Source organism: Castor canadensis, chromosome 8 (assembly GCF_047511655.1).
Source record: "Castor canadensis chromosome 8, mCasCan1.hap1v2, whole genome shotgun sequence".
Taxonomy (NCBI): Eukaryota; Metazoa; Chordata; class Mammalia; order Rodentia; family Castoridae; genus Castor; species Castor canadensis.
Window position 1 is genome coordinate 38,861 of NC_133393.1, and position 121,896 is coordinate 160,756.

General features: G+C 37.2%; 1 protein-coding gene and 1 long non-coding RNA gene across 8 annotated transcripts; one reads left to right on the forward strand and one right to left on the reverse strand.

Moving 5' to 3' along the window:
- Positions 1-37,737: 37,737 nt before the first annotated feature.
- On the reverse strand, positions 37,738-118,319 carry Phf3 (PHD finger protein 3). Of its 7 annotated transcripts, none has more exons than XM_020171926.2 (16): positions 118,037-118,318; positions 107,929-108,197; positions 83,541-83,702; positions 77,921-79,598; positions 72,073-72,379; positions 68,731-68,914; positions 64,396-64,543; positions 64,157-64,313; positions 62,148-62,264; positions 60,055-60,186; positions 59,438-59,573; positions 47,763-47,958; positions 47,168-47,315; positions 46,428-46,517; positions 42,763-42,958; positions 38,858-42,546 (listed from the first exon to the last, which is right to left on the reverse strand). In XM_020171926.2, the coding sequence occupies exons 2-16, from the start codon at positions 108,170-108,172 to the stop codon at positions 40,424-40,426; spliced, it is 6,018 nt and encodes a 2,005-aa protein (XP_020027515.2). In that variant the 5' UTR covers positions 108,173-108,197; positions 118,037-118,318; the 3' UTR covers positions 38,858-40,423. The 7 variants fall into 7 exon arrangements, with proteins under 7 accessions (XP_020027516.2, XP_020027520.2, XP_073937904.1 ...); XM_020171929.2 differs by lacking the exon at positions 118,037-118,318 and adding an exon at positions 106,613-106,685 and having other exon boundaries at positions 107,929-108,009; XM_074081804.1 differs by having other exon boundaries at positions 42,372-42,546; positions 42,839-42,958; positions 118,037-118,315.
- Positions 118,320-118,469: 150 nt separating this feature from the next.
- Positions 118,470-121,691, forward strand: LOC109691752 (uncharacterized). The gene is made up of 3 exons (XR_002212897.2): positions 118,470-119,216; positions 120,349-120,471; positions 121,044-121,691. It is a non-coding gene; the product is annotated as an uncharacterized lncRNA (long non-coding RNA).
- Positions 121,692-121,896: the final 205 nt, after the last annotated feature.

Sequence of the window (121,896 nt, forward strand, 5' to 3'; positions counted from 1 at the left end):
ACAATGGTGGCTTGAGGTAGTAAGTGAAAGGGTGACAGGAAGTTGTATAATGTTTGATCAAAACAACACCTCTTCAATCAACTGGTCAATCATAACATAATTAAGTGGGACAACCAGACATTATATGCCTCTTGAAGTGACACAGTTGAAACTGTGTAGCACCTATGAAACATTTTTTTAAAACCTGAGACAGGATCTAATCAAGACTGTAAGTTTATGAGAACTATTGGCAGTAAAGAAAAATAACTATAAGATAATAAAGTGTAAAGACATTATAAAGTTATAAACAGTCAAATCCAGAATATGAGCTATTCTAATGGACAAATGACTCAAAAACTAACACAGATAGAAAGAAATACAGAGGGATGGTTTTATCTCTCAAGCAAGGCTACAGGTTCACCATGAATCCTGTTTGGATCCTGAAACAATCAGAAAAAAGACAATCATAATTAACTAACACAGAAATTAGATGATATTTTAAAGTAATATTAATTTTGGGGGGTTTGAAAATGATACTGTGGTTGTATTTTCTTAAATTCATACATTTTTACTTTTGGTAAACAATATTAATCACGCCTGACAAGTAGAGAAGTTAAAAAGGATTGCTTTTATCAAATGTACAATTTATATTTTTATAAATACTTTAAAGTAGGAAAGTGGAACGTATGTGGTGACTTTAGAAGAATGTATAGATGCAGTCTATTTTGTAAGCATGACCTATTAGATACATATATATGTACACACATATATCTTGTTCATGAGTTCTCATAACTATGACCCAAGGTTGTTTTGGGCATGTTTACAATAATTCTAAACTCTCATAAAATTTGAGTTCTCTCATCACCACAATCATGTTGATTTGTTCTTTTTCAAAATTCCAATGAAGCACATTTCAAGGTCACCAGAGGTCGTGATCAAGTGCTTTGGGATGTTTATTGTTGGTGAGAGGGTCTCTGCTGATCTCTGCTTTTGTTGAATTATAAAACTACTGAGCCTCAGTCATCTCCAAGATGCCAATGTATAAGGCTGCCCAGAGCTTAGGGGCCCTCTATTTAGCTTCTTTCCATTGGAAAGGAGTCAATCTGTCTGAAATGAGGAAAGTTCACAACACCAACCCACTTAATTAAATATTTCATTACTGTAGATTCTCCATGTCTCATAATGTACAGCCAAACAGATAATTAATAGGCTCTAGACTTCATGTTAAAGAGTTGTATGGTCTAAACATCACCACTTTGTAATCCCCAACAAAATGGCCACTTGAGTTGTAGAGTTAAACTACTCAAAAAGGGAGCCCAATAGAGAACCCTCAGGTCATACCTCAATATGAGATGAAATATTTGTATGTGTTCAGTCTGATGCTAGACTTCAATGTGTCATGCATTACAATTACATTTTCTTAGAATTGCACTAGTTATAATAAAGCAAGTATAATATGATCCAGTCTACAAAGTAAATCATCTGACTTCTTAAATTATAGAATTCTGCATTTGTAATAAACATCACAAGAAAATAAGTTATCCCTAAGCCACACTCTGAGCTTACCTTGATTTCAAGTTTACAGATGGACCATCTTTCATATAAAAAGACAAATCTAAATGATGTCATGTTATCACAGAAAAGTATACTGTACTCAAGGTTGCAATATGGCTTTTCATTTTTTTTTCATATTCACAGAACAGTGGGTCATGAGGCCACCACAGTTTGCCCCTGTACTTGTACTCCTTGAGGAACTTGTTGGATTTCCCCTCTGCTGGTCCTCAGCTTCAGCTCCTGGAGGCCTTAATGTTCTGGGACAGTTGGTTGGACAGGTACAGGTCCCAGTGAACCACAAGTAAGAATTCAGTAAAGGTTTTAATCAAGACTCCCTTCAATGAGCTTAAGAGGAACATCTTTTCTCTCCTGATAATTTCATAACTCAGGTGTCAATTACTTTCTACCAGACCTTTGAAATCTGTGTAACCTTGTCGAAGTCCAAAGACTTCTAGGATTGATGCAGATTCCAAGAGAAAGGCTTATGTTTTCAAAGACATCTTGGACTCCAGTCTTGCTTCCACCCATACTAACTACTCCATATCACAGATGCCTAAAAGTCACAATCCCTTAAATTCCTTCGTTTTTTTTTTTTTTTCAGTACTGGAGTTTGAACTCAGAGCCTCATGCTTGCTAGGTAGTCCCTCTACCTAACTGAGCCATTCTACCAGCCCTGAAATTTCTTCTTAATGAACAAAGCCGCTCACACTTTAAGATAGATAATACTGTTTAGATTGGTACTGAGGATGGGGAGGGGTGGAGATGTTGATGGGAAAGGTTTATGTCATCACTTGAGCATCTATGTTTTCTTTGCTTATGCCACTGCTGCAATAAATACATGGTTGTTCCACTCCTTCTATATCTTATGTCCATTGCTTCACTTTGCTCCAACTGACTCTAGATTAGAAGAAATTTCCCTCCTGGTTTCAGGCAGGGCAATTTACCATCTTTTGTTAGACCAGGCTCGTGTTCATTCTAATGCAACTAGGGTTGGATCTACTCCAAGCAGCTCATCTAAATGGTTTCTCAAAGACATTTCCTCCTTAGGAGGAATTCTGAATGCAACTACTAACATGGGGAAATGCTCAGGGCTTGACATGTAGAGAACAGAAGAGTAAAAAATAAGGCCCAAGGACAATAGTCAGAACTTACATTAGTATGTACAGAGCAATTTCATTTCATCCTATTACACTTTATAAGGTGCCATGAAAGTGATCTCACCAGCAAAGAAAGGCAAGCCAGGGGGATATGTCAGTGAGTGGAGTGACTATCACAACCCTTCCTTGTAAGCATGTTGAGTCTTGACATGTCATCACATTCCAGTGTATGACAAGGTTAATTTGTTTTAGCACCTGTTTGCATATTATTCAAAGGTTTAAGTTTTGAGTATGTCATTTAACATCCAACAAATTTTGACATGTAAAATGATACCTATCATATCATACTTCACTCAAATGGAAAAAAAACATAAAGGAAAGCAATTTGATATCAATGAAGCCATCCAAAACAACATAAGGTATAAGGAGAAAGTAATTCAGCTATGTCTCCCTTTTCCTTTAAGTAGCAGAGAAATAAACTGTACATGCAATAGAGTCCTTAGACCACCGATTGCCAAATTAAATGTCATTTTAAATACTAGGTCTATACTTTTGCAGAGAAAATCACAAATCTTAACCACAACACTCCTATAGATCCAACTCAAGGTAAATTTTCTCTTCTCCTTTCAACCTTAACATAATCAGAAGAGTCTTATCCAAAGCAATTAGAATCTACATTTGTAAACTGAAGGAATCTGTTTCTCATCTATGCTCTGAGGACTTCTATTGGTATTTACTTCTTAAGATTAATATGGCCACTAAATCAGTTGTTATACATAAAGCATGCACATGAAATGGCACTGGGCACTAAGATGAAACCCTAATAAACTTTGAACATTATATTTCAGTGTTTTCAATAAGGTGACAAGTACTTGGGAAACTATGCTTTCTGTCCTGTGTTTGCCTTTACCTCTTTGGTGACTATTTTGCAAGTGAATGATGCTTAAGTGATACTCAAACAAAGAACATTCCATCTTCCATCATCTCATTTTCATTTGGTTTTTATATATCCATGTTCATCCTAAACTATAGCAGTCTTAGAACTGCCTACTTACATGAAAATTACACTCTGTGCTGAATTTTGATTGTAATGAGAAAAGCTTACCCATACCTGTTTCTGACTATTAAAATTGATGGTAAGAACTGAGCAATTTATCTACAGTTTAGGAATTTGTATCTTTCATTCAATATGCACGTAACTAAAATACTTCATTAGTAAAAACATATTCTAATTCTCAACTCTTGATGCCAAAATGACTAGCTCTACCATTTGTAAAGTGTCTGGTATCATCTCTCCATGTTTGGAGGCAGGAGAACCTACTAATTGTTCTCCATGTAGTGATGATTAAAGACACATAACACCTTGGACTGATTTTGGAATAAGAAAACAGTTCTCTGCATCATGTCAATGATTCTTCAGTGTCTTTTCAATCTTCTCCACTATCATACGGTGGATGTCACAAGCTTCAGCCCTTGTCTGCTAGTCTACCTGACTCACAAATCTGTCTCCTTATTAACTCTCCTCGAATTTAGGAGCCACGCCATGAGGTACTCATGGGAGGAAAGCCCTTTGGCCTTCTCTCATCTCTAACTAGTCCTGATAAAAGTAGATTCTTCATGTTTTCCCTTTAAACTATATTCATATCCAAATGCCCCTATTTCCATGAGTAGCACCATATTCTTTCAGTCATTTAAGATTTCCACAAGACTGAGAGACAGTATGGCAGCTAAGTGTGGCTGTCCTTACCCATTACCAGCATTCATTTCCTCACTCCTCAGGTTTCTGCTCTGCAAAATGTGGCAATGATAGTTCCCTTCCTAATTAAGCACATCGAAAAGCTTGAAAGAATCATCTCATTTAAATTACTCAGAAGACGCCTGCCACATGGCAAGCCTCAATAACGTTCCCTGTTATTATAAGCTTTCTTCTTCTGTACCAATAAACTTACCAAAGCCATGTACATCAGTCTTTCCAGATCCACAGCCATTTCTCAACTCAGGCCTTTCTACATCTATCTTTATCCTTATCCCAGTTATGACTCATTTGTTCACTTGTTTATTTCCTAAAAAGTCAAAATCAAAATATGTCAAGAACTAGTTTTGTCCAGGTGCCAATGGCTCATGTCTATAATCCTAGCTATTGGGAACCTTAAATCAGGAGGATCACGGTTTGAAGCTGGCCTGGGGAAAATAGTTTACAAGACCCATCTCCAAAATAACCAGAGTAAGTGGAGGCCAGTGGCTCATGCCTATAATGCTACCTACTCAGGAGGCAGAGATCAGGAGGATCATGGCTCAAAGCCAGCCCAGAGAAATAGTCTGTGAGACTCTATCTCAAAAACACTCGACATAAGAAAGGGCTGGCAGAGTGGCTCAAGTGGTAGAGCATGTGGCTAGCAAGTGTGAGGCCCTGAATTCAAACCCCAGTACCATCAAAAAAATAAAATAAATAACCAAAGCAAAATGGACTGGAGGTGTGGTCAAATGGTAGAGGATCTGCTTTGCAAGTGAAAAGTCCTGAGTTCAAGCCCCAACCTCAGCAAAAAAGAAAGAAGGAAAAAGAAAGAACTTGTTGTGGCCTTGGGATTACAATAGAAACAAAACAGACCCAATCTCGTCTTCCATGAACCTAACAGTCTAATGCAGATGTCAGAAACTATGGCCTATGAACCAAATCTGGCCCACCACCTGTTAATGAAGAAAAGATTGATTGAGATAAAGGTACACACATTTATGTATATTTTCTGTTTCCTTTCAACAAAGGCAGAGCTTATTTAAGCAGAGTCTATGTAGCCCACAAGGCAAAACTGTAAACTGCCTGGCCCTGCTTCACAGAAAGAGGCTTCCAGCAATTTTTCTAGTTAGCAAAGACTTAGGAATGTCCTACTAAGGTTAAAAGCATTAGAGAGCTTCTTGTTACACACCAGATTAATATTGGTGAACTATGCCTCTTCGCTCATGTTGCTTTCCCAATGTTTTTCACTTAAAAATTGACCTACCTCGGCCTGCTGCTCAAAGTTCACTGCTCTGTTCTTTTCCCTCCTAACCTTCCACTGTTCCACCCTGGGCGCATTCCTACAGGCAAATCCCAGAAGCCTTTCCCGGACTCTAAAATCACTTAGGTGTCCTGCCTAGGGCCTGCCATAGTCCTGTTGTATTAAACTCATCTGTCTACTAATCTGAGTCCTCCAAAATCAGCAAATGCATGACGGTAAGCATGGAGTCTTACATGTCGTGGCATATCAGTGCCTAGCATGTAAGAAACGATAATCATCAATATTTTAAATGAAAGAATACCTAACCCCTTTGGGTTTGATTTTTGTTTTTACTTTTCCCACTATGTGAACACCTGCCTCACATGCACATTTCAAAACTTACTCTTCCTCAGGGCAGAATAGTAATATGTGTAAAAGGATGAACTGTTAATGAATTAACTTGAAGGGTTAGAAAAACACCTAACAAACTGGAGATAATAAATGAAAACTTTTTATTATCTATATAAATTCGGTGTGATGGCACACACACGTAATTCCTGCACTTGGGAGACCAAGTCAAGAGGATCTCAACTTTGGGATTCATAGCAAGACCTCTCTCAAAAAAACTTTAAGCATATAGCTAATTGGTTAGACTTTAAATTTTTGAGAGGAAATATGAGGTTCTAGATTAAGATGTTATTTTTAAAATAAATTTGTAGCGTTCATATTTCATTACACTTACTATGAATTAAGCTATCTTTAACATTAAAATAAACACTTCACTTTCATAATATCATGATGTGTATATCAAATACACACAAAAATTTATTTTTAAATAAATATTTTACCATTGCTCTGTCTGTAAGGAAGAGACTAATTTTGTTCTTAGCTTTGTCTTTTTTCAAGTAGATAAAAATGAACCATTAGATGATGTAATCATTTAAAAAATGCAATATTAGTTTTATTTTATTTAAAAATTCTTTAATAATAATTTTTACTACAGTTTTATTTCTTTTGTGAAATTTGTAACTCACATAAATTTGATTACAATAACAAATAGTAAAGAATAAAGCAGTAACTCAAATGAGTATATTCTTGAGAATATGTGTAGGCAGAATATCATTCTTATTGTAGTAAATAATTATTAGTGAACAGAGTACATGGAGGCAGAAAAATGTTCCATATTTCTAATCATATCCAAATATATCATTTAGGGGCATTCTCATACATTGATAATGGGAGTGTAAATTGGTACAATTATTATGGCGATCAGGTTGGGATAAGTACCCAACACCCTAGAAGTCAAGATGACACATAAGCTTATCCTAAGCAAATAATCACAAATACACAAAGACTTAGCTCTAGGACTTTTATTGTAGTATTGCTTATAGAGAGGAGAAATTTTAAAACATACACCCCATAAGTAACAATGAAAATAAGTTATATTTCATAAATTTAGTGTCACAATACTCAACTAATAGGGAGTTTTGGAAGAGACGCACTGAGTATGAAAAGATTTTCATAAATATTGTAAGGCGGTTTTTAAAGCTTATTTGTAGGGAGTTCTCTCCAGAATCTATGGGAAATTAGGTATACTGAATGCTCATCCCAAATGAAAATATTCAAATCTGAAAAAATATGTAATGTTTTGTTTCAGAAAATTCTATCTGAAGTAAAAACAAACATCAGCAGAGCCCAAATGAAATGAAGGCTAAGCATCAATACTGGTTCTTGCCCTGAGGGTTTCTTTAAGTTTCTCTCTTCTGTACTTTCACTCTGATTCAAAACTCTCAGGAATATCAAAAGGCAGATATATCAGCTCCAGAGAGAGAGAGCGAAAAAGAGCAGTTTAAGGAATGTAATGTGCCAAGTACAGGGGAGCAATAAGGAGTGACATACCCACCTTACTTCTCTGAGGGAGGGCAGCAACTTTCATGGTGCTCCACACCATGTCTAACTCCCAGCTGGGACTTCCCTAGAGTAGCAGAGAATCCAGGAAACACACAATCAAGGCAGCTGCAGATACTAAGCCAGGAAAATAGGATGACACAGCACTCACCTCCTATCTCCTGGCTTCCTGAGATTGCCTTATCCTCTACCCCTGAAATAAAACTTTAGCTCTTCTTCCCCTTATTTGGAACAGAGTCTAGACTAGAAACAGTACAGGAACCAACCATTAATCATGCTATATTCACCTTTGCATTATTTGGGGGGTTATTGTAATATCATATTCATAGGTGTGGAAAAATAAATTTAATCCTTGTCAAATCAGTTTATCAGCTATACTAACACAAACATTTTTGTTGTGATATTCCTTGAGGTACTATGTGTGTTTAATTCTGAAAAACTCAAAATTGCTAGATTCTCCTCAAAATGGTAGCAGAACTTCCTTCCCTAATATCTCTTTTCATAGACACATCAAATTGAACAGCTATTCTCACACCATACTTCCTCAGGAAGAGCTAAGGACCTGATTACACCACCATCTTATGAACAAGCACCTGTGGGCACCAAACAGCAGGCACTAGAGGTCATGGCCCAAGCCCAGAGGCAGCCAGAAGGGAGCCTGGTGAGGCTGGGCTCCCAGGCTCTGCTGGGGACATTCCAAATGATGGGACCATACCAACCAATCACTGAAAGAACTCACAAGTCAAAAGATAAGAGCCCTGATTATCAGCACAGCCCTGCCAGTAGCCACAAGTGCCTGTTAGAAGTTTTGGTGCAGATCTAAGTGGTGTGATTGTAAGAGAGTCAGAAAATCCAGAGCCCAGCAGGCAGTCTAGAGCAGAACACAGGCAGGAGCCTGAGAGACATGGAAGATGCCACCTGTCAAGTGAAGAGTGAATCTGGTGCCTCGGTGGTTAGGAGTCCACCCCCCGGGAGCACAGGAACTTGCAATCAGAATTTGAAATCTACTTTTCTGTACTGGGGCTCTGGCTCAGAGCTCAGACAGTCACTTTCCCACTTTGCTAAATCTCCAAAACTGCTCTGGAGAGTAAAGGTAGCCAATCTTCATCCCCAAAAATGAAGACAATATTGACTGTTTGGTTTTGTCTTTATCTTTTGGGGTTTTTCTATGTGTTTGTTTTCGGTATTTTTGTTCTTTCTTGTTTTCTTTTCCTTCTTTTTTTTTTTTTTTTGGCAGCTATTACATATGAGCCACAACACCCACCTGTCAATGCTCAATTTTTAATCATCTCTTCTCCCTCCTTATCACTACTCCCCATTTCTACTTCCGTTCTGTACACAATTAGATGAGTTATCTCTCTTATTTTTTTCTTCCCCATTCCACCATCCATAATCCTTCTTTGTTGTCATTATTTTGAGTTGGCTCTTAGATTCCCAGATCACTGTTTTTTCTCTTTCTCCTTTCTTTCTTACTATAGCTTTAGCTGAGCCTGTTCTATTTCTTTCTTTTTCCTTGTTACCCTTCTCTATTTACTGTTGGCTTCACCTTCCCTCCCTATTACATCTTATAACATTCATTAGTATTATTCCTATCTCCTCTCCATTACTACCCTTATTAACTAATGTCTTCCAGTTCACAAAACATAATCTTTGTTTCTTGATTCCTCCAAAGAAAATGGAGCAGTTGTGGTGATTGTTCTTCATTAGGGATTACTGTTTTCTCTTAATGGATGTTTCTACCAACTGTGATTGTTTCTACAGCTAATCTTCTTCTCCCAAAGTGGAGTAGGGGGCCAGACCCAGTGTCTTTAGCACCATGGGTAAATATTTGACTACTGAGCCAAACTGTAAGCCCAGTGGCAATAAATATACCAGAACCTGGCCACTTCCCAGTCTTACTTAACACTGTTAATACTTCAACTGAAAGGACAGAGGAGATTAAGATCTCCTAACAAAAACCTGGCCTTGGATGCATAAATCCCAATCTAAAAAACAAGTAACAGAAAGATACAAGGTAACATGTTTCCTATAAAAGTCAACAATTCCTCATATAAGGACTTATTTGAGCAGTAGTGAAGTGGATGAATTCTCAAAGAATGAACTCAAAAGAATGATGAAAGAATGGTAACCAACAAAATTAAAGAGGGCATGTATAAATGCTGAAATGAGTTCAAAAAGAATACAAGTAAACAGCTGGATGAAATAAGGCAGACATGCAGGATGTAAAGAAATTCAATAAAGACACAGAAATTCTATGATTTTTTTTATTATTCATATGTGCATACAATGCTTGGGTCATTTCTCCCCCCCTGCCCCCACCCCCTCCCTTACCACCCACTCTGCCCCTCCCTCTCCCCTCCCACCCCCTCGATACCCGGCAAAAACTATTTTGCCCTTATCTCTAATTTTGTTGAAGAGAGAGTATAAGCAATAATAGGAAGGAACAGGGTTTTTGCTGGTTGAGATAAGGATAGCTATATAGGGAGCTGACTCACATTAATTTCCTGTGCATGTGTGTTACCTTCCAGGTTAATTCTTTTTGATCTAACCTTTTCTCTAGTTCCTGGTCCCCTTCTCCTCTTGGCCTCAGTTGCTTTTAAGGTATCTGCTTTAGTTTCTCTGCATTGAGGGCAACAAATACTAGCTAATTTTTTAGGTGTCTTACCTATCCTCATATCTCCCTTGTGTGCACTTGCTTTTATCTCGTGATCAAAGTTCAATCCCTTGTTGTGTTTGCCCTTGATCTAATGTCCACATATGAGGGAGAATATACGATTTTTGGTCTTTTGGGCCAGGCTAACCTCACTCAGAATGATATTCTCCAATTCCATCCATTTACCAGTGAATGATAACATTTCGTCCTTCTTCATGGCTGCATAAAATTCCATTGTGTATAGATACCACATTTTCTTAATCCATTCGTCAGTGGTGGGGCATCTTGGCTGTTTCCATAACTTGGCTATTGTGAATAGTGCTGCAATAAACATGGGTGTGCAGGTGTCTCTGGAGTAACCTGAGACATAGGAATTTTAAAAAATCAAATTGAAGTCAGAGGCTCATGCCTATAATCCCAGCTACTTGGGAGGGTCAAGACCAGCCTGGGAAAATAGTTCAAGAGACTCTCATCTCATGAGCAAACTTTCTGCTTTACTCTGAATTATTCAATTTGTGTGTGTGTGTGTGTGTTTAACTTTCCCCCCAATGGATCATATTTTAGGACATAAAGCAAGTCTTAGCAAATAAAACAAACTTGAAATAATTCCCTGTGTTTTATCAGACCACCATGGAATCAAACTAGAAACCAAAAGCAAAAGAAACTACAGAAAATATTAAAAACATAGAGAATGAATAATTCATTGTTGAATGACAAGTAGGTTGTGAAAGAAATAAGAGGGGAAGTCAAAAAGTCCTAGAATCAAGGGCCGGGCACCAGTGGCTCACAACTGTAATCTTAGCTATTCAGGAGGCAGAGATCAGGAGGATTACAGTTCAGAGCCAGCCCAGGCAAATAGTTAGCAAGACCTAACACAAAATACCTCACACAAAAAGGGCTGGTGGAGTGGCTCAGGGTGTAGGCCCTGAGTTCAAACCGCAGTACTAGAAAAAAAAAAAGTCCTAGAATCAAATGAAAATGAAGGCACAATTTATCAGAACTTTTGGAATACAAAGAATCCACAGCAAAGGCAGAGCAAAGAGGATCATTAGGTAATACTTCAAAAAGTTGTATCATAATAAACTGGAAAATCTGTAAGAAATGGACAGATTTCTAGATGCATATGGTCTATCAAAATTGAATCAAACAAGCAATGAAATTGAAGCAGTAATAGTGTTTTCCACCAAAGAAAAGACCAAGACTAGTGATTTAACTGTCAAATTATACCAAGCTTTTTAAGAAATAACACTAATGCTCCTCAAACCAGTTCAAAAGTTAATGAAAGACACACTCTGTTATACTGTAAAATAGGAATTTGATTAGAATATTTTGAAATCCAGAGAAGTTCTTATATCACAGAATTCTGGTTCATAAATTTTTTGCAAGATAGACAATATATCTTTTCCTACACATTCAAATCTTATTAGCTCAGTTCTGTGTTTGGCTGTCTTACCTGTGGTAGTTTATGATCTATAAATGTGCATATAAACTTTCTTGAATCATAAACTCCTCTCATTATTTTCCCCATATTATTGCTAAATTCCACTTTTTACTTGAACTAGTTTTAATATTACTAAATTCTAGCTATTGAATACTGTTGATATTTAGGCAAGTTAGGGTTATGTGCATGATTTAACTTTCAGTCTGACAAGTATTGAAAACATTTCCATTTTTTTACATTGTTTTCATTTGTAGTGTAATCTTCCTCTTACTATTTCTTGTTCCCTAAGGTAAAGAAATCCATGCTAATGCTGGCATTTTGAATAAAATAGGCAAATGTTCAAGCTACTTAAGACATTTTCCTGATGCCAAAGTATTCTTTATGGTTTAAATCAGCCTCTGGTTTCCAAAGAAATGATTTCTTGCTAATGGAGAAGTTTATTCTCAAGCCCTCCCACAAATGGGATGGTTTTTGGCCAAGTCCTTTGTTCTCCTAATAGTAAAGAAATGGTTCATATTATGATAAATGCTGTTTCAGGAGTCTTTAATGTATTTTCTTGTTTTCACATACTTACTTTCAGATACATTTGGCCACGGGGCAATTCAGCAGGAAATGCACATTTTCTCATAGAAAAAAAAATTACTTAGTTTTTATTTCCCCACTTTCAATCCAGTCATGATAATTCATAGAGATATGGTTACATGCATACTAGATTATTATATAATTTTATAATTGTCATAAAAGCTTAAAGAATGTAGGCACTTGCAATGTATCCTAGAAGCACATCTTAGGCTTATTTTTGTGCTCTTTAATACAATCTGCTAAATCATAAGTGAAACTCAGGGAAAAAGTGAATTACATATAATAGTTCTGAAGCTTATGTGATCCTTGAGCCTGTGAACACTCAAAGAAACAGATATGGTTGCTGAATCTGAGAAGTAAGAACTAGACACAACTACCTTTTCCTAACATTTGTACAAGAAACTTTGCCTAAGACTTTGAGAACGTAAAGTAATTTCCTTGAACATCACGTTCATAATCTGTGGAAAGAGAATATTTAAGAATGGCTGTATTAGGGCAATTTTAGTGCTTGAACTCAGGGCCTACATCCTGAGTCACTCCACCAGCCCTTTTATGTGTTGGGTGTTTTCAAGATAGGATCTCCAGAACTATTTGCCTGGGCTGGCTTCAAACCACAAAGCTCTTGATCTCTGCCTCCTGAGTAGCTAGGATTATAGGCATGAGCCACCAGCGCCCAGCGGTAGGGCAATTTTTGACCAAAGTTCAGGGAGGTTCGATTTTCCTTGTCAAATTAAAAATTATGTTTTATAAGGCAGTGAGTGGGGAGTTCAGAACTCTGAAAGACAGGTGTCTATGATTCTCCTTCACATTATTACTTTTATTTTACACTCAGATAACATGAAAGAGCAAATTGCACCTACATTGGACTTTCAGCTCTCCACTGAGAAGTTTCCACTTCAAATGTCCTATTTGTTGAGCCACAAATACCTTACCACCATTCTAGGAAAGCACACCAAAAACTTATTTACTCAATTTCTTAACAGGTCTTGTGTCCTACTTCTCCTGAAGCACATCTGCCCACCTTCTTTTAACATGAGATGATTGATAGTGATAAGATCCAAGTTTTCTTTCCAATTAGGGCACTGAGAAACAGGCTCCCTGTAGGTTTTAATCAAAATATTAAAAAGTGATAGTTCACTTAAAAGATTATAACTGTAGCTGAAGATATAAAGTAAAATATCTCATTATTTCATTTCCTCCTCTTGTTAAAATGTTTACAACTCATTTTGATGAAAATAGAAAAGTGAGCCTTCAGTAAGATGCTCCTCTAGTGACCAAGAAGTAATATCACATCAGTTAGTCCTATCATCTCAAGGCAGAATTGTCCAAGAATCTCCCAGGAAACCCCACAAGGGTTAAGTGGAGGGTCCTATGAAATAAAGAGAACTCCACCGTGCTTAACATATAAACAGACCTCAATAAATATAATCCCCTCCTACAGAGGAAGGAGAAAAGTATTGTATTACACATGAGCTAAATGCAGGCATATCAACACAGATACTGAATCATCTTTACTTTTAAAATATGGGCTAGTTTTAATTGATTCTTAAGTTAAAATACTTTAAATTTCCGCTTTTTAAAAGAGTATTGTTTTACTATAGAGAAGATATATTTTTCAAACTATTATGATCAATGTAGTAGAGACAAATTTTTCAAAGTGGCCAAATGAAGTGTTTAAAAAAACAATGCTGCTTCTCCATAGGACCTTATCAGATTATTAGATTCTTTAAAGTATTAGTGGAGAATTCGCTGCTCCAGCAATACAGAGATATTCAAAGTACTATAAAGTAGTATCCCTCCTTTTAAAGAGGTAACAACTTAGGTGAAAATCAGGAAAAAGCCTGTAAAATGTAACTATAAGTTTATGGTATAGTTAGCAATTCGGAGAAAGAGATATCCCAAGATTTTGAATACTTTAAATTAATGACACAATACATACATTATTTCTGACAATTGAGGCCTGAACAGGCATTTGACACCAATGGAATTAATTTGGGGTTCAAAGGATGGGTAAGTATTCAGTAAGTTCATATAAGATGGGGAGGTAACTTACCTAAGTGTAAAAACCCACTTCAAAAAACATAGAATGGAAGGAAAGAAAGAATGGAAGGCTATCCAACAGCAATATAAAATTATTCACCATGATCAAGTAGGATTTATTCCAGGATGGCTTCAATGGTTACACAACAAAAAGTGATAGATGGAATACACAAAATCAACAAGATAAAGGATAAAACCCATTAAATTATCTTGATATAGAAAAAGGCATTCAATAAAATCTACAAACCTTCATGACCAAAAACAAACAAACAAACAAAAAAAACTGAACAAATTAGGTGTAGAAGGAATATACCTCAACATAATCAAGGCTCTATGTGATAATCGGTATAGAAGGAATATTCTTCATCATCACCGAGGCTCTGTGTGATAATGAGTGTAGAAAGGAATATACCTCAACATAATCAGAGCTCTGTATAATTAGCCCATAGACAACATCATATAGGAGGGGAAAGAGCTGGAAGCTTTGTTTCTAACATGGAGCAAGACAAGAATGCCACTTTCACTCAACATAGCACTGGAAATCCTAGCCATGTCAGTCAGGCAAGTGAAGTAAACAGCATCCAAAAAGAAATGGAAGAAGTAAGATCATCACTACTTGCAGATGACATGATCTTATTGTGTAGAAAACCCCAGAGACTCCACTAAAAAAGTATTTGAACTATTAAATGAATTCAGCAAAGTTATCGGATAAAAATCGACATACAGCAATCAGTAGCAAATTGTCTAAAGAGAAATCAAGAAATCCCATTTATGCTCCAGAAAATAATAAAAATCTGGAAATAAATGTAACCAAAGAGCTGACAGATCTCTATAATAGAAAAACATTGGTGAAAGAAATTGTAGAATGCGCAAAGAAATGCAAAGACACTCTATGTTCATGGACTGAAAGAATCAGTATCATTAAAATGTCCATATTACCCAAAGTGATCTACAGATTGAGTACAATCCGTGTCAAAATACTAATGCTATTCTTTACAGAACTAGGAGAAACAATATTAAAATTTGTATGTAACCACAACAAAACCTCAACAGCAAAAGTCGTCTTGACAAAAAAGAACAAAGCTAGAGGCTAACTTAAACCCCAAAATATACTACAAAGCTACAGTAATAAAAAAGCACAGACAAACAGAAAAATAAACACATATATAGCAAACTGATTTTTACTAAGATGCTAAGAACATGCATTGGAGAAAGGATAGTGTTTTTAATAAACAGATTAAATATCCACATGCAGAAGAATGAAGTTAAACCCCTAGCTCTTGCTATGTATGAAAATCAACTTGTAAAAACGGTTTAAAGATTTAAATATAAGACCTGAAACTATAAGGAAAAACAGGGGAAATGCTTCAGAACGTTAGAATGGATAACGATATTTTGGAGAAGACCCAGAAGAACAGACAAAAAAAATAGACAAAGGGGATTATATCAAACTAAAAAGTTCTGCACAGCAAAGAAAACCCAATGCAGTGAAGAAACAGCCTACTATATATCTGACAAGGATTAATATTCAAAAATACTGGGATCTCAAACAACTTCCTAGCAAAACTAAATAATCAAAAAATGGGCAATAGAACTAAATACACATTTATTTTAAAACATACAAATGGCCAACACGTATATGCAAAAACACTCAACATCACTATCAAGAAAGTGCATAGCAAGGCTGGTAGAGTGACTCAAGTGGTAGTGTGCCTGTCTAGAAAGCGCAAGGCCCTGCATTCAAGCCCCAGTACCATCAAAAAGAAAAGAAAGCACATACCAAAACCTCAATGAGATATCATCTCACTGCAATATGAATGGCTATTATCCAAAAGACAAAAGACAACAAGTGCTGGTGAGGATGTGGAGCAAAGGGAACTCTTACACACTCTTGATGGGAATATAAATTAGTACAGCCATTATAAAAAAAGAGAGAGATTCTTCAAAAAAATTAGAAAAAAAATCTAGAAGATTCTTGAACGTTTTCACCACTAAAAATGATTCATATTTGAAGAAACAGATATATGTACTCATTGTATAATGTGTACATGCATCAAAACATCACATGGTACCCACAGACATGTACAATTTTATGTCAGTTTAAGATTTTTACAAAAATAAGTAAGAATGGAAGGGTAGGCTTGCCTATGTGAATAAGCCCCCTTATCTAAAAGGGAAACTTAGGTCTGAATCACTAGACTACTGTGAGAACAAGGCAGGTGTGAAGAACAATAGGTAAAAGAGATCATCTGGACTTGCTTACAGAGTACAGACCTTTTTTACTTTTTCTTCAAACAGGGTCTGCTGTGTAGCCCAAGCTTCTCTCAACCTCTCTCTTTTTTGTTTTTTTTGACAGTACTGGGGTTTGAACTCAGGGCCTCATGCTTGCTATGCAGGCGTTCTACCACTTGAGCCACTCCGCTGGCCCTGGACTTGCTTACAGAGCTAGAGGGCATGCTTTTCCTTTCTCATAGAGGTGCTCAAATAACACCTGTAATGGGATGATGATTACTGAAGGTGTAAAACCTGGATGATGCATAATCAATTAAGTCTTCCAGAGTCTTCTCTTTGAGAAGCTCTTTGAGACCGTAAAACAGTCATAAATCATTCTATAGAATTTATCTGATTCAATGGCTGAATTCATTATTTATGACACTTCCAAATAGCATGAGAGAGGGCTCACAGTAAACAATACATACCTTTTTAAGGTAGCCAAAAATAGTTGTAGAAAAATAAAATACACCATCTTATCAAAGAAAGAAAGGATAGATAAAGAAGGGACAGGAAGCTAGGTGTGGTGATGCAAGCCTGTGATTCCACTGCTCCAGAAGATGAGGCGGGAGAGTCGTGAGTTTTAGGCCAGCCTGGACTATAGAACAAAACAAAGCTATTCTAAAATATGGCATGAAATTGGATAAAAAATTAGCTTTGACTTTCTGGGAAGTTTAAGTAAAACAAAATACAAAAGTTTGCTATACAATTATTGCCTAACAATCTCACTTTTTGCCTGGGTTGGACTGAGCTGTGATCTTATTATGCTTCCTACGTAGCTGCAATGACAGATTGCACCACCATGCCCAATTATTCATTGAGATGGATTCCTGTGAACTTTCTGCCCAGGCTGGTCTTGAACCGTAATCCTCCTCATTTCAGCCTCCCAGTAGCTGGATTTTAGGTATGTACCACTGAGCTCGGGTTCATATTGGCACACAATAAAGACTAGGGGAGCAATGTTATATCACAGTCTGCAAATGAATTTATATATTTGCTAAATTAATAAAATATTTTTCTAATTATCTGGCAGATTACTGAAGTAATACTCAATTCTATAGAGACAATAAAATTTGACATTTTTATTAGAATGTTATTCTTGGATATTAATTGTGTCAGCCAACTTTTTGCATAGCAAAGAAATTAAAAGCTAAAGTCCCTGTAGAAGTCCAGGTAAGCTGGTTATTGACTGAAAGTATAACTATGTGCTTCATTTTCCAGATTTACAGGTAATGAAACTGATGACTTAAAAAAATTTAAAAGTTTAACTTAGTATTTGTTAAAATCTCAAATTATGCTCATAAAACATGAAGTAGAACATCTCATTCTAGAAAATTTTGGTAGTGGGAATTACCAGATGTCTCTGACTATCATGAAACAATCATGTGATTTTGTAGAATACTTAATTTTTAAGCAACATTCCATCTGGATAAGTCTCCAAAGATCATTTAGAACAAAATAGCCACCCACATGACTAACTGGGTAAAACTGTTTGAGTTGTTCACATTATCCAGCTGGGTGATGAAGACAGTCTGCCTAAAGAGATTGATAATTGATATTTATTTTAACTATCCCTCTCTTAGCAATTAGCCAACAGGTCCAATTGCTCATTGGAACTCCCAGTAGACAATAGTCCTTGCCTCTAGCAACAAAGAAGAGGCTTAGCTTCCTCTTATGCTACAATAACCATGTGTACACCTAGTTTGTCCAGACTTAGTCAAACTGCTTAAGTTGAAATGCAAAGGTAAAGTCCTAAGACTTCATGTATTTTAGGATTAAGAAAATTTCTTTCCTATCCATTAGATTCTTATTGAGATAAAACTTTTAAGGAGCATTTACAAGTCAAGAAACTATAGTGAAATCATACGCACTTATCCATACACCTGAAGGCAAATAATAGGTTGATAAATGGTGCAAAAAGTCTTAAATTACTTTTATATCATTTTATCTAGTAACTAAATGGGCATTGTTTCTCTGCCTTTTGGCTAGGATCAAGTGCAGTAACTAAATAGAACATAGCTATGGCACAACACAAGAGTGGTGGCAAAAGTCAAAACGTTCTTCATTAAGCATAATGCAATTGACACGAACAAAGCATCTATGAGGATTGTCTATTCAAACTCATGGGCTTTTATTATGTGGCGATAGAGAGCTGTTTTCTTTTTAGATAAGCTGTCTTTTGACTTCATTTTGAGGAACAATGCTCTGGAAATAAAAGTCATCTCTTTTACAAATCTTGAGATCCACCACTGAGAACAGGATGATTTGGTAGCAAATAATCTTCATGAGGACTTATTCAATTTAAAGTGCTTAAATACATATGCAAAAATAAGCACAGATGTGGCTTCCCAGGTAGGAAGATGCGGGAATTCACAAAGCATTCAAGGGAACTGCAGAACTTAAGATCTGGATGAAAACTTGGTACCTTAAAAGCAAAGAAGTATATAAGCAACATAATGGCCTAGGAAGATACAGGTTCTCCTGTCCGCACAAAGACACTGAGTTAGCAACATTCAGAGCATAATACCTCTGGGGGACTCTAGAGACCAGTGGAAAAGCTACAATACTCAGAATATTGTAAAACAAATGCAGGATCCCATTGAAAATTCACCATACCTAGCAACTCATTTGTGCCCCTGCCCCTATGCAGCAAAGCAGAATAGTTGGGAGGAACTCCCACAACTGGGAGGAACCCCTACAACTGGAAGGAGCTGCCTACAAATGGAAGATACTGCCTGTAACTGGGGGGAACCCCTATAATTGGGAGGAATGCCTACAACTGGGTCTCCTTGCTTGGGTCTAATGTCTAGTTGTCTCCAGATGGACTAGTTTTTGTCTGGCCTGATGCAGAATGCTAATAGGATTAGCACCAGAGTTAAAAAACATTAAAAACAAAAAAGGTGAACAACATGCACACACACACACACACGCACGCACGCACGCACGCACGCATATATACACAGTGAACCACATGTTGGAGCTGCAGCTCTGCAAGGAGACACCAGGGGAGCAAGAGATCAGAAAAGATGTGAAAGGTCTTCCAGAGTAGTTGAGTTACAGCTTTTGACCTGCACAAAGCCAGTCCTCAAAGACTGGGACAGGAAGTTAGTTCTTTTTTCAAAGGTCCAAATCCCAGCCAAAAATTTTTTTTTAACAAAGTCTGGAATCATGGCTCAATTGAAGAAGCAAAATAACACTTCAGAAACCAACCTTAAAAGAATGCAGATCTATGACAAGGAATTTAAAATAACTGTTATAAGGATCTTAATGAGTTAAAAGAGCACAGACAACCAAATGAAAACAGAAAAGTTATTCATGAAGACAATCAGTATGAACAAAGAAAAATAAGCCTTAGAAAAGAACCAAGTGGAAATTTTAGAGCTGAAAATAAAACAACTGACGGCTTCAGTAATAGATTTGATCTGGCAGAAGAATCAGCAAACCTGAGGAAAAGTCAGAAAATGTTGAGTCAGAAAAAAGAGAGAGAGAGAGAGAAGCATAGAGAATGTAAGGGACAACTCCAAATGGGTTAAAGACCTAAGCACAGACTCAAAACTGTAAAATTCCTGGGGGAAAGCTTTGTGACACTGGACTTGGCAATGATCTCTTTGATATGACACCCAAAGTACAGCCAGTAAAAGTAAAACATCACACTTTAAAATCTCTGTGCATCAAAAGATACGATGGGTAGAATGAAAAGGCAACCTGTGGAACTGATTAACATATTGAACTCAACAAAAATATCTCAATTTTTAAATGAGCAAAGAGCACTTGAATAGGCATTTCTCCAAACAGTGATACACAAATGACCAGCAAGCATGTGAAAAGAATCTGAAAATCACTAATGATCTGAAAATGCACATAAAAAGCTCAATGACATGTAGTCTCAAACCCATTATGAAAGGAAAAGAGGAAAAGAGGGAGGGAAGGGAGATGAGAGAAAACTGATGAGTTTAACTTCCAGATTATATAAAGAACTTCTAGAACTCAGCAAGAATAACAATCCAGTTTTTTGTGGGCAAAGAACTTAAATAGACATCTCTTCAAAAAAGGCAGACAGGAGAAGCACTCAAAAAGATGCTCAACATCATTAGTCATCAGGAAACTGCAAAGCAAAACTAAGACATAGAGCACTTGACACCTCTGGAGTAATTGAAATGGAATGACAGCAGTTGGAAAGTGTCTAAGTTAAGCCCAGGACTAACACATGGCCCAGCAAAACTAAAGTTGACCATTAGATTTGTTTTAAAAGAGTCCTCCTGACAGGAGCCTGCATAAAGTACTAGCAATGACAGAAGAAAGTTAAGAGTGCTGAGAGAGGTCACCACAGTGGGAATGCAATCGTTTGGTCTCAATCTTTGAGGGAGCAGGTACTGTGCAAGGCTTATCAGTGGTTTTAAGTTGGGAGGGGAGGCTGCCATAGTAGTGCACCAGCCTGCAATCAACCCCCCAGCATCCTCTCTAAAGCAGTAAGATAAAGAGAGACTAGTCCTTTTTCCCTTTAAAACTGCACTTGGCATCACAAAAGATAAGGTATGCCCAATATCATGGTACCTCACAAAAAGTTAACTGATGAATTAAAACTTCAAGTATGACTGAATCTAAATAAGATATAGATTATGTAAAGAGAAAAATATCATAATAAAAAAGAAAAGAAGGTTGGAGATACAGCTCAGTGGTAGAATACTTGTCTAGCATTCACAAGGCCCTGGGTTTGATCTTCAGTACTGCCAAAACAAAAAAACAAACCATATTTGTAATCCAGGTATTTTCATATTTCACTATTTGGCATGTATATTTGGGGCACTTTACTACTTACAAAACCTAAAATGAGAGAATTGTGACTTGCTAAAAAAGGATGCTTTCTCCTAATGTCTACAAATCTCATACCATGCTCCTGTTCCTCACTACTGCTGTCATAAATTGCAGCCTGGTTACACCCCACACCTCCAGAAACCCTTCCTGCTGGGGACCTCACCCTTCACTGTTGGAGACAAGGTGTCAGAAGTATGAAGACTTCTCTTTCTTTTTATATTGTGCTTGATTTCAAGACTTGACCAGTTCTTTGAACCCATGCTTAACTTGAGAAATAAACTTGGGCATAAAATCAGCAAACCAATCCAACTGGCAAATATACCACCCACAAAATCTGTCCTGCTCTTCCACCAGCAAGCTTTGAGGCTTCATTAGTAGGAAAATCTGTCTGCCTAGCTCTTTCTTTGAGATGAGTAGTCACCTAGAAAACTTCTAAGTCTTATATTCAAATAGGTTCCTGGCAGACACTCCACCATTGCAGCAGGCTAACCCATCAAAAGCAAACCACATTAGAATACATAGCTTAAGCTCAAGTGATACTTCTGCCAAACTACTTGATTCTATTTGGATTATTTTGACCTCTTTTCACTCAGCACAGTGCTGGAAATCTGAATATCTACATGATTCAAGAGTGGTGTGTTCCTATTTATTTCTGAATAGCATTCCATAGGGTATTTGACTAACACCCTAGCTCCTTCCTGGAAAATCTCAGCCTATATTAAGCCACGGGTTATCTGAATCAATGTGCAATGAGATATTAAATTTAACTACTTTTATTGAAGCCTCAAAGCTGAGGCCGCAATGTAAACCCACAATTCTAAAAAAACATTTATGGCTAATGAGATATCACTATATACCTATTGGAACAACTGAAATGAAAAATGAGATGTCAAATGCTAGGGACAATCCAGAGAAACTGTATCTGTCACACATTGTTGGTGAGAATATACAATGGTACAGTCATTGTAGAAAATAAGCTGGTAGTATATTATAAAACATACATGACCCTACAACACAGCAATCACACCACCAGGCATTTGTTTCAAAGAAATTAAATCTATGTCCACACAAAAGCATGTTAACAGCCCAAAACGGGAAACAGTACAAATATCCTTCAGTGGATTAATGGTTAAACCAGCTGATAGATCCATAGCACAAATACTATGAAATGCTATTCAGAAATAAAAAGGAACATACCACTCTTGAATCATGTAGATATTCAGATTTCCAGCACTGTGCTGAGTGAAAAGAGGTCAAGATAATCCAAATGGAATCAAGTAGTGACACTCTTGGTCCATCATCCACTCCCAGCCTGCATTAAAGAGAAAGGGCAGCAGAGAGAATTGGATATTTAGAGAAATGGAACTTTTGAAGAAGATTGTTGCAGTAAGAAGAGGGTCAGGGTTTCCACAAGAAAATGAGTGAGAAGAACATTAAGTACTCATAGGAAATAGAGGCCCTTGCCAGAAGGGAAGGCTACTGTTTCTTCTCCTGGTTGTCAGTTTTGGCTGAGCTGATATTGGCTGTGGAACCAGAGTGAAGTGTGGAAGAAAGAGATCCCAGATGAGCCAGACTTCCCTGGAGTGAGGGAAGGCTGAAGACCTGTGCCTGACCCACATGTAAAGCAGCCTGAAGGCAAGAGGCTGACTGGAGCTTTCCCTGATGGCAAGGAGACAACAGGGCATCCAGAGAGCAGAAAGGCCCTTCCACGGAGGATAGGACAAGGGTCCTGTGGGCACGACCAGGGTAAGCAGGCTTGGTTTACATCATCTTGAAATAACCTTGACCAAAAAGGTAGTGTCTCAAGGGGGCACTGGAGGCAGCTCACAGGGACAGAGAGGCAGGAACTACAGAGCAGAGGTTTCAGAGGGGAACTGAAAGGCATTCAAAGAAGCTAAGTGTGGTGGCTCACACCTGCCTCAGCTACTCAGGAGGCAGAGATAGGAGGACTGCAAGTTTGAGGTCAGCCCACACAAAATTAGCTAGAGCCTATCTCAAAAACAGAATACAAAGTGCTGGGGGTGTAGCTCAAGTGGTAGTACCTGCCTAGCAAGCACAAGACCCTGGGTTTAATCCCCAGTAACACACACACACACACACACACACACACACACACACACAAATCAAAAAGAATGTCTTCCATGACTATGACAGAAGAGAGTTATAAAAAGCTGCAGACAAGACTCCCTCCTTTTCTTATCACTGATCCCCAGTGTGATTTTGGAAAAGCCAAAAGCAGTGGAGTACAAGGTCCAAGAGGAAAGAGCAGCACAAACACCAAAACAAAAGCACTACTCACCTCACTTCCCTGCCACAGCTTTCCAAACGTGGGTGAACTAGGAGTAGTGGACAAAAGACAGATGAAGGATATGGAGGGGGTGATTCATAAGGAATGGGATTTCTCAATCTCTGAAAATGAGAATATTTCACTGAGACCTGAAAATGATCAGAGCTATGGATTTTCCCAGGACAAAATGAGGAGTAAGAAAATGTCAGAGCCAGCAGATACACGTGACAGTCATCATCCAGGGAGAATCAAGCTACGCCCTCAGTGCCAAGCCGTTTGAGTAATAGCAAGTCCTGGAGTCTTTTCCCTTGACCCCAGAAGCAGTCCTCTGATTGTGCCAAAAGTCCTGCTTTAATGTTCCAATCCACATATTCTTAATCATTTTGAAGAGGTGTGACATATTTCTTTAAATTATTGCTTGTTTTAGAATTATATGGATTCTGTAAACCCAGTGGCCATCACTGTAACTGACCATCTCCACTTAGAAATCAGACCATTCTATTTTCTTTTTTTAAATGGAGAATACAAATGCATGCACTTTATTTTAAAAAGCAAACAAAAATCAGTGGAAATCAAAAAGTGTTTAAATGCTTCTTTTTGGATAATTCAATTAAAAATCTATGCAAGTTTGCGCCCAAAGGTAATGCATCAGTAGCCTCTACTAAGGAAGATGAATTCTAAAAAGTAACATCGTTTTTAGCATTTCAAATTTTGCTATTATACCAAAGCCTAGAGAGACCAATAATAGCCAATAGCTCTAATAAGTCATTCTATTTCTTTTGTCACCAGATTGTATTGGCATGGTGTTGGTCAGTGTCATAGGTGTTAACCAGCGGTAAATGTAAATACTACTTATTTCTATTAGGGGTCCTATGTACAAGTAGGCAAGAACATAAAAGTGGGCTGGTGGAGTGGCTCAAGTGGTAAAGCACCTGCCTAGTAAACATGAGGCTGAGTTCAAACCCCAATACTACTATCACACACACACACACACACACACACAAACCATAGAAGTGATGATCATGACTTATTTAACTTGGATGTCATCTGAATTATTGGTAGTATTCCTCTCAGAAAACTATCTCTTCTGAAATAACCCTTTACACTGACCACCTGAGGCTACTGGTCAGACCACAGTAAGTCAGTTGTATGTGGTGGGACATGCCTGTAATCCCAGTACTTAGGGGCTCAGGTAGGAGAATCATGAGTTCCAGGCCAGCCTGGGCTACACAGTGAAACCCTGTCTCAAACAAGAACACAGAAAACAAAAATCTCAGTGTCAGTTATCCCAGAATAGCAGGTCTGGTGATTTTGTCTTAAATCTATTTGGCATAGCAAAGTCTCCCAAAGAGGACTCACTGGAAGGAGGACTTTGCAAGAGTCACTAGAAAACCTGAACCTTTCCAAATGTTCCATCAAAGTGAAAAGGAGAGGAGCCCTTGGTGGCTAGTTTAGTGCTGGTAGACATTATGAGTCAGCCCTTTCAGGTCCTGTTTTAGCCTGCCTGCTTCCATGGGCAACCCACTTGCACTCGAAAGACATCAGAACTTCCAGTTACCGATGTAAGCTGCAGTAACCTTGTTAGTCAGCTCTCTGCATCTGTGACAAAAAAAAAACCTGGCAAAAAGCAGGTTTCTTAAAGAGGAAAGATATATTTCAGCTCATGGTTTCAGTCCATAATTGCTTTTCTACCTGTGGGGAGGCAAAAATATGACAGAAGAAGCATGTGGTAGAGGAGAACCACTCGCCTCACAGTGGCCAGAAATTAAGAGGGTGGGAGGTGGGCCATACACCCTTCCAGGGCAGCCCAGTGACCTCCATCCTCCTGTCAGACTCCACTCCCTAAAGTTTCCACCACATCCAATTTACTGTGTATTGAAAAAACTAGAAGAGTCAAGGCATGGTGGTGCATGCCTATAATCCTAGCACTCAGGAGGCTAGCCTGGGATACAACAGAAAACCCTGTCTCAAAAAAAAAAGTTAAAACAAAAAATGTGAACATTTTCATAATTTTCATTTCAATTTCAGTGGATATATTTGACTGATTTAATGTTGCATAATCTACACATGTATCAAAGCATCACATGGTACCCCATAGATACATACAATTTTACATTCCATGTATCATTTTAAAAATAAATTTAAATTTCTCAAAATAGAAAAAGTTAGCCTGGCACTAGCATATCACGCCTGTAATCCTAGCTACTTGGAAGGCTGATATTGGGAATATAGAGGTTCAAGGCCAGCCAGGATCTTTTTGCAAGCATGAAGCCTTGAGTTCAAACTCCAGTATCACAAAATAAATAAATAAATAAAATATTAAAGAATTATCAGGTTAATTAGAATCCTGTTTATGTATGTATTGTTTATGATTTCTGTGAGATTTCTCCTTTGATTAAAGTTATTAGTGCTCATCAGTAAGAGATAGTTTTTAAAAATATGACTGAAAGCCAGGCACCAGTGGTTCACACCTGTAATCCTAGCTACTTGAAGGGCTGAGATCAGGAGACTTGAGGTCAGAAGCCAGCTTAGGCAAATATTTGTTCACAAGACCCCATCTCCAAAATAACCAGAGCAAAAATGAAGTGGAGGTGTGGCTTCAGTAACAGAGCTTCTGCTTTGCAAGTGGGAAGCCCTGAGTTCAAACACTAGTTCTGCCAATAAATATTAAATAAATAAAAATTGGAGAGTCTGGGTGAAGGAGACATGAGAGTTCTTTTTATTATGGCAATTTTCTGTAAGTTTAAAGTTATTTCAAAGTAAAATATTTTATTATTACATACCTCTTCTTAAAATTATTTTCAACACTCCACCAGCCATGGTTTCCATTGGACCAAATGTTCTTTTAAAACACTTTGAAAATAAGTTTAGACACAAACAAACGCAATGTAGACTGAAAAAACAAACCCAAACCAAATTCTTTTTTTTTTCCTCATTTATTCATATGTGCATACATTGTTTGGGCCATTTCTCCCCCCTGTCCCCCTTCGCTTTCAGGCAGAATCTGTTCTGCCCTTATCTCTAATTTTGTTGAAGAGTATATAAACAATAATAAGAAAGACAAAGCATTTTTGCTAGTTGAGATAAGGATGGCTATACAGGGAGATTCCTAGCATTGCTTCCATGTATAAATGTGTTACATTCTAAGTTGATTCATCTCTAACTGACCTTTCCTCTAGTTCCTGATCCCCTTCTCATATTGACCTCTGTCGCTTTAAAGTTTCTGTATTAGTTCCTCTGCAGTAAGGACCTCAAATACTATGTTTTTGGGGGTTCTTACCTATCCCCCATACCTCCCGTGTGTGCTCTCACCTTTCATGTGACCCAAGTCCAATCACATTGCTGTATTTGCCCTAGATCTAAAGTCCGCATATGAAGGAGAACATACGATTTTTGGTCTTCTAAGCCTAGCTAACCTCGCTCAGAGAATGACATTCTCCAGTTCCATCCAAGTTCTTAAGGGTACAAATTATACTGATCAATTTAAGGCCTGGTGATAACTGTTCCTGATGGGCAAGCTGGGCTAACTTATTTCTCCTGTGTATCATAGCTTTTTACAAACCTACAAATGTATACATAATACCAATTCCTTGGTATTTATTGAGGATCATTTTCTGCCCCAGTATGGGGTAGACATTTGCAAATATTTTATGCGTTTCTTAGAAAGATGTATATTGGAAGGTCAAGTGCTAGGTCTTACATGGCAATTGTATCCCCCATCCTCCTTGTTGAATGTGTTGTATATATCTTCTATATTCCTTTCTGATTCCTATCACTTCATCTATCATTACTAAATTCCAGATCACACACCAGTCTACTTAACTACCTCCAGAAAGCCTAAAACACATCTCAGACGTGTAAAACATGAGCTCCACATTCTCCAAAAACTCTTCCTCCACAATTGTCATTTTCATCAATGACATCATCCTCCATTTCTCAGGCAAAGCCTCCTAGTGATTCTTTTTCCCCACCCACACGTGACTGTTCAGTTCATCTTGTCAACTGTGCCTTCAAAATGTAATTGACTACTCTTCCTGCATTATTCTCATCCTGTTACCTCTTACTGGTATTATGGCAGTGACCTTCTGACAGAGACCCTTGCACTCACCATTCCTTTGTCAGGGCAGTGACCAAACTGGTATTTTAAACTTGTAAGATCATGACACTCTGCTTAACACTTGACACTGATGTCACGTCTCTGTGTAAGAAAAGGCTTTGCTATAGCAGTTAGAACCACAGATGTGAACAGTTTTCTTCGGTCTCTTGTGTTTCTGCACAACTTTTGAGCAGAGGTATCAGCCACCTTTGTTCTCAATTAACTTTTCAAATGTTGTATAGAAAATATTCTTAGAATACAGAGCTAATGCCTTTATATATGATACATATATACAAAGATAATGTCCTTCACAGAGATAGAGACATACTGTCTTCATTTGGAGCAGAGCAGGTGTGCTCACTGCCTAACAAAAAGAAAATTTGAATTTGTTACTTCAGACTTCCTCCCCAAGAAACCTATGCTTGTGTGTCACCTGGTCCTCTTCTCGTTTCCCTGAGGGAATTAGGGCTAATTGAACTGTCTCAAAAGTGTTGACAGCTTCTGCTAATACTGTTAAAAACCATCCTTTATGCAAAATTTCGTATCTGCTGCTATCATTTCTGAACCTGTGGCAACTGAGTAAGTTGGCTTGCCAGTAAGGAAAAATCTCAGACCATTCACAGCTTTTAACATGTGATCTGGTCCCCACACCTCTCTGCCCTTACCTAAGACAACTCTCCCCTTTCATGCTCCCTCAGTCCAACTGCCTCCTTCCTGCTCCTTAGTCATGGTAGAAACCCTACCATAAGTGCCTTCAAGTTGCCTTAAAGATCCACATGGTTCTGCCCTTCACCTCCCTGAGGCATTTACTTAAATGCCTACCTTTCTTGACTCCACATATATACTCCTTCTCTGTCATTTTTCTCTCTAGGATGTGTCAACATCTAACATAATTTGTTTAATCACTTTTTCCAACCACAAAGATAAAAGCATAAAGGGTTTTGGCTTATTTTAGTTTTATGCCCCTGTTAGGCAGCTGAAATTCCTTGATTCTACTTCTGAGGACCTAGTGAAATGGTTAGCAAAACTTTGCCTATGGAAGGAAGGAAGGGCTGGCTGCCAATGGCCCCTAAGTCTATAAAATGTAACTCTTTCTGAAGGAGAGGCCTTTACCAATATCTTGAATATATATTAGAAAACTAATTCCTCCAAAATTCTCTGACTACAATATTTAAGTAAACAATAAGCTATTAAAACTGAAGACTGTGTTTTATAAAGAAATGAGTATGTGCTGAGCATCTTCTCAAAACATCCATCAGAGCTACTAATAAAACCTTTTTTTTGTTTTGACAGTACTGGGTTTTGAACCAAGGTCCTCGCACCCCACTTGAACCATGCCCCCAGCCCTTTTTGCTTTCATTATTTTTCAGACTGGGTCTTACACTCTTTGCCTGGGACCAGACTCAGATCACAACCCTCCTACCTCTGCCTCCCAAGTAACTGGGATTACAGGCATAAACCACCATGCCCAACCCTAAAATCCTTTCCTTTTGATTTTTAGTTAAATGATCTTTATATGTTAATTCATATGTATCACTTCTTGGAAAAGTACTGGCTTAGAGGTCAGTTCAACAATGAGCTCACATGTGTGCAGGAAATTTTTAGCTCTTTTGCACCTACTATCAATGGTTTCAGAAGAAACCTCCCTGAAACATTCCTGATCCTCCCCACATAGAAACCTGCTCATCACACTGCTCCTGAGACCCCCTCTCAGATATCCAACCCAGCCAAGGTAAAGCAGTAAACACAGTCAGAGGCCACCACGAAATGCAGGCTGACAGGTGCCTTCTATCTACATTCTTCATTCTGATCCGTGTTTCCCATAAATTCTTTCTCAAAAGGAAGAGGGTAGATAAAATGTTATTTGTAAGATGCTAAAGACAGGTATGAATTATAGACAGAGGACAAACTAATCATTACTTTCAAATATTAGCTAGCCCTTGTAAAATAAGCTTTATCCCTACCTCAAACTATTCACAATAAGATTCACATAAGTTAAAGCCATCTATAAAAATCCTAGTGAAGAAATATGAGACTATATAAATAGCTATTGACTGAATAAGGCTTTTTTGAATGAGATGAAAGAGAGGCAATAAATTAAAACAAGAATTTTGGTCAACTTAAATTTATGAATGACAAAACATAAGAAGAAAAAGAAAAACAATTAAGAGAGTATACTTGCAAAATACATATAAATGATTAGGATCCAGAATACATTTCAAACTCAATAGAAGAAAAGAGTAGAATATACAGTAGACATGAACAGGAAAAAAAAAATCACAGAAAAACCCAGTTGGCCAATATTTACACCAGAAGCTCCACTTCACTTGTTGTCAGCAAAATGCAAGTTAAAATTTGATAATTTCAACTAAGAATTTAATAATTTTGACTATTAATGAGGATACAGATAAGCATATGGTGTCAACTACTGCTGGCTGTAGCATAATGTGATGGAGATGCTGTGGAGGGTGGTTTGGTAGCATCTATCAGCTCTGAAAACACACAGCCGTCCCATTTCTCACAAGTTCACAAGACAGTATCAAGTATGTTCACTACAAAAGTACTAGTAATAACAAAGTAACTTTAAAGAGCTCATTGGTGCATATGGGAGTGGTACCTTGTGGTTTAATTAATCTAGGATCAAGTCATATCGAGTGTATCTGGAGTTAAAGAGCAAGGAGGAATGTGTGCAGACAGGGACAACATGTTTACATGCAGTTCACTCATCAAACATCTCCAGGGAACACTATCCATATCCTCTAATAGTTAAATGAAGTGGGTTAGATGGAATTAAGACAAGGAAAAGATCAGGAAGACTAAGCATAGTTCATGTCAACAACTGCAGCTACACTGCAGAGATAAGGAGCATTGTAATTTGAGGCCAGCAGGGACAAAAAGTTAGCAAGACCCTCATCTCAACAAACAAGCCAGACATGATGGTGTGCCTGTGATCCCAGCTACGCAGGAGGCGTAGATAAAGAGGATTGCAGTCCAAAGCCAGCCTCAGGCGAAAGCACAAGATCCTACATGAAAAATAACTAAACCAAAACATGACTGGGGGCATGGCTCAAGTGGTAGAACAATTGCCCAGCATGTAGGAAGCCCTGAGTTCAAATTCCAGTACTACAAAAAAGACCCATCAGGATTGTCTGTGACAATCTAATCAAGAAATAATACTGTAACTTAAAATACTTGACTCATTTATGCCCAGCAATTGAATCAGAAGCACAGAAGCTGAAGAATAACTATTTAGCCATCTTTCTGAAAGCATAATTAATGTAAAACATTTCCTAGAATCTCACTTCTGATTAGTCTGATGCCTGTCTATCTAGAATGTAATCTAGAGCAGATGATTTGTGCAACATAGGAGTAATGTTAGTACAAATAATGAGAAGCTCTTCACTAATTGACTGCATTACAAAAGTCTAAAGTTAGTGGGATCACAAACGACTCACAGTTACAAAGGTTCAATGTATTCATCTATGTGCAGCTCTTGGAAGACAAGCCCTCAAATTATAAAATTATGTAAGCAGCCTATTGTACTTGAGAATTTAATTCAGAAGATGATTCAGTTTTTTTTTTTAAGCTTTGTAAGTGACCCATCTTTAAGAAGCAATTAATTATCTTGGACATCTTTTGCTTCCTTTCATATTTGAAGACACAGAATTCAACTGCAATTTTAGCCTGCTGCTGCAGATGCACCCTGCTTCAAAGTGCAATCAGGTAAGGTTGGGAGAATCATTGCTTGCAGAAATCTTTCTAATACTATGTGATGGTGTTTTTTCAATATTACAAAGTGTGTAAACGCTTGGTATTTTATGTTGTTGTCACTGCAAATATATGCTTATGACGTAGCCTCTCCAAAACATATGCTAACGAAATAGTGAAGTTTTAAAGTTAGAAAAAATCCAAATTTAGTATATGCTCAATTTTATAACAATCCCATTAAAAAGGTTTTAAGCCAAGCATGATAATCCTATGTCAAAAGGGACAAAATATGATATAAAAGGAGGCATGGCTGATAAATTTCAGGTCTATGCATCCAACATTTGTAGCTGCAAAATTTTTAAGTTTTTCTGTCATCCAAATAAATCTATGATCTATGTTCCTAAATAACTTTTATAAGAATGTTGTCAAATTATAAGATGCAAATTTATCATAAAATATCCACATAGTATGCTCATTTTCAATTTTGATCTTTAAGGTTTTATCATCTTCTTAATTTGCATTTTTATAGTATCTTTCTCAAGAATTCTGACAGACATTTGCAAATATAGTTACATTTCTACTGCAAAATGGCTTCCAAGTTTTACACGTGGCTTTCTTTCATCTTGTTTCTGAGAAAATAAATTGTTGGTATTGAGAAGTAATTTTATTTTTCACAACAAAAATGGTGCTCTTTTACAATCTTAGGAGTTTTATAAGTTGTCTTAACTTGCTATTAAATGCTAAGAATGTCAGATAATTAGGTCAAAGTGTTTCCATCTCAATGCACCATTGAGATAACTTCAAAATAATTTCAAAGGCAAAAGATGAGTTTAAAGAGAGAAAGATAATATAACTGAACTACATACCTTAGAAGAGACTTGATTTTTAGATTTGGTTTTAAATTCATGACTAATTTAAATCCCTGTATGAAAACGCCAAGTCGAATAGAAATTTCATTTTTAAGTCAGGAGACATTAAAAGCCAAAAAGTTTCAGTTATTTTGTTCATTAAAAAATTCAGCATTAGGGAGGAAAAGAAGGTAGTGAATAATAATGAAAGACATCACATCTGTGTAGGAACAAGACACAACAAAATACTGAACATTGACGAACAACGCAGGATGGGGGGAGAAAAGGGCAAAAAAAGTACAGTGGAAGGGGGTTACACCAACTTAGGTACAATGCGTATACAGGCAAAAATCCCACTGAACAACAGACAAGACACCTAAACAATGAAGGACAAGAATGTAAAACAGGTCACGCTAAGGGGAGGGCACTAATGGGATGAGGAAGGTAAATGAAGAAAGTAAAGAGGGTGAATACAGTTGATGTACTTTCTATAGAAATATGAATATGGAACATTCAAACCTCTTGCAATCACCCTAAGAAAGGGACTAAGGCAGAATAATGGAAGAGATAATACATGTATATATGGAAATGTCACCATCATAAAAAAACCAAAATGTCTCTTTTTTAAAAATGAAGGACAGGAAGGTGAAACAAGTCCTATCCACGGGTTGGTACCAGGGGGAGGAGGGAAGGAATAAAGAAAGGGTGAAAGGGGTGAATATGATGGAAGTACTATGTACTCATGTAAGAACATGGAACAATGAGACCTGTTGAAAAAGTTCTAAGAATGGGAGAAGGGATAAAGGAGGAAAGGGTGAATCTAAGTTATATTGTAAGCACTTTGGTAGATGCCACAATTTACCCCCAGTACAACTATAATATGCTATCAAATAAATTTAAACTAAGAAATAAATTCAACATTAAACAGGACTTTGATATAGGGCAGAAAATCAAGATATGGGTATATGACTGGCCAGAAATTATGACTTATAATCAATACCCTGGTGCACATCTGTGTTTCTGTATGAACTATAAAGTGCATTACATATTAACACACATTTTCTCAATCTGTTATTCAATGCATGGAGTTCAGCTCATGATTTCTCAGCCATTGGACACTACAGAGATTCATTAACTTCACACCATGACTGAGGCTGCACTTTATACTTACGGAAAACCATGTAAATGTTAAAATATTAAAATTCTAAGTTTTACATTTTTAGATAAAATTATCAAAGGCATATATTTATTTGCTAGCAATCAAAAGGCATATCTTAGCATTTTTTGTATAACAAGTTCACTAGAAATGTTGCCTTTATCCAAAGGTGCATAAAATACAGCTGACAGTCCTGCACTCTGTACCTTTTCAAAGAGCTGTGTCTGGTATAAATTAACTATGCCTTCATTGGCCCTCTGGTATGAGAAACTTTCAGTAAAGAAAATGCACACTTAATACACGTCAACACACATAAATTTGATAATCAGCAGCCAACTGGGCTCTCATGTCTAGAAAACCAAATTCTCAGTGAACAAGGTTTCTGTGTCTTTACAAATTATTTGAGCAATCTCAAGTAGTGTAAAATTCAAAACAAAATAATTTGAAATTTACTATATTTCATTTTAGATCTGATCTTAGGAAAGATATTTTGAAGAGGTTAGACCACACTCCCTGCTCATCTAACATTCATATAAGTACCGCGCGCTAACCGACTGCGCCTCTGGAGCTCCTCATCTAACATTCAAAATGATTTGATATTAAAAAATTACCAGTATTGAGTGAAGAACAAACTAATCATTGTCTTTGATAGTAGAGGTCGCTGCAGGAAGGTAGGCAGAAGCCCCGCCCAGGTTAAGCATGTATTATACAGCCTGGTTGGTTCACTTCTGAGCCACTGCTTCTGAAGGATGTTCCCCACAGTTACCCTAAGTCAATCTATACTCATGACCTATAAATAAACCATCAGATTCTAATCAACTGAAATGATGAGTATGGATGATCAAGGCTGCAACTATAACTCACAAGAGCAACTTGTCTCTACAATAAAGTGAAAACAACTCTTCATAAAACAAGAATACACCAGTAGGGAGTCATGTTAAAGTATGTCTTCCTGCATAGAAGTTATTTTCTTTGCTCTTCTGTTTGGCAAAATGACCATGGATATCATAGATGTTTCAGTTTTTCCAATCACTGTTTAGATTTTTTGTAATGTAGCTCTTCAGTGTTTATTTACTACAGGGACATCCTACACCACATTAGAAAGAGAACATCTTCCATAATCCTGTCAGAGAAGCTGCTGTTTCCTTGCAAGCCTTATCACTTTTTAACTTAAGGTCAACTATGTTTCATTGTTCTAGTTTCCTATGATATAAAAATTTAAATGATCCAATCTGTAAAATAGCTGGTAGCTGGCAATGCTTTTTTGGAGGGGATGGAACTGGAGTTTGAACTCAGGGCTTGGTGTGTGCAAAGCAAGTGCTCTTGCTGCTTGAGACACACCTCCAGTCAATTTTGCTCTGGTTATCTTGGAAATGAGGTCTTGAGAACTATTAGCCTGGCTGGCCTCGAACTTCAATATTCCTGATTTCAGCAGCGCAAGTAGTTAGGATTACAGGCATGAGCCACAGGGGCCCAGCTAATGCTACTTTTCTGTTTCCTTACAATTAACATGCTATTCATGTTAGACATTAATATGCAAATAAACTGAGTTTCTTTGTTAGGGAATTTTACAAAAACAATTTTCATGTTGTATTTTCAAGCTGTAATTAAAATGAAGTATTCTGAATCATTTCACTGTGCAACCCTACAATACTTCCCTATTCAACCTTTATCTACTGAGCATATCTACTTAGAGACCAGCCCCTGTATTAGGTGTTGGGAATAACCTGTTGGGCCAAACCAGACAGATCCTGTTCTTCTAAGGCCCTCAAACAGTGGATGTAGTGTCTATTACTCAAGCGCATGTGATGACATGGTGGATTATATTCACTAAAAATTCTGTGAAAAGCAGAAACAGTAGTCAGTCTGAGTGTACCTGTACTTCCAACTCAGAAGGTGCAGGCAGAAGGACCACAAGTCCTAAGCCAGCAATGGCTAGTGACAACAGGTCTCAGAACAGTGATCTGGAGTAAAGCATTCAAGTTGTTTTTACACATTCAACCTTAACTAAACCATTTAGGAAAAGTATCACTTAAATTTAGAATATTTATTCAGCAGTAACTACCTACAACCAGTTAAGAATGTATGAGGCCAATTTCTGAACAAAATGAAATACAGGCTACGTGTGTGAGTATGTACATGGATGTTCTGATCGCTAAGCGGAAATAAAATTCTCTTAACATAGCTGTGCTCAAGATGTTACTTTTTTTTGCCAAAGTTCTTAATGGAGTGGTTATTAACTTTCTTTCTTTACAGGGGATTTTATGTCTCTTCAGTAGATGCTTGTTTGGCTTTTCCACACCGTTGGTGACAGAACTCTCACTGCACAAACTCTCCGAACTATGGAGTTAATGCTAATACCTGGCATATAACTGAAGAAGATTTGTACCAAAGGCTCCCTGGATCTGGATGGGACAATGTAACAGGAAAAGCCTCTGCTAAAGTGAGCTCCCTAGACAACAGTAAGACTTCTGTATTGGAAGAGTGTTATCCTTTCATTCCATGGCAACAGACTGTAAGTTTTCAAGGTTGTGTTAGAGAAGGTACTGCAAGCAAATAACCAAGAATTACAGTTAAGTGAATTAGGAACAAAAGCTGATTCCCAGAAACACTGTTCCTATTAACCCTAGGGAGTATGAGGGTAGAACATAAATGTAAGGTAGAATGTCTACCCATTGATGAAAAGCTTCCTTTTTTTTAACAGAAGCCACTTGACAAGCCTATCAGTATTTGCTGAAAAACTGAGATCTAAGCTTACTTTTTTTCCTACCATTGTACTGAACTTTGGAGATTCTGAGATAAGTATAAATGCTCTCAAGAAAACCCTTTTGGGGTTTGGGGATTTAGTTCAGTGGTAAAATAAAACACTTGCCTAACAAGTACGAGGCCCTGGGCTTAATCATTAGCACCGGGGATGAAGGGGACAACAAAAATGCCCTTTGAGACCTAACTATAAATACACACTTTATGGAAGGTTAAGAAAGCTAGGAGGAAACTGTCTGAACTGCTCCCCCACTGCATTAGAGCAGTACATCCCCCAGTGAGGTTCACCGTGTCCTTCCAGGGGAGCCCCCATCTTCCTTCCCAACAACAAACCTGTGGGAAGTCAGATTTTCTTCACATTTTTCAAACAGAATGACAAACTGCAAAACATGGAATGTGTAAGAGATTAAGAGACTCCAGCTGTCTTAACACAAATATTCAAAAATGAGAATGACATTCTTATTTAGTTTCTACCATGTCATATTAACACAATGGGATTATCTTTAAAATATGCTGAAGTTTATCACTTTAATTTTTATGTTAAAGAGACAAACCCTACATAAACAAAAGCTTTTGTGTTCCCAAAAATTTTCAGTAGTATAAGGGATGAGAAACTGAAAGGTTTCAGAATTGCTGCTTTAAAGCTTCTTACAGCTGCAATTTTATATCCAACCATCATCACTCATCTTCTACACTCTATGGCAAACTCTACAGGCTGAATCCCATTTATAACTCTGCAAACTTCATGTGGTAAATACTCAATATTATACCCAGTTTTGCTACCATACTGATGGTGATGTGGTTTTACAGCACAGAATAAAAATTATTTGATGCAAAAGACCTTTAAGATAATTTTACTACAAATGTTCTAAAGTAAAATGTTGAATATAAACATATACAAACATGAGAATACTTTCAAAAGTTAAGATGAAATACCTAAGCCAGGCGATGGAAATGTTTACTATTTAAAAGGTTACTGGAGGGAAAAAAAAAAAAGCCCTGACTGTGGAAAAAATATTTTCTTAAGGAATATTTTTAAAAGACAGCTTGGATTCACACACAAATGCACAAAATCATTTCATAGGAAAAGTAAAATATTTGGGAGATTCTTAGAGCCTTACTGTCCTTTAATTATATATGCTGGGTTTCCCCAAAGACTGTTCCAAACCTGTTGAGATGAAACTTAAGAGTAGACTGAAGTTTTTAAGAAACTTCTAGCTATTGACATCATGTTTTCAACTCACCCTACTACATTCTTGCCCTGTATGTGAATTACTAAAATTCTTTATGAAACATGAATGAAAGAATCAGGGTCTTGGGCACCTTTTTGAAAGCAGTACCAATTTCACTTGCAATTTATTTTGGGAAACAAATCAAATGTTTCTCATTTACTGTTCTTTGTTAATCATTACCAACTGGTAACTTTACTGTTTTAGAGGTATCTGAGATTTGAACAGTATAACTAGTGTCTAAATATCAAAATTAAGTGAAATATTTTTCTAAGCTCTAGTTCATTATCACTCTCACAATGCACTTAAACTTGACTCATGTACTTATTAACAACTGAGTGTACTTACCTGTTAATACTTTTATGTCAACACAGCTAGTTTTATGTTACACGCAAGTATAAACACACTTAAAAGCACTCCATTTTCTTATTTACTATGGCCTTAGATATTCTATGATTCCAAAAACCTAACATTAGTTCTTCAACATCTAAGTCAAAGTGGAATAACAGACCCTGAAAAGATGTCATGCCAACCATATGCGACTTTGGAGAAAAGCAGAAATTAGCTGGGATCCAACTTGGACCACATCAGTCTAATCTTGGGCAACTCTCATCCAGTTCCCATTGCTATGAGCTAAATCTTCACCTTTTTGGGCCAAGATATACAAAGTGCCCAACACAAGGCCCAGCCCACAGAGGTATTGTTGCCACCAAGACTCCAAGTGCTGACCTTCACAGTGCTGAGACATCCTAGCACTTCACTTAACAGAAGTAGGTGCACAATGTCCAAAAATGGCTCTACATTTTTTTAAATGTCAAACCTTTTTTAAAGAACAAGTTTTCCTTAATACAGGAGAAACTGAAAGATTAAATTTATACACATTACTTGTTTGTGTAAGACTGGGTGTAGGTGGGACTTAGATGGACTACTCAAAAATCTCCCATTTCCCCCCTTCTTTTCTTACAATGAAAATCTGAAATAGTTAACATGACTCTGTTCTCTATAATACTGTATTCAACCAGAGGCTAATGAACTAGTGCTGGGCTGGAGGTGTAGCTCAGCAGCAGACCCTGGGTTCAATTTCCATCCTCAGGACCACAAATATTTAAAAACCCGGGTTCTCACATTTAGTATCCTTGTAATCCACAGAGATAGTATAGTTAAGTCTCGTCTATTTTATAAAATGGTGTTGAGACTCAATGAGTTATCAAATTTGAGTAAACACCACAATTTGTACAGAAAGTATTAGCAAACAGATGATCAAAAATTGACTTAAAGTCTTGTGCAGTCAATAATTCATTTTTTTACTTGTACCTCAGAAAAAAGCTGTTTTTTTTAATTTATAAAACCCTGACAGCAATTTCTTCACAATCATGCAAAAAATGACTATCCTTAGGTTTTGTTTTGCTTGGAGACTTTTTTCCTAACAAGTTAATATCCAAAAGAAAAGTAGACTGAAATTAAACAGACTTTATTTAAATAGAAATCCTCCATTTTAGAATTTTCATGATGATAGAATTTCAGAGGATAAGGAAAAAGTGTTCAATCATTGCAAATTAGACAAAAATGTTTGGTTCTACCATTTTCTCCAGTGAAAATAGCAAGGCTAATTCAGTTTCAAAACCTATTTTTAACTCTACTCTTTAGACCCTGTAGGAAAACAATCTTGTTGATTTTGTGGAGTTATATTTTTCTTCATTGACACAGATAGGTAAAATACTGATCTTGTTCTTCTTGTTTCTTTTTCTTTCTTTTTTTTTTTTTGGTCTCAAGTCTTAGCATCATTTTGTAGCTATTACTTTAAAATGTAGGCATCAATACAGTTTGTATTTTAGGGTGTGAGTAAATTTAGATTTAGATTAACAACACCTCCATGTGCTTTCTATTTTAGATCAAACTGGTATATTAAACTTTACAGTTGTCCTACAAACAAATCAAGGTTAACTACACATCTTACAAAAGATTCAATACATATTTCACTTAAATAAAAGTTCTGTGACCTTAGAATGACCAGTGTACCAGTATAACAAAATGTGATGGTACACATTTTCAGAAACATACCAGTTAAATGAATTATTCCTGCACAGTTGTTCACTGGTAATTCTAAATTCTACCCTCTTCAGAACTGCACGATTTACCTCACCCTACAGTCTAAGATTTAAAAGCAATTGTTCCCCACCTCAATCAAATGCTTATAGATAGCTACGCTGTGTGTTCTTAGCTGAGAAAGAGAATAATAATGTCTAAAGGTAATTAAAGCTTTAAAGAAATTCTTTTACTACTGAATTTCAAATCACACACACAAAATAGATGAGAAATTCTTTTATCATATTCAGAATCAAAATATCCCTTAAAATATTTACATTTTACAGTAAAAAGGATAGCAAAACACAAGATCATGTACAAGCTTAAGTATTCAAGTTTCTGAAGAGCAAAAAAGGAAAAGGAAAATTAATGGCCTATCACGAAGCTGTAGAATACATAATAAATGCCTTCAGTGAGTGCAGGTTGAAGCAATAAATGTACTCCTTGGGCTTCTGAGTCCCAGTCAAAAATTGCTCAACTAAACGATTAGTGTGATGTGATTATGAAGTTGTTCCCCTATTGTCTCTTTAAAAACAGAGCAGTTTAAAACAAATATACAGAGCACACATTACTCTCAAATCAGTCATTATATAAAGGACATTCACCAGAGGCAGTAAATATATTCCATAGTTAACCATATTTGCCAATTAAGGAATAAAACTAAAATTTCTAAGCCTTTATTGCATATTAATAAAACAAATCTTAGAATATACAGCAATGTAAAACTTTAAAAAATATGAAATTCCTATAACTAGGGAAGTTGGTATGAAGGGATGGTGAACACAGGCACAGAACACTCTGCACCAACACAGAATTCATTGTTCTGCAAACCACCAACCGTAAAATATAAAAGACGGCACGATCCTAGCAGGCAATCTGACAAAGATACAGCATTCAGTGGTTACTTCAATGGACTCTGGAGGCAGCCTGCACATTTCACCTTTTGCTCTTGGCTCTGTCAGTGTGGTCCCTGTCTTTGTGGTACCTGTCCCTGTCCTTCTCTCCTTCTCGGTGTTTACTCTTCTCACGTTCTTTGTCTTTCTCATGCTCTTCACTTTTGGCTTTGTCTGTCTTCTTGTCTGCACTCCTACTGTCTCTACTGGCCTTGCCGTCTGCACCTCTGTCACTGTGTGATAACCGTGCCCTTTCTTTATCTTTGTGCCCTTCCTCCCTGCCTTTCCTGTCTCTGTCTTTGTCTTGGCTTCTGTCTCTGCGTCTGTGCCTTTCTGATTCTTGCTCCCATTCCTTTTCGTGTCGCTCTCTCCTCACATGCTGTGAATCACTGTAAAATCTCTGGCGGTCCCCCTTACCCCTATTAAAAGGCCTGTCCAGTTGTTGTTGGTCTTGCCTACCCCAAGGGTCACTATGGCGCCTTTCTGGTCTCCGAATGTCTTTAACTTGGTAAAAATTTTGTGGGCCTATAAACCTTGATGCTTGTGAAAGTGGACCCATCATACGCTGTGGTTGGCCTGGGAGATGAACAACAGGTGGCCAGGGAACCATAGGATTCTGGGCAAAGCCAAACCCTGGAGGGGGAAGTAATGGAGGTGGCAAATGTGGTGGAAATCCAAACATGCTTTGTGGAGGAAAATTAGGAGGCCCTGGAAATGGAAACCCAGGAGGGTTTGACTTGAGGTGCTGAAGGCTGGGCTGCTGTGGCCGCAGAGGTGGAAAGTTTGCACTTGCTCTGGGGCTGGTGCTTCTAGAGGTAAAATTGATGCTTTTAGAAGGAAATTCTGATTGGCATGTATTTCCAACCTCAAAATGGGATGTTGTTGCAGCCACTCCTCTTCTAAATGGGTGCACAGTTTCAATATTTTGCGTTAAAATATCTTCCTGTAAAGGTTTTGCTTGTTCTGTTTGACAAGAAGAATTTAAGTTTTCTACTGATGATGAGTTCTGTGCAACCTTTGAATTATCATTCTGCTGAATACATGAATTTTTCTCTACAGAAGACAAGTTTTCCTCTGCATTGATTTGCTCTGGTAAGTGCTCTGGTAAGTTATGTGATAGACCAGGCAGGCTCTGTTTCTCTCCATTCCGACAACTATCTCCATCTTTGCTTTCTGAAGCAGTTATCTGCTGACTTCGTCCTGCTGCTTGCCTTGGATCCCTTTTCAGGTTGATAAACTGTGGGGATCTTGTTGTATTCACAAGATTTTCATTACAATTCATGTTGCTGTCTATGTTTCCTCTTCCTACATTAGGCCTGCATGGAGAATTGCCTGATGTCCGATTATCTTGCACATTACTCTCTTGATCTTGCAGCAGCTGTCTTTTTAATGTTTTCTCTTTATTCTCTCCAGTTTCCTCTTGTTTTGACTGAATTGATAAATTTGTTAAGAATGCTTCTGTTGAAACATCTGGTGGCTTACCTCTGAGACTAAGACTTGTCAAAGGACCTGGAGAGGTAGAAGATGATCCCACTAATGGAGTTTCTTCTACTGCTGAGTTACCCGTAGATTCTGAAAGATTATATGCTTTAACTTTCACCTCCTGGGCTTCACCATCAGTTACTTCCACCTTATCTATCGTCTCTGCTTTGGGGTTGGTTTGCTCACTTATAAATGGAATCTCTTTAAGAATGTTTTGTTCTATCATTGGCTGAGCCTGCTCATACACTTGACCAGTGGTGCCCAAAAGGCTTTGAAGTATATCATCCACAGGAAGAGGTTTATTTGCTAATTCCAGAGTAGATGGCTGATTTTCCCAGCCAATTAAAACCCCAGGAAGGAATCTTAAAGGTTTTGGTGGCTCTTGTTTAGTGACTTCCATTAAAGGTTCAATTGCTGTTGGAAGGTCTTCCTGAAGAGGCTGCTGGGGCTTATTTCTCTGCTTGTGTAATACAGTTGTAAAGGAATTAAAAAAATCATTTTCTTCCTCTGGTGCTTCATCTGTAGAGGATTCTACTTTGCTTTTTTTGTCAGGTGGCAAGGCTATCGGTACACTTTCAGAAGCCTCAGCTGCATGACTTGTGACAGCACTAGCACCATGCTGCCGCTTCAACTTCTGACGAATGATTAAGCCCAATAAAAGATTAGGTCTGTGCAGTTCAAGCCCTGTATAAAATAAAAACATCAACAGTCATTTCCAATCATTACTTAAAAGGGTAAAATTCTGCATCTAGTTTATTACAAGCTACTAACTGGGTGCCTAGCCCTGTTGAGCCATCTCTAGGGGCTGGGATCCTAAGAAAGAAAACAGCTATTCTTTTCACTCTGGTCCCACCATCCACTTTACTTCAGTCTTATTCCATTACTAAAATGTATACCTACCAGGTCCATCAAAAGGCACAAGAGGGTGTGGAATTTTATCTGCAGCACCCAAAGGAATAAGGTACATATCTTTAACCTGCTTCATGTTGTTAGCAGCTACTCCATAGCGCTTTCTGCTGCTGAAGTATGCAAACAGCAAAGTGTAAGAAATTTGATCTTCTTCAGTCACTGGTGTGAAGCGAACCACACAAATTTCCTATTCAAGAAAATGACAAATAGTTGTTTAAAAATAATATTTCTCAATTAGTAGTAATCTATTGAATTCTATGATTGTCAACATTTGGTAATACAACTGAAATATAGAACAGAGTATTAAAAGCAAACAACTCCTAGAAAGAGCTCTGCTGATCCATTGATGGGTTTATCAAAAGGCTTTCCAACATGACTAATGAATTTGTTCAAGATGATACAAATTTTCAGAGGCAGAGATGATACTGAAACCCAAAATTTTTTACATCCTGGTTTCCAATGCTACACCAGCTGGAAATCTACCTAGATTCTTGTCACACTGTGAACTAAACTAATAGTACCCAACACCACCACCCCACTATGAACTTACAGAGTAGTCCCCCTTCTCTGTGAGGAGTATGTTCCATGGATCTTTGAAACTGCAAATATATATATATATATATATATATATATGTACGTTTTTCTGTATGTACATACCTATGAATAAACTGAGGGTTATGTGACAATCAGTGACATACCATGTCAGCCCAACCTGAAAACCAAGATGGCTACAGAACGACTAATAGGCGGGTGGTATACACAGCATATGAACTGGATACACTGGACAAAAGGGATGACTCACACTCTGGTGGACAGAATAGGATAGAGTCAGAATAGGATGGAGTCATCATGCTTCTCAGACAACACACAAGAACGAACTTAGGAATTATCTCTGGAATTTTCCATTTAATGTTTTCATATTGCAGTTGACTGTAGGTCAGTGTAACTATGAGTAAGAGAGGACTAATATATGCACACAGACACACAAACCTGATAATGTGCTTTATAGTGAATGGATTTAGAATAAGTGGATGGATGAAAAGATTTCAAATACACGGATCACACATTTTATAGCCATTTGGCTAACTCAGGTACTGTGTACAGTCAAGATGGGGAGGTCAAATTTTTACAGAGCCTAAAAATGACACAACCTGTGAATGAGCTGAATTGGGACTCTACCTCTTGTGGAAGGTTGATCCCTATCTAATCTGCTTAATTTTAGTTCCCCCCCCCCAAAAAAAATCATTGTACACATTCAGGCTGCACCCCTAATCTGAAAATTCAAAACCTGAAATATTCCAAAATTTGAAATTATGAATGACATGTGGAAAATTCAACACCTAACTACATGTAACAGGTTGCAGTCAAAATAAAAGCATCCTGAAAACACTGTATAGAATAACCTTCAGGCTGGATGTCTAAAGCATAAATGAATTTCATGTTTAGACTTTGTTCCTACTCTCAAGATATATCATTTTGTTTATGCAAATATTTGAACACTCAAAAAATCCAAACTCTAAAATACTTCTAGTCCCAAGTGTTGTGGAAAGGGATACTCGACCTGTATAGATTAAAACTGTCCTACTGCTGGCACACTGTAAAGTGTTAGGTAGTAATATATATGGGTAGATTTCACAGTGATTACCAGTGTTCAAAAATAATACTTCCTGCTTTATTACCAGGAGAAAGTGACAGAAAATAAGTAACTTTTTATATTGCCTCAATGTTTACTTGTATTCTAATATGGTATCGATGTAAATCCTAGAATTTATATGAGAGGAAAAAAATAATGTTTTCCATTTTGGATCACTCCAAAGAAAACTGAGAAACTTCTAGAGCTACTCCTGTGTAGTTCTACGAGTTTAAAAATAATAGAAATACAGAGAAAAGGGAGGAAGAGAAATATTACTGTGACAAAGGTCACTCATGACCTGCTAGTATCTACCTCCTTATTTCCTCCTCTTACTAATGAGGCCCTAACTTCTAGCAGACACCTGGCCACCCAATATAGATTTCCCAGCTCTCTCATAGCTATGTATAGCTGTACAACTAAGTTCTTGTAACTTAAGTGAAAGGAAATAAAGTGATGATGCAATTTTGTGGGTCAACTCAACAGGCATTTATTCCCATTTGGTGCTCAAGTCTGATGAAGACAACACTGTGGGAAAAATATAATACGAAGAAAAGAAGCAGCTTAGAGAGGTGAGCTTTCTCTCACTCCTGTTACTACTGAACTGAACTGGGCCTAACTGGGGGCAACAGGAGATGCAGAAAGGACAAAGGATAGACAGACAGACATGCAGAAAGTTGGGATCAGGTGTGCCGGGCACTTGGATGGAGATGCACAATACTCTCATTGCTTCTTTTCTCTAATAACTCTTCTTTTACTTCACTTCTTTTCTCCATTATTCTCTTCTCTATTCTTTAAGGTCTTACTCCTTTACAATTCTTTAAAACCTTGCTTCTAGAGTCTTCTTTTCCATTCTTTAAAGTCTCTTTCCTTAGACTCACACTGTCCCATGTTTTCTTAGCTTTTCTTTAGCATAGTCTCTCTTAAAAGTGCCTTCAGACTTGCACTATCCCATCAGACTTGCACCATCCCATGTTCTCTCTTTAGATTTCTTAAAGCCTCAGTGCTCAGACTTGCAAACAACAATAGCCACATCTAAAAACTGCATATGCATAACTCTTATTAAAATCTTGGTCCTTAGACTTGCACTATCCCATGTTCTCTTTAGCTTTTCTTTAGCTTACCTTTTCTAAAACCTATGTATAAAGTTCTTGGCGTAGACTTGCACTATCCTATGTTCTCTCTTTAGCTTTCTTAAAGTCTCAGTCCTCAGACTTGCAGACAAACAACAGCAGCCGCATCATTCAGCAGCAGTCCCCTCACAAGCTGCCAACCAATTCTATCAACCCCTCTTCAGCAACTCCCCTTCAGCAATTCTTTTCCCTTCAGCAATCCTCCCTCCAGCAATTTCCCTTCAGCCAAAATCTCCCCCATCCAAAAGCCTCCCATCCTCCTTCAGTGAATCTTTTATATCCAGTGGTAAAGAGGTGGAGCAATGGTTCTCAGGGAGGGGCGTGACATTGTAAAAGAAGAAACCTGCATTAAACAACTTAGGAAAAGCAGCTGAGTTGCATCTCGCTTTCTTTCGTCTTCTGTGGCTGGGGCTGTGTTGAACTCAGCCTGCAGAATATTGAGTACAATGTGCTTATGTCCTCATAGGCTTCTCCTACTCCGCTCCCACAGCTTAGGTCCTAAATGATCCCATAAAAACAGAGCCACCTAACCACCCTGAACAAAACTTCTGTACTGTTTGAGTCACTATATTTTACAGTTTGTTGCTAAAAGCATAGATATGCCCTAACAAAAGCAAATGTCTATAACTGAAGCAATGCTTAACTCCAAGGTGAATTTCTTCCAAAATGGACAGAAGCCACAGAGGAATAATACCAGAACGCAGAAAATAAAAGTGAACACTGGGCTATTTTTATCAATGGCTTTATCTCCACTTTGCAAGGTGTGTTAGGCACATTAAAAATGGGTAATGGCTCCCTTCCCTGGGAGGCCTTGCATCCTTGCATAAGAACTCTGAGTAGTTTCATTCTATAAACAGTTTCCCATGCAGTATTGGGTAAGAATTTTTCCTCACCTTGGTTCCTGAGGCTTTTATTTTTTCCACATAATCCCAAACTGTCTGAGGCGATATCCTGCCACCTACTTGAATACTGTCTGGTAGATCCTATGGTAAAAAAATGAAAGTGATCCAATACATTCAGACTATCTTTATTATAATATTCATACTTCATACAAATACATCAATTAAATTCATACAAATTTATATAACCATATATAAAATCAATTACGAACATTCCTACAGCTTCTTATTTCTTATGAACAGTACATAAACAGCTTCTTCCTATTTCCTCAGGCATAAAATCAACCAAGATCACTGTAACAATTTTGGTTACTCGACGGCCAGCTAGCTATCAACTTTAACTCCAGTCTGCACCACATTCACAGGAGAGGCAGATAAGAACCAGTCCTAAAACACAAGCCATGGGGACTAGAAGAATGCTTAACAATTAAAGTCTTCCTGATGGGCTAACACTGAAAACTAAAAGTATGTCCATCTTTTATGTAAGTCTATATTTAAAAACACGCTTGGATATCTATGCAGACATACCTGCTGATTATAATTCTCTGACAGTGGAAAGAGAAGAAAATGTAGTCTAAAACTTTTTCAGACTACAGTTTTCTGCAATTCTGGAAACCACTTATGAATTCATAATTCCACTAACTGAGCTAAGGACCATTATTAGTAAATGTTTTTATTATTAACTCTATGTCCCTTGCCACCCCAGACATGGAGGGCAAAAAAGCTCACAGTACCTCTGTCAAGTACTCAGGAGAGCCCGATACTGGGTAGGCTTTGGTGACAAATTTTGCCACAGATGGCATGTTGATAAAACCTTTCCAGATGAAGTTTAATCGTGCCAAGAAGGTAGACTCAACTTCAACAGTCCCAGGCATCTCTGGTCTAGAAAGTGACATTACAAAGTTAGCACCTAAAGAGCCACAAGTAAATCTATTCTACTTGGTCATCAGTTACTACTATGTTAGCACATAAAGAAGGCCACTGATAAAACAGTCAGTCTACATTCTTTACTTTATAAAGTTACATTCACATTTACATGGTCATGTTTTACCAAGTACCCTTCTGGGCTGGCTTGGGTAGCTTAAGGTCCAGAGAAGTGCAAGCAATTTTTCTTTAAAAATTGGGATAAGCATAATTAGAGTTTTAAGTCATTTCCCCACACACCCAAATGTGACTAATCACTCAAAATAAACTTTCAGTCTTATTCTTTTACCTCAATTAGAAAAAGTTCCTAAGAAATGTCATTTTCTTTTTTTTTTCAAGACTTCCAAATACAATTTAGCAAAAATCTATATAATGATTACTACAGAAATCGTAACAGAAAACTACCGTGGTGCAGGAGAGAATGCTGACTTTGGAGATTCTTGTTTGTCCTCTTCAAAGAATTCAGAAGCCAAAATATTTGAAGTTGAAGACAATGCATCTGCTATGCTTTCTGCTTCATTGTCTGAGTGCTTACGAGCTACCCCAACAACAACCTTCACTTTTTTTGGAGAAAGATCATCTATAGGTGGTGCCATTCGCCCTAAAGCCAGAAGACACCAAAATAAAGCATTGCTGTTAACTGCAATTTTTATAACTTGACCCAGTTTTCCTTTCTACAGTTATTTAATTTTCCTGGTTCAGTTCTTGAGTAGCCACACACTTCCTGGGGTAGTATCTACCATCATTTCTTATGAGTGATATTATGTCTAAACTTAAGAATCAACAGGGAATTACCAGTGTTCTCCCCACCCTCAATCCTCTTCCAAATATAGAAACCTAACCTAACCTGGAATGCAATTCACAGCACACTGTACAGAGTTCTATCCACATTTCATTTTACAAATATCACTTCCTAAATGTAAACCATAACAAGAGTTAACATGGACTCCATGGTATAATTCCTTTCTCACTTATGTGAAAAATTAGGAAAGGGGTGTTAAGCAACAGACAAGCTAAAATGAAAATGTTGTGACAAGAATCTAATATAGGACTGTGATTCCCTGACAGACTTTTACCTAAAGTACACCAAAATCCAATAGTACTGAGAAACAGCTTAAAGAACTCAGTAAAACGTATCTGTATTCTACTTAGTTGTGCTACACATAGCAGCAGCTCATAATTACATATGCGTAGTACAATGCTACTTAGTTACTAGAACATAAAAACATCAATAAAGTTTAGAAAATGAATTAGTTTTGGACAGTAGCATCCAGAAGGAAAAAGAAAGCCACTCAAATTTTCTGAAAGTCAGTCAAGCCTAGTAGTATTTAACAAATGTTCTTGTGTACCACTGTTACATTTATGTGGCTATGTGTATATATGTTTGTGCTATTTTTATTTATTCGTTTGGTTAGTGGTACTGGAGTTTGAACTTGGGGCTTCATACTTGCTAGGCAGAGGCTCTACTGGTTAAGCCACACCTTCAGTCAATATATATTTTTTGATATATATAAAGTTTCATAAAATCATCATCTTTTTAAGTGAAATTCACAGTGATATTTCCTATTCTTTAGATTCTGTTGGCTGTAAAATGCTGATCACTACTGATTAATTTCACAGCTACTACTGAGTCATAATCTGAAGACTGAAAAGCAATTGCTCTAAGATACTTGAAAATGTGACCTCTAAATATCTGTTCAACCAATCATGTGCCCCTCCTCTTCTTGAATTCAGTTCATGTCATCACAAGTATCAAGAATGTTATTGCCATCACTGTTTGCAGGAACATTTCTCAACCTTCACATTTTGGCTTAAATGTCAATTCTTCAGCCAAATTCCCTGGAAACCCCAGTGTGGACTAGATCTTCTTGCCAAATACACTGATAACAGCTGTACTTCCATAACTTATATAATCACTTGTCTTTACCATTAAACTGTAAGTTCCTCTTAAAAGTCTGGAAAACATCAAGATTTTTCACCACTATATTCCCTTCACCCAGCAAAGTATCTGACAAAAAGAGCTTGATAATATTAAATGAATAATCAAGATAAGAATACAAAAGAAAAGATAATTACTAAGCAAAACATCCATAATAGCAAGCATAACACCGAAGGAGAACAAAGTCAGAGGACTAAGACTATCCAGCTCCAAAACCTACAACAAAGCTAATGTAATCAGAAGAATAGGAAAATAGCTTAATGGAACAGAACATAGTCCAGAAATAGACTCACACAAATAGTCATAGTCAAATGATCTCTGACAAAAGAGCACAAGCAATACAATGGAGCAAACAGTCTTTTCAACAAATGGTGCCAGAACTAGACATGCACATGACAAAAAATGAAATCTATAGGGCTGGGGAAATGGTAGGGAGAGTAATACAGAGGGTTAACTGCCTACAGTACAATGTATCCACAGGTGAAATACCATTGTGAAATCTCCTGAACAATGAACATGGACTTAAAAAATGAAGAATAAGGACTATAAAACAGGTCCTGCTGGACAGTTGGAGGGGGGAGGACGAATACGGGGATAAAAGAGGGTGAGTATGGTCAATGTACTTTATATACTTATATGAAATATTACAGCGAAACCTATTATTATCATTTTAAGGACTGGAGAGCAGGGTGAAGAAGAGAAAGGTGGGGCAAACCTAACCAAGGTACACTGCAAGTGAACATGAAAATGTCACAATGTCTCACCCCCTCCCCCGCCCCAGAAAACTACTATATGCTAATACAAATGTCTTTTAAAAAGAAATCTAGACACAGACTTTCCAACCTATACAAAAGTTAATTCGAAATGGATCAGAGACCTAATTGAAAACTGCAAACTACAAAACTCATGGAAGACAACACAGGAGAGAAAACCAAAACGACGTTGGATATGGCAATGACTTTCTGGAGAAAACACCAAAGACATGATTCAGGAAAGCAATGATGATCCAAACTCCACCACAATTAAAATGTTCTGCTTTGCAAAAGACAATGTCAAGAGAATGAAAATGCAAGCCACAGGCTGGGAGCAAATATTTGTAAACACTTATCTGAAAAAGGACTAGTATCCAAAACCTATAAAGAACTCTTAAAACTGAATGGTAAGAAAACAGACAACCTAATTAAAAAATGAGGAGAGAGCTGAACAGACTCCTCACCAAAGGAAATACACAACTGGCAAAGAAGCATATGAAAAGATTCTTATCATATAGCACTACAGAGTTGTAAATTAAAACAAGCCAGGCACAGGGGTTCATGCCTGTAATCTTAGCTAACTTGGGAGGTGGAGACTGAGAAGATGCAGCTCAAGGCTAACCCCTGGCAAAAAGTTCACAAGACCCCATCCCAACCAATAGCTGGGTACAGTGGCTCACTCTTGTCATCCCAGGTATTCAGGATTGTGATTCAGGCGGTACCAACCATAAAGCAAGACCCTATCTCAAAAATAACCAAAGCAGAAAGGGCTGAAGGCATGGCTCAAGTGGCAGATCACCTGCTTAGTAAACACAAGGCACCGAGTTCAAACTTCAGTACCACAAAATAAAAACAAAAACCAAAGAGACATCACCACACACTGAAAACACCAAATACCAAAATCTTGCTTCATGCTAGTGAGAATGCAAAATGGTATGGCTGCTTAGAAAGACAGCTTGGTGGTTCCTTACAAAACTAAACATAGCAAATGTGTATTCTGGTATTTACTCAACAGAAATGAAAACTTATATTCACAGCAAAACTTTCATGTGAGAGAAATCAAGATGGTGGAGAGCTGACCTACCCTGGGACCTTGACCTGCACAATTTCAAACAATTACTCCAGATTTTCATAGCAGCAAGGATCAGGTAATACTGCTTTTTCTACCAACCAAGATTAACACCAACACACAGAGGACATATAATATTCATTGACTGACCCCCCCCACCAAACTAACTTTTTAAAGCACATAACTGCCCGGGGTAGGGTCTGTAAGCTGCTGCTGGCCCACCTACCCGGTTCACCAGCTAGGAACAGCTGGGAGCAGGGTCAGATACCCCTGAGTAATCTGCAGCTTTTTTCTTTTCCCTTTTCTTTTTCTCTCTCTTAATTCCCTCTTGCCTGGGTCGGTAAAGCTAAAACACAATGCAGAAAATCACAGAGACATGCAAGCATATGGGAATACCTGCACCCACCGTAGTATGCACGGTCACAGAACCTCTGACTGCTGCCTGCCTATGCAGATCTCTCTCCGCCTTAGTGTGTCAGCAACCTCGTCAACCATAACACAACGCACAGAACTGCAGAAAGAGAGCTGCTGCAAGCATCTGGGAAGACTGGAACCCACCAAACTCAAACAGACTCAAAAGCTCTGTCTGCGCTGCCCTATAGCTGATCCACTTTCAACCAAGTGAATCTGCTAACATGCCAGGTGAGTGCAACATACTGTTTGGGAGGGAACCTCATATTCTAGCACAGCTGGGGAGCTGACTGCACCCCATCTGGACAAAACTGGTGACCAAATACATGGAGGGAGTATTTCCTCTCTGCTGGGGGGTGGGGGGGGATGGGACGCAGTGCTGAAAAGGACCACGTAAGGGTAGAGCGACTCAGCAGCCACTGTGGATGAAGTCAGGCACTGCACTGCCTTGGAGAAACCAAGAGCAAGCTGAAACTGACAGTCTCCCCAAGAGAAAAGTTCATTTCTAACTCACAGGCTTGCCCTTTGAGTGGAAGGGGCTGGCGACTGCTCATTTACCAACCTCTCGTGGGACCACTTCTAAGAATCTGCCTGTTTCAGAGGACCCACTCCACTAAGGAAGCCTGAACTCAAACAACCAGAGCTGAACCTACCCAAAGCTGTCGAATAGGGAAGAGCAACATTCATTGCCACACAACCCAACATACCAACCTTAAGAAGGGACAGTCTTGGAAAACATCCCTATAAAAAAATAAAAGCATCAGCACCTTAACCTGAAATCAGAGGAAAGAATCCAGAACATTCATTGAATTGACTTTTCATATATAAATATATACATGCTCTTTATCTTCATTTTACTTTACATTTATTTTATTTTTTTATTTTTAATTTTAACTTTTATTTTTTCTTCTGTTATCTAACTCCCTTCTCCATTCAGTCCTAACACTAACTCACTCAGCCCTCTATCACTCCACTTTCCTTTCTCTACCCCAATTTCTTCTTTCTCTTCTCTTTCTGTCTTCTCCTCCTCCTCACCTTACTCTCCTCTCCCTTCCCCCCCCACTACCTTAACCTCCTCAAAATGCACCACCTACTAAAGAGTCTATTATACCAACTTTATATATTACCCATCCTTCCTATCCCTCAGAAATCCCTGACAATAGCATCCTCTTCCACAATGACTGAACTACACCAAACACACAATAGGGACTTAGTGCCCTAGGATCCCCATGCCTTAGACCCCTCACCCTCACCCCATCCTGCCTTCTAGCCCCTTCCTCTAGTGCCAGCTCTTTCAATGCCTAAGTATCCACTTCAACCCAAAGAACCGTTATCCCCCCCATTCTCCACAGCTTATATATAATATGACCGAGGGGCTCACTACATATTTTGTAAGTAACAGGTCCAGCACTGAATCAGTGAATTTGTTATTGCTTATTTATACTGCCTAGTCAGGGAACAGAAAAAGCACATCAACCAAGTTAACAACTAAGTCAGTCATAGCACAGTAACTGAGTCAAGGGGAAGATAACAGGTGATTAAAATCCCCAATTAGCCACTCAACAATATAGGAGCACAGCACATCATAGAAGCATGAGGAGAAGGAGGCGGCCAGGAAATCCCATCCCCCAAAAGACCAACAATTCAAAGAGAATTTAGTGGGAAATGAAGAAAACAAACACCCAGTTTATAACCCCAACAGGACAATGATAAATATCACCAATGAGTTCAGTGACGTCCACAAAAAAACTCTTAAGGAGGAAATTATGGACATCACTGAGAAACTCATGGAGAAGCTACAAGAGCAGTTAAAGAGAAAATATAAGATGCACTCAGGAAATATCAATACACAACAAATAAAAACCTTAAGACACAGAAACAACTAAATGAACTCAGAGAGGACTTTGATAAACTCCAAAGTAAAGCAAAGGAGACTACAAAAAAAGAGGTATATGAAATAAAGAAGACAACACAAGATATGAAAGAGGAATTTAATAAAGGTATGGAAAACCTCAGAAAAAAAGAATCAAACAAAAACTCTAGAAATAAAAAATTCCTTAAATCAAATAAAAAAAAAAAATACAGGGGAAAGCCACTCCAGCAGACTAGAACAAGTGGAAGATAGAATCTCAGGACTTGAAGACAAAGTAGATATTAAAGAAAAAAAACAGAAGAACTCTTAGACAAAAGGCTCAAAAGCTGCAAAAGGAATATGCAAGAACTTAGTGACTCCATCAAAAGACCAAACCTAAGAATAATGGGAATCAAAGAAGAGGTGCAAGCCAAAGGGATACATAATATATTCAACAAAATAATAGCAGGAAATTTCCCAAATCTTGAGAAAGAGAAGTCCAGGAAGCCTCCAGGACACCAGATGGGCTTGACCAAATCAGAACCTCTCCACAGTATATTATCATTAAAACAACTAGCACAGAGAACAGAGAAAGAACACTGAAGGCTGTAAGAGAGAAAAAACAAATTGTATAAAGGTAAGCCCATCAAAATAATAGCAAACTTCCAAACAGAAACCTTAAAAGCAAGAAGGACATGGAGTGAAATATTTCGAGCACTGAAAGAAAACTATTTCAGTCCTAGGATACTCTATCCAGCAAAATTATCATTCAAAATTGATGTATGAATAAGTCTTCCATAATAAACAGAAATTAAAACAATGTATGATCACAAAGCCACCACTACAGAAGAGTCTACAAGGATTTCTGCACACTGAAGACGAAAAGACGGGAAGTAGTAAACCTCATGAGAAGAACAGACAGTGATATTGAATCAGCTGCACACACTCAAAATTGTTAAAACAACTAAACAACTAAACTGCAGGAATCACCACATACCTCTCAATACTAACACTTATTGTTAATGTACACAACTTCGTATCGAAAGACATCGTTTGGCAAACTGGGTTAAAAAGGAAGACCCGACAATCTGTTGTTCACAAGAGACTCACCTTATTGATAGAAACCAACACTGGCTTAGGGTGAAAGGCTGGAAGACAATTTACCAAGCTATTGGTCCCTGAAAAGAGGCAGGAGTAGCAATACTTATGTTAGATAAAGTGGACTTCAAACTTAAATTACTCAAAAGAGATAAAGAAGGTCACTTCACACTAATAAAAAGAGCAGTACATCAAGAGGAAAAAACAATTATCAACCTATATGCATCCAATGTCAGTGCATACAACTTCACTAAACATACACTAAAGGACTTAAAACCACATACAGACCCCAACACAGTGGTAGTGGGAGACATTAATATCCCTGTATCAACAACAGATAGGTCATCTAGACAAAAAAAAAAAAAAACACAAAACAATAAAGAAATCCTAGAACCAAATGACACCACAGATCTAATGGGACTGATACAGAGTATTCCATCCTGCAACAGCACAATACACATTCTTCTCAGAAGCCCACAGAACTTTCTCCAAAATAGATTATGTCTTTGGGCACAAAATAAGTCTCAACAAATATAAGAAAACTGAAATGACCACCTGCATACTATCTGAACACAATACAATAAAATTAGAACTCAACAACAAAAGCAGGAGCAAAAACACTCAAATGGAGGCTGAACAACACATTGCTCAACAATCAGTGAATCATAGAAGATATATGGGAGGAAATCAAAACGTTCCTGGAATTTAATGAAAATGAAAACATAACCTATCAGAACCTATGGGACACAGCAAAAGCAATCCTAAGAGGAAAGTTTATAGCCATAAATGCATATATTAAACACACAGAAAGAACTCAAATAAATGACCTAATGCTGCATCTCAAACTCCTAGAAACAAGAACAAGCTAAACCCAAAGCAAGTAGAAGGAGAGAAATAATAAAAATAAGGGCTGAAATCAATGAAATAGAGACAAAACAAACAAACAAACAAAAAACCCATACAAAGACTTACCAAAAAAAAAGACTGGTTCTTTTAAAAAATAAACAAGATTGACAAATCCAGGGAATCATCTGGGACTACTTTGAGAACCTATACTCAAATAAATTGGAAAATCTTTAAGAAATGGACAAATTTCTAAATACATATGACCATCCAAAACTGAACCAAGAGGGTATTAATCACCTAAACAGATCTATAACACACAATGAAACTGAAGCACCAATAAAGAGTCTCCCCAAAAAGAAAAGTCCAGGACTGATGGATTCTCTGCTGAATTCTACCAGATCTTTAAAAAAGAACTAATATCAATATTCCTTAAACTTTTCCATGAAATAGAAAGGGAAGAAACAATGCCTGACTCATTCTATGAAGCTAGTATTACATTCATCCCAAAACCAGGTAAGGACACATCCAAAAAAAAGAGAACTACAGGCCAATCTCTTTCATGAATATTGATGCAAAAATCCTCAATAAAATAATGGCAAACCAGATCCAACAATCTATCAGAAAGATCATGCAACATGACCAAGTCAGCTTCATCCCAGAGATGTAGGGATGGTTCAATACATACAAAACATTAAATGTAACACAGCACATTAACAGAAGCAAAGACAAAAACCACCTGATCATCTCAATAGATGCAGAAAAATCCTGTGATAAAATTCAACACCATTTCATGATAAAAGCTCTGATGAAACTAGGAATAGAGGGAATGTTCCTCAACATAATAAAGGCTGTATATGATAAACCTACAGCCAATGTCACATTAATGGGGAAAAACTGAAACCATTTCCCCTAAAGTCAGGAACGAGGCAAGGATGCCCACTCTCTCCTCTCCTATTCAACAGTCTTAGAATTCCTAGCCAGAGCAGTAAGGCAGAAGGAATACAAATAGGTAAAGAAGTCAAAGTATCCCTATTAGCAGCTGACATGATCTTATACCTAAAAAATCCAAAACACTCCTAGACACCATAAACAGCTTCAGCAAGGTAGTAGGATACAAAGTCAACCTAAAAAAATCAGTAGCCTTTCTATATACCAACAATGAACAGACTGAGAAAGAACACAGGAAAACAATTCCATTTACAAGAACCTCAAAAAAAAATCAAACACCTAGGAATAACCTTAACAAAGGATGTAATGATCTCTACAAGGAAAACTACAAACCGTTGAAAGAAATTGAAGATCACAGAAGATGGAATCCTGGATTGACAAAATCAGCATAGTAAAATTGGCTATACTACCAAAAGCAATCTACATGTTCAATGCAATTCCCATCAAAATCCAAATGACATTCATCACAGAGACTGAAAAATCTACCCTAAAGTTCAACCTTAAAGTTCACTTGGATACACAAAAGACCGTGAATAGCCAAGGCAATACTGAGCAAAAAGAGCAAAGCTGGAGGTATCACAATACCTAACTTCAAACTATATTACAGAGACATAGCAATAAAAACAGCATGGTACTTAAAACAGAGTAGCACAAAAAGAGACTGAAGACCAGTGGAACAGAAAAGAGGACTCGGATATGAATCCACACAGCTATGCCCACCTAGTTTTTGAGAGACGCCAAAAACATACAATGGAGAAAAGACAGTCTCTTCAACAAATGTTGCTGGAAAAACTAAGTATCTGCCTGCCGAAAACTGAAATTAGATCCATGTTTGAAACTAGATCCAAGTATCAACTCAAAGTAGATGAAGGACCTTAATATCAGACCTGAAACTTTGAAGCTAGTACAGGAAAAAGCAGGGAATATACTGGAAGCAAGAGGCGTAAGCAAAGACTTCCTCAGTAGAACACAAGTGGCTAAGCAACTAAAAGAAAGGATGGGCAAATGGGACTACATGAAATTAAAAAGCTTCTGCACAACAAAAGAAATGGTCTCTACATTGAAGAGATCACCCACAGAATGGGAGAAAATCTTTGCTAGCTATACATCAGACAAGGAACTGATAACCAAAATATACAGGGAACTCAAAAAACTAAACTGCCCCCAAATCAATGAACCAATAAAGAAGTGGGCAACTGAACTAAACAAAACTTTTTCAAAGAAAGAAGTCCAAATGGTTAAAAAACACATGAAAAAAGGCTCACTATCCCTGGCCAAAAAGGAAATACAAATCAAAAACCACTTAAGATTCCACCTCACTCCTGTTAGAATAGCTATCATCAAGAATACCAACAACAAATGTTGGCAAGTATGCAGGGAAAAAGAAACCCTCATACACTGCTGGTAGGAATGTAAGCTAGTACAACCACTATGGAAAATAGCAACGAGGATCCTTAAAAAACTAGAAATAGATCTGCCATATGATCCAGCAATACCACTCCTAGGGATATACCAGAAAGAATGTGAGTCACATTAGTACAAAGGTACCTGCACACTCATATTTACTGCAGCACTATTCACAATAGCTAAGCTATGGAAACAGCCAAAGTGCCCCATTACTGACAAATGGATTAAGCAAATGTGATACTTATACACAATGGAATTTTACTCAGCCATAAAGAAGAATGAAATTTTGTCAATACAGGTAAATGGATGGAACTGGAGAACATCATCTTAAAAATGAAGTTAGCCAGATTCAGAAGGCCAAAAGCCATATATTCTCCCTCATATGAGGACTGTAGACCTAAAATAAATACAGCAATATTATGGGACATGTGTCACCCTAAGGGGAAGCTGTGCAAGGGAAGAATAGGTCAAGGGAAAGAAATCAAAAACTTGAATGAGGTGACATGCTCACAGTACAGGAATGAATATAGAAATTTTAAACTGGCCTGGGCCACCATGGGAAACGGACTAGGGACAAGTGAAGAGGACTGGAAGAGGTAAGTTAACTGGAGCTGTAATACACATATGTGTGGGAACATTAGGAAACTCCCTGCATAGCTATGTTTATCTCAAACTGGCAGATGTCATGTTTCTCATTTTATCTTTTATGCTTTTTCTTCTACAAAATCGGAGAACAGGAGGGCAGAACAGGTTCTGCCTGGGGGCGAGGTGGCACTGATTGGGGGGAGGGGGGAGGAAAGGGGTAGGAGGATGAATATGGTACACACAATGTATACACATGTATGTAAATGCAAAAATGAAACCTGCTGAAACTGTTCCAGGAATGTGGGAAGGGCGATGGGGGAGACAATGAAATACTATTTAGTGCTAAAAAGAAATGAACTATCAAGTCATAAAAAGACATGAGGAACCATAAATGCACATTACTAAGTAAAAGAAGCCAATCAGAAAACTACATACTATCTGACCCCAACTACATGATATTCTAAAGCAGCAAAACAGTGGAGACGGTAAAAAGATCAGTGATTGCTGAGGTATGAAGAATTTTTAGGACAGTGAAAATGTTCTGTAAAATATGGTAACGATGGGTATCTCAATCTACATTTGTCCAGACTCACAGAATGTATGACACCAGGAAGGAACCTTAATGTACACCATACACTTTGGGTGACAAAGATGTGTCAACAGAGGCACATCGACGAATTCTATAACAACTCAACCACTCTGGTGAAGGGAGCTGAAAACAGGAAAAGTTCACAGGAAACCTGTGCATCTTCTTAATTTTGATGTTTATCTAAAATAGCTCTAAAAATTAATTTTTTTAAAAAGTAATTTCTGAGTTTTGTTACATATAATAAAATATAATGCTACTTTTGTTCTTCACTTATTAAATGTCAATAGTTCCACTGCAACTGCCCATAATGTCCAATATTCATTCAAGTGGTTACACTCTTGTCATTTGATAAACTGAGATCACATACAGTAAAATTAATTGCAGATGGCAAGCTATACAATAGTACCAAACTATACCTCAACCCTGAAAAAGTCATACAAAAAAATGTACTATGGCTCAAAAAGAGGGGGTGGGTGCTACACCACCAAAACTGGAAAAACACAACCCACTTAAATTACAAGTGGTAGCACAGAAATACCCCCTTTAACAATGAATGCAACATTTGAGGCAACAAAATTTCCAACCTATGCAGATTTTGCAGTTAAGATCAAAAAGATGTTGTCTGTGTTGACTTGTGGTATCTTTAGACATGGAGTCAAGCTCTTCTTTTTGTTTATCAGATCCTTCTGGCTTCTCCAATGACTTACTGGCTGTAGGTTCCTAATATAAGTGAGAGAAAAAAAAAATCAGTCCTAGCAGATAAACTTTGGCCTCAATTAAAAAAAATCAATCTATATTTCACACTAATACTTTTTCAAATTTTTTAATTTTTTCTTTTTTAAAAAGAGATTGTTACTTAAAATAGAGCAAAAACTCAAGTCTTCATTCTTCAAATTACTCACTGATATTTGAAAAGAAAAGCTCCATCGATTCTCATATTCAGTCTATTTAAAAAGCACCTACAGATTTCTACAGCTACTACCAGTTACTGTATCAAAGAACCCCAGCAGTCTACATTGTAACAAGTTAACAATACTTTAAATAAACTCAAAAAAAAAAAAACCTAAACCAACAAAATAAAGCTACTTAAGATGAACACTTTAAAAGATTCTTCTTTCTACCTTGAGAACATTAGATAAATAAATCTTTCCTGAAGTGCCATGTTTTGATCTATAAAACATGACAAATCTGTGTTCTTTACCTGAATCTCCATTGCTGCTTCCTGTTCTTTCATTGGAGCATCACTTTCAATTTCTATCTCACCTTTATGAGTTATCTTTGTGATCGGTCGTCTTTCCACTTCTCTCTGCTCTTTCTCAATCATCTCTATGGTCTAACAGGAAATATTTGAAATGAAATATTTAAAATACACATTTCCAAATACACACTTTACCTAATGAGAGATTATCTAAAAATAAATGAGTCATCACATAGATGATATTTAATCTTTAGGCAGTCTCTCATACCAAAAACACATAAAGAGGATGTGCAGAGTAGTGAAACGTGGTATTTACATTTGGAATCAGCTTGCAAATTTAACACTTTTTAGCCTACTTAGTAACACTGGTAATTCACAGCTGAACATGCAGAGTGACAGAATGTAAAAGACAGCTCGGAGTGCAGGGGTTAGGAAGGTAAAGCTGGGTCTGGCCTTTGTTAGTTATAAAGTCAGCAATCAAGTGCGTGGCCTAAGGAAAGTACAGGATGATCTCCAATGCAGATGACACTACAGCCAGTTTCAAAGTTAAGAGGCAGGTGCATATTTGGGATATGGAAGGAAAGAAGATATCAAGATTATTTCCAAAATGAAAGAAACAACAAAATTATAGAACAGGAAGAAACGTGTATGTATGATATATCAAATCAAGGCCTTTGACCTTCAAACAAGGTCTGACACAGACCTAAATGGAGGTTTAGTGCCTGAAATGCAAGTATTATGGACAAAAGACTCAGGTAAATAAATCATCTAGCTAATAGGAACTGTAAGTAGCCATTATTTTGTAAAATAAAGAACCGATATTTTGGGGCTATTGTAATAAAAGTATCAGGCAGCTGGGTATGGTAGTGCATGCCTGTAATCCCAGCTACTCAGAAAAGAGAGGCAGGTGAATCAAATGTTTGAAACCAGCCAGGGCAAAGACAGCGAGATCCTATCTCAAAAACCAAAAAAAAAAAAACCAAAAGGCCTGGGGGTATAGCTCAAGGGGTAGAGCAAAGACAAGGCCCTCAGTTCAAAACCTAGTACCACAATAAAAAATTCTTAATTGGGCAATATGGTTTCATTTAATTTTGCTAGGTGTGGCAGTGCATGCCTGTATATCTCAGCACCCAGGAGGCTTAGGCAGGAGGACTACAAATTCCAGACCAGCCTGAGCTACACAGTGAAACCCTGTACCAAAAGGAATACAAGGAAGAACTATTATTTAATGTTTAAAAGCACATCAAGATCACAATCCCTAGCTGAAAGCTCTAGCTAACCAATATAGTGCACATCCCATAAATCATGTGACACAGCACACCAGTTAGACCTCAGATAGCACCACACAATTACGTGCTTATGAACACAGCATTACTGTATATTAGGTAATGTCAGTGGATATAAACACTTAGACATGGCCATCCAGGTCAGGGTTTATTGATAAATTGGCTACTGAAAAAATTTTCTTTTCAAAGCTTCTGCAATTTTAAACTTCAAATAATAAGGGATTACAAACTAGCACAAGTTTTAATCTGGTTCTACAAATTACCAATACTTATAATCCCTTTAAACTGTATTTATGAAAAGTGCATATATGTTTAGAATTTATTTTCATGTTCTTCAGATTTGCAAACTATAACAAATCACAGTAATTCTATAAACTGCTAACCAGAATTAAAAAAAAAAACTGGCAAAAGGAAAAACCATGGAACTTAAAAACAGAGGAAGCTGCGCATGATGGCACATGCCAGCAGACCCAGCTACTTGGGAGGCTGAAGTAGGGGGATCACTCTAGTCCAGGAGTGCAGGGGCAACCTGGGCAAATGAGCCACATGGGGGAGGGGAAAAAGAGAGGGAGGGGGAGGGGAAGGAGAAGGAAGCAAAAGGGGACAGGAATGGAATAGAAAGGGAAAGAGAAAGGGGAGGGTGAAAGAGAAGAGGAAGGAAGCAAGGGAGGGAGGGTGTGTAATTAGAAGAACACAAACAGCAAGTCTGTGTGTTACTATACACTCTGTATTGATTCACCTCAATTTTTCACCTATAACTGAAAAATACAGGTTCTGATAGCCAAACACACACTCTTAAGACATTCTTACGTGTCTGTTTTCTCTTCGTCTCCAAGCAGCTAGCTCTTTAGAAGCTAGTTCTTCAGGACTCATTCTTATAAGATGATCAGGGGTTACTTCTCCCTTCAGTACTTTTTTAAATAGTATCTAGAAGGATTTAAAAATGGGAAGAAATGGAGAGGCAAACATTTAAAAAAGAGGAACTGCTGTACATAAAACTGTAAAAAATAAAATTTTATAGACTGATTTACAAGTATCTAATGATTTATACATTGCCTATTACACAGAGACTAAATAACATCTTTATATTCTAAGGCAGCAAAACATACATTTCATACAAAAAAATCAACACAATGGAGAAGCACGTACAGTGAAAGCATTATATACCTACCCAAAACCTGTATTAAGTCTTCCCAGGGATACATCCTAACTGTGATAATAACCAATCTGTAGTATAGCAATGTAACTGCATATGTGATCTCTACTGGAGGCAATGCATTTTTGAGATTTTACATGTGCAAGGCCCAAGGGCCAAAGAACCAACTGTGAGAAAAGACAATCAAGAAGTCTTAAACTAATTACTAATTAAAAGCTTATAGATTGTACAATTCAATAAGTATCTGACCACTCTTGGACAATGGTACACTGTACAATGTAGACTTTTAAGGATCTGCTAGTTTGCTTCAAATCCAACAGTCGTCCCCTCAGTATCAACAGGGAGACTGGCTCAAAGACCCTCCAAATACCAAAATCTTCAGATGCTCAAGACTTTTTTATACAGATACTGTCTGCACATGACCTAGGCACATGATCCTACAGTCAGATGCAACACAGTAACATTTCAGTCAACAATGGACCACATGTATGATGGAGGAGTCATAAGATTTTATTGCCTTGTGACAGATGTTGTGGTCATCTTAGTTTGTGTAAATACACTCATGATGTTTAGATAACAGCTAGGTCACAATTTTTTCAGAATGCATTATTGCCACTAAGGGGACACTACTCAAGATGAAATCCTAGCTAGGACTACTTATAATACCTCACATAATGCAAGTGCTTAGGTATATGATTGTTACACAAACTCTTAGGAAAAATGACTAGAAAAATAAGTTTGCACATGTTCAGTACAGATGCAAAGTTTTTCAGTCTTCTGATCTACTGTTGGTTGGATCCATGGTACAGAATGCATGAACATGGAGCATTGAGTATATTGTAGCAAATATCCTTATAAAATTTACATCACTTATGTGAAAACTTCTATCCAAGGAGGTTGCATCTATTACCAACAGTCATCTGTAGCAAAAATTCCTGCTAGACCTAAGTATATGTTGCACAGAGGTGATAATCATGTTTGGAACTTTGAAAACGTTCACCAGCATCACTTTTGCTTTCTGTATCTATCAAAGGTCTCCTTTGCTCCAGGTACACAAACACGCACACATGCACGCGTGGCTTTGGGATTTCCTCTGTCTCAAGCAATAAATCACAAGATAACATTAAGGGTTCAATTAATATTTAGTCCACTGCTAACAGTATTTAAAGCTAAAGTTATATTTAATTTAGTAAAAAATGTTTTACAACAGTTTGGGGGATTTTTTTTTTTTTTTGAGACAGAGTTTATAGAGCCCAGGCTGGCTATGAACTCCTGGCTCAGGCAATCCTCTTGTGTCAGCCTCCCAAATAGCTAGGACTTCAGGCACACACCACCATGCTTGGCTTCAGAAGTTTTTTGTTTTAATCTAAATGTAAGTTATGTTCATAGGGATTAAAATTCTATTTTAAGAATACTTCCAAATGAGTTGTTTTTCATACTCTGGATTATACAGCAGTAGTAAAAGAAAGAAAGTTCACGTAAATAAGGGTAAGATATTCACAACTACGCAGAATTCATAAATCAGCAGCAGAAAGATTTTATTAAAATTATATCCTGGGAGGAGCTCAGGGGTAGTGTGTGCTTTGTAGGGCATGAGGGAGTGGGGAGAGGGGAACAGTGGGAGGGAGGGAGAGGAACAAGGGAAGGTTGAAAACATACTTACGTTGTTTTTAGGGTCTTTCAGATTGAACATCAAACTTCTGTATTTATTCTTATACTTAGCATCTGTGTCCCGAAAAAAAGAGAAAAGCTCTTTTTCAATTTTGGTGGCAACTTTTGCTGCCTTTTCCTCTGGTACCTTCAAATTTGATTCTGTAAGCCTTAAAATTAGAACAATTTAATTACTTTTCAAACACATGAGGCATGTATTATTCAATCCTCTGCAATAACAACGTGTGCTACCTTTTCATAAGAATGTCTTTGAGAGAATGTCTGACACTCTGTCTGATTTGGTCTGCAGAAGGCTTGGCAGCAGAAGCAGCAGGAGGGTGCACATTAGGCACTGCTTTTTCAACTTTCTTCTTCTTTACCTCTTGCTTCTCATGAACACCTAATATAAACAAATATCAAAACTCATTCAACTGTTTTTTAAAAGACTTTTTCTTTATACTGAATTATGTAAGTTTATAATCAAAACTATTTAGAAGATCAGAACCCATAGTTCATACTGAAGTATTACTGACACTTAAGTTCTAATTAAAATGAGTAGTGATCAAAAAGTGGGCATAAAGCTTTAAACTGTATATACCCTTTTTCCCAATTTAGATAATGGTTTTTCAGAACTACTTTTCACATATATACATTAATTAGCTTTAGAAAACCTAGTCAGAAAACCTGACCTGAACTTACTAGGTCTATCTAGGTGAGCAGATAATTTAGTGACCTTACTGGTATTACAAAATCCATCTCTTCTTGCTGTAACTGTTTAGTAGAATTAATTTGAATGTTAAGCTTCTCAATGTGTTTTTCACATTTACTGATTCCTGCACATCTCTAAAATCTCAGTGTTAAACATCCTATTGAGGGGGGCAGGGGGTAGGGATGAGAGGTGACCCAAACAATGTATACACATATGAATAAATATAAAAACAATTAAAAAAGTTATAAATCCTATTACTCTGATCTAACACACTTAAATTTTCTCACTCTGAGCAATCTTTTTTCCCCTTTTGGCATTTTAAAAAATTCATCTTTAATTCATGTTAAAAACTACATATTACTGGAGCTCCATGTAATGTGTTGATATACATATATATTATATAACATTTAAATCAGATGAACTCTATCACCTCAAACATTTGTAATTTTTTTAGAAATACAATCAAAACCCTTTCTTCTGGCCTTCTAAATATTATTATTGCTAGTCACCCTGCTGTGCAACAGCACACCAGAACTTTTTGCTCCCATCTAACTGTAACTTAGTACTCATAGATCAACCTTCCCTCCTCTTTCCCTTCTCCCATCCTACTTTCCCCAACTTCTGATAACCACCAGTTCATGGAACCACCAGACTATTCTCAGCTCCTATGAGATCAACCTTCTTAAGATTTCTCATATAAGCGAAATATTTGATACTTGTCTTTCTGTGTCTGGATGATTTCACTTAACATAATGATCTCTGGCTCCACACACGTTTCAGTCAATGACAGGATTTCACTTTTTTTTTTTTTTTTTTGTGGTGGAGTATTATTGCACTGTGTATGTACCACATTTGCTTTATCCATTCATTAGGTGATGGACACTTTGGTTCTATCACTTGTTATCGTCAGTCTTTTTGTAACAGCCATTCTTGGGGACAGATGATACCCCACAGTGGTTTTGGTGTGCATTTCCCTGATGATTAGGGATGATGAGCACTTTCTGTCACTGTAATGATTTATTATCTTCATTGCCTCACTTTTTAATCAACTCAGACTAAATAGTACAACACTATTGTCACTCCCTTGCATACTTAAAACCTTTATTTTGTCTCCTCTACACACTTCTACTGGCAAAACTACAACTCTGATGAAAGCCAAGTGCATCCATAACAATAACCCAAATAGGCTGTAAACATCTGGCAGTAACTGAGGAAAATTAAGCATTGGTACTCACAATTAAGCATTGATAAAGATCAAGTAGGTAACTCAACTTTCTGCCCTAATTCTACCAAATTTTCCTAGCAAATTTGATCTCCTACTTTTCAAGACATTTATTTCACATGTTCTCCTCTTTTAAAACCATCAATACCTCCTTTCCATCTTCAACCTCACTTGATTTGCTCACTACATACCTCACTGAGAAAACAAAAAAATGTCAGATAACACCTCTTCCCATCATTAAATCAACCCCACTTGCATCAGTCTTCTCTTACTACAAACATTCTCTACTACAGGTTGAACACCCCAAATCCAAAAATCCCAAAATTTTAGCACAGACATGATATTCACAAAGTTTCAGATTTTTGTGAAAGCAGTAAGACAAGAAAAATAAATAAAACATACATCCGTATAGGAAATGAAGAGGTCAAATTATCCGTTTGCAGGTAAGATGATTTTAAACACAGACAAACCTAAACACTCCACAAAAAATAAATGAATTCATTAAGGTTCCAGGATATAAAATCAATACATACAAATCAGTACCTTTTTGTGCACAAATGATGAAATTTCTGAGAAAAATGAAATCAAGAAAGCAATTCCATTCCCCAAAATAAAATACCCTGGAATAAATTTAACCAAGAAAGTGAACGATCTCCACAATGAAAACCACAAAACACTGATAAAAGAAACAGAAGACCCCCACACATACACACACAAATGGAGACACACCGGTTGTTCAGATACTAGAAGAATTAATAGTTAAAATGTCCATATAACCCAAAGCAATCTGAAGATTTAACCTAATTCCTAACAAAATATCAATGGTATTCTCCAGAAATAGAAAACAACACTCCTAAAATTTGTGTGGAATCACAAAAAGGCCCCCAAAAGACAAATCATGAGTAAAACTGAAAGCATTAAAATACTTGATTTCAAAACATACTATAATGTCATAGTAACCAAAATAGCATGATACGAGCATAAAAATGCAAAGACCAACAGAACAGAATAGAGATCCCAGAAATAAATCTACTTATTTACAACCGAGTGATTTTCAACATCATCAAGAACTTAAGAGTGGAGAAAAATCTCTTTAGTAAGTGGTGCTGTGGAAACTGGAAAACAAGCATGCCATAATACCTCCTTAAGCAAAATTCCTTGACCCTACATTCTCCTCCATCTAGCATACATTTCTGTTCCCTTAACCAGCAGAACTCCTTGAAAGAGTTGTCTGAAATAAATTCCTCCCTTTCCTAACTTTACATTTTTGTTACTACACTTGGTTTTTGTTCCCTATGGCTCCAGTGAAAACATTCTAGTCAAGGAAATCAGTGATGTCTATTCAGAGATTTCATCAGAAGAATTTCACACAGGTCATCAGTTCTGCCCTCTTGAAAAAGTCATGTGGCTTGTGGCCATCAAAATCTTAATTGTCTTCCTTCCTCGCAGGCCACCTTCAGTCAACTTTGCTGTATCCTCTTCTCTGCCCAACTTGTAATGCTGGTGTTCTAAGGGCTGTACTTCTGTCTCTTCATTATGGAACGCTCTGTAGCTTATTAACATCTGGATCCATATCACTATGCACTCATGAGTCCCAAATTTATATAGCTGTCCCCAAAGTGTTCCATTAGCTCCACATTCTTCAGCTAAAGGTTTATGCAAATAAACTTACCTTTGTGTCTAATAGGAATGTTTTAATGAACAAAACATCACTTATCAATTTTTGTCCCCAAATCTTTTTTTCCCTCACCTCAGTAAATGACATTTTATCCAGTAACCATTTAAGACTCTTTCCTTCATCTGCCTATATTTATTTACTCCATTAGCAAGCTGCCAACAATGTTATAAAACATATCTTGTGTGTGTGTGTGTGTGTGTGTGTGTACTGAGGTTTGAACTCAGAGTCTCACACTTGCAAGGCAGGCACTCTACCACTTGAACCACTCCCCAGCCTATAAAACATATCTGACCTCTGTTGTAAGCTAACATCACATCTTTCACAGGACACTGCTATAGACTCCTAATCAGTGCACTCTTTTTCTATTCCTACAATCCAATATCCACACAACAACCAAGGTGTTTGATTTGTCATTCCTTCGTACAAAACCCTCCACGGTTTCTGTAACATTCGGAATAAACTATAAACTCTCTGCATGGTCCCAAAGGTCTTGCAAAATTCTCTCTGAACTCATCTTCTACTACTATCCCATCTCCCACGCAGTACCTTCTCATCACGCCACACTGACTTCCTCACTCTCAAACGCCAAGCTTATTATCTGAAAATCTTCATTTCCTATGCCCCTTACCTAGTCCTCCCTAAAACCTTTCATTCCATCAAATCTCACAAGCTCTCCTCCAGTTCATCTAAACCACTCTCTCTGTACAGCTCTGCATCCACAACTACCCTTTCTTTTCACAGGCTCTAAAACAGCATGCTCCTTTTTTACTTGTCAACTTACTCTCTTCTCCCACCACTATTCAAGTACCATGGAGGCAGCAGTGCTCCCCTAGAATTCAGAGCAATCATTTCTAATTACAAGTGAAGCCAATCATCTAACCTATTTTTACTGCCATTAAAATGTTAAATTTTTTTTAGTTTCCTAAATATATCATTTGTATATGAATAAAATAAATACATTTCTACATTTCTCACTACCTGGTTTTGAAGCTTTCTCTCCTGTGCAAATAACAGTTGTGGACTCTTTTGGTATTTTTTCACTTTTTTCTTCTGATGATCTCCGAGGTAAAACTGGTTGTCCCATCTTTCGAAGAGGAGCTAGCTGCCATTTTTTAATTTCATTATCTCTACAGTCTGATGAGTTTTTGCCTTCACTAGATTCCTGGAAAATAGTACTTGATTCATTAAAATGAAAACTACTATATAAAGCAAACCTAAATCATATGTACATGAAAACATTAAAACCTAATCAGTAGTACAATCTATTAAGAAATCAAACACAGTTCAGCCCATGAAATATTTAAACACAGTGGAGATAGGAGGATTGTGGTTCAAGACCAGTCTAGACAAAAACTTATCAAGACATTGTATCAAGAAATAAGCCAGGGTAGTGGTACACACCAATATCCCCAGCTTCTCAGGAGGGTTAGGTAGGACATAGTCTGAAGCCGGCCTAGGCAAAAGTGTAGTGGAGACCTTATCTAAAAATAAACTAAAGCAAAAAGCCTGGAGATGTGGCTCAAGTAGTAGAGTGCTTTTCTAACAGGCCTGAGGCCCTGAGTTCTAACCCCAGAACTGCCAAAAAAACCTGAAGTTTTAAAAGATATATAACAATAACTTCTGAATATCAGTAAAAAGATTCGCTTTCAATCAAATCCCACAGCTTAAAAAAAAAATTCTAGCTTATACAGGAGAAAAAAAATGACATAGAAATCATCTCATTAACATTAGCAAAGAAAAATCAGATAAAGGTAAGTTGGCCATAGATACAGGTAAAAAAAGGAAATATGGGGAAACAAGCATTTATTCACCGTATTTCTTAACAAATAAAGTCACACTCATCCAAAATAAGTGTATCAATTACATTTTCAATGTGCCTGTTGGCAATTTTAAACCCATGAGGTAGAATACTAGTCCTAATTGTAACTCACAAAGAATTATTAGCAAAACTTTAATTCTGAGATCACATCATACTCAAAGGACATTCTAGGAAGAATACAGTATATAGATACACCTAAGTTTTAAAATAAAGTGTATATACATAAGAATGATTGTCTCTAGAACAGGAATCCCCTAACTTTATCTTTTACCTCTACACTTCCTTAAGAAGAGGAACACATTTAAATGGTATATACCTAAAAAGAGAGTACCATGCCTCAAACACAAGAGAAACTCAAATGGACCAACATAAAAACCTAGGGATAAGAAGTTAGCAGACTCCATAAACTAATATTAAACAGGTCCAAAGAGCAAAAAGAAAAGGAACGAACGATCACTTGGACACTGCGTGCACTTACAAAATCAGAAAAATCCTCAGGTCCTTTTCTAATATAGATATGGGATATAGGAGTTTGTTGAAACGTTAACAGTGTTAATATTTATAATACCTTTTTAGGCAAGACAACTCAGCTAACTCAGCTAAATGACAATACAATGAGCTGTATTTTTTTTTTTTTTTTGCAGTACTGGGGTTTGAACTCAGGGCCTTGTGCTTGCTAAGAAGAAGTTCAGCCACTGGAGTCAAGCCTCCAGCCTGAGCTATCCAAGAAATTACACACAAAAGGAAATGATTAAAAGTTAATAATATATGGAAGCTTTCCAAAGATAAACTAGAAAGCGCTTAATAGAGCTCTCAGGTCCATACTACCAATGATGTTAATGCTGACCAAATCAACTAAGTAATAGCAAATATAAAAGGACAAATCTGATTCTCAAAAATCCTTGTTAGAAAGCCAGGCTGGTGGCTCAAGTGGAAGGGCGCCTGCCTAGCAAACTCAAGGCCCGAGTTCAAACCCCAGCACAACCCAAAAAAAAAAAAAAAAAGTCAGACAGGAAATTTCAAGGATTTGACAAACCAGAATTAATCAAGACTTGTCTAGAAGAACTGAGCTTGTACATAATGAGGGAGACTCTAGGGAGACATCCTCAGGCTCTTCAATCTGAATTACCTCCCCAAACAGGTTGTAGAAAATTAGCTTTAATAGAACTAAGGCATTTCATGGACACAAACTTCAGCTCAACTGAAGAACCTGCTAATGGACCTTTATAAAAATGGAGATGGGTTTCCTTGCAATGTTTACATAGAATCTATTCCATCACTTCCTAGCAATGTTGTGTAGCATATTAACAAGTCAAAGTGGCTGCACTAAATGCTTCCAGTGTCTAAAGTCCATGTTCTTTTTGTGTTTTAGATTATTAGTTGTCCATTTTTAAACATTTATTGCCACTGTGTTTCCTCCTCAGCAGTATTCTATAATAAAACAAGGATTAGAAAAATCAAAGGCAGTGAAAATAATTAAGAAAATGCAATCAGAATGTGGATATAGTGGCTCCTGCCTAAGGCAGGCTCAAGAGGCTGAGGTGGGAGGATTGAGAGTTCAAGAGCAGCCTGAGCTACATAATGAGTTCAAGGCCAGCCTGAACCATACAGTGAACCTCAAACAAAAATTAATCCAAAAAATTGGTGTGTCCTTTATGTATTTCTCCTCTGAAAGACTGGGAAGCTTGAAATTTCTATTTAGAAAATATTTTCAGAAGGTAGTTAAAAATGTTAAGATCAGAGAAAACTGACAACTTTTTAAAAACATCCCTATTTTAAGAGAAAGTGTGAGATAAGAGTTCCAAGCAAGTATGGTAACAAATGTTTTTAGGAGGAAAAAAAAAAAGGCTATTTTTCCTTAAAGAAAATAACTCTTCCAATAATGCCAAATGATTAAATTAGTAGATACTGGGTTGGAGACATGGCTCAAGTGGTACAGCGCCTACCCCAAAATTGCAGTATCACCCCCACCCCTCAAAAAAAGCATTAATAGATATTTATGACTGAAAAGGTGTTTTTAAAACTTAGCAAGCACAAGCTGGGTACCAGTGGCTCACACCTGTAATCCTAGCTATTCAGGAGGCAGAGATCAGGAGGATCATGATTTGAAGCCAGTCTGAGCAAATAAAACTCTTCACAAAAATAAGGCAGGCTTGCAGAATGGCTCAAGGTGAAGGCCCTGAGTTCAAGCCCCAGTAACACACACACACACAAAAAGAAAAACCTTAGCAAGCACAATTTATACTGAAGGCCACAAAACAAGAACATCCTACTACAGAAAATTCAAGCATCAAACTACAGGCTAGAAACAGCACAAAAGAATGAGAAATAAGGCTTTATTCTAAAGATGCCAAAAATAAAAAAAAAACTAAAATTAACTCATTCTTACAAGAAAATAAGAATGTCCACTGGAACACTGAACCTTGAAATAAGTTTCAAGCCTCTTGTGGTCTGCACATACAAGTTTCTTATAGTAACAAATATATCAATGAAAAGCTCACCCGTTTTGAAATTTTGACCTTGTGCTTCACTGTGTCATCTACATATTTGGTTTTGTCATTTGTTATGTGCTTTGACGACCCAAGCTTGTCACATTCCACAGCTTTATCTTCACTATGGACTTCAAATGTAGCGTGGTTCTCTGAAGTATCAGTGTCTAACATTTCAGTCTTTTTGTCTTCTTCAGCACAGCATTTCACACACACATATTCCTTGTCCTCCTCTCCCATTTGTTGTGCTTGAGAAAGACTTAACCCAACACAATCACCATGAAACCAGTCATCACATCTCCCACAGCCAACCATAAACCTGGAGAGGGGAAAAAGAAACTGATATAAATGCACATTTTAAATTAATGTCAAAAGTGAGACTGAATTAAATTTTGTTACTTTGCATGTTTTTCATCTTTACCCAATTCCTAAGTGCAAGATGGAGCAAGTTTTCAAACAGAATATTCTACAAAAATGGAATTTGGACCAAATATTTCCCTCTGATATGCCTGAGAAAATACTGCAGAGAGGGGACAGCACACACAAACACCACCAGGATGAAACCAAGGTTTATCAGTACAGAGTAACAAAGAACTCCTATACTGCAGAGGCTAAAAGAAGGCACCCAAAAGATCTGCTATAAAACACAAAGCTGGGAAAGAACTATTTATACAAATTAAGCAATTTATTTATGACAAAGGTATCAAAAACTAACAATGGAGTCTCTCAGACTCTTTCTTAATGGCCACTTTATACAAGCTCAAAATATTCGTTCAGTCATGTTGATTCAGCTCTTTTGGATGAGGACTTTCTTACTAATGCCCAAGTTTCAGATAATAAACCCATTTTCACAAATAAAAGACTGGCCTGGGGGCATGGCTCAAGCGGCAAAAACTCTTGCCTAGCAAGCCCTAGTATTACCAAAAACAATCTACTTTTATCTTAATATAGACTAATATTCAGGTTGGGTTTTAATCAGAAACTCATCATCAGTTTTCCTTTTACTGCAAGTTTTACTGAGTTTTAGCTAAAACTCACTAGCTGAAAGTCCAGGGATATGAGATTAAAAATCTATTTTCCTAATATAAAAGGGTCTTTGCAACCACTTTTGAGTAAAATAGCAAACTGGATATACGAACAGCAATATGAAGGAAAGAGTTATCTTACATAATCCTCAACCCATTGTCAGGAAAGCTACAAAGCCCACTTCAAACATTCATGCTAAACATTTTCCTTTTTTCCTTCTTTGGTCTAGCAACTCATGGTTTGCTTATAAGATTCAGTCCTCACTTAAGGACTTTGTGCCACTGATTTTGATAAGGGTGACATAGCCACCAGTGCCAAAGGAATGTCAATTACACTAGGTGGTATAGCCAACTGTGAATACACCAGAGGCCATTTAAACATGGGGACTGGAAAAGCTAGAACTCTTATCTTCACAAGGTGTTTTTAGAGTCATGCTAAACACCTCATTCCTCAATGGCAGCACTTCTTCCATTTCTGCATTGTATGCCAAGCTACTGTTTGTTACCTCTGGGACCTGACCTCATGTCTTGAGTTAGCTATTAAGTAATGCCTGTGCTAGTTTTATCAGTAGTTCTCATCTTACCAACGACGCTTTGCTTTGAAAAATGAAAACTGATGTAATGTTTTGGATTCATGAGCCAAGTGAGAAAATTTTCAAATTGATGTGTGTATGATAGAAATAGTTTCTAAAAGTTTGAGATTTTCAATGGCTTTCATGTTTCTCCCAATAGGGAGAAAAGGGTTTGATGAACTATTCTTCTACTTCTGGTTGCAAAGTTAAAAGGGACTGTTAGTTAATGAAACCAACTGTCTAATATGAGAGCTTTGAAATACTGAAAGAAAGCAAATGGTAAGCTCTTACACAGCCAAAGCTGTATTAAGATTTCTTCAAAGGAAGCTTGGAACATTTTCAGTAAACACAACTTAAAAACTTACAAATTATGCTTTTATTCCAAATCAAATTCTAAATGTCAAATTATAAAACACAATGTGTTTTCAAATTTTTATTTGACTTAACCAGGGAAGACAAGTTTTATGATACAATTTGTCAGGTCATTATTTCACCATACCTATTTCAAGCTTATTTTGGAAATGTCTCAAACTTAAGAGGCTTTGAAAAGCAAATTTACAGTGCCATCTATGTTATCTTAATAGTTCAGGTTTCATGTTTTAAAATGCAGCTAAGTAAAATTTTCTAACAAATCAGGAAAAAGTGAAATTGATAAAAAATAATCTCCACATGTCCACAGGGAAATAAAATTCACTTTAATGTGGAGCTGATTACCCAACCATATTTAGGCATGGAATTTAAATATATTATAAAGTTCTCAATCTGTATTTTTTTCTTTTTTAAAATGGCTTCTCACAAAAGAGGGTGTTCTGTTCCTTTTCTGGGTTACTGTTCTACTTTAAACACAGGAATAGGGAGGCATAGCAAAAGCAGCAGTGGGAGCAACTTTGAGTTAACTCTCCCACTCTCTGCTCTGTCCTTGACTTCAGACTATCAAGGGACAAATCTCTAAAGACAGTATCATCTGATTCAGTTAGCTGGAACAAATCAGTATGAGTCAGAGTGCAGCAATTATGTTGTCTTCTTTTACTATGATGTGTTCATACATAAGCTAACAGCAAAAATAAATAAATTAGATCTGCCATGGGACAATTAAAAGCACACTTAAACTTCTAATATTTATTCTAATCTTTTTGGCATGAATCAAAAAATATTCTTAGAAACTTTCAAGTTTCTCCAAAGTAAATTACAGAGGAAACACTGAGAACTCCTCCTTTTAACAAGTTCATGTCACAAATTTATTAATATTATAGGCACTGGCCTTCAGTCCTAGCAAGTGTTGCCTGTGGGTGAGAGTCTGTGAGCACGTTCCTGTGACTGAATATGTATTCACTCTTCCAAGAAGAAGGGATTCTACTCCACATAAACATTAAGTCACTTGAATAAACAAGCTAATCTGCAGAGAAAAAATATTCTCTATAAAACTCTTGAAATCCTGGGAAAAGCCAGTTAACATTCATACTAGAAAAGAATTTCCTTCCCAAAAACAGTGCTGTCTGAATATAAAACATGAATCCATTTTTTGGTTTTCTGCCTTTTCTAAATTTCATGTACAAATCTACAACTGGGGCCAAGAAACTGCAATCCATATTAAAGATAACAAGCATATTTTGGGAAAATGAAACCACAGGTAGATAATATATAAAGACTAACACTTCTTCCTTTCAAAATATTAGCTTACATTGAAGAGGTTCAAAAGTCACATTTATTTAAAAATAAAAGACAATAAAAGTCTCATTTTAAAAATAATTTATGTTTAGTATAAGGCTGAATCAGGAAAATAAATGGAGACAAAAAATAAAACAATAGTAAAACCCCAATACCCAACATGTTACAATAGACCTACTGTCTTCAGAATGTGCAAAAACTGCTATGGTCAAATACCACATCTGGCTGTGTCGGGAATGTATTACAAAACATAATTTCCAACTAGACACATACAGTTGTAATGTATGTAAAATACTGAAGAGTTAATGTATGTCATTAATGCCAGAAAATGTCATGTGTCATACTGACAAAGTTTCCAATGTGACTAGTACATGAAACCAAAATTAAAGTTATTTACATGTCTCTCCAAGCAAATTCACATTTTTACCTATGGATTAAAATTAGAACATTACATACTGTGTGTGTGAAAGGTACATTTTTCAGTAAACTCAATGTATGCAAGCACAATATAACAAAACAGTGATGGCTAGTATAAGTAAAGAAAAAAGCAATCAAATTACTTAGGCTTCTTTATTTGAATGAAAGATTATGTAAAAACTGCTTCAAAACCTGATTGTTTCAATGTTATATTATCCAGGTCAATTACGGGGTGAACCCAAAATCCCTATATAGCTAACATTCTACAGTTTTTTTTCCAGACTGGGGCAAAGAAATTCTGTATGTTATACCATAGACACAGAAAGTGACATTAGGTTAAAAAATTTTAATGAAACACCTAATCTTCATTTTACAAAAATGACTGTTGATGACAAAGTGACAGTCAGCATCAAAACACCTGCGCAAAATCCTGAAGACTGGCATTACAGCAGTTTATGTATATTGGGCATCGGTGGCTCACACCTGTAATCCTAACTACCTGGAAAGCTGACATCAGGAGGATCCAGATTTGAGGCCACCTAGGGCAAATAGTTCACAAGACCCCATCTCCAAAATAACAAGCAAATGGGCTGGAGGGGTGGCTCAGACAGTAGGGCCCTGCTTTTCAAATGTAAAGCCTTTAGTTCAAACTCCAGTCGGACAAAAAAAAAAAGAATCTTAAAGTTACATTATAACATACTTAAAACACTTCCAACTCTAGGTCCAAGTTTCACTCAGTGCTCCTGCTCCATTTCTCTGACCATACGTCTATGTAATTATTTTTGTAAGATTCTAGCATATAAAAGGTCTGGCTTTTATTAAAAGGGAACTGAAAAGCACAATTAAACCATTAATTCTCTTAAGTCTAAAAACAGCAAGCTCTCTTCAGAATGAGTGAAGCAGGTGTTTTAAATGAAAACCATGAGTTAAATGGGGCAAATAAAACACTGCATTCACACAAGTGACTGGAGTACACTTTGTTATGAAGTAACTCCTGACACCAAAAATAGGCTACTGGCTGGCATAAAAGAAGAATCTGCTGGGGCATCATGGTGCACACCTGTAAAATCTCAGCACTCAGGAGGCTGAGGCAGGAGGAATTGCCAAGTTCAAGGCCAGCCTCGATACATGGCAAGACCCTGTCTCAAAAATAAATACATAAGTAAGAAACCCTATGGCATAAAACATTTTTTAGAGCAGCAACACCACCCCTGCCCTCCAAAAGAATGTATTTCAACACACTTGACTCTAAATTTGGTTTCATTTCATATAATCTGATAGCACTGGGAAAAGTCACTCTGACATTTACTCTCGTGAAGACATATACTACTACTATAGTATACAAATTCTAATTTATTTTTATCGTGTTGATAGAAGTTCCAACAGCAATGAAAACACTTCATCAGGACAATCTTGTAGCTGCAAACGTCACTTCATCTGTTTTCTTCCTTTTCATATAAAAAATATGAAATAAAAAATACACTAGGGATGGGGAGTAAACTGTCAAACATGGAATCCAAAAAAAAATAATGAAAAGTGTTGGTTTAAAAAAAAAAAAAAACTAGAATTCTGAAAGATTAGAACTCACAAGAAATTGTTAAAATCACTGAAACGTATCAAAAGGAAGTACACGTTTTAACTCTACTCCATTATACACAAAATTCAGTTACTTTAGCTATCAAATTTCATTCTAAGGTCAAGTTTGATGGTTTTAAGGGGATGGTACTAAGTTGTTAATGTGCATCATTAAAAAAAAGAAATAACTTCAAAAGAAAAATAAAATTTCCATTATGACCTTCACACTTTATTACTAGTTCTTTTCCAGCCAAATAAAATTATATATAACTTACAGTCTCAAGGCAGCGTCACAATTTTCTGATTACCAAAATGGTGGGGGGTTTTGTTTGTTTTTAATCAGATGCAATGACTACACTCAACTGGTTACAACACATTCCCACATGTATGGGACTATGCTTGTTAAACGTTCTAGGATGATATATTTGGGGATTCAGTAGTTCCAGCTTTCTATCATTTATCCAGGATTGATGTGGGGCTTGTGGAAAAGTCTTCAAATAAATTCTTCCTATTAAAAAATGTTCTCACACTAATCCCACCCCCTCAAAAGTTTTTTTCTCTTCAATGTACACATCACTCATACACACACGCATGCACACACACCTGTTGCCATGTGGTTTTTTGCAAAACCCACATTGCTTGCTGGGAGTCCACATGTATTTGCTTTCAAATGAGGAGCAGTGATCTGAACCTTCTCTTTTTACAGTAGCTATGTTGTCTGGAATGAACAACGGTGGCTCATCCAAAGAAAAACTTCTGCTGCTTCTTCTCTGGCGAGGCTGTAGGTTCTTCTCTGGTTTCTTTTGTTTCATTTTATCCTCCTCCTTGACATACTCACTCGGCTGTTCCTGCTCTTCCTTCATATGACCAGCGGCTTTCACAACTGGTGCTGACTGCTGAGGCTTCTGGCACTGCTTCTGGCTGGGATGTGGGACATTTCCAATGTGTGCAGGGTGATGTTCACGTGCTAAGTGTTGATCCTGTGTTGTTTTCTTCAATACAGAATGGCCTTGATTTTTCACAGATTTGACTCCAGAATTGCAGCTCTGAACCTTTGGATCCTTCTCAACTTGTTTTTTCCTCACTTTGACTGGCCTGTAACAATTCTGCTGAGATTCTGCTTCATCGGCATTTCGTTTCACACCTTTGATATTAACTTTAGTTTTGTTATGAAGTCCTTCATGCTTTGCTGCAACAATTTTCCTTGGTGTTTCTGTGGGTACATTTTGCTTAGAATGAATTACAGGTTTTGCATGTTTGGATTTTACGTTTTTGGGCTCTAAGCTGCTTCTGTCATCCTGGAGGTCTGCTGTTTCATGAGACTGCATTTTAATGCTTTCAGTAATATTCAACTGCTTTGAATTTTGGTCAGGCACATTACAAATAGTATTTTCTAAAACATTAGTCGCTGGTTCAAATGCACAAGTGTCTAGCACTTCTAAGTCTGATTTATGAAACTCAGTGCTTGGTGACTGCACACTGTGGGACTCCGAGTCTTCACAACAACCCAATGGCTCCACTGTGCTTCTCTGAAGGGAGTTCTCGGTTTCATCAACACCACCCATAGTGTTCTTCAATTGCAAATGACATTCAGCCACTTCATCCACTGAGCTAGACAAACCTGCATTATCTGAATGTGTACAAGCAGCATCACCAGAAATATCAGAAGCTTCGGGTTCCTTAATAATTCGGTCATCTTCATGGGATAATTTTACAATCTCCTTTGATTCTTGTTCAAGTTTTCCCTCTGCCTGCCTTTCTTCAATAGCCTCACCTATTTTAGTTGAAATGGAATCATTCTGTTCATCTTCCTCTTTGTCTGAAAACTTAAATAGCGGGCTACTAACAGTCTCAATTGTACATTCCATCAGAGCTTCATTTTTCTTCTCTTCAGTACTAACACAAGTCTCTGAAAGAAGTGGACAATTTAACTCGTGAGATGGCACATGTGCTTGTCTCTGACTGCTACACCTATGATCGGAGTCTAATCCAGCTTCATCATTCATTTCATGGGAGGGTGACACTGAAGAATGACTTGAAGACACTGATACTTCTGGTGCCCCTTCAATTTGCTCAGTGTGGCGGCTGCTCCTTCTGTTCTCCTTATGGTACTCGGATTTCAATGTCATGCCAACTTCTTCTTTAAGCTGACACCGTTCTGGTTGTCTCACTCCTACTTTAGGGGCAGATGCAATCTTCCCGGATGCTTTCTTTGTGCTACTTAAAGGGGCTGCACTGGAACGCTTAGCAATAGTGCTCTGTCGCAGACTTCTCACTTGTTCTATTGTAAGGAAAAAAATAAACAGAAGTGATCATTTCAACAAAAAGGTACTGTACTTGTGATGATCTATAGATATATAAACCTATATATATATATATTCATATATAAATACAATTTAGCACATGTCTATTTTATACTTATCGAAACTCTTTTAAATTCTGGCATGGAGAACCTCTATTAAATTGAGATTGGTATTATAAACTTATTACAAGAAATGTTTTCATCAAGTCTCTTCTCCATAAGAAGGTAGAAGTCAAAATGAGTAAAATGAGCCTTAATCATTAATGCTTATGAAGAAAGATCATCATACATTTTCAAACATTAAGTATTTGTAAATTATACGAAACCAAGAAAGTTCAAATGACAATAAACTCAAGTAAAACTGCCTATCACACACAGGAGCTGGGTATTTCAAGAAATAACCTCAAAAGATCTCTAATTCCTTTTTCAATATATTTCTGTTACATTACCATTTTATCATTCAAACTAATTTTTTTGGGGGGGGCGGTACTGGGGACTCTACCACTTGAGTCAGAGTCACTCTACCAGCCATTTTTGTGTTGGTTATTTTTGAGTTTATGCCTGGGCAAATGTGAACCTTGATCCTATTTGTGCTTCACTGTGTAGACAGAATGACAGGCACATGTCACTGCACCCAGTCATTGGTTGAGATGGAGTGTCACAAACTTTTTGTCCAGGCTGGCCCTGGAACTATAATCCTCTTGATCTCTGCCTGCCAAGAAGTAGGATTACAGGCTTGAGTCAACACACCTGGCCCATACTCGGGTCTGAACTCAGGGCCTATACCTTAAGCTACTCTGCCAGCCCTTTTTTGTGATGGATCTTTCCAAGATAGGGTCTGGCAGACTCTGCCAGCCAGGGCTGGCTTTGAACTGTGATCCTCCTCATCTCTGCCTCCTGAGTAGCTATGATTATAGGTGTCAACCGCTGCCACCCAGCTTATTCTTAAGAAAGAAATGTGTATATCAGTACCACAAACACACCAAAAAATTTACAATTGCATTATAATAGAAAATAAGGAAAGTACAAAAAATTTTACAGAGCTTCCCACCTTTAACAATGTTGCTAAAAAATCTTCAAAGAGAAGGAGAAACACAAAATGCAAACTGGAAAGAGAACTAAAAATTTCACTAAGCAGAAAAAAATCCACAAATTAAAACTCAAAACATGAAACTACTTGCAAGGTTGTGCCATCCACCAATACCTCTAATTAAGTCCACATGGACACACCAGTTTTCTAAGTCACAGAACCTACTGTGCTCTAGTATTTTCAGTAGTTCCCTACTTTGTCATTTATAATAGGACTATGAGAATCTTTAAGGTGGAGTGTGTCCTTGCCTGAAGCAATCCCAGGTAATGCTCAAGACCCTAATTTAAAGTTATTAGTAGCACTCTTTCACTCTCTATTTTTACCAGTTTGTAAAATGAATTTAATCCTGGGAACCCCTTCTAATTTCCCGAGGACTCAGGCACAATCTCTGGACAGTAGGAAAGTACTTCTTTGCTTCTGGTATGGGGGTTTCTCAGGACCTCATGCTTGCTAGGCAGGCACACTACCACTTGAGCCACTCCACCAGTCCAAAAGTATAATTTTTTAAAATTATTTAATGGATTATGAACTATTTATTGCAGGCTAGGGTACATATTTTTTAAATAATTAAAACTTGAATGAAGTTTTATTTCAATATTTAGATGATTTTTAAAACTTTGAACTCTATTCATCTTGAAATTGAGTAATTTTTAGCATCCATTACTCACTAATAAATGAAGAACTTTTAATACCTACTTGGAGCCTAAAAAGAAGAAAGGAATAGCAGTCAACTGTGAATATGTCCTAATAAAATACTATTATTTGCTAATATTAAGCAATTTACTCAGCAAAAGATAAAGTCACTTTTTCTCCTCTAAATAAAAACTCCCTTAGTTTGAAGCCTGGCTCTATGGGCAAAAATTTGTTATTTTTCTACAATGCTCATTCTACTCATTTCTCAAAGTCTTAAGTGTACATGTGCCAAATAAGTGATTTTTAAAACTGATTAAAAATATAAATCAAGAAATGAGACAAATACATGCAACTAAGCTTACTCATTATTCATTCCTCAAAACCCCACTAATAGCTACTTTAAACAGATTTCATTTGAAAAGAAATGAACCCAAAAGAAAAGGAAGAACAAAAGAAGAAAACAGCAACAAATTTTTGAAAGCCAGACAAGAGAGGTTTAAGAAGTAACTGATGTAATAAACCCAACAGCAGGATTGGCAAAAACCAAAACCATTAACACTAGCCCAAAACTGGCTGTACCTCCAGAGAAAGTAAAGAGGGTTTCTACGGTGAGGAACTATGAAAGGAGTTTTAAACATTTTTTAAAGACTTGTATGTCTTAATAAGGTTTTATCTATTGCACAGATAAAAACAGAATGCTACCAAAAGTGCCATCACCAAAACAAAACAAAAGTACATTTGGAAACTGGAAGTACAAACCCTGATGGAAAAGTTTGAGAATAATCAACGAGTTAAAAAGCCAAAAAGGTAAGAGAGTAGGCAAAATGAAGCAAATGGATGGGCCAGCCTCTGCCATCTGACACTTGGATGAGACGAGTTATAGAAAGAAAGAGTTAAGAAAATTCACTGTGAAATAGTTCAAAAATTTTCCCAGAATTAAAGACGTTTTCAAACTAAAGGTTCTAATGAATAACTCAATATGTAAATATATACCTAACACCAAGATATATTTTCATGAAATATCAAAACACAAGAGCTTAAGATGAAAGTATCAAAAACAAACAAACAAAAAAAGAGTAATTTTCTCCTAACACTTAAGTTAGAAAATGGAGCAACACCTTCAAATTTCCAAAGAAAAGTGATTTCCAACCTTGAATCCTATGTCCAACCAAACCATGGTTCTATTCAATGTTAAAACAGATTCAATACATTTACAGACACACAAGGTTTACCAAGTTTATCTCTGTGCTCCCTTTTTTCACAAAACTCCTGGAAGAGGTGTATCACAAAATGAATCAGTTCAACCAAAACAGATTCTTCAGGAGAATGGTAAAGAGAGAGCCCAGAGTAAGAGCTTCCTGTCATACTTTCAGGACTAACACCAGTGCACATAGATGCAGACCAGTACACACTAAGAGAAACTTCAATAAAATGAAAATGGCAGAATACCTAATACGTACAAATTTCTTTAAGGAAGATTCAGACAAACAGCAGAGTAGTTGGGGTGCAATTGCTGGTATGTCCAGAGTAAACTAAGCAAATGAAAAATAAAATCAATCAACTCTGAAAGATAAAAACTTATACAGGAAAAATAACCATAGTTTATTAACTGTATCACCTGAAGTAGGAAGTCAACAGATAAATACCTAAGTCAGAATAATCAAAAGGTAGCAATATTGTTGTGTATACATATGTATGTTAGATATACATGTATATATGTATATATGCATATTAGAGATATGACAATAAGTAACAAAAATAAACAAAACCAACAGAACAAGTTAATAGCAGTTTCCTTTGGGGATGCAGAAATGAATACAGGGATCGTGGGTACTAAAACACATAAAAAATTGAAATAAACTAGGCACTGTGGTTCACAACTCAGGAAGCAGATGCACCTGTCAAATAGAAGGACCACAGTCCGGGCCAGCCTAGGCATAAAAATAAGACCCTGTTCAAATAACTAAAGCAAAAGGGCTGGTGGCATGTTCAAGTGATGGAGCCACTACCTAGCAGGCACAATGCCCTCAGTTCAAACCCCAGCACTGAAAAAAAAAAAATTATGTAATTTCAAAATTTGATTACCAAACTGCTTATTTAACAAACATTTAAAAAATGATCTGTGTTCAGCAGGTTTACAACCTAACACACCTGTACTTATAGCTGATTTCCTAGCTGGAGGTTTTTGGAAGGATTACCTTGTGCCATTAAACGAGGAGATTTTCTTGGTGATCTCACTGAATTGTCTTCTACTTTTTCCCTCAAATTTCTGTTAGGTAAAATCAATTCTTCTTCATCAATGGTATCATTGCCACTTTCTTTAACAACTCCTTCATCCATAATATCGTCAAGACCAACAACTAGAAAAAGACAAAAACGACAAAAAAAATTAACTTTAAAAATATTGGGGATGTTAAGAATTTAAAGGTAGTACAGAAAAAAATTGTGGGAGTTTTGATGTAACACTTCATAGTCATAAAAGTCTAGGTCTGTTCCTACTTAGCTCCCTCAGCAATCTAGTCCGACAACCTCCTATCTACTGAGGCAACCAATCAAAGAAAGGATGAGTTATAATCTTCCCTGATTTGACCACAACTCAACTATGACTTCACTTATCATTTGATATCCTCTTGAGAATGCCATAGGCAACTATACTTGGAACGCTCAATTAGCCCAACTGTGCTTAAAGTTGTACAAAGAGTTCCATGCCATGAAAGCTTATGATTCTAGGTTCATTCCAGAACCAACTATTCCAATTCTAACTGTGATCCTAAGTAGAGATTTAATGCTGCATGTGCAATAAAGATGTACTTCTGAGTGGTGAGAAGAAGAGAAGAAAAAGGAGGAGAAAATAGTAGTGGTAGCAGCAGCAGCAGCAGCAGCATCAAGCACAGTGGTGGGGGTAGAGGAGGAAGAGGAGAGGGGAAAAAAAAACACAGAGAAAGAAAAAAATGGAAAAACATAACTTTACTTTTCCCCAAATGGTGGGGGCAAACAGAAGATAATGTACCTATAAAATTAAATTCCTTTCTCCTGATCAAAAAAGACATAACTGACGAGAGAAAGAATGAGAAAGGACTGTGAAACACTGAAAACATTAACACCGTCTTCACATTGTCATCAGGGTTTTTTCTATGTATATAACAAATGCCACTTAACTACCCAATACGTGTAAATAATTCTAAACGTATACTTGTATGAAATCTTGTACAAAGAATGTTATTTAGATCAAAAGGTCTGGATTCAAATCCCTACTAGAATATTTAAATTAAAGTTGATTAAGTCACTTAACCTATCAGTTTTCTTTATCTTTAAAATGAGAATTTAATACTTGCCCTACCTACCTCACAGGGGTGTTGTGAGAATCAAGTGGGATGATATATGAGAACTCACTCTGTAAACCTTAGAGTACTACGCAAATGTTAATTATCTTCATCCTAGGGGTTAGAACGACCCTCAAGAAGTTATCTAGTCCTCATTTTTTTATCCAAGGAGAACTTCATTTAAAAGAGCTCAATAAGTTAGTGGTCTACCCTAAAATTTAAAGAGAACAAAATTCTGTATAAATACTTTCAAATGGCACAATCTTTCTGAAGAGCAATGTTCATACCCTTTGACCAAGATAAAAGAAAAAAAAAAAAACAGAGGAAAGAATGGATTGCAAAGAAAATACTGGCCAGAAAACTTAAATCTGATCCATGTTAGAAATAATCATTCAGGTGTAGATGGCTCACACCTATAATCCTAGCTTCTGGGAGACTGAGATCTGGAAGATCAAGGTTCAAGGCAGCAGGGGCAAAAAGTTTGCAAGACCCCATCTCCATCTCAACCAACAGCTGGGCACGGTGGCATGTGCCTGTCATCACAAGCTACATAGGAAGCTGAGCGCTAGAAGATCACAGTTCCAGACCAACCAGAGCAACAAAGTTTGCAAGAACTTATCTTGATGGGAAAAAAAAAATGCTGAGTGTGATGGTTGTGTAGCTGTCATCTCAGGGATGGTGGGGAAGCTTAAAATAGGAAAATTGCAGCATAAGCAAAAAGCAAGACCCTATCTCCCAAAATAATCAGAGCAAAAAAGGGATGGAGACATAGCTCAAGCGGTCAGAGCACCTGCCCTACAACTGCAGAACCCTAAGTTGAAAATCCCCAGGACTACCAACCAAAAAGCGGGTGGGGGGGATGGAAATCAAACAAATGAAATGCACATCCATGTGCATTCAGATAGCAACAGCTAGGGAAAAGATTGGCAGGAAACAGATGAAAATTATTAACAATTTTAAATAGCAATTTTTTTCTGTAAGATAAAGAATTTGCCTTTCTTCTATTTTTCCCAATGTTCTGCTATGAGCATGTATTACTTTCAGAAACAGCCTGTGATTTTAACCACCATGCTATACACTAAAGCTTAGAGGAGAACATGTTCTAGAAAAGTTAATCAGGATGTACCTGAAATAAAACTGGGGTAGAATCAGGTGAAAAGTCTAGTTAGGCTACTCCACCATGAAGAAAAACTTATATTGCCACACATTCAAATTCTCAAAAAAAAAAAAAATTGGCATTAGTAATATTAAGACTACTTTTTATCTCAACTCTACATGAAAGCTTATAAATACATGCAATACAAAAATGTCTAAAAATGCACAGAAAAAACAGACTGTGATCCATGAGTATCTCTAGTATAAGGTGCACAAATGTTGTTATTGTGGTTCCTATCTATCTATCTATCTATCTATCTATCTATTTATTTATTTATTTGGCAGTATTGGGTTTTGAATTTACTATTTCGCGTTTGCTAGGAAGGGGCTCTACAAATTAAGCCACTCCACCAGCCCCCCCCCCCCCTTTTTGTGACGGGTTTCTTCAAGATGGGATCTCTCAAACTATTTGCCTGAGCTGGCTCTGAACTGCGATCCTCCTGATCTCTGCCTCCTGAGTAAGCTAGGTTTACAGGCATAAGCTACCAGCACACGGCTTTGTAGTTATTAACTTTTTTATACTTTCTGTTTTTACTTTGTAGTTCTTAATTTTTCTTATATTTTCTGTTTTCCAAATTTTCTGCAAGCATGTATTTTGTACTGTAATGAAGAGAAAAAGGAACCACCACAAAAGAGGAAAAGTCAAGGAGAAAAGGTAATTAACAGTGTGTGCTGGCAGGAAGTAGAAAGTATGTCATACATTTCACGGCGGTACTGCAAAATCAGTCAGCAAGTTTGAAGACATTCCATTTCTAGCAGCACCTGACACAGCTCATCCCTCTCTAATCTGACCACGTTTGCACGTACTAGAAAATAAACTGGAAGGTAAAGTGGTATCTTGTGGTCCTACTATGGTTTGACTGTTCAAGTATTGAAAAATTTAAATCCCCAACTTCATATGTTAATAGATTTTGGAGCTGGGGCCTTTGGAAGCAATTAAGATTAGATGAGGTCATGACAGTGGACCCATGCTTGCTCTGTCTCACCATGGTGTTATGATATAACAAGAAGGCACTCACCAGATGACAGCACCTTGCTCTTGGACTTCCCAGGTTCCACAACTCGGAGCTAAATAAACCTCTATTATAAATTACCATTTGTAGAACTCAGATACAGAAAAAAATCTCTTGGTCAAAAACCTACAGGTATGTAACTGAGACTGCATTTGAAATGTTTCTCAAAGGTGAGATTTTCAAGAATGCATCCTTTTCTGTACTCCTGCAGCTCCTTGAACACATTTCTTTCACTGCTACAATGAATCAAGCTCTATACTGCCCCTAAAGACTCCAGGGCTCTCACGCTGACCAAAGCCCCACAACTAAGCACCTATTTAACCTCTCAGTGTCTCAAATTCTTCTAGAAAAAATGGAGACAATACTAGTACTGGAGCATTACTTTTAGGATCAGCTTATCAAGTATTTAGAACTGTGTCTGCTACTTAGAAAGCCCTAATGTTCCGTTTGACATCTCCCTTAAGTACCCTATGATCAAAACTTAGGTATTTCTTCTCCTTCTCTTCTTTTTCTCAATTCACTCCAAAGAAAATAAACAATAAAACAGGGACCTGAGATTTCTGCTAATCTAATTAAAGTAATTCAAAAATGAAATAATCTGCCTAAAATCCTCATAAGTAAATACTGGTATTTTTAAGAGTTCAATTCAATTGCTGCTGCTGAGAAAGAAAAAATGAAATTCTTCCCCAGAACACTGCCTATTCTCAGGCACTTCCTTCATCTCCCCACTTCACCACAAGCCAAACTAACATTAAGCATTTGATATTTGACTTTTAAAGATTCACCAGCCCTGGTCTAGAAGTGTGGCTCACTTGGTAGAGCACCTACCTACCAACTGCAAGGCCCAGAGTTCAATTCCGAGTAACACACAAAAGAAAGTGGTCAGTCCCACTCAATACATCAAAATGGGAAGTGGAATAAAAAATAAAAGGGAAAAAAAAAAGGGTAAAAAACAATGAACTGATTTTTCAGGTGGCAAGAGTACTAACCACACCATGCAGAAAAATAACATGCTTGTTCCTCCTCCCTCCTATGTTCTAAAACTAGGCTATCATTCTCATTTTGAAATTTTGGCATAAAATCTATGGTCATAAGTTTCCTTATGCCTAAATTTCGATCACATCTCGAACTCTAGTGAAGTCTCCTGACACTGACACTACTGTACTGCAGACTACTGATTCTATCCTTTCAGAAGAGGAGGTAAATGAGATTTAGTACAGTTAACTTGCTTTGTCAACAACTGGAATCTGTTTAGATCACTTTAATACCAAACAAACGGGAAGATTACAAGTCAGGAATACAGGGAACGCCTCACATTTACTATGTATTCATTATATAAGCATAAAGGCCACAGTCAGCTCAACTACTTTTAAGTTGGCACTCACTAATGGACATTAAAAAGATCTTATCTTACAATATTGCAACAATAAAGGTTAGGTATCTATAGGGCTTTGTTTTTGAAATACAGTAAGAAAATATATGAATTCCACTTCTTAAATCTCCTCAAGCCTCTACTGGCCCACTTTTCTCTGAGTTCCTTCTTTCATGAGTGACTCACATATTCACTCCTAAAAGAGGCCAGGGCGTGATATACTCTATCAAGTTGTACATTACATATAAAAAAAGTAACCATTCTGGAGTGAATTTATTTTTTAGATACTATCATGTCCTAATTTGAAAAATATAAATAATGCTAATATATATATATATACATACATATATATATATATAAATCTTTGTATCCCTTTCAATTTATTTTTTACAATAAACATTAAAGCATAGGTTTTCTGAGTCAAAAAAGGCAAATGTATTTATTTTACCATAATAGGTAAGTGAGTAAGTAGGTAACTAGAGATACATTAAATGGATTTTTCAAAAAGATTATAAACAACTTATAGCTCAGTAACTTTGGGTTAAGTTTAAGAGCTCACTATTACTGCAATACGTATTTTTAAGAGAAACACATTTACTAAGGTGTCTTGAACACTTCCAGGCCACTGGAAGAGCTCACTATTACTGCAATACGTATTTTTAAGAGAAACACATTTACTAAGGTGTCTTGAACACTTCTACCTTTTTAAACGTTTCTAGTTTTGGCTACTCTCTTTTTCTCTCAATTTATGTGAATTCTTTATGTAATATCTGTGCTATCTGTTTGAAGTATTTTCTCTTACTTATCTTATTGTAGTAACTGGTATCAGTCTAAGCTGATTTTTCTTCAGATTTTATCTTCAGTTACTCCAGTACCATTAATTTATTCACTCTTTCTGCTGTAGTTTATTTTAATAATTCTAATGTCTTTTGTGTAAATACTCACAAATACTTCAACTTTATGGTTTATGAGGAATTTAGGTATTTTCATAAGAGTGGTTTTTACTGAACAAATGTAAAAACACTGAGTTAAAGGAAGTTCAAATGCTGTTTATATATATATACTGCAAAACTTCAGTCTCCAAAGTCCTAAAGAGCATTTTATGAGGATAAAAAGAGTATGTAGCTATGTATACATAAGAAAATGGAACAATGACACCTATTCAAGCTGTTCTAAGAAAGGAGGTAGGAGGGATAAAGGAGAGAAATTGAGGGGGTGAATCTTAACTAAGATACATTGTAAACACTTTGTAAATGTCACAGGGTACAACTACAATATGCTAATTTTTTTTTAAAAAAGAAGAAAAAAGTAAATGTATATAGTGTAATTGTGTACAGAGTATACAGAGTATAGCATAATTGTTTCCCAAACTTTGTATTCTCTAACATCTGCATCAAAAAAAAAAAATACTCCAGACAAAATTCTAATAATGGTTATTTTAGGAAAGATGCCCCCCCTTCTTTTCCACATTTTCTAGTTCATTCTAAGACACACTGTAAGAATGCATGTGTGAAAGAAACTAGAAAGATACATATGCAGACATACTCAGCAAGGGCTTCCTATGCAGGGGAAGTAGTATTGGTGCCACTTTTTTATTCTTCAATTTTTCCCTCTTATTAGTTAGGCATGCACACAGTCTTAAAGCGTTGTCTCCAGTTCCATAGTTTGTTGAGAAAAACTAATATCCAGCACCTACTTTTCCTCTACTTCCCTCTCTGAACCTCAGTTCCTTCACTATAGCTTCAGGTGCAGAGCTCAGAATGCAAGCAAAAAGACTGTAAGTAAAGATATCATTATGAGCATACTGGAACAGTTATTCACCAGTGGCTTTCTAGAGCCCTAGGTGCCTGTCATTTTACCACTACCTAACAACCCAAACTGCTCTTACTGCCAATTATTCTATAAAACTAACATAGTTGTTGTCTACAATTTAACACTTTAAATCTGTCCTAAAATACTGAGTTACTCTTTGAATTCATTAAATCAGGTGAGTCACTGACCACCCAGTATCACGCCCTGTCCTAGAATATTCTAGATAACATGGATACAGAATTCTCTGAGGACCTGGTTTCTTAAACAAGTATCAAAAAAAGAAAGAAGGAAGTACAGAAAACATACTTAACTGATGTATCAATTAACTGAATGTGTTGACCTTATTCCAATTATGATTCAAATTATAAAAACACTTGTGGAAACTAGGTAAACTGAAATCGGACTAATATTTGAAAACATTAATAACTATTTTTAAATATTTTAGGGAAGATGTTACTGTGGCTAATTTTTTAAAAAAAAGGATTCTCTTAGAGATATACACTGAAAAATTTAAAAATGAAATCATACAATCTCTGATCTATACTTCAAAATAATTCTGAGTGAAAGGAGTGTTAAGAAGAGTCGGGTAAAGATGAAACAAGACCAATTATTAATTATTTTCGCTAAGTATCAGACACACGGGGGTTCATTATACTATTCTTATTGCTTCTATATGTATTTGATGGTTCAAAGAAATAAAATTTTACTGTTCCTATGAACAGTTTTAATTTCAGTGAGACAAAATATATAGAATATCAGATGATAAATCATATGAATAAGAAAGAGTAGTAGGGAGTGTGGAGTGGGACAAAGGATAGCTTGTAATTATAGCAAAAAGAAAGCTTGGCATAGCTGTTCTGGTTATTTAATGCCCAAAAGTTTCTAGCCAAGAAGTGGAGACTAAAACTCAGGTCTGTGTCTGCTCTCCAAGATGTGTACAAGACAAAGGAGTGCCCTTTCCTAATTCTAAGAAAGACACTTTGCAGATTAGAGGGAGCCTGGAGATGACATTGCTAAGAAACCTTTTCAGCAAAAGCCTGTACAAGTTTAGACCAGCTTTCTAGTTACGGGGAAAATCAATCACCCAAAGTCTGTAGCAGGAAAATAGCTAGCTAGAGGAGGGAAAGGAAGAACAGCAGATGGGATAAGATGGGTACCAGGGCAAACTGAGCACAGTCTTGTAGGCCTGAGGATTTTAGCTTTGTTCTTTGCATAGAACACAATTTCTAGAGCACTATGAACACAAAGATAGTAAGATCTAACTTTTCACAACAACCACTCATGATGCTCTTTTGAGAATAGGGTATGAAGAATCCTGAAGGGCAGAAGCAAGGTAGCCAGTGAGAGGATACCGCAATGATCCAGGTAAGACCATGGTTGGGTCATGGTGAAAAATACTAAGTACACACAGCCAGACTTTAGATATATTCTGAAAATAAAGCCAACAACAAAGCTGTGAGACAATGAATAGGCTAAGAAAGAGAGCAGGCAATAATCAGCCTCAAAAAAAAACAAAAAAACAAAAAACCCAAGTACAACTTAATCAAGGGGAAAAAAAGACCTCTACAGTGAAAACTATAAAAACTAGAAGAAAGAAATCAAAGAGGACACCAGAAGATGGAAAGACCGCCCATGTTCATGGACTGGCAGAATTAATACCATGAAAATGGCTATACTACTGAAAGCAATCTTATAGATTCAATGCAATGCCCATCAAAACCTCAATGTCATTCTTCACATACAGAAAAAAATCCTAAAATTCATATGGAAAAATAAAAGCCCCCAAATATCAAAAGCAATCCTGAGCAAAAAAAAAAAAAAAAAACACAGTGCTGGAGGCATCACAATACCTGACTTCAAAGTACACTACAGAGTCACTGTAAGGAAAACAGCATGGTCCTGGAACAAAAACAGACATGAAGACCAATGGAACAGAACAGAAGACTCAGAAATAAAACCATACAACTATAGCCATCTGATCTTTGACAAAGGAGTCAAAGACATACACAAATAGTGCTGGGAAAACTGGCTACCTACATGCAGAAGACTGAAACTAGACCCCTATCCTTCACCTTGTACCAAAAAAAAAAAAAAAAATCAAAAATGGATCAAAATCTTAATGTATGACCTAAACACTCAAACTACTAAAGGGAAAATTCTGGAAGATACAGACACAGGGAATTATTTTCTGAATAGGTCTCCAAATGCCCAGGAAATAAGAGCAAAAAGTAACAAATGGGACTGCATCAAATTAAGAAGTTTCTTCACAACAAAAGAAAAGAGTTACGAATCAAGAAACAATCTACAGAAGGGGAGAAAATCTTCCCCAGCTAACCAACAAATAAAGGGTTAATATCCAGAATAAATGGGCAAATGAATTGAACAGACAGTTCTCAGAAAAAGAAATAAAAATGGCTAATGAATACATGAAACAATGTTCAACATCTTTAGGTATAAAGGAAATGCAAGTCTAACTACATTAAGATTCCATCTCACTCTAACCAGACTGGCCATCGTCAGGGGGATCAGTGGGCAGGTGAAGGGGAAAGGATACAGAGGGGTGAAGAGAATGGAACTACGTTTCACATGTACACATGAAGACAATGTAATGAAACCCACCAGACACTGTTTAAAAGAAGGGGGAAGAGGGAGAATGAAACTATAACAGAGGAGGTAAACTCGTTCGAGGTATACAGCATGCGTGTACGGAACTGTATCAATAAAATCTCTTCCTATTATAAATGTATGACAAAAATAAATAAAACTGATAAGCTGAGTATAAAATATGAAGAAAAGGGAAAAGTAACAAATGACTTCGAAGTTTTTGGCTGAGCAACTTAAAAGAAGAGATGGGAAAGACTGTAGGAATTAGCAGTACCAGAAAATGGAGTGGGGGATTAGTGGGGAATAAGTCTCAAGAGTTCAGCTTGGTTTTTTATTTTGCTATTGTTTGTTTTTGTTTGGGGGAGGGAGGGTTGTTGTACTGGGGACTGAACTCAGGGTTCGCATTTGCTTGGTAGGTGCTCTACTACTTGAGCCACTCCACCAGCAAAAGCTCAGTTTTAAACATTAAGATGTCCAACAGACTTCCAAAACAGGTTAGCACAAGACTCTAGAGTTTAGGCAAGGAGCTGAAATTAAAGGTTTATATACTTGGGAGTTGAATCATACAGGTTTTATTTTTTTTAATTAGGGAATCAGGTGACATTACCACAAAAGTGAATACAAATAGAACTGTCTAAAATTTGAATCCTGTGACATTCTGGTGTTTAGAGGTCAGGAAATGAAGCATAAAAAGAAATTGAGAGGAACAAGCCAGAAAGAGAACAATTGAGAGAGGTCTACAAACCAGACAGCAAGTGAACAAATTATTTTAAAAAGCAGCAATCAACTAAGTGAAATGTCACTGACAGGTAGATGGCTATTAGAACTGGTAACTTGACAGCTACTGGTATGACTTTACAGAATGGTAAAGAAGAATTGCAGATTTAGATACTGGAACAGAGGGCAAAGAAAATTTTCTCCAAGAGTTTTGCTATTAACAAAGCAAAGAACAGAGTAATACAAATATATTAATGACTAAATATAAAAGATGATGTATAGTGAACAACAAAATTCAGTTGTAAGAATCTTTTCAACTGTCCCAAGCACAGACAAAATTTAAAAAAAAAGGAAAAAAAAGGTAAGATGTCTCACCATGTAGCTGCAAACTGTACGTGGAAAACAGAGATAAAGAAACCTAACCCACAACACTATCTTCTAGGAAACTTCATGAAATCACTTTCTAACTATAGGACATCATAATAAAGGCTAACAAAGTACCGAGGTGGTTGTTTCAACCTATAAAGCAACATGTATTATGAAATTAAAGAAAACACCAAAATGTACATTTCAAACATTCCCTTGGATTTGCTGTAAAAGTAGGCAGACAAGAGGCACTTGGCTATTTACAGCCAGCTCTGAGAAGCCTACTGATGAGGTGCACTCTACCCAGAGGGGGCTGTGTGTTTGGGGGAGGGAATGGAAGAGCAGGAAGTACTTCTTATTGAAGGATTGCTTCCTGTTTCAATTTTATATTTATTACTTAATTTTTATTTTTTTGGTGAGAGGGTACTAATTTTACTTGCCTGGATGAAAAACTGTAAGCATGTAAACACAATTCTTGGGGTCACTGAAACTATAAACAGCAAATTACTTTAACAAAAGGATTGATTAATCAATCACCTCTTAGTTTTCATTTGCTTCTTCTTGGTAGGATCTTTACCCCATAGAAAGGCCTGACCAGACCAGGTCAACCCGAATAAACCACAACCTCCGCCATCAAACAAACAATTAGATGCTCTCTGTCTCTTACAGTTTCCTTGCAAGCTGTGACACTGTACGTAACTTCATCTGTGTCAAATAACACTGTAACCTCTAGCACTGTAAACAGGATGGCACATGACAGGTATGCGGTAAGTACTTGTTAAATAAGCAGTAAGAACATTACCAACCATGGTCATGTCAAAGCAAATTAAAGAATCTTATAACCAACTGTGAAACTCTGCTACAAACTGCTAATGCCTACAGCAGTATTTAGTAAGAATTGTGTTCCATAAAATAGGAATAAGCTTTAATTTTTTTAAAAAAGCAACTGACCCTCTTATTAAAATACGGTTATTAATATTGCTCATTGAGTTTCACACTTAACTGAATCAGTTCCCAAAAAGCATGCTGTTCCAGGATATTTCATTCACTTCACTCCAGCTCAGAGGCTCCATGTCACCCTGTGGCACATGCACTGAAGTCTTGGTCCTCAGAAGCCACTGGGAGGTGGTAGAAACCTTTAAGAGTGGGGCCTACTGGGAGGTCGTCAGGTCACTGGGAACATGAGGTGAGCTGTTGTGCTCCACCCCACACCCCACCACAACGTGCCTTGCCACAGACCTAAAGCAAAGTGGCTAACTGAGCAAGGTCTAGACTCTCTAGCACTGTAAGACAAAATAAACCTTTCCTCTTTACAAGGTCACTGCTTCAGATAATTATAGTGAAGGAAAACTGAGTAACACACTTTTACTCAAATATAAGAAAAAAAACAGGAACAAACAGAGTCAATCTTAGACTTGCTGGAGAACTGCAAACTTTTGTCAGGAAATAAGACTGAACAATAGCAGCCTTAATCTGCAGCAGCCCAGGAAAGGGCTTCAGTGGTTGTATACACACTATTCAATAATAAACAAACTCCACAGGGGAGGAATTTGTCATTTTTGCCTTCTGATATATCCCTAGTGCCTAGAACAGTAGCAGAAACATTACAATGTTCAGTCTTAAGCAAAGCTAGGATGAACAAATGTATGTATGAACACAAAAATATTACAGATCCCAAGTTTCTACCTCAAGAATTTAGAACTTTTATGTTCAACTAGATTCAAATCAGTTAACCACAGCAATCAAAAGAAGTAGAATTAAACACCTGTACTCCTACAGAACTCTGAGTTCTTACAAGGGGTAGAACTCAGAGTTACAACTATTCCTTTGTAAACTCATAGTTTGGACACAGACTAGGAGGAGACATAAACACAAGGGGGATAAAAGAAACAAAAACACTAAAAGCTGGTAGTTCACATAGATACAATTAGTATTTTCAGGATGAACACCTACAAACTAAAGCCTCTTTAAAGGTACAACTGAAAAATCTCTATGTGAAAGGAGTATTGAATAAGTATATTAAAGACATCAACCTTGATAGAAAAAAAATGATTGTAATTAAGCAGGAGCACATAAGAGAATTAACAGAGCCAGGAGCTTTGTACATGCCTGTCATTTCAGCACTTTGGAGGCTGAGGTATAAGGACTGTAAATTTGAACCCAGCCTGGATTATAGGGAGACCTCACCTCAAAAAGCCAAAGGAAAAAAATAAAAAAACAAGAGGGAAGAACAGAGGAAGGGAGGAAGGGGGAGAGAGGGAGAGAGAGAGAGAGAATTATTAGAACTTGAAAAATATAACGTTCTAATAATTAAAATTTATATTAAAAAATACATGGGTAAAGTGACTATTAATATCTTTCCATTAATGCAGATTCCTCATTGATGCAGAGCAAAGGTTTCGAAGAGCTGCTGTATTTAAGGATCAGTTATACATTTTTGTTTTACAAAATGAGGTAGGAATTTTACAAATGAGACAACTATTACAAAAGTTCTAGCTACAAGTGATAGATCATCTTAAAAAATGAACATCATTAGTCTGTCCCTTCTATAAAGATGACATTTTAAAAATGAGTACAAAAGTATTTTTCTTTTTTTGGTGGTACCACGGTTTGAACTCAGGGCCTCATGCTTACTAGGCAGATGCTCTTACCATTTGAGCCACTCTCCAACCCAAAAGTATTTCCCTTTACAAAAAAAAAAAAAATTTTAGCGAAGAGAATCAATGCTTAGATATGTTTCCATCATTACAGAATAAAACATGGTACTAATAAAAATTCTTATCTCAACACTTCAAAATTTTCTCAAATAAAAAAAGGTCAGTGTAAAAAGAAAAAAAAAAGTCAGTGAATTCTGAGTATATGGCAAAAAAAAGAAAATTTTTAATGTAACAACTTATTAGTTTGAAAGAAATGCACACTGAAAGATGGCAGAGATGTTCCAATTAAGCTACAATAAAAGTCTTTATACATTTGAGAGAGAAAACACTATAATTATAACTTATTAATTATAGTCTCCAGTGAATTTCTTCCACTTGAATAAATGTTATCACCGCCTTTTTCAACTGAGTCACTAAAATCCAGTATCCAGTAAAACAGGAAACTCAACTTAGAACGATGTGCATATAAGAATAAGATGAAAGTTTCAAAAATAATTAAGCATATGCAATCATACTGCATTTAAAAAAAGATTTTATGTACTGTACTTAACAACTGAGTTTTTAAATATATTTATTGTGTCTGCAGCTCATTAAATATGTTATATGTATTATACAAAGGACATTAACATCACAGTGCAGTAGGACAAGTACTGGTGCATTCTCAAAAACATTCCACTTACAAACATGTGCAGTGACTGCTGTCACCTTAATGAAACAAAACCTCAGATACGTGAACAGCAGGGCTAAACTCTGCAAGAATTTTGCCTCCCTCTAGGATTTTTATATGAGCAAATGATCATGTGTATGAAGAGATATGGACTTTATGTACTGAGATCTGAGTTCCAACCCTTAGGAGGAAACACCAAAATACACAGCCTAGAAAGTCTTCGATGAGTGAAGCAGAACCAGCTTCAGTATACAGAAGCCCAGGATGACCTGGGAAGACTTAGTGCCAACTTAGCCTCCCATACAGCAAGTCACAGAAACTGTGCATAACCATCAGGTATCTAGTCACCCATTCTTCCTCCTTTACTAGAATTCCTTGAGTTTTGGTGCTGGAGATTGAACTCAGGGCCTTGCATATGCCAGGTAAGTGTTCTCTACCAGTTCCCAGTTCCTAGAATTCCTATTTTTTAGGTAGATACATGGTAACACATAATAGAGACTACATTTTTCAATCTACCTTACTATCTAAATTGTGATCCACAAGATTTAAGTAAAATCTATACATGCAACTCAGAATCTGATCTTAAATGAAAGAGGCATTACTTTCCTTTACTCTTTTCCACTGATTAGATGGCAGGAGACACAATGAACTCTGATCACACATGGCAATGAAAGTAATGAGCTTAGGTCCCTGGCACCATGGAGCTCCATGCCAGATCACTCAAAACTATGACATAATAAACTTGTTTCTTAATACCACTGTTATTTGGAGCTTTCTATCACTGTCAGTTGAACCTAACTGTAACTAAAACAATGGTCAAAAATTCTGCATCCACATGACCCAGTAAATCACAACTCATGAGATGCCAACCATGACAGCAACAGAGAAATTACAGAAAAGAAGAGTCTGGAATACAAAGTGTTTCTGGTATCAGCCAGAAAGTTGAGGAAAGGAGACATGGCAGCCAAGGAGCTGAATATGCCAGAGTCTGTGAGCTAGAGAAGCTCAGGGAGCCAAGCAGACTTCCCTTCTTCTCTAACCAGTGCCCAAGGAACCACCTTCTCTGGCAGAACACCCACCTCTAGGACAAGACCCTAAAAGAAGTAACCTCCAGGCCACTACAACTCAGGCGCGCAGTTTCATCTCAGGTTCTCCCAAAAACTTTTTACCAGAATTATTTTCTTGTCCACATTCTGAAACTCTCAGACTCAAAAAAAAAAAAGGTAAAGGGTTTAGAGATTTTATTATTTTAGTTTTCTTCTTGTTTTGTGTGCCGGGGCTCAAACCCAGAACGTAGTGCATGTGAGGCAAGCACTCCACCACATAAGTCACGCCCTTAGCTCACTTTTCTTCTTGACAGGAAAAAAAAAAAAGTTAAGAATAATTACAGAATTAATTAGACAAAGATAAACACCAAGCTCAAGAAAGCATTTGTTCATCGATCCTTGATATACCAAAAAAAAAAAAGATGAAGAACAAAATTAATTGGGGTTTCACATGTTGCCCAGCCTATCCTCAAACTCCTGGCTCAAGCAATCCTCCTGCTTCAGCCTCCTGAGTAGCTGAGACTACAAGTGCATGCCACAGCACCTGGCTAACCAAAAACAATTAAGTTACAATGAAGAATAATTCACCAATTTAAGAACTGGAAAGCTGTTCATTAACCATCTCATGCTTAGTAAGTGTTAAATTTTCGTGTCTACTATGCAACAATGTTCTACGATTATGAAAAGTAACTATATTTGATCACATTGGCACCACAATAAATGATTACCAAATTAAGAGTCCAAGCCTTTAAACCATAAAAATCATAGGAATTAGCTGTTCCACCCAAAAAACTACCCATTATCAACACATGGTACCATAAAACTTTTTAATTTCACCATATTAAAATGTATAAGCATTAAGTAAAACACTTCTCTTTTTAATAATACAAATACTTCTGGAAGTATTGAGGAATGCATCAAAAACATTTAAATTAGTATAGACTGATATAATAAATTTATTTAAATTCTAAGTTGAGATCACACAGTATAAAAATAAATTTTGACTGTAGGTATGTTAAATTTATCCTAGAAAGTAAAGAAAAAAAAAATTCCAGATAAGGAATGAAACTGAGGGCTGGTGAAGTGGCTCAAGTGGTAGAGCACCTGCCTAGCAAGAGGCCCTGAGTTCAAACTCCAGTACCAAAAACACAAAAAGAATGAGACTAAAAGGAATTCAGCTAGGAAGAAAGGTAAAGCAGAAAGTGAAGAGAACACAGAAAATAAAATAGAAGATGGCCATCAACAGCATACTGCATATTTTCAAAATGTCCCAGGACAAGGCACATTACTGCACAAAAGTAGGACAAAGAGGCCAGGCTCCTTCCAGTAGTCTCAATCAGCAGAATCATGGGCTAAAACACATTTGAAAGCTAATCTGGAAATTTAACCATTCCCAACCTTTCTTAATGAGAAAAGTAAATTCAAATTTATAGACTTTATACATCTTCCAAGGTCATTTCTGCCATATTCTTTTATACATGTAGTTAAACACAATTTAAGATATCTTTAACATCTGACAATATCAACACATACATTTCTTTTTTACACATTTCACATTTGTAAACAACAAAAGAACACTTCCTGTGGGAATGGTGACACATGCCAGAAACCCCAGCACATAGCAGACGATAGTGACTTTGAGGGCCAGTGCAGGGTGCAAAGCAAGTTCCAGACTAGCCTGGGTTATACAGTAAGATTGTGTCTCAAAAAAAACTTCCTAAACCCAGTGACAGCTACGTAATTATAAGATTATAGCTAGTTCTGCCTTTCTGAGTCCAAACACAGGAGATATTTTTTCTTGCAATTAGAGCATACAACTACCAGGTGATGGTATCCAACAAGTTACACGCAAAAATCTAGTTTTAGACTGGTTTTTCAAGCTAGTAGTCTTACAATGTGATGTTTTTCAGATATACCATTTGTTCCACTGAAGAAAACCTTAAGCTATTAAAAATACCAAAATATAATCAAATAATTATTAAACATCATTTTGAATAAAAATATCTCAATACAAAATTAATGTTTACTAACATAAACCTATCCTAGGCTGCTATCCACTCCACAAGAGGTACCACTCATACTACATTCTCTGAGATTGGTACCCAGTAGAGATATACACCCCAGCCAGTAAAATGCTTTCATCCTAATCTAACAGATCAGAAGAAATCAGTTTTAACAGGAAAAAACAAACTTAGATCAATTGAGTGTTGAACAATGTCATAATTTTGAATATTCTCATATATTAATGAACTTCCACATAATCATCTCATGACACTTTACCTCTATTGTTAGGTAAGTATACATTTGGTAACTAACTTATATTCAAGATGCATTTAGAGCTGAGAGAAAGTCTATGATAAAAGATCAAACTAGCAAATGCAGTCTTTGGGGAATAGATGGCCAAGGGCAGTATCAACACCAGTAGCTATAGCTCAGAAATCTTTGCCAACTAAAGCAAATAAAGATGGAAAAGAGATGGCACAGGTGTGGAGCTCCAAAGGAAGCTACATAAATGATTATGGTGAACATGCAACAAGGAATTCTGCATTTCTACCTAACTAGAAGAAAACAGCAAGAACAATCACTGAACTAAACAGGATAGGACATTATGAATTTTACCATGCAAGTTGTCATTTCTTTTGTTTGTTTTTGAGATGGGCTACTAACCCTAGCTGACCTCAAATTCACAATCCTCCTGCCTCAGCCTCCCAGGTGGTGGAATTACAGATGACCCTGTTATGGCAGTATATTGTAAAAATATTAATTTTTACTTTTATTAAGTATTTGGAAGTCTCTGAATCATTTATGGGCTGAAACACAGTAATGTCAGGAACATGAAGGATCTGGGATTTAACTCTACTTGCAAACAAATAAACCAGACTATTCCTGATTCGTGGTGACTGATAGAATACACAGACTACTGATAGAGAAGTCTGTCTTTTGTGGCACAAAAAGCAGCCCAAGCATGATGTCATATTGGGTCCCTTCTCCTTGCCTCCTCCGGTTTCACAGAGGCACTGCACAGGTGTGTCTGGGTAGATGCCTACACATACGCTGGGCCAAATACGTGGAATTTATCGCCTTTGCGGTAAACAGTAAGCAAGTCTGCTCTTTAGGGTAAGATTGCTTGCTATAATCACAACCTCAAGAAATGGTTCAGGAAAAGTGGTCAGGACCCTGCATTCCTAACATAAACGAGAAAGTACAGGAGCTTTCAAGACCAGTAAGTGTATGTCAAATACACCCTGAGAAAGACCACAAGAAAAATTACTTCTGTACCACAGAGACAGGCTTTGTTTATACTCAACATGGTGTACATGTGGCCTGGAACTCCACCTGGCACAAAACAAGACACTCAACAGATGAACACAACCAAAAAATGTTCATTTAAACAGTAACACTTAATGTCCATACTTAAGTCACGATTTCTTCAACTGTCAAATGAAGAGAGAGGTTAGGTTTTTTTTTTCCTTGTCTCTGAATTCCACCCTGAAATAACATTTTATCTTAGGGTAGGCTCCTAGCATACGTCTACATTTGGTACATTAATATCCACTCATTAGCCAGGTACCAGTGACTCACGCCTGTAATCCTAGCTACGCAGGAGGCAGAAATCAGGAGGATGGTAGTTGGAAGCCAGCCCACACGAATAGTTCTCAAGACCCTATCACAAAAAATTGGACTGGTGTTGTGGCTGAAGGTGAAGGCCCTGAGTTCAAGCCCCAGTACTGCAAAATAAATAAATAAATAAATATCCACACATTAGCTATTTTATCAGCTCTTTGCATATAATCCTTTGTGAGAAAAGAGCTACCTCTGTCTGCAGACTCACCTTCAAACCACTTTCTAAAAATTCTGAGATTGAAACTACTTACATGACAATATAAACTAACAGTTCAAGGAATAATGTACCATATTCAAAATTTTGGTACCTTGCTGGGATAGATAATTTTATGTCCACCTGGCTGGGCTCTGGTACCCAAATATTTGGTCAAACATCAAAGGCCGTAAGGATATTTTTAGAAAAGATTAGCATTTAAACTAACAGACTTCGAGTACAACATTATTACCCCCCATGTAGTTAGGCCTTAGCCAATCAGTTGAAGACTAAAGAAACAGAAGATGGCCATCTCTGATTTAGGGGAATTCTGCCTGGAAGACTGCCTTCTAACACAAGCTGCAACAACAAATCTTCCCAAGGTCTCCAGCCTGCCAACGTACCCTGCAGATCCTGGACTTGCCAGCTCCACAATCGTGTAACCAATTCCTTAAAATAAATCACAAATCAGTACCTCTCTAGCTGCAAATACACACACACAAATGCATAATTAGTTCTGTTTCTCTGGAGAATCCCTAACACACTTGCCAGAGAGCTTAATAGCTCTATTACTAACACAAAACTAATAATCAAGATTAATATTGCTAATAGGTGAAAAAGATCTTGAAAGCAAAGAAACAAATGCCAACTGGCCCTGGAAGAAATAAATAACATTTTAAAACAACAATGACAAAGACAATAATGAACAGGGTTCTAAAATCCTTGAGAATTACTAGATATTATACTCAGTAATTCTATACTTATTATGACTTAAGTACAAGTCACTGGTTCAATATGGCAAATTTTATACATCTTTTATCTCTCTCTCTCTTCCCCTCTAAACTCCATTAAAATGAGGATAAAAGGTAAAAACCAAAAACATCAAAGACAATGAAAGAAAGACCAAAAACAGAAGAAAGCATTTAACACTTTGCTGGAAGACAAAAAGAAAACTGAACAACAGAGATTAATGAAATAGCATGGAAAAAAAAAATCATAGCTCATAATCAATGGAAACTGAAGTTTAAGAACAACCCTGTCCATAAATGCTTAGCATGTCCAGAGATGCATGCTGGCGGGCCTAAGAGATGAGCTGGGCTACAAACAAGTAGTGGCTCAGGACCTTTCAGCACTTATACGGCTAAGCTGACTCCCTCCTCCAACCTCATCACCTAGCAAGAAAACCTTTTCCTAATCCTAAAAAGGACAGTTATTACCTAATAATAAGATGCTCTGCATTCTGGTATTTAGAAGTTTCCCAAAATAACTGCAGGCTATTTAGCTAAAGATCATTTATTCCACAGCAAAATTCGTCTCAATTTCCTAGTTCCCTCCAATTTAAACATCAACAAATAAATGCAAATTCCAAATAACTAGGCACTTGGGGAAAGCCTGCAACACTATGGAAAAGAACAAATTAAACAGAAATACTACTTGTCCCTATGACATGGAATGCCATTTTTAAATGGTCTCAATAAAGAGAAGTGACATACTAGGTCACAAACCATTTTACAGAACAAGTGCCATATTATTTTTTCTAATATAACACAGATGAATTGTCTCTAATGATGAAGTCCCCCAATCACAGAAGTGCAACTTAAAAGTCTGCACTCTAAATGCCACAGAAAGACAAATACTGCATATTCTGCTCCCATGCAGGCTGAACAAGTTGGTTTTGTGGAAGTGGAGAGCAGTGGGAAGAGGGGTAAGAGGAGACTAGATAGCAGGAACCAGATACAGAGGGTGAGTTCTGGTGTTCTGAGCACCGCAGGGTGACTAGTTTATGACAATTTATTACATGAATGCAAAGCCTGCTATTACAAAGAAACGGTGGTGAGATGTAAATGCTAATTATTCTGATCTGATCATCACACACTGTGCACATGTATTGAGTTGTCACTGTACCCCATACATATGTACAATTCCATAAATATGTACAATTATAATGTCAACTAAAAAACTGCCAAAAGTGGGACTAAATTACACTATACTGAGAAACTTGTAAAACCAATCAACACATATTACAATACTTTTGTCAGGATGAAAGAAGCAAACGCTAGAATTCTTTCTTAAACAAACAGTGCTTCGTGTCAAATAACACTAATGGTATTCATGACAGAAAAGCAATAATCATACATGCATATTAGCAGATACTTTCCTTTACAACTGAAAAAGCACACACACAATATGAATCAACTCTTACAAGTATGCAGGATAACTGTTGGAGTTCAATGACTTTTTGATCTGCTTAATCTCTAAAAACTATGTCATAGACATAAGTTTACTCATGTAATTTAGTGAATAATTTTGCAGCCAAAGTACAGGCTGGGAAGGACATCTTTGTTTCACAGGAGAGGAGCTATTTGAATAAAAGGGTGCTCTGCATACCCATCTATCCACAATGTGTCTGCCTTCCTGGTCTTTAGACAGCACTAATCAACATGGCAAAAACTAAATAAATGGAATTACACCCAAACATTTATTTTCAAAGTATCATATAAAGAAATGAATCATAAAAACAAGACATTTTCACATTTATGAATCACAGATTCAATTAAAGAGGAAATATCTGCTTATAAAACAAGGGATAAAATAACCATGTCTTCATGACACTGACAGACAGCAGATACCATTCCAATGATTTTTAATATATTCCCCAGTGTCAGATATTATCATATTCAGCATCATAAACATATTACTTTAAAAATATTACTTCTCCTGTAAGGATAAAATAAAAGGTTTTTTTTCAGAAAACCAGTAATTGATTTGATCATCAAGTTCAAATATTTCCCCAACACTTCATGGGTTTCCTCACTAAGTGGAGTTTTTTTAAAAATATATTACTGGGCAGCTCTTCTAAAAGCTGTATGTAAACACTGCCATTAGACAAGGTAATTAATACTTGCTGGGAATCAGTGGCTCACATGTGTAATCCTAGCTACTTGGGAGATTAAATCCAGCCTGGGCAGATAGTTTGTGAGACCACATCTGCAAAATAACCAGACCAAAATGGACTGGAGGTGTGGCTCAATCAGTAGAATGCCTGCTGTGCAAGTGCAAAGCCCTGAGTTCAAACCTTAGTCACACACACACACAACAAAAGGATCACAATTCTACTGCTGCTATCACTCAAAATCAAACAATTAGCAGCATCCCTTCTTTTGTACATGTGACAGAGTGCTAAAAGTAAACTTCCCTGTTCTGACTTCCTAATTTCTGAAACTACTGCATGATTTCTGGAGACAACTAATGTAATATTGCAAGCCACTATTCCAACAAAAAATTAGGCTTTATCAAGTACAGAAAACAACCTGGTTCAGCCTAACAGAAAACAAGAAACCAGTTATTTTATTTGCTAACTTTATAGCACTGTGAAAATCAAAGTTACAAAATAACCACAATCTATAGCTCTCCCCTGAGAAATATAGATAAGAACATTTTCCTGCTTAGCTTCAGTCAAAACAATTAGTAAAAACCTACAAAGCCAAGTACAAACATCTGAGTAAGAACTATGTCATTTTTATTTTGTAACAAAAAGCCAAAATAATTTGTGAATAGCTGAAGTATTTTCATTAATAGTTACAGTAAGATTTCTTCTTTGAAACTTTCTTAAATCTAGTACTATTGTAAAACAAAGAATTAAATGTTTTAAGAATGTTTTCCATCTTGCTCTCATTAAAAAATGTGTGGGCCTTTCACTGAACCAACTATCCCAAAAGGACAAAAAGAACTCTGAAGCAATCAAAGAGAAATTTAAATAGCCCTAGACAGAAAGGCTTTATTAGTAAGTTTCCCTCACACACTCTGGTATCTTATCAACATGTATGCTACATGTATGTGAACACAAACAGTTGTTACAGAATCTACATAACAAAATTTAATATAGGAAAATTTAGAAAGTAATTCTACTTAAGTCAAGTTTAAAAGATAACAATCTAAAACAAGTAAAATAAATCAAACCTCAATTTCAATTAAGCCTTCTAATAGAAAAAGACGTTTGCCAAAACTGAAGACTTTCTCAACAGTAAAAACTTTTCATCAATAGAAATCAATTTCTTAAACAGGACAGCAAGTAGGAATATTGGTATTACTAAAGGGCCAGAATTTTATGAGTTAAAAATATCAAACAGGATGATATATGTGTCAATTCCAGACCCACTGCAACATACGGCAACTGTAATTTAGCGACAAGTACACAGGTGTTAAATGACTGTTTTCCTGAAGTTGGACTAACCTGGGAAACTGTGTGCATACAACCTAACTGTCAAAGATACCTAACAATGAAGATAATTAGAACTACTTGTACTGACACAGGCACCAAAAAACATAAACAATGCATACATTGAACAAAATTTTAAAAGCTGTAAAACATTTAAAATATAACAAGAACAATGTAAACCTATGTGATAACACAACAAAATGTAAACAATTCAGAAATACACCATTAGCAAGAAATTCAAAACACCTCAGGATCAGGAGTAATTAAAATGTAAAATTCTTAACCTTAACCCTAATCCAGAGTAAACTGACAAATTTATGGGTGAACGGCAAACCAGCCATTCCAAACTTTAAGTATTAATTTATATAAACTTAAAGTATCAAAGTATTAAAAGAAAATGAAAACCTACATTTCAAGACAAGTCAAGAGTTGTTGGAAAACAAACTAACATCACATACACCTGAGAGCTACGCTAGGGAATGGTGAGGAAAGCAAGCCTTACCTCTCCAGGTGAGCTTATTGACCTTCATTACAGAAGAGCTCATTTCCCAAAGTCTATACTAATATTTTCTTTCCTTTATAAAAGAAAAAAAAAATCTATATATTAACATTAGCACTAAAGTAATTTCTTTTTTGCCTTTTTTTGCAGAGAGGGTCTCAATATGTAGCCAGTGCTGGTGAGATCCTCCTGTGTTGGTCCAAGTGCTGGATTACAAGGCATAAAAACCACACCCAGCTCCAGAGTAATTTCTTACTAAAAACACTTTAGCCTTACAGAAAGTTACTATTCTTATTCTTTCAGCTACTTCAATTATAGATCCTAGAGCAGCTGTTGTCCAACAGAAATATAATGCAAGCCACATGTGGTTTCAAATTTTCAAGTAGCCACTTGTTTAAAATACAAACGTCAAAGGTTAGTAGGGATATAGCTCAGTGGTATAGTGCTTGCCTGGCATACACAAGGCCCTGGGTTCAATCTTCAGCACTGAAAAAAAAAAATTAAGTAAGTAAAAAAATGCCTGGCATAGAGGTCCCAACTATTCGGGTAGCTGAGGCAGAAAGATCGTTCGAACCCAGCCCAGGCAACATGGTAAACCCAGACTCAAAATAAAACAAACATGCAAAAAGTAAATGGGTAACATTAATTTTCATAGTTTATTTAGCCAAAATATCCCAAGTATCACTTTAACACATAATCAACATAAAACTGATAAAAAAATATTTTTCAATCTTTTCTTCGTCCTAAGTGTCCAAAATCTAATGTGGCTGTGCATTTGACATCGTCTCAGTAAGGAATACATTCATTTCAGGAGGTAACAGCTATATGTGGCTGTATGTACAGGGCTGCACAGGTGGAGTTCTTTCTCTGGTTTTGAGATACATAGACAAAATACTGAAGACTCTGAATAGATCAAAGAATGACTGGACGTAACTCCCAGCCTGGACTCCAGCAGGCCTGGCTAGGGTGACTTGTCCCAATTTGCCAAGCAATCTCTATTTGCCAGTGAAAATCTCAATTTACACCTGTTGCAATGACATATTAACAGCACTCCCTATAACTCACTAGTAACCCACTTTGCATAAAAATTATATGGTCACTCTACCTAAATACACCATATCCTTTGAAAACAACTCCATATTCCTTGGAAGAAAATTTAGTTTAAATTCTAATTTTGATGCCTGGAAAAGCAGCTCTAAACGTAAAGGAAAGAAAAGAATCCTAAATTCACTACCCTTACCATATTAAAAAAAAAAAAAAACTGCTGCTGAAATTTTATTTTAAGTTGCAGACTAAAAAAAAAAAAAAGTAAGAATTACCTGTTGAACAAGGCATCTGGAAATTGGGATCATTGCTATCCAAAACAGGCAAACAGAACTGGTTACTTGCAGATCCTAGCATAGGATCCTTATCGCTGAGCATGTTCTTCAGCGAGTCCTCTAAGACATTTTGACTTGCACTAAAGTCCTCACAGACTTCATTCTCCAGGTTGGATCCTAGAAATAGGGCATCATCTAAGTGTTCAGTAGGAATTAAATGATTAAATGTATCAACTATATCCATGAAGACTTCTGTGTGTCTTTCAGCCCTATAGAAAGACAAAAAAAATACCATAAGAAATAAAGCTATCAACTGAAAATCACCTAATACCAAATTATTTTAATATTTTTGAGTCTAAAAACACACTTCTAAATTTTTTTTAAAAATCTTGCTGGTTTTAAAATATACATTAGGAAATGTGGAACAAATTTTTACTGAATAATCTTTATAATGCATGTCGAATATTATTTTACCAGAAATTCTGTGAAAAGTTTATTCATTATTAAGAAAAAATATGTATATAGTCCATTATTTGACACATCTGAAAGAATTACATGGCTTAAACCATAAAAACCATTATGTTTTGAACCATAATCTTTTCATAAATTAAGAATCAAACACTGCTTTTGACATAACTCCATGTAAAAAAGCTAAAATCAAATTATTTAAATGACTCCACCCCTATTAAAACTGTAAAGTAGCCTTGTTTTATTTACAAAGCATTTAAACTATTTAAACGTAATATATAGGCAAAAAACTTTCATTGTGGGCATACAGGAAAATGGAAAGAAGCTATTAATTAAACCCAACAAATCAGAACTTAAAAATTATGCACATGCACATAAAGATGTGCACATACACACTTTTTTCCCTGGGGCTCTCTTTTAGGAGGAAATGAGATAAATGACAATACAACAATATATCATGTATTTAAATTTAGTGAGTTATGTGTGATCTACTGGAACTGAACCTACAAACGAAGATAGTATTCAGCAAGACATCTCAAGTTCTTAAAGGAACCTCAATTATCAAAAGTTGAATTACTCTCAATACTGGTTTTAAATAAAACTGACACACTTGCTATTGGTAGGCAGGTGCTCTGCCACGCCACCAGCCCTTTTTTGTTATAGAGTCTCCTTAATTATTTGCCCAAGGCTAATTTAGAACCTCAATCTTCCTGATCAGTGCCTCCTGAGTATCTAGGATTACAGTGTGAGCCACCAGCACCTGGCTGCAAAAACTTTTTTAAAACTGACCTTGAATTCCTCCTCCTACAAAAATGAGGAGACGTTCACATATACTCTACTTACTGCGTATATGCTACATGTATAGACACGTTAATTGTGTATTACATACTATGCTAAACATTTTACCTACATTTTCATCATTTAACCCTCAATCATAAATAGGATCTGTTTTACAACAAAAATGAACTTAAATAATTTAAAAGGTCTTCCCCTAAGTCACAAAACATATCCATGATTCAAACCCAGGTTTCAGGCACCCAATCCATGCCTAGCAACTATTACCCTCTCACACTGAGCTAAGGAGCTGAAAAGATTTGGCTTATCAAAAACTCTTTAAATGCAATTTTCCAGTTTTCCAGCAAATCAGTGGTTGCCTGGGACTGCAGGTGAGGGAAGGACAAACTTCAAAGAAAAAGTGGATACTTGGCCACCCACCAGGAGCTCACACCTATAATTCTAGCTACTCAGGAGGCAGACAGAGGTCAGGAGGATCGCAGTTTGAACCCAGCCCAGACAAATAGTTTGCAAGACCCTATCTCAAAAATCCCTTTACAAAAAAAAGGGTTGGTGGGCTGGCTTAAGGTGTAGGCTCTAAGTTCAAGCCCCAGTACCAAAAAAAAAAAGTGGACACTGAGGAACAATGGAAATGCCCTAAGTTTAGACTGTGGTAATGTTTCACCAATCAATTCATTTTTAATAGATGTAGTTTATTGGACCCTCCTTTTGTTAAGAAAAAAGGGAGGGTGACTAAGAAAAATGTCTTTGCTCTCACAAAAGTAAATCCAGTTCTAAATAGAATTTCAGTATTTCTTCTCAAAAATAAAACTAGAGGAGGAGGAGGCAGTGCTGGGGAACAAATCCAAAGCTTTGCACACAGTAGGGAGGCAAGCTACCATATTCACAGTTATATGTTTTTTTGAGAGACAGTCACTATACATCCCAGGCTGACCTCGAACTCAGCATCCTCCTCGCTCCACCTCCTAAGTGGTGAGATTGCAGATGTATACTACCTCCCAGCCTGTTTTCAAATTTTGCTATTTGTTTACATTGAAATATTAATGAAGCACTGACTCACTAGCTATTTACCTACATTCTCTAAATTAACAGAAAATTACAGCTAGCAATGCAGATGGAAACTGAGGATAAATTCGTTGAGGAACTACCCACAGCTTCCACAATCTCAGTACCTAAGAAAGCTTCAGTTCATCACCAATACTTCCACTAACACATTTTTAGGCTTCAAAGAAATTCCAGTATAATTACTTCAAGTAGTTGTAACTTGACTTTATTTAAAAAAAAAAAAAAAGTGCTAGCATTTACCAATGAGCACATTTATCTAAGTGTGCTGGAAACCAAACCTTACCACAAGCCAAAACTACTTTCTCTTTAACCCTTTAAAGAGATCCCTGACAATACTCAGGTTATCTTTTTTTCTCAGATAAATCAAAAAAAAAGGCAATTCCAACAAAATACTAATTTTCCTTCTGAAATGTACACTAAGATCTACTGGAAAATCACTCATTCCCACAGCAACACAAGCTAGTAAATTCTACACACTTCTGCAGTCTCTGTTCTGCTAACACAGATGTTCAGACATTCAGAAGTTATCACTCAGCTCAAGATCAAGAAGCTGTATGTGAAGATCAGCCCACTCTAAATACCCATATGAAAGAGCCATTTCTTACCCATTGTACTGCTATTTGTAAAACCATCCCAAAACTCCTTCACTGAAAGTGCTTTCAGAGCCTGTGGCATTGTTTCTTAATCTCAGTATCAGATAAAATTTAGTCTTTAAAGATCAACCTTAAAAACCAAAAATAAAGCATACTGTACTGTACTATAAGACAGACAAATCAAAATTTCCAATATGGTTATTTATTCAAAACTAGTGTGACTTATAAAGTGCGTTTCCTTGGATTTAAAATAATAGGCATTCTCATGACCAACAGTGGAGAAACACTGATTACAGCAAAGTGTATTTTAACTTTAATATCAAATGTAAACAAAGTTACAAAGACACTGTTAAAATATTTTTTTCTTTATTCCACAAATGTTTAGTAAGCAGCTGCCATTGCTGGGAACACCTTAGCAGGCCAGTGAGAATGGGTATCTTGTAAGACAGGGTAGAGTATAAAGCATCCCAAATGTATGAGTCCAAAAGAAGACATTTCCATAGGAAATCACATAGGACACATCACAAGATTAGTACTATGTGGAATACATTTTAATGAAAATTGTTACAAATAATTGAGACTACTTTTCCTATGTGATTCCAACTGGTTCTGCAGGCAATCCCAAAAGGAAAAAAAAAATGTCAAAAATGATAGCATACAGCCATCCAACAAGACTGTATTGAAAATAACATTTGTCAGAAGTATAAAGTTATTTTAAGAAATCAGTTTCAAATATCAAGTGCTCAGTAATAAAAAAAAATGATAGAAACTCATTCTAAAAAGGAAAACAAACGAGTTAATTGTAGAAATACTAACTCACTTAAAAAGGACATACTATTGTACTAAATGCCATATGGACTGGATCGTGGAATAGAGAAAGGACAGTAGTAGGAAAGCTGGTAAACTCAAGACAAAGTAACTTAGGTCACAATAATACCTTAGTTCTGGTAAAGGTACTCATGCTACCTAACTGTTAATAATCAAGGAAACTGGATCACAAGTATATAGGAATTCTATTTCCCTCTTTGCAGCTTTCCTATTCATCTAAAATTATTCCAAAATAAAAGTCTTAAAAAGGAAAAATGCTAATTGAGGATACTCAGTCCTGTAGATAGACAAAAATACTCAGATATATTTAAGGAAAAAAATTATAAGAGCTGCTTTAGTATCTTTGTTAATTATACAAATACTTAAATTCCTATTTCCTACAAGTTTTTCTTAAATACTTCCTCATATTTGGCACTCTAAGTTTAACAATTAAAACACAAGCCTATCTAGAATGCATTTAAAATGGCTAATGATATACATATATCTAATTAAGCCAGTATCAATAATTTGGGAATGTGTATGTTAAAATCAGAAATGATTTCTGGGTTCAAAATCATATCTATTGTCTACAGACAACACAATATACACAGCTAAGTAACAGAATTGGATAATCAATCTGCTTAATTCAAAATTATTCATTCATTCACATACTTAGGAAACATCTACTACAAAGCACTATGTATTGTAAGTAACCATGAAACCCCAATGTCAAATTCAAGGAACTCATAATGAAATAAGCACACAGATAAACAGATACAGTGAAGTATAAGCATAGACAAACTACGAAGTGAGAACTGCCAGAAAAGCTAAGGAGTGATGTGTGAACCAGCTTCCTAAAGATCAGAGGACATTCCAGGCAAAGGGGAAAAAAATGTGCTAATTACGAATGTCCTGATGTTCTTATAGATATTGTAGTAAAATTTAATTTACACTAAAAAACCAAATTATACTCTTTTCTATGTGTTTCATGTATGAATAGAATGGAAAAAGATTTATAAAGTACCAAAAGGAAAAAAACTGTTCTACAAAACTCACTTTAAAATTAGATTTTTTTAAATGTATCTTGTTTTTTTAAAAACACCTTCAAATACACCTATATATTTTACATCACTTCTTTTAGCCAAAAAAAAAAAAAAAAAGCAGGCTAGAGGTGTGGAAATGTATCAGGACATTACAAAATCCATAAAAAACATTAAACAGGATAGCAGTAGATGTATGATGGAAAATGAAGGCTTCACTAACAGGACAGCATACTAGCCAAAACCTGAAGTAAAGGAGTGATCAATGTAAATAGGTCAGAGCAACCCAGGCAAAAACCTAGGAGTGCAAAGGCCCTGGAAATGGAGTGTAGTTGCTGCCTTCCAGTCTTTACATAATAATTAAACAGTCAAGTTCATCAGGTGTGCTTAATAAGAACAAGTTTCTGATAGGCAGTAGTAGTGGAAGAATAAAAGTACTGAAACAATGTGCTCTAGCTTTTCTTTACAGCAGTAACTCTCGACTGGAGGCAACTATGCCCATCTGAAGAACATCTACCTAGCCGTGCTGTCATCACAACTGGAGAGGGTACTTACTACAAGCATCTAGTGAATATACTATAATACTGGAAAACAGCCCCACAACAAACTGTCCAGCCAAAAAAGCCAACAGTGCCAAAGCCAAGAAACTTTGCTCAATATTTACGAATACATGTAATACAATAATTCTATACTACAATCCTAAGTATGCAAAAATTTAATTAGGATCATAGATCCCACCTTCTATAGTAAATGGCACAGCTAAAATTTGAACCCAAGAAAAATCTCATGAAAAAGTCAACGTGTTTACCACTACCCTGTGTTATCTTTTTACAGTTTAATTCACATACCACACAGGACATTGTTCTAAAGAATTTAAATATATTTAAATATTAAATATATTTAATCCTCACATCACACAATTAGGCAGATACCATTATTAATATTCTCAATTTACAAGAGAGGTTTGGTAATGCTTAGCAAAGCTTTAGGCAATATAACAGAATAAATGACAGACTACAATCCACTCTGTATAATACCAAAGTCAGTTATTAACCACTATAGTATAAAAATATTAAGGGTGAATTATAGATTATACTTTTAGGATAGAGTCAAGGAAAATTAGTAAATGCTAAACCATGTGGCATGACACAACCCTACAAAGTACAATTCTACAAAGCAATGGAACCTAGTCACCTGCTCTACACACCAATTTCAAATTCTGGTCCAGTGTCTCTAGTTACACTTTACTGCCAAGACCTCATGAAGGAAAACAAGGATTATAACTTCTTTTGTGAATTTATCCAGTAAAAACCACATGTAACATACCAAGTTGTATACTGTACAAAGATATCAAAGACCAAAAAGCAAACTAAAGAACTCAGAAAAAGAACTCAACTATCAAGTAGAGGCTGGAACTGGTAAAAGCAGAATTACATTAGCCAACAGTAGAAGGATTTAATTTCAAAGTTTACACTTATTGTGGCGTTCTAACTGAAATTTTAGGAAGCAACAGAATGATGAGGTGGAACTACCTCATCATTAAAACTACAGCACAGGTAAACAGAGTCCAGCCAATATGCTGGACTTACTCTACACCGGGCCGGTGCTAAGAGTGTTGCATGCACTATTTCATTAGGTCCTTGCAAAGACCCTGTAAAGTAGGTGCAATGATTATTTTTCTCTTACAGAAGGCCAAGGTGAGGCTCAAACAATTACATAATTTTTTCAAGGTCACCTATCCAGTATTCTCAAATTAGAACCCAGACAGCAGGATTCCTGAACTCACTTTTAAACTGTTTTATGTACTAACATAGCATATTAATTTTTATGGTTTTAACATTATCAATGACACCTTTAAAAATATTAGAAACAAAAGTGACACACCCTTCTTCCAAAATAAGGCATGAAATATCCCTTTAGCCACCGTATACACACATTAAAAAAGCAAAATGGCTATCCTCAGTGTGTATGAACTGTATGTCTGGAGGAAAATCAAAGTTATCAGCTAAAAACATTGCAATGTATTTCTTGAAGCCTGAAGTTCTATGTTTTCATGTGTCCAACTCACATAAACTATAAAAATTAATTAATCACAATATTAAGTTTAGCCTTTCTGTATAATCCATTATATCATTCAAAACTGTCTTATAAAATTAGGTTATACTAACATATTAAAACTTCTGAGCAATATTTTGAAATTTCAACTATTTCTCTACTTCTTTTTCATTGTACAAATGATCATAACAAAATTTTAAAGCCTAAGTTAAATACATAATTAATGATAGTAATTTTTCAGTCTATACATTTGGAAGCTCATATGCCTTTCACTAATTCTTGAAAGTACCTTTTTTAACTCTGATACACTGATTGAGCATCTGATGTTTTTTAGATCCTGTTTTTCAGTCTAGACTATGTTCCTTGAGAGCAAAAACTGCATGTAGGCCTCAAATATTTTTAAACGTATCAATACTCTCAGTACCTTTCCTAGTGTAATAAAAGGACAATAAAGAATTTCTTTACTTTCCTCAAAAATGCATCATAATTGTATAATGGTTTGTAAGTCATTTTTGTAGTTTAAAAAAATAAGGTCTGTGCTTCTGAAAAGATTTTCCAAGATTCTCAGAGGATGCTCCAAGAATAAATGAGAAAAGATCCCTATATGTTCTGTCCAAACAAAATTAAAAAAAAAAAAATCTAGCGGCCACTTGTCAAGAACTCCTGAACACCCTGATGCTGTATGGGAAGTAGCTACAAATAATACAAAAACCTGATACGCATTAATAATGCTCCATTCTCTCAACTAAAAATAGAAAAGGTATCTACTGAAAAAAATAATACATAAAAAGGACTTCATGAGAAATTATAAAGAACATAATCCGTGCACATTTAAGAAAGCCAAATGCAGCTACAGGTGACTTGTGTCTGTAACCCAGCTACCTGGAAGGCAGAGATTGAGAGGAATCCAGTTTAACATCCTTACAAAATTAAGCCCAGAGCAGTGGTTTGAGCCTGTGGCCCCAGCTACACAGGGGGCTGTATGTAAGGAGGACTGCAGTCTGAGACCAGCCAGCAAAAACAAGACTCTGCCTAAAAACTAAGTAAAGCAAAAAAAGGGGAGCTCCAGTGGTAGAGTGCCTGCCTAGCAAGCACTTCTGGGTTCAAACCCCAGTACTGAAGGGAGAAAAAAAGCCAGCAAAGTATATCAAAAAACCAAACACCATTATTACCTTGTCACAGAATTGTATGCATAATTTGCAATCACTAGTTTTTCCAAGTATGCCCCAGTCTAGGTAAAAATTCTGAACACTTAAGGTAATTCTGACTGAGTTCCAGTGGCTCATGCCTGTAATCCTAGCTACTTGGAAGGTTAAGATTAGGAGGGTAGCAGTTCTGGGACAACCCAGGCAGTTTGAGACCCATCTCCAAAATAACCAGAACAAAAAGGACTGGATGTGTGGCTCAAGCCATAGAGCACATGCTTTGCAGGCACAAAGCCATGGATTCAAATCCCACTCCTACAAAAATAAGGATAATTTTGCAGCAATCCGAACTGCCACTTGTTGCCTTCCAACTTTTATCAATGATACTTAAGTCAAAGACTATCAACTCTTCCTAGCTCATTTCAATGCTCAATATAATTTAAATTTTAGTAACATGGTTTTAAATAATTTCAACTTTTCTATCTTGAAATTTTTATTTGACCAAACCTATTTTACACTTACAGAGCATATCTCTTATATTTGACTTATAAGAATATACAAGATTTAAGTACACCATTAAGACCAACATAAGCAACTTATCTGAGGTCTATTCCAAACACACAGAATATGTAATTAATTCAGTGTAACAGAGAAATTCATTGTTCTCCCACTAGGATGCAAAAAAAGTATATTCCTTTTTTCATGGTCTTCAATATGGACCTATAAAGCATGGAAGGACAGGAAAAAACTTTGGTGTCATTACTGGCTCACTGATTATCTTTCGACACATCACAGACACAACTGTCAAAACTTAAAATCTACGATTTTAGTTCTTTTTAAGTAAAGTGGTCCATTTTAGCTACCTAATGTTTTCCTGCTGCTAAGGAATTCACCGAATGTGTGGCTTAAAAATATCCCCTTACAGTCCCGATTAACTTGTCACAACAGCTACAAAATAGAGTAGCCATTCTAAAATAACAGTAATAACGAAGATGCAGAGGAGAATCATTATGGTAACACTTGACTAGCAAAGAGATGAGTGAGAAGAAAATGTGAGTGGGGAAAGAAAAAGTGAAAACTTACTATTTGAAACAACAATCTTCACACACCTTTGGTGCTACAGAACAACAATAACAACGTAAGAATGCTATAATAGAAAAATCCCCTGGCCCTTTACTCACGTTTCTTTCCTACCACAAACACAATCTTCACCTACAAAACATTTTCAAAGCACCAAACACTTCATTCAAGAATCTGAAAATGATAGGCAGCGAATGAGTAACTGAGGTGTAGTTTTTGCAGCTCTTAGGCAACCAATTGAAAAAAGGAAGACAAAGTTCGACCCCAAAATAGTAATTAATACACTATTTTAAGTCCTCCTTAAGTAGCCCGCTGTTGTTCTCGATTTTAAGCTTAAAATATCGAGGTAAAGTTCGTCTGGGTTATCAATGATCCTTTTTAACTGATTTCTACGAATAATGATTAGCAATAAGTGGATGTGAAGGCACAGGAGTCACTTACACCCAATTCTGTCACCTTGTACTAATGACTCTAAAGCAGCTCTAACGGTGTCACACTGGGGTCGTCAAGACTGGGAAGTGGCATTTACGACCCAAAGGTGGGGCACGGGCAGTCCGGGCCGTACCACCGCCGTGCGACAGACAAGGCAGCGCGTTCTCCCCCGCCCGGTGCACACCCCGACCCCGCGACCCTAACACTGTGCGCACCCCGGTCCCCCGTATCCCCCCGGGCCCCCGCGTCCCTCTCCCCGCCCGCGCGCGGCGCCGGTTACCGAGCGGCTGCAGGGCTCACGGCTGCCACGGAGGCCGGCGGCGGCCCCGGCACAAAGCGCGCCACCGAGGCCGGCGCCAACGCCGTCCGCCCCCCGGCCAGGCCCGGCGCCCGCGGGAGGAGACGGCGGGCGCAATGGCGGCCTGCGCCCGGCCGGGGCCCGCGCGGCCCGGGACGGCGATCGGGAGAGGCCAGGCCCGGCCTCCGCCGCCTCCTCCCCACCCGAGCCGGAGCAGCCCGAACAGGCCGCAAACAGGAGGCCGGAGCCGAAAGGAGGCCGCGCGGTCGGAGCGTGCGGACGGGGACGGGGGAGGGGCCGGCTGCCGGCCGCGGCCACGCCGCCACTCACCCAGCTCCGCCGGACGAGCGCTACCTCTGGCAGCGGAGGAAGATGGTGGCCGCCGCCGGGGGGAGGGGGCGGCAGTGCCGTGGAGAGGGGGTGCGCGCAGGACGTCGGCGTCGCTGCCACCGCCGCAGGTCCTCGGGGCCGCGCCGCCGCCGCCGCTACTCCCGACCTCCGCGCTGCCCGCCCAGGCCTCGCTGCAGCCGCCGCCGCCCCAGGCCCCAGGGTCGCTGGCCTCGTGGAGAGCGTGCGGCACCGCGAGACCCCGCAGCCATCGGCCTGCGGCGGCGGCGCGGGAGAGGAGCGGGAGTCACGTGACGCCACTGTTTACCGTTCGGGGCTGCGGCCTGCGCAGCCGCCGCGCCTGCGCGCTGTCTGCGTGCGCGCGCACCTCCGCGAGCCCGCGTCTGCGCGCTGCCGCCGTGCGGGCGCGCCTCCGTCCCCGCCGGGCTTACGTCGCCCCGCCGCGCTCCGGGAGCCGCGGCCGTGGTGAGCGCTTTGTTTCTGCCAGGAGCCGCGCTGATGCGCCACGGTTATGTAACGGGCTAGACCGAGCCGCTGCTCCCAGCGCCTTTTTCTGCCCGGTTACTGGGGAGCCGCCGCCCGCGTCACCTCGCTCGTGGACTTGCATCCCGGCTTCAGCAGGCCCTGCCTACTTCCAGAAGGCGAGCGGTCCTAGGATGCACTCCAGCCCCTAGAGAAGCCTTGGTCCTGAGAGGGAAACGGAGTCTACACCCGGGCCCCGCCTGACCCCAGGATCCCGCTGACCCTAGGACCCGCCTGATCCTAGGACCCCACTTGACCCTTGGACCCGACTGGCCCCAGGACCCCGGCCAACCCTAGGATCGGCGTAGGGCCGGGCAGACCTGGGGCGCCGAGGCCCAGGGGCCCAACCTGGGCTACAAAAGCCCAAAGGACATTCAGCTGTCTTCTGTTGAGCTAGTTTTAAATAATGCCACTCGTTAATTTGTTGGAAAATACATTTTTTCATAACATACTAAAGTGACATGCAATGGATTTTTTTTTGCTATTTTTAAATGTTTTAAATTTTTCCTAGGCCTAATTTCTAAGATGGTAAATACCCATAGATACAACCATATAAACAGAAATATCTGGGAGTCACTCAGTTGTTTTCTTTTTCCAGAGGGCCTCACTGAGGCCAAAAGGTCGGAATCAGTGGTCAAAGGTAAGCTTCCTGCAGTTTGGGCTGCCCCACCCTAGCCCATAGGAGTACTGTGATGCTGTCCCTTGTCCTCCCTGAGGCTGAAAGGAGCCCCTTGAGGCATGCATTGTCTTCCACCGGCAGAGACACTTACACTAATGTGTACCTACCCTATTTCTTTTGAAACCTCTGTTCATTTAAACTTCACAGGGCAAGATCCCTACAAGATAGAAAGTCACAGGCTTGTAGTGACCTGCTCTTTACTCTCCAGTCTCCTGATACTGTAAGCCCCGCTAATAATAAGAAGCCCCGCTTCTTTCTTCTACAAAGAAGGCTTTGATTATCCTGAATCTACTGGATTTCTAGAATTCCACCTCTGTCACCACCCATCAGTCCCTCCAGGCTTTGTTTTTTAATGTTTGTTTTTAGAAAGGAAAATAAAAAATGTCTTTCACTTGACATGTTTGGGATGAATTACAATAATTTTAATGCTATCTCTTCTGCGTCTCAATGTGAAATCTGAAAGGGGCATTAGGAAAGAACAAAATTATTGTTATAAACAAAATCTAAGTCTAAAGGCGTTTGATAAAGTACAACCCTATAAGAAAAAAATCAATACATAGAAAATCTCCTTAGAGGAGCTGAGGGCAATATCTTTTCAAAGAGTTAGTAAATTTAAGGGGGAAAAAAAGGAAGGTAAAAGAAATATAAGAACTGTAAGACTGACACATTCACACAACAAAGATCTCTGATCCTTAAAAAAGTCACCAAGCTGTTCCTAAGGCATGTTTGAGTCTAATATTTTGAAGCACTTGAGCACCCAGATTCACACTTGTCCACTCAGGATTTTTGCTGGTACTTCCAGAGGTAAACACAGTGTCCGTCTTTTACCCTATTCATAGGAAGGTTACTATAAGAACCAGCATAGCAATACTGGAAATAGTACAACTGCACACTAGGATCCTGTTTTTGTTAAAAGAGTTATTGGAAAATCAGATTATATTGGTAGCATTGTAAACTCCAACTTGGGAAAATGAAATTTGGTAGGAAAACGACCAAAACAGTAAAAGCTCTTCCCATCATTTGGGTTGTGTACTCTCACACACGCACATGCACACACACCCGTCCTTTCCCATTCTCTCTTTATTGCTTCCAGGTTATGAAGTGAGCAGCTTTGCTCTGCCAGGCATTCCTGCCATGATGTGCCACCACCGGCCCAAAGCTGTGAGCCCAACCAATCATGGACTGGAGCCTCTGAAACCATGAGCCTTTTCTCTTTGTAAGTTGCTTATCTCTGGTATTTGTTATTGTGGTGGAAAACTGACTAACACAGAGGGCCAAGATTTCCTGCAGGAGGTATAGGGTAATATTTTGTGATAGTAGACTACCAGGAAGTCATAGAGGGAAGACTGTTCTAGGGGTAGAAGGAATCCTGCCATAAGGTATTTGAGTTACTCTAGAAACAAAAAGAGAGCTGGAGTGGAGCATAGGGTGCAAAGCAGAAACTCAAGAGATTGGCAAGAACCTGGGAGGCTAAGACAAGAAATTTAGAATCTATTATAAAATCTTGAGGCCCTGAGTTCAAGCCCCAGTGCCACCAAAACAAATAAACAAGAAACCTAGCAAATCAATATGCATGTTATGGCATGCATCAGTATTTCACTTCTTTTTATTGCCAGTATTTATTGTATAAATACATCACAGTTTTTGTTCATTCCTCCCTGGTGGATCTTTGGGCCATTTTCGCCTTTGATTGGTCCTTTCTGAATAACACATTGATGAAGAAATGTTATGAATAAATACTCATGAACAAGTTTTGTGAACACGGTTCCATTTCTCTTGCTATCATAGGTAGGAGTGGATCGCCCAGGTCACATGACAGCCCTATGTGTAACTACCTCAAGCAGTCCCACCATTTTGCATTTCCATCAGCAGAGTGTGATGGTTCCAGTTCTACCACATCCTCACCAAAATTTATTAGTGGAGTGGCTCAAGGTGAAGGCTCTGAGTTCAAGCCCCAGTATTGCAAAATAAAAAAATAATAAAATCACCAACTTTGGGGGGGGGGCGTTTAGCAAAGCAATATTAGTCTCCTGCTAGCTTTCCTATAAATAATACATCTGATGTGTGACTTGTGGAGATACACAGTTGCTTGGGTTACTTTTCATGGATCTGAGGCCGCTATTGTTGAATCATTGACTTTACACGTGGCCTTGTGCAGTTGTCCAGTGGGTGACTTCTTTGAGGTCAGGGGGTTGAAAACTAAACCTTCAGATCATGCTAGTGCCACATTTTCAGAATATGCATCCTGTGAAAGAGCTATAAAGAATGATGATACATGCTACACCACTGCTTGCTTCAATTCCAATCACCTTTTTTCATTCCTTCAATGACCCTGCTTCTGTATCCCATAAAGTTTATCCTTGGGGAGATGGATTTAAAACTTGCTCTCAAATATCCACACTTGGCCACCTCATGAATAAACTCTCTTTTGCAAAACTCATTGTTTCAGTGATCGACATACAATGCAGGTAGGCAAAATAGTCCTGGTTGGTAACAGTAATAGGGAGATATTAAGGAGATAATGAAGGTCAAATGAGGTCATAAGGATAGTCATAATCCAAAAAGACTGGTGTTCTAATGAGAAGAGGGAGAAACCCCAGGGGTGAACACACAGGGAGGAGAGGCCATGGGATGTAACAAG

Bases quoted from the DNA above. Each gene is read 5' to 3' on its own strand.
- Phf3 (XM_020171926.2), bottom strand. From the start codon at position 108,172: ATGGATATAGTTGATACATTTAATCATTTAATTCCTACTGAACACTTA. The intron at 64,544-68,730 runs GTAGTGAGAAAT...TGTTTATATTAG, and splicing joins AGAGAAAGCTTCAAAACCAG to GTGTTCATGAGAAGCAAGAG. The intron at 59,574-60,054 runs GTAAAGAACACA...CACTTATATTAG, and splicing joins AAGCAGCAATGGAGATTCAG to GAACCTACAGCCAGTAAGTC.